The sequence below is a fragment of the Phyllobates terribilis genome, unplaced genomic scaffold (assembly GCF_046119375.1).
Source record: "Phyllobates terribilis strain yellow unplaced genomic scaffold, ASM4611937v1 Scaffold_11__3_contigs__length_659146591, whole genome shotgun sequence".
Classification (NCBI taxonomy): Eukaryota; Metazoa; Chordata; class Amphibia; order Anura; family Dendrobatidae; genus Phyllobates; species Phyllobates terribilis.
Genome location: NW_027362771.1, coordinates 586,365,704 through 586,509,882, shown reverse-complemented (window position 1 = coordinate 586,509,882; position 144,179 = coordinate 586,365,704). Strand labels below are relative to the sequence as shown.

The 144,179-nt window shown below is 46.3% G+C and overlaps 3 protein-coding genes across 6 annotated transcripts; 2 read left to right on the top strand and 1 right to left on the bottom strand.

Annotated features, from left to right (window-relative positions):
- Window positions 1-42,949: 42,949 nt before the first annotated feature.
- MISP3 (MISP family member 3) lies at window positions 42,950-100,517 on the top strand. 3 transcript variants are annotated; one of them, XM_073654341.1, is made up of 6 exons: window positions 42,950-43,102; window positions 60,295-60,335; window positions 65,860-68,132; window positions 82,922-83,512; window positions 88,715-88,782; window positions 100,170-100,517. In XM_073654341.1, exons 1-6 carry the CDS (start codon window positions 42,965-42,967, stop codon window positions 100,257-100,259), a joined length of 3,201 nt encoding a protein of 1,066 aa, XP_073510442.1. In that variant the 5' UTR covers window positions 42,950-42,964; the 3' UTR covers window positions 100,260-100,517. The 3 variants fall into 3 exon arrangements, with proteins under 3 accessions (XP_073510442.1, XP_073510444.1, XP_073510443.1); XM_073654343.1 differs by lacking the exon at window positions 42,950-43,102 and adding an exon at window positions 51,402-51,514; XM_073654342.1 differs by lacking the exon at window positions 42,950-43,102 and adding an exon at window positions 51,871-51,980.
- An 11,452-nt stretch (window positions 100,518-111,969) lies between these two features.
- CLPP (caseinolytic mitochondrial matrix peptidase proteolytic subunit) lies at window positions 111,970-125,417 on the top strand. 2 transcript variants are annotated; one of them, XM_073654337.1, is made up of 7 exons: window positions 111,970-112,134; window positions 121,937-122,038; window positions 123,568-123,639; window positions 123,720-123,816; window positions 123,906-124,093; window positions 124,301-124,406; window positions 124,986-125,417. In XM_073654337.1, the coding sequence occupies exons 1-7, from the start codon at window positions 111,970-111,972 to the stop codon at window positions 125,147-125,149; spliced, it is 894 nt and encodes a 297-aa protein (XP_073510438.1). In that variant the 3' UTR covers window positions 125,150-125,417. The 2 variants fall into 2 exon arrangements, with proteins under 2 accessions (XP_073510438.1, XP_073510439.1); XM_073654338.1 differs by lacking the exon at window positions 111,970-112,134 and adding an exon at window positions 121,466-121,636.
- A 10,297-nt stretch (window positions 125,418-135,714) lies between these two features.
- On the bottom strand, window positions 135,715-141,101 carry LOC141167381 (uncharacterized). Its single transcript, XM_073654790.1, has 9 exons — window positions 140,952-141,101; window positions 140,742-140,877; window positions 140,445-140,578; window positions 139,492-139,665; window positions 139,107-139,218; window positions 138,388-138,547; window positions 137,905-138,005; window positions 136,827-136,995; window positions 135,715-136,669 (listed from the first exon to the last, which is right to left on the bottom strand). The coding sequence occupies exons 1-9, from the start codon at window positions 141,099-141,101 to the stop codon at window positions 135,715-135,717; spliced, it is 2,091 nt and encodes a 696-aa protein (XP_073510891.1).
- Window positions 141,102-144,179: the final 3,078 nt, after the last annotated feature.

The following is a 144,179-nucleotide window of genomic DNA, read 5'->3' as shown; positions in this document are numbered from 1 at the left end:
CACAACGGCACACTGACACCGGCACACACACTGGCATCCTGACACCGGCATACACAACGGCACACTAACACCGGCATACACACTGGCACACTGACACCGGCACAATGACACCGGCATACATAACGGCACACTAACACCAGCATACACAACGGCACACTGACACTGGCACGCTGACACCGGAATACACAAGGGCACACTGACACCGGCATACCCAAGGGCACACTAACATCGGCATACACACTGGCACACTGACACTGGCACACTAACACCGACATACACACTGACACTGGCATACTGACACCGGCATACACACTGACAGACTGACATTGGCATACACACTGGCAGACTGACATTGGCATACACAATGGCACACTGACACTGGCATACACAAAGGCACACTGACACCGGCATACACACCGGCACACTGACACTGGAACACTAACACTGACACCGGCATACACACTGGCATACAGACACCGGCATACAGACACCAGCACACTGACACCGGCATAAAAATAGGTACACTGACACTGGCACACAGACACCGGCAAATACACAGGCACACTGACACTGGCATGCTGACACTGGCACACTGACACCGGCATACACAATGACACACTAACACCGGCATACACAATGGCACACTAACACCAGCATACACACTGGCACACTGACACCAGCATACACACTAGCACACTGATACCGGCATACACAATGGCACACTAACACCAGCATTCACACTGGCACACTGACACCAGCATACACAATGGCACACTAACACCAGCATACACAGTGGCACACTGACACCAGCATACACAATGGCACACTAACACCAGCATACACACTGGCACACTGACACCGGCATACACAACAGCACACTAACACCAGCATACACACTGGCACACTGACACCAGCATACACACTGGCACACTGACACCGGCATACACAACGACACACTAACACCAGCATACACACTGGCACACTGACACCGGCATACACACTGGCACACTGACACTGGCATACACAACGGCACACTGACACCGGCATACACACCTGCATACAGACTCCGGCGCACACACTGGCATACACACTGGCATCCTGACACCGGCATACACACTGGCACACTGACACCGGCATACACACTGGCACACTGACACTGGCATACACAACGGCACACTGACACCGGCATACACACCTGCATACAGACTCCGGCGCACACACTGGCATACACACCGTGGCACACTGACACCGGCATATACACTGGCACACTAACACCGGCATACACAACGGCACACTAACACCGGCATACACACTGGCACACTGACACTGGCATACACACCGGCACACTGACACCGGCATACACACTGACACTCTGACATTGGCATACCTACTGGCACCCTGACACTGGCATACACAATGACACACTAACACCGGCATACACACTGGCACACTGACACCGGCATACACAATGGCACACTAACACCAGCATACACACCGGCACACTGAAACCAGCATACACACTGGCACACTGACACCGGCATACACAATGGCACACTTACACTGGCATACACAACGGCACACTGACACCAGCATACACACCAGCATACACTCTGGCACACTGACACCAGCATACACACCGGCATACACACTGGCACACTGACACCGGCATACACAACGGCACACTAACACCAGCATACACACCGGCACACTGACATCGGCATACACACTGGCACACTGGCACACTGACACCGACATACACAATGGCACACTGACACCGGCATACACACCGGCATACAGACACCGGCACACACATTGGCATACACACTGGCATCCTGACACTGGCATACACAACGCACACTAACACCGGTATACACACTGGCACACTGACACTGGCATACACAACGGCACACTAACACCGGCATACACAACGGCACACTGACACGGCATACACAACGGTACACTAACACCGGCATACACAACGGCACACTGACACTGGCATACACACCGGCACACTGACACCGGCATACAGACACAGGCACAGACACTGGCACACACACTGGCATACACACTGGCATCCTGACACCGGCATACGCAATGGCACACTAACACCGGCATACACACTGGCACACTGACACCGGCATACACAACGGCACACTGACACTGGCACGCTGACACTGGCATACACAAGGGCACGCTGACACCAGCATACACAAGGGCACACTAACACCGGCATACACTGGCACACTGACACTGGCATACACAACGGCACACTGACACTGGCATACACACTGGCACACTGACACTGGCATACACACTGGCACACTGACACTGGCATACACAACGGCACACTGACACTGGCATACACACTGGCACACTGACACTGGCATACACAACGGCACAATGACTCCTGCATACACAGAGGCACACTGGCCCTGGCATACATACACTAGACCCCTCATGTACACACTATCACCGGCTGGCACACTGAACCGTCATGTACATACACAGCACCCCTCATATACAGCACTCACAGCGGAGTATACGATTACACTGCGGAGCTGCTCTGTGCGCGGAGGAATCTGTATAAGGGTATGTGCACACGGTCGGTATTGGCAGCACTTTGAACCATACTTTATGCTGTGTCCAAAGCGCTGCACGCGGGTGAATCCGCATGTGTCATTGAACCATTCACCGCATCCTATACATTGTAGTGATCAGATTTCTCTTGCGGAGACAAGCGACTCCATAAGAGAAATTGACATGCTGCGGTCTGGAAAGACGCCCCCGCGTCCGTGTCTGCAGGTGATCCACAGGACACGGAGACGCATAGTGGACATGGGATTTCTACAAATCCCATCCTCTATGCTGTAACATCTGGCCACTGTGGGTTTGACGCTGCATAAACCCGCGGCGGTCCTGGCCGTCTGCACATACCCTTACTTGCTGCTGCACTTTGCGCTTTTTGCTCCTCCATATTACTATTACACCTTATGTTATGAGTCGCCATAGACTGGAGCAGAGGAAGCAGCCGGGAGCGGGAGGAGCGGCGGGGCACAGGCAGCCCGGTATTGGGTTCCCCTACATTATTTATCTCTTGCTGGTATTGATCCCACCACCTCCTCCTGACTCTGCAGCCTCAGATCCCCAGGGACCAAGAGGGGAACGAGGCGAGGACTGCTGACCCCCTGCGGGCGAAACATGCTGCTCCATAAATGTCTTCCTGGCACAGGGAGGTGACTGCTGGGGCCACAAGGAGCCTCTCTGATAGTTACTGAGGCTGAGGAGGATGTGATGGCGGAGGTCGCAGGGAATCCTTACACTGGTGTCCTAATTCAGGGCCCCAGTGCTGAGTGACATCTAATGAGGGATCACAGGCAGCTGATCTCTGCACAGGATGATGGTATTATTTTATCAAAACATGAAAACACTGCAGTAATATTTGGACACTGGACTTAACATTGCCCCATACTGCATAAGTATTATTAGGACACTATATGATACTGATATTTGACAGCACTGTTTTGAGCATTGTATGGTACGGTCATAGGAGCACTGTATGGAAGTGCTACTCAGGCCTCATACGGTGCTCTCATTTAGTCACTGTATGGTGCTTTTATTTAGTCACTGTATGGTGCTTTTATTTAGTCACTGTATGGTGCTTTCATTTGGTCACTGTATGGTGCTTTCATTTGGTCACTGTATGGTGCTTTTATTTGGGAACTATATGATGCTTTCATTTGGTCACTGTGTGGTGCTTTTATTTGGGAAGTCTATGGTGCTTTCATTTGGGAACTATATTGTGCTTTTATTTGGGAACTGTATGGTGCTTTTATTTGGGAACTGTATGGTGCTTTCATTTGGAAACTATATGGTGCTTTTATTTGGGAACTGTATGGTGCTTTTATTTGGGAACTGTATGGTGCTGTTATTTGGTCACTATTGTGCTTTTATTTGGTCACTGTATGGTGCTTTTATTTGGTCATTGTATGGTGCTTTTATTTGGTCACTGTATGGTGCTTTTATTTTGTCACTGTATGGTGCTTTTATTTGGGAACTGTATTGTGCTTTTATTTGGTCACTGTATTGTGCTTTTATTTGGTCACTGTATAGTGCTTTTATTTGGTCACTGTATGGTGCTTTTATTTGGTCACTGTATTGTGCTTTTATTTAGTCACTGTATGGTGATTTTATTTGGGAACTGTATGGTGCTTTTATTTGGGAACTGTATTGTGCTTTTATTTAGTCACTGTATGGTGCTTTAATTTGGTCACTGTATAGTGCTTTTATTTAGTCACTGTATGGTGATTTTATTTGGTCACTGTATGGTGCTTTTATTTGGTCACTGTATGGTGCTTTTATTTGGTCACTGTATAGTGCTTTTATTTGGTCACTGTATGGTGATTTTATTTGGTCACTGTATGGTGCTTTAATTTGGGAACTGTATGGTGCTTTAATTTGGGAACTATATAGCACTGTTACTTGAACATGATATTATGCTGTTAGTGAAAACTCTACGGTATAGTTAAACACACTATGGAACTACTGTTACTTGGGCACTACATAGTACTGCCATCTGAACAACATATAGCAGTGTTATTTAAGCACTATGTTACACTGGGCAATATATGGTACTGTTACAAAAACACTACAAGGAACTGTTATACTGGCACAATACGGTTTTGTTGTTTGAGCACCATATTGCACTTTTATTGGGCACTATATGGTCCTTTCATTTGGATACTGTATAGCTCAGTTATTTGATCACTATAATAGCCTTAGGGTCCGTGCCCACGATGAGTTTTTCAAGCGTTTATGCTGCAGAATTTGCACAGCGTAAACGCTTGATAATCCTTCCCTCATGGTCCCCAATGAAATTCCGCAATTTCAATGCCCATGCTGTGGAATTTTCTGCAGCGTTTTTGATGTGCGTAAAATTCCGCAGCATGTCCATTATTTGTGCGTTTACGCATGCGGAATTGCCTTCTCAATGCATTAGAAAACGCAAGGCAAGTCCGCATGTGCAAAAAACGCATGTCAAATTCCCCACGCGTTTTTCCGGGAGAGTACATGCAGAAATGAAGCGGAAGCATCGTGGGCACATAGCCTTAGTGTATGTTCACACAACGACTTTTAAATTCAGGTCAGTTTTTCAAGCAGAAGACTCTTCAGGAAACTGGTGGGTGTTTTTTATGTTCGGAAGCGTCTGTTGTGTTGGTTTTTTAGTAGTTTCCTAAATTTTTCTTTGGCGTACAGCGTTTTTTTGGGAGAATTTTCCCCTGGCTTTGTGACGTATTTTTTAAGTAGTTTTCCAATCATTTTGTTTTTCATTCCTTTGTATAATGAAGACACCACTAGCATTTTTTTAAGGAAAAACAATGGAAGAAAGCTGCAGAAGACGGCCGGATGTATTTTGAGCTTTCCCACTGACTTGTAAAGTACAGAGCGTCTTCCGAGAGGAAAACGTCAGAAAAATGGACATGTCACTTCTTTCAAAAGTCTGAAGATGTGACCAGCGAGTCCTCGTTACATAGAGATGCTTATATTCCTTCACTTTTGAGTGTTTTCTGATAGGTTTTTCAGGCGGTTTCTGCAGCAGAATCTGTCTGAAAAAAACATTGGGGTCGATTCATCAAATATTTTATGGTAGAAACCTGTCGTAAAAGCTTTGAAAAGTTGCAAAATTTTTGTGCATCAAGGAGTCGTGAATTTTTTTTGCCATTTTTGGCATTTTCACACAAGTTTGACTCACCTCTGCTGAAATGGGAGGAACTGGGATGGGATGGGACGAGCCCACACCCGTCCATCAAATTCATCAAAAGTGCCCACATTTTTTACAACTCTAATGCTACTCCAGACCCTGGCTGCACAGCGCACTCCACTCATGCGCCTGCTAATTAATTTGGTGCCTTCTACTCCAGCAAGACTGGCATAGGGCAAATTGGCCCCATTGTGTGCACATACCATTATTGGGCACTATGTTATACAGTTACTTATATTGAATCTATCACCAGGATTTTGCTACTCCATCTAAGAGCAGCATGATTCAGGCACAGAGACTCTGACTCCAGCAATATACAACCCCTGGCAAAAATTCTGGAATCACCGGGCTCGGAGTATGTTCATTCAGTTGTTTAATGTTGTTGAAAAACAGCAGATCACAGACATGGCACAAAACTAAAGTTATTTCAAATGGCAGCTTTAGGGCTTTAAGAAACACTAAAAGAAATCAAGATTAAAAATGTGGTACTCAGTAAGGGTAATTTTTTTCAGACCAAGCAGAGGGAAAAAAATATGGAATCACTCAATTCTGAGGAAAAAATTATGGAATCACCCTGTAAATTTTCATTTCCAAAACTAACACCTGCATCAAATTAGATCTGCTCGTTAGTCTGCATCTAAAAAGGAGTGATCACACCTTGGAGAGCTCTTGCACTGTTAAAGGCAAACATACTGGTAGACCAAGGAAGACATCAAAGCATCAAGACCGGAAACTTAAAGCAATATGTCTCCAAAACTGGAAAAGCACAACAAAACAAATGAGGAACAAATGGGAGGAAACTGGAGTCAATGTCTGTGACCGAACTGTAAGAAACCGCCTAAAGGAAATGGGATTTACATACAGAAAAGCTAAACATAAGCCATCATCAACACCTAAACAGAAAAAAACAAGGTTACAATGGGCTAAGGAAAAGCAATCGTGGACTGTGGATGACTGGATGAAAGTCATATTCAGTGATGAATCGCGAATCTGCATTGGGCAAGGTGATGATGTTGGGACTTTTGTTTGGTGCCGTTCCAATGAGATTTATAAAGATGACTGCATGAAGAGAACATGCTAATTTCCACAGTCATTGATGATATGAGGCTGCATGTCAGGTAAAGGCACTGGGGAGACGGCTGTCATTACATCTTCAAGAAATGCTCAAGTTTACATTGATATTTTGGACAGTTTTCTTATCCCATCAAGTGAAAGGATGTTTGGGGATGATGACATCATTTTTCAAAATGATAATGCATCCTGCCATAGAGCAAAAACTGTGAAAACATTCCTTGAAAGAAGACACATAAGGTCAATGTCATGGCCTGCAAATAGTCCGGATCTCAATCCACTTGAAAATCTTTGGTGGAAGTTGAAGAAAATGGTCCATGACAAGGCTCCAACCTGCAAAGCTGATCTGGCAACAACAATCAGAGAAAGTTGGAGCCAGATTGATGAAGAGTACTGTTTGTCACTCATTAAGTCCATGCCTCAGAGACTGCAAGCTGTTATTAAAGCCAGAGGTGGTGCAACAACATACTAGTGATGTATTGGAGTGTTCTTTTGTGTGTTTGTTTTTCATGATTACATAATTTTTTCCTCAGAATTGAGTTATTCCATATTTCTTTCCCTCTGCTTGGTCTGAAAAAAATTACCCTTACTGAGTACCACATTTTTAATCTTGATTTCTTTTAGTGTTTCTTAAAGCCCTAAAGTTGCCATTTGAAATTACTTTAGTTTTGTGCCATGTCTGTGATCTGCTTTTTTTAAACAACATTAAACAACTGAATGAACATCACCCGAGCCCGGTGATTCCATAATTTTTGCCAGGGGTTGTATTGCTTCCTTTACTAAAATTACCTTTCTGAGCAGCATTTGCTTCTCCTCAGTGCTGCATACCCCTCCTTCCCTTTCCTGTGTGCCACTGTCTAGCCCAATCTCTCTAAGTTATCATCAAGCTAATCTAATTGCAGAATTCATATTATGCTCCTGTGCACTCTCTGCTCCTGTACAGTACCCTGCCCTGGCTGATTTTATCTTATACCATTGTTGCCTGTGCGATTTTACATCATTGTTAGCTGGTTTATTGCAGAGCTCAACTCTCCTGCACTCCTCCACAATGAAGTCTGTAATAACTAGGCAGTGCTGAGCGGTCTTTGTTGCCTGCTTCTGACAGATCGTTGATGTGAAAATGAAATGTCGGTTTGTTGATGTATATGGTAGAAGACTGTCTTCTGCCATATGCATCAACTGAGCTGCATTTGCAGTTTCACATTACTGATCTCTCAGATCCATTGCGCCACAGGCTAAGTGGCTACCTTGTCTTCACTAAAGCCTCTGATGGTGAGGATAGGCTTGGGCCATTTGGGTAGTCTCCAGGTATCATGTCAGGGCAGTCCCCAAACCTGTGCAGCTGACCGGCGGGTTAAAGGCACAAATACGAAACACAGAGAGTGAAAATAGAGATGTGGTCAGACAGTCCGAGGACGGGGCGGGCAGCACAGGTTGAAAATACGAAGCCGGGGTCAGGGGCGGAAAAATCAGACCAATTGAGAAAACAAGCTGGGTCATTAACAGGAGAGTCAAACAATAATGCACCTTGACAGTAAAGTAGTAACAAACTGCAGCTAGGACCTAAGCTCAGGTAAGGTATGGAGGGAGGAACTGCCTAATATATCCACTGTGGCAGGGGATAGGCCAGGGAAGGAAAACTCTTCAGGACACAATCGTTTTAAATTCATGCAGAGTCTGGCCGTGCCTCACTATAGCCAGGTGGAGACTCTCCAGCATCAAGAGGATGTAGCAGTGCTGGAAGTGTTGCACGAGGCAGCTGAGCGAGATGGTGTGACACTGGGAGGAGCAGAGCAGTGCACGCAGTGAGTAGGACGGCACTTACAAACCGTTCGAGTCACCGGCATTACCACACTGTTATTGGGCACTATATTTGGGGACTAAAACCCTCTTGTTTTAGCATGATGCAGAACTGTTGTGTGGCCAATGGGCACTTTATTACAGTGGGATTGGGCACTACACTATTTCATCCCCTATCCTATGGTAGGGCTTTCAGCACGCACTGTCAGGCATTCACCTATGCATGCCCTCTATTAGTGAGCGTGTGCCGCAGTGTATCACTCATTACAGCTTGTCACTTTACATTTCTTTATCTTGTGCTATCATTGACCTCATTTCATAGGTTAAATGATTGACGCAGATCCCTTGAAGCCATGAGACCGAGCAAAGCTGACATCCTTCATTTTCAGGTCTGGAGACAGGGACATTCTTCGATTCCTCCATGACAAGTTGTGTCTAGCACCTCAGGACACATCACGTCACATTCCTCATCCTCAGGGCACAGGTTGAGGCAGGCTCTTCCCAGCCTTAGGGGTCCTCAAAGAGGCATTTCTAACCTACACATGTTGTCAAGGTATGGTATCCGCAACTGAAGACCGTTCATCCACCTAATACCTTGGGGAATAGAAGAACATTGTGATTTCTATGCAAGCGGCAGAACGTTTACACAAGGAAGTTCAAAGTCCTCGGATTCCTCAAATTTCTGGTTGGGCTGTGTCACCACACTGGTCATCTCGTAACGAGCTATGGCCTCTGTCCTGGGGAAGATACGGCTGAGATGTAAAATATGGGGGGAAGTATTGATATTATGTCCTTTTGTATCACTTATTACATACAGGATCCTAGAAGACATCTCCAGCGTTTGATGGAGAAAACCACCGGTTGGACAATTGAAGGATGGCTTCCATTCCTTACAGACATAAATTGAATCTCCCCTGCCCTAAAGCAAAGTTTACAATAGGGCAACATCTACCATCTGCCATCTATAGTGTGTATTCAAGAACCAGAGGAACCCTTGGGCTCTCTAAGGCACCAAGACCAAACTTGCCAACTCTCCCAGAATGTCCATGATCCTCCTGGAAAATGAAGAGACCTCCTGAAATCCTGGAAGAGATGGCAAATCCCCTGGGTGCTACAAAAGCCTCCCGAAACATCCCGGAAAGCAATGCCTCCCCCAATCTTTTTTTACTGCCATGGCATTGACTGCCAGCATGAACAAGAGGCTGGAACCAGGTGTGGATGGAGCATGTTCTACTAAAAATGGGGCCTAGTTATGTAACCAACCCAATTACTGCCTCCTGGGGTACAAATTTGTGAAGTTGGCAAATATCCTGATACTGCTATGGCTGGAAAGGATGATACAGCACTATCACAGTAGCACAAGTTACATTTTGCTTTTTGGCAAATGGATTCATTCATTCATACCTTTCATAGGTGGACATCTAATGTGTATCAAGGTCTCCTGACGCTCCCCTGATGGCACGGGTCAGTGGAGAGTAGGGTTGGGCTGTTGGATTTCAGTATGCCCAATCCTTTTGTTTTCAGGGGAGATAAGCCGTTGACAGGTGGGCCTGGCAGCAGCTCATTCCCCTATCCCTATTTACAAAAGAGGAACACTCGGCCAAGCTCAGCGTACATGTGTGAGCGGGTGAGGTGGGAAGAAATGAAGTGTACCGTTCACACATGCTGTTTTAATGCAGTTTCAGGAAACCATAGTACGGAATAGATAGATGGTGATAGTAACGGCAAGTTATGTATAAGCTACAGCATGGGTCTGTGCATTGTGCTCTACATTGGATGCTAAATGTTTATCTGAAGCATTGAATATGCTCCCACAGTGTTACTTTGGCCACTAGAGGGCCATAGACTATAACATGAGCTGTAAAATAGGAAGTTAGGTCCAGGGTGTGGCTGAAGCCACATGGATTGTGTGGTGAGACTGTGTAGCCCAGATAAGGGACAGGGATCAGTCACAGTTGAGCCGTATCGCCCCGTGCAGTGGAGCAATGACTGCCATAAAAGAGTCAGACCTAGGCTTTTCTGTGGAAAATCACCGGGACAGGGTTGAGGCTTGAGCAACTGAACCGGAGAAAAAGAGATGCCCAGGTAGCCACCATGCCAGTGAGCATCACCAAACATCTGTCCCTCACAACTCACTCCATCTTACAACTGCATCCTTGAAAAGGAAATTTCACAAACTGGAAATTTTTATGGCATTTTTCCATGCAGTTTTTTTTTTGTTTGTGCCTAAAAATATTGCAGCTTAATGTTACGTGAGAGTCCATAGTGAAATATAAAACACTGATTTTGGCCAACTATCTAATGTGTATGGGGGGCCCCTGACTCTTCCCTGATGGCAGCTGTCAGGAGAGAGAAGGATTGGGCAAGTGGATTTCAACATGCCCAATCCTTTTTTTTTTTATTTTTTTATGGGAAATAAAGTGAAAAGCGAAATACAAAACATACAAAGATTTTTTTTTAATATGCTGTTTTTCTAGCCTTTGGGTGAATTTTAGATGTTTTTTATTTTCTCAATACACACCCAGGCTCTGGATATGAGGTTTTTTTTTCTGATGTTTTTCCTATTGACTTCTCTTTCGTGTTAAAAATGCAGTGGAAAACACTAGGATCTATAATGTCTTTTACCAAAAAAATGCAGAAAAGTGTGTCAATAATTAACAGGCTATTATTACATTACATGACTGCAAAGTTACAGCGTCAGTGACCTCCGGCTATGGACAGAGGTCATGGACTGTGCAGCCAGAGTATGTAATATACAACCATGGTACGCTGGACCCCACTGGCTCACACCAGACGCCATGCTCACATTACACTGCTGTGACCTTGAAAAACAGGTCCCTTTAAAAAAAATATGCAATTACCATTAGAGGGGATATTTTAAGAGTTAATATATAGGATCATATTCACTTCCACAATTCATCGAGGATAGAGGTAAATCTATATTCTGTATCCTATATAATCCCCAACTTATTCAGTGCAGGGACATAAGCTCTAAAATCTTTGGCCATGGCCATATATCTATATATATATACAGTACAGACCAAAAGTTTGGACACACCTTCTCATTTAAAGATTTTTCTGTATTTTCATGACTGAAAATTGTACATTCACACTGAAGGCATCAAAACTATGAATTAACACATGTGGAATTATATACTTAACAAAAAAGTGTGAAACAACTGAAAATATGTCTTATATTCTAGGTTCTTCAAAGTAGCCACCTTTTGCTTTGATGACTGCTTTGCACACTCTTGGCATTCTCTTGATGAGCTTCAAGAGGTAGTCACCGGAAATGGTTTTCACTTCACAGGTGTGCCCTGTCAGGTTCAATAAGTGGGATTTCTTGCCTTATAAATGGGGTTGGGACCATCAGTTGTGTTGTGCAGAAGTCTGGTGGATACACAGCTGATAGTCCTACTGAATAGACTGTTAGAATTTGTATTATGGCAAGAAAAAAGCAGCTAAGTAAAGAAAAATGAGTGGCCATCATTACTTTAAGAAATGAAGGTCAGTCAGTGCGAAAAATTGGGAAAACTTTGAAAGTGTCCCCAAGTGCAGTTGCAAAAACCATCAAGCGCTACAAAGAAACTGGCTCACATGAGGACCGCCCCAGGAAAGGAAGACCAAGAGTCACCTCTGCTTCTGAGGATAAGTTTATCCAAGTCACCAGCCTCAGAAATCGCAGGTTAACAGCAGCTCAGATTAGAGACCAGGTCAATGCCACACAGAGTTCTAGCAGCAGACACATCTCTACAACAACTGTTAAGAGGAGACTTTGTGCAGCAGGCCTTCATGGTAAAATAGCTGCTAGGAAACCACTGCTAAGGACAGGCAACAAGCAGAAGAGACTTGTTTGGGCTAAAGAACACAAGGAATGGACATTAGACCAGTGGAAATCTGTGCTTTGGTCTGATGAGTCCAAATTTGAGATCTTTGGTTCCAACCACCGTGTCTTTGTGCGACGCAGAAAAGGTGAACGGATGAACTCTACATGCCTGGTTCCCACCGTGAAGCATGGAGGAGGAGGTGTGATGGTGTGGGGGGGCTTTGATGGTGACACTGTTGGGGATTTATTCAAAATTGAAGGCATACTGAACCAGCATGGCTACCACAGCATCTTGCAGCAGCATGCTATTCCATCCAGTTTGCGTTTAGCTGGACCATCATTTATTTTTCAACAGGACAATGACCCCAAACAAACCTCCAGGCTGTGTAAGGGCTATTTGACCAAGAAGGAGAGTGATGGGGGGCTACGCCAGATGACCTGGCCTCCACAGTCACCAGACCTGAACCCAATCGAGATGGTTTGGGGTGAGCTGGACCGGAGAGTGAAGGCAAAAGGGCCAACAAGTGCTAAGCATCTCTGGGAACTCCTTCAAGATTGTTGGAAGACCATTTCCGGTGACTACCTCTTGAAGCTCATCAAGCGAATGCCAAGAGTGTGCAAAGCAGTCATCAAAGCAAAAGGTGGCTACTGTGAAGAACCTAGAATATAAGACATATTTTCAGTTGTTTCACACTTTTTTGTTAAGTATATAATTCCACATGTGTTAATTCATAGTTTTGATGCCTTCAGTGTGAATGTACAATTTTCATAGTCATGAAAATACAGAAAAATCTTTAAATGAGAAGGTGTGTCCAAACTTTTGGTCTGTACTGTATTTTATTTTTCATATGGCTATATAAAATGACAAAAATCTGCCCCCCAATCAGTAACTTGCTGCATACTTACCACTTTTTTGGTATTTTTTTTGTTCATTTAGGTATTTCAGATGTTATACTGCCCTCTACTGATCAAACTAGTAACAACCTAGCACTTGAAAATGACAATGAGTTAAAGGTCTGAAGTAAAAAAAAAATCTGATAGCTGTAGGGATGCTTTTAAAATAATAAGCTGACCTATACTCACCTGCTTTTACCCCTATGGATCCACTGCAGGCCGAACTGAGATGACATCCCGTATTTCAGTCACTTAAACTTTGAAGCCTGTGATTAGCTGCAGCGGTCTATTGACTGGAACGATCGTGTCTCTGATGATATGCCATTCCAGTCAACTGACCGCTGCAGAGAACTGCAAGCCTCAGTGGTCGAATGACTAAAAAATAAGGCTGCGCTGGATCAATGGGGAATGAGCAAGTGAGTTCAGCTATGTTTATTATTTTAAAAGTATTCCTGCATTTGGCAAGTTTTTTTCTTAATGGGTCCGACACCTCCTTATATTCATCTCATTATGTATATTTAAGAGGTCTTCCATTCTAAAAGAGAATCCATCACCAGGTAAATGTAGTCCTATCTGAGGGCAGAATAAGATAGAGACATATACTTTGATTATATTGGTGTGTATCAAGATGTCTTACCACCAGAGTAAGTGACATAAGAGGCTCAGAAGACCCCACTCTGGTCTTGTCCGAGACCCTCATGCTCAGTTGGCTGTTGCCATTCTTTGACATTGTGCCAGCAAAAGGTGAAGACCATCCGACTGTGGTACATTAAAAGGTGAAGACCATCCTGCTGTGGGCCATTAAAAGGTGAAGACCATCCTGCTGTGGGCCATTAAAAGGTGAAGACCATCCTGCTGTGGGCCATTAAAAAGTGAAGACCATCCTGCTGTGGGCCATTAAAAGGTGAAGACCATCCTGCTGTGGGCCATTAAAAGGTGAAGACCATCCTGCTGTGGGCCATTAAAAGGTGAAGACCATCCTGCTGTGGGACATTAAAAGGTGAAGACCTTCCTGCTGTGGGACATTAAAAGGTGAAGACCATCCGACTGTGGGACATTAAAAGGTGAAGACCATCCTGCTGTGGGCCATTAAAAGGTGAAGACCATCCTGCTGTGGGCCATTAAAAGGTGAAGACCCTCCGCATGGGCCATCAACAAGTCACCACCTTCCAGCATTGTGTCATGCACATATGTGAACTTCAGGCTGGTTGGTGGTCATCTACTGAATGCAAACCTGAGGTTTTCGCCATTCACAACAGATAAATAATACTCTGTTCCAGACTCTGGAGTTCTCGGCTCTGGTGTTCACGGCTCTGGTGTTCCAGGATTTGGTGTTGCAGGCTCTGGTGTTCCTGGCTCTGGTGTGCACAGCTCTGGTGTCTCGGCTTTGGTGTTCTTAGCTCTGGTGTTCACGGCTCTAGTGTTCTAGGCTATGGTGTTCTAGGTTATGGTGTCCTAGGCTCTGGTGTTCACGGCTCTGGTGTTCTCGGCACTGGTGCTCTCAGCACTGGTGTTCTCGGGTCTGGTGTCCCAAGCTCAGGTGTTCACTGCTTTGGTGTTCTAGGTTATGGTGTCCTAGGCTCTGGTGTTCTTGGCACTGGTGTTCTCGGGTCTGGTGTCCCAAGCTCTGATGTTCACGGCTCTGGTGTTCTAGGCTCTGGTGTTCTCGGGATTGGTATTCTCGGGACTGGTGTTCTTGGCACTGGTGTTCTCGGGTCTGGTGTCCCAAGCTCAGGTGTTCACGGCTCTGGTGTTCACGGCTCTGGTGTTCACGGCTCTGGTGTTCTCGCGACTGGTATTCTCAGCTTTAGTGTTCTCGGGTCTGGTGTCCCAAGCTCAGGTGTTCACGGCTCTGGTGTTCTAGGCTCTGGTGTTCTAAGCTCAGGTGTTCATGGCTCCTTTGTTCACGGCTCTGGTGTTCACAGCTTTTGTGTTCATGGCTCGTGTGTTCCAAGCGGTGGTGTTCACAGCTCTGGCGTTCTAGGCTTGGGTGTTCCAAGCTCCGGTGTTCACAGCTTGGTGTTCTCGGCTCTGGTGTTCACAGCTTGGTGTTCACAGCTCTGGTATTCACGGCTCTGGTGTTCACAGCTTGGTGTTCTCGGCTCTGGTGTTCTCGGCTCTGGTGTTCTCGGCTCTGGTGTTCACGGCTCTGGTGTTCACGGCTCTGGTGTTCACGGCTCTGGTATTCTCGGCTCTGGTGTTCACGGCTTGGTGTTCTCGGCTCTGGTGTTCACAGCTTGGTGTTCTCGGCACTGGTGTTCACGGCTCTGGTGTTCACGGCTCTGGTGTTCACGGCTCTGGTGTACACAGCTTGGTGTTCTCGGCTCTGGTGTTCACAGCTTGGTGTTCACAGCTTGGTGTTCTCGGCTCTGGTGTTCACAGCTTGGTGTTCTCGGCTCTGGTATTCCAAGCTCTAGTGTTCACGGCACTGGTGTTCACGGCTCTGGTGTTCACGGCACTGGTGTTCACGGCACTGGTGTTCACGGCTCTGGTGTTCACGGCTTGGTGTTCACGGCTTGGTGTTCACAGCTTGGTGTTCTCGGCTCTGGTGTTCACAGCTTGGTGTTCACAGCTTGGTGTTCTCGGCTCTGGTATTCCAAGCTCTGGTGTTCACAGCACTGGTGTTCACGGCTCTGGTGTTCTCGGCTCTGGTATTCCAAGCTCTGGTGTTCACGGCTCTGGTGTTCTAGGCTCAGGTGTTCCAAGCTCAGGTGTTCATGGCTCCTTTGTTCACGGCTCTGGTGTTCACAGTTTTTGTGTTCATGGCTCGTGTGTTCCAAGCTGTGGTGTTCACAGCTCTGGCGTTCTAGGCTTGGGTGTTCCAAGCTCCGGTGTTCACAGCTTGGTGTTCTCGGCTCTGGTGTTCACAGCTTGGTGTTCTCGGCTCTGGTATTCCAAGCTCTGGTGTTCACGGCTCTGGTGTTCACGGCTCTGGTGTTCACGGCTCTGGTGTTCACAGCTTGGTGTTCTCGGCTCTGGTGTTCACAGCTTGGTGTTCTCGGCTCTGGTATTCCAAGCTCTGGTGTTCACGGCACTGTTGTTCACGGCTCTGGTGTTCACAGCTTGGTGTTCACAGCTTGGTGTTCTCGGCTCTGGTGTTAACAGCTTGGTATTCACAGCTTGGTGTTCTCGGCTCTGGTATTCCAAGCTCTGGTGTTCACGGCTCTGGTGTTCACGGCTCTGGTGTTCACAGCTTGGTGTTCACAGCTTGGTGTTCTTGGCTCTGGTGTTAACAGCTTGGTGTTCACAGCTTGGTGTTCTCGGCTCTGGTATTCCAAGCTCTGGTGTTCACGGCACTGGTGTTCACGGCTCTGGTGTTCACGGCTCTGGTATTCCAAGCTCTGGTGTTCACAGCTCTGGTGTTCACGGCTCTGGTGTTCACAGCTTGGTGTTCTCGGCTCTGGTGTTCACAGCTTGGTGTTCTCGGCTCTGGTATTCCAAGTTCTGGTGTTCACGGCTCTGGTGTTCACGGCTCTGGTGTTCACAGCTTGGTGTTCTCTGCTCTGGTGTTCTAAGCTCTGGTGTTCCAAGCTCTGGTGTACTAGGCTTGGGTGTTCTGTGATTTTCTTTCATGGATTAGAAACCTCTCTTTATGTTCTTTAGAACTTCAGGCGCTTTTTCCTCTGTTGTTATTAGGTATAGCATGGACTCAGACGATATTTCTGAATGTCACTTTATTCTTGAGATTTGGTGTCTCTTTGACACCCTGAGGAGCAGGAGCCATGGATGGACCAAGATGTTTGATTTTCGGCAGGACAGGTGTTCTCTTGAACTTTTTTAGCAGAATCTCAGGGCTAGAAATTGGCTCCTTACAAGCTCCTTGATCTTTCAGAAAAGTTTTATTCTCAGGAGTGTGAGTTTGTTTGGTCATGTCCTTGGTTTCAAGTGTTGTTCTTCATCAGAATCAGAGAGTCCTTCTCCTTCCTCCCTCTCGCTCAAGACAAGCAATATTCCTAAGGCTTGTATGAGGACAGGTACGAGGACATCAGGGTGACCTAACCCATGCCGCAGATGAGCCAAACATGTAATTTAAAGGGAATCTGTCAGCAGGTATTTTGCTGTTTAATCTGTGAGCAGCATAGTGTAGGGGCAGAGAGCCTAATTCCAGGGATGTCTCACTTGCTCAGCAGCATGCTCTAATTTCAATACAATCAGTGTTTTATCAGCAGGAGATTATCACTGAATGTCCAGGAAGGATGGGAAATTTTTAAAAATGAGATTCTCAAAGCACAATCGTTAACAATCCCGAAAAGTAGGAAGAATGGGAAGCATTTAAGGAAACCAGGATGGATGAACACAGAACTTAAACACATGCTAAAAAGAAAGAAAGAAATGTTTATTAAATGGAAAGAGGGAGGCATATCTAAAGAAGATTATAATGCAGTCTGCAGATCCTGCAGGGCACGTATCAGGTTAGCTAAAGCTGACAATGAATTAAGGCTTGCAAGAGATGTCAAAAGCAATAAAAAAGGATTTTGGGGGTATGTCAAAAGTAAAAGAAAAGTCAAAGATGCTATAGGATTTTTACAGGATGAAAATGGAGAAATGGTAAGAGAGGATGTTGAGAAGGCCGAACTTTTTAATTCCTATTTTGCATCTGTTTTCTCTCAGAAAGAAAATGTAACATCAACTGATCTTCACTGTCCTTTTAAAGGAATAGAGGAATCCAAGTTATCTGTAAACAGAAAGATTGTGAGGGAATATTTAGCTAACATAAATGAGTTCAAGTCACCAGGTCCAGATGAATTACACCCCAGAGTACTGAAGGAGATCGTAGAAGAAATTTTAGAACCACTCTCCATAATCTTTGAAAATTCTTGGAGAACAGGAGAAGTCCCAGAAGACTGGAGAAGAGCAAATGTTGTTCCTATCTTCAAAAAGGGGAAGAAGGTGGACCCAGGGAACTATAGGCCGGTGAGTCTGACTTCTATACCAGGAAAGATCTTTGAACAAATTATTAAACAACATGTATGTAAGTACATGGATAAGAATGAAGTGATTAACCAGAGTCAGCATGGGTTTGTAACTAACAAGTCATGTCAGACTAACTTAATTTCCTTCTATGACAGAATCACTGACTGGGTGGATCAGGGAAATGCTGTAGATATAGTATATCTTGACTTCAGCAAAGCATTTGACAAAGTATCTCACACCATCCTTATTGAAAAAATGACCAAGTATGCAATGGACCAGGCAACTGTTAGGTGGATTCATAACTGGCTTAGTGATCGGACTCAAAGGGTGGTTGTAAATGGCTTCACATCCAGCTGGATGAATGTCTCAAGTGGGGTACCACAGGGCTCCGTCCTGGGACCTGTATTGTTCAACATCTTTATCAATGATTTAGATGAAGGAATTGAGGGTAAACTGATTAAATTTGCTGATGACACAAAGCTAGGAGGGATAGCTAATACTAGAGAAGAGAGAGAGAGGATTCAAAAAGACCTAAATAAACTGGAGCAGTGGGCAGCAACCAACAGAATGGTTTTTAACAGGGAAAAATGCAAAGTACTACATCTGGGCAATAAAAATGAAAAAAGCATATACAGAATGGGAGGAATAGAGCTAAGCAACAGTACATGTGAAAAAGACTTAGGTATACTAATAGATCATAGACTGAACATGAGTCAACAGTGTGATGCAGCAGCAAAAAAGGCAAATACAATTCTGGGATGTATTAACAGAAGCATACAGTCTAGATCACGTGAAGTCATTATCGGTCTTTACTCCTCTTTGGTCAGACCTCATCTGGAATACTGTGTACAGTTTTGGGCACCACATTTTAAAAAAGACATAGACAAACTGGAGCAAGTTCAGAGAAGAGCGACCAGAATGGTGACTGGTCTGCAAACCATGTCCTATGAGGAACGGTTGCAGGATTTGGGAATGTTTAGCTTGCAAAAAAGAAGACTGAGAGGAGACTTAATAGCTGTCTACAAATATGTCAAGGGCTGTCACATTGTAGAAGGATCATCTTTATTCTCATTTGCACAAGGAAAGACTAGAAGCAATGGGATGAAACTAAATGGGAGGAGACACAGATTAGATATTAGAAAAAACTTTTTGACAGTTAGGGTGATTAATGAGTGGAACAGGCTGCCACGAGAGGTGGTGAGTTCCCCTTCAATGGACGTCTTCAAACAGAGGCTGGACAGACATCTGTCTGAGATGATCTAGTGAATCCTGCTTTGAGCAGGGGGTTGGACCAGATGACCCAGGAGGTTCCTTCCAACTCTACCATTCTATGATTCTATGATTCTATGACTGAAGGGCTAGGTGTTGCCTGCAAGGCAGTCCAGCTAGTCTGTGTAACCCCGCCCCCTCCACTGATTGGCAGCTTGTTGACAATGTACAGTATACACGGGAAGCTGCCAATCATAGTTCTAGGCGGGGTTATACAGAGCTCAGCAGTCATGGCACTGCTACATGTACAGCAGAGAAAACAGATTTTATCAAAACTGCAGCAAGCAGCCCAGTAAGTGACACATCGCTGGAAACAGGCTCTCTCTGCGGAGACGTCATTTAGTCAGCTGATGGTCACGTGACCATCACCTCACGCTGACCATCAGCTGACTAAATGATGTCACCGCAGGTCCTGCCAGTACACCGTGGGCTGCCGAGGAGAGAGGATCGCCGCCGGGAGGAGACCGGGGGCCGCCGGAGAGGTGAGTATAAGGTTTTTATTACTTTTTAATTCTTTTTATTCACACTAGATGCACGATTTGAAGCAGAAATCTCCTCATAAGTTGGTCACACAATATAAATCCATGCCGGTTGCATGGATTTATATTGTGTGACCAACTTGTCAAGCACTTTTCCAAGTGATGCTCAAAATCGCATGTAAAAACGCTTGAAAAACGCTGAAAAAACGCATGTAAAATCCGCTTGCGTTTTTTCCGCCAGGGAGATGCAGAAATGCTCAGGAAATTTCTGCTTCAAATCTGCATCGTGGGCACATAGCCTTATGGATATATCATGTTCATATGTGGTATGTACAGAATGCTTGAAAGATATTCGGTAATATGATGGCCATATTGTTTCTCTAGGAGGTTTCTTGGGGGAAATATGTCCGACAGCATAAATATGACTTAAAACTGGATTAGATTGGAATATAATCAGCCATCCCCCACTTACCTCAGCTGAGGGAGGAGTGAGGGGTCTGGTAGACACCTTTATAACATGTCATGTACAGAACATCAGGGTCAGACCCCAGAAGAAGCAATGAGTATTTCAGATCTGACCATATTTCCTGCAGTGTTCTCCTCCGCCAGAAGCTCTCACGGATCCAATTCAGAAGATCCAATTTTATCCCTTTTATTTCATACAGTTCTTGCCTGTATGTCTGTCTTTGTATTATTCCATCTCTTGTAACCTTTTTAAGCACTGATCTCGAGGAGCGAAAATAGCTTGGTTGTGTGCAAGAGTATCTATCAGGTGCTTGGGAAAGCTGGGTTGCGTGTGTGCTGGTGGGTGACGCAGTGCAGGCTTCTCACTCGCCTAACAAAACGGCAAGTGATGGCAGTGAAAAGTGTGGTGTGGGTGTGAGAACTAGCTGTGGGGTGCGCTTCGCTCATTGTCAACCTATAGCGTTATGTGAGTGGACGAGTGAGTGGAAAGCAGAGTACCCCTTTACTGTAGCATCCGAAGCACGTGTGTCGTACATCACAGTACAACAGACAAGTTTTAAAAAAAGAACTCAATAAAGTTTACAAAAAGATAATCCAAAGTAAAAAAAATAAAAATCTTTTTTTTTTTTCTTACTGTTGAGGCCAAAAAAATGTGTTTATCATTGACTACAGTGCTCTGCATAGGCAGAAGCCAAGATAACAAAGCTCTCAGTATGATAATGTGAGCTTTGTCATCTTGACCGCCGCCTATGTAGAGTGCAGCAGCTGATGATAAACTCATCTCGACTACTGCACTCTGTATAGGCAGTAAATGAGATTCTCTCCCACAGCTCCTTGCCTCTCCTCTCACTTGTAATATTTGCAAAACAGCGACATGGGGTGGGGTGGGGGATTGTTCTAAATGTAAAAAAAAGTGCGCCCGGTCAGAAAACTTTTAAGTTGTAAGGATGGATTTAAGACTAGAGTTAAGATCAGGTCTATGACTAGGGTTAGATCTTGTGTTAGGAATGGAACTAGGGTCAGCAATAGTGCTGGGATTAGGTTTAGGGCTAAAATAGTTATATTAAAAAAGAAAATCAATCTATATGCAGTGGGGAAAATAAGTATTTGATACGCTGACGATTTTGCAAGTTTTCCCACCTACAAAGAATGGAGAGGTCTGTAATTTTTATCGTAGGTACACTTCACCTGTGAGAGACAGAATATTAAAAAAAATCCAGAAAATCACATTGTATGATTTTTACGTAATTAGTTTGCATTTTGTTGCATGAAAAAATATTTGATCACCTACCAACCAGCAAGAATTCTGGCTCTCACAGACCTGTTAGTTTTTCTTTAAGAAGCCTCCTACTCTGCACTCATTACCTGTATTAATTGCACCTGTTTGAACTCATCACTTGTATAAAAGACACCTGTCCACTCTCTCAATCAATCACACTCCAACCTCCTCAACATGGCCAAGACCAAAGAGCTGTTTAAGGACACCAGGGACAAAATTGTAGACGTGCACAAGGCTGGGATGGGCTACAGGACAATAGGCAAGCAGCTTGGTGAGAAGGCAACTACTGTTAGCACAATTATTAGAAGATGGAAGAAACACAAGATGACTGTCAATCTTCTTCGGTCTGGGGCTCCATGCAAGATCTCATCTCGTGAGGTAAAGATGATTCTGAGAAAGGTCAGGAATCCGCCCAGAACCACACGTGAGGACCTGGTCAATGACCTGAAGAGAGCTGGGACCACAGTCTCAAACATTGCCATTAGTTACACACTGCACCGTCATGGATTCAAATCCTGCAGGGCACGCAAGGTCCCCCTGCTCACGCCAGCACATGTCCAGGCCCATTTGAAATTTGCTAATGACCATCTGGATGATCCAGAGGAGACATGGGAGAAGGTCATGTAATCAGATGAGACCAAAATAGAACTTTTATACAGGAGGTTTTGACACAACGCACAGACGCCAGCTCAGCTGAGGAGACTACTCCTCCCATCATCCGACCGCCGCTCCCACTAATAACAGCGAGAACAGCGCGGCTGAGGGGAGAAGTAGTCTCCTCAGCGGAGCCGGCGTCTGTACGCTGTGTCAAAAAAAAAATCTACAGTAAAATAAAAACACCTTATTCTCACCTGTCCGGCGTCCTCTCAATGTCCCCCGGCGACCCAATCACCCGGCGGTCGGCGGTACACTCACGGGAGCGCGCTCACTCTCAGGAGTGTACATCATTGTGCTGCCGGGAGTGAGTTCACTGGAGTTCATCAGCTGGAGATCAGCTGAAGCTCTGGGACCTCACTTTACGGCATCGGTGCTGTGTGGGAATACTCCCATGGATCACTGATGCAGTAAATGAGGTCACCAGAGCTGATCTTCAGTAGATGAACTCCGGTGAACTCAGCCTGCAGCACAGCGATGTACACTGCCTGGAGTGATTACACTCCTGTCAGTGTACAGTGCTGTATTCTAAAGCAGTCACATCAGTGATTGATGTGGCTGCTGTAGAAGTGACCTGGATGGCCGTGGGACACTCGGATTATACCATGATGGTGGACAGGTGAGGGATATGGTTGTTTTTTATTTTTGTTTTTTTTTACAGGAGATGAGGGATTCGGGGATTAGGAGAATAATAAATTATTAAAACCGTGTGTAATTTTATTTCAATAAAAGACTTTATTCTGGAGGTGTCTTTATTGAAAAAGCGTGGTAAACCTTACTATGGGGTTAGTAATGGGGGCGTCTTATAGAAGACCTCCATTACTAACCTGGGCTTCATGTCAGCCTCCAATACAAGGCTGACATGAACCGCAACCCTATTACTCCACTCGCCACCACTACACGGCAGTGGGAAGAGCGAGGCTAAGCACCAGATTTGGCGGATATTATGGCTGCGCCATTTATGGGATTGCTGAAAGCTGATATTATTAGCCTCAGCGGGGGCCAGGATCCATGGCCTCTTCCCTGGCTATTATTATCAGCCCGCAACTGTCTGTTTACCCTTTTCTGGTTAGATTTTATAGAGGGACCCCACGTCAATTTTTTTCTGGGGTCCCTCTGTAATCTAGCCAGTAAAGGCTAAACAAACAGCTGTGGGCTGATATTAATAGCCAGGGAACATTTTTGGCTAATGGCCCTTTCCCCGGCTACTAATATCAGCCCCCAGCGGTCGGCTTTCCCTCTGCTGGTAATAAAAATTACGCGGAAGCCCACGACATTTTTTTTTTTATTTTAGGCCCTGTGCCTATGATCCGGATGTAGTAGAGCTTTGGATGAATATTTTTTGCTGTGTCCAAAACGTTGCATTCTATTGAATGCAGTTAAATCCACATGTGTTCACTGAACCATGCGGATTTTTTGCATTCAATACATTCTAGTGGTCAAATTCCTGTAGTGACTCTGCAAGAGAATTTGACATGCTGAGGTCCTGAAAGACATGCCGCATGTCAGTGTCCACGGGTGATCAGCAGCCTCTGATGCATGCATTGTGAACATGGGATTTCTACAAATTATTAAGAGCTCCAGCTGTGAGCTCTTAATAATGGCCAGAGACCATGGTTGTCTAATGGCACCTTCCCAGGCTAAAAATAGCAGCTCACAGCTGCCATGAAATTACATGAATGGAAATGCTAATGAGATTGGACGAATGGGATTAGCTGACACCCAGCTCTTTTGTTTGGTGATGACAAGGTGTCAATCAGACCCTTTCATCAGCAAACCTAATTAAAGTAAAGTAAAGAGTTAAATAAACACACAGACAGAGCAAACACTTTATTTGAAATACAACAGACACATTCATTAATCATTTATATTAACCAATATACTCACCCCAGTTCTGACGGTAATGCAAGGGTTTAAGCAATGTCCTACCAAATAATGTTATTTAGCTCCAAAAAGCATTCATTGATGTATAAAAACGCTTAAAAAAAACGCATCAAAAACCGCATCAAAAAAACGCGTCAAAAACACGCTTTTCCTGTCATGGAGATGTAGAAACGTTCAGGAAATTTCTGCTTCAAATCCTGACTGTGCGTATGTAGCCTGATACTGCCCCATGTACAAGAATATAACTACTATAATACTGCTCCTATGTACAATAATATAACTACTATAATACTGCCCCCTATGTACAAGAATATAGCTACTATAATACTGCCCCCTATGCACAAGAATATAACTACTATAATACTGCTCCCTATGTACAAGAATATAACTACTATAATACTGCTCCCTATGCACAGGAATAAAGCTACTATAATACTGTCCCTAAGTACAAGAATATAACTACTATAATACTGCTCCTATGTACAAGAATATAACTTCTATAATACTGCCTCCTATGTACAAGAATATAACTTCTATAATACTGCCCCTATGTACAATAATATAACTGCTATAATATTGACCCTATGTACAAAAATATAACTACTAAAATACTGCTCCTATGTACAAGAATATAACTACTATAATACTGCTCCCTATGTACAATAATATAACTGCTATAATATTGACCCTATGTACAAAAATATAACTACTAAAATACTGCTCCTATGTACAAGAATATAACTACTATAATACTGCCCCTATGTACAATAATATAACTGCTATAATATTGACCCTATGTACAAAAATATAACTACTAAAATACTGCTCCTATGTACAAGAATATAACTACTATAATACTGCCCCTATGTACAATAATATAACTGCTATAATATTGACCCTATGTACAAAAATATAACTACTATAATACTGCTCCTATGTACAAGAGTATAAATGCTATAATACTGCTCGTATGTACAAGAGTATAACTGATATAATACTGCCCCTATGTACAAGAATATAACCACTATAATACTTTTCCTATGTACAAGAATATAACTACTATAACACTGCTCCTATGTACAAGAATATAACTACTATAATACTGCTCCTATGTACAAGAATATAATTACTATAATACTGCCCCCTATGTACAAGAATATAACTACTATAATACCGCTTGTATGTACAAGAATATAACTACTAAAATACTGCTCCTATGTACAAGAATATAACTACTATAATACTGCATCTATGTACAAGAATATAACTACTATAATACTGCCCCCTATGTACAAGAATATAGCTACTATAATACTGCCCCCTATGTACAAGAATATGCTTACTATAATACTGCCCCCTATGTACAAGAATATAATTACTATAATACTGCTCCTATATACAATAATATAACTACTATAATACTCCTCCTATGTACAAGAATATAACTACTATAATACTGCCCCCTATGTACAAGAATATAACTACTATACTACTGCCCCCTATGTACAAGAATATAACTACTATACTACTGCCCCCTATGTACAAGAATATAACTACTATAATACTGTCCCTATGTACAAGAATATAACTTCTATAATACTGCTCCTATGTACAAGAATATAACTTCTATAATACTGCCTCCTATGTACAAGAATATAACTTCTATAATACTGCCCCTATGTACAAGAATATAACTACTATAATACTGCTCCTATGTACAAGAATATAATTACTATAATACTGTCCCCTATGTACAAGAATATAACTATTATAATACTGTCCCCTATGGACAAGAATATAACTACTATAATACTGCTCCTATGTACAAGAATATAACTACTATAATACTGCTCCTATGTACAAGAATATAACTTCTATAATACTGCTCCCTATGTATAAGAATATAACTACTATAATACTGCTCCTATGTACAAGAATATAACTACTATAATACTGCCCCCTATGTACAAGAATATAACTACTAAAATACTGCCCCCTATGGACAAGAATATAACTGCTATAATACTGCTCCTATGTACAAGAATATAACTACTATAATACTGCTCCCTATGTACAAGAATATAACTACTATAATACTGCTCCTATGTACAAGAATATAACTACTATAATACTGCTCCTATGTACAAGAATATAACTACTATAATACTGCCCCCTATGTACAAGAATATAACTACTATAATACTGCCTCCTATGTACAAGAATATAACTACTACAAAACTGCCCCTATGTACAAGAATATAACTACTATAATACTGCTCCTATGTACAAGAATATAACTAATATAATACTGCTCCTATGTACAAGAATATAACTACTATAATACTGCATCTATGTACAAGAATATAACTACTATAATACTGCCCCCTATGTACAAGAATATAACTACTATAATACTGCTCCTATGTACAAGAATATAACTACTATAATACTGCTCCTATGTACAAGAATATAACTACTATAATACTGCCCCTATGTACAAGAATATTACTACTATAATGCTGCTCCTATGTACAAGAATATAACTACTATAATACTGCCCCTATGTACAAGAATATAACTACTATAATACTGCCACATACGTACAAGAATATAACTACTATAATACTGCCCCCTATGTACAAGAATATAACTACTATAATACTGCTCCTATGTACAAGAATATAACTACTATAATACTGCTCATATGCACAAGAATATAACTACTATAATACTGCCCCCTATGGACAAGAATATAACTGCTATAATACTGCTCCTATGTACAAGAATATAACTACTATAATACTGCCCCCTATGGACAAGAATATAACTGCTATAATACTGCTCCTATGTACAAGAATATAACTACTATAATACTGCTCCCTATGTACAAGAATATAACTACTATAATACTGCTCCTATGTACAAGAATATAACTACTATAATACTGCCCCCTATGTACAAGAATATAACTACTATAATACTGCTCCCTATGTACAAGAATATAACTACTATAATACTGCTCCTATGTACAAGAATATAACTACTATAATACTGCCCCCTATGTACAAGAATATAACTACTATAATACTGCTCCTATGTTCAAGAATATAACTACTATAATACTGCCCCCTATGTACAAGAATATAACTACTATAATACTGCCCCCTATGTACAAGAATATAACTACTATAATACTGCCTCCTATGTACAAGAATATAACTACTATAATACTGCTCCTATGTACAAGAATATAACTACTATTATACTGCCCCCTATGTACAATAATATAACTACTATAATACTGCCCCCTATGTAGAAGAATATAACTACTATAATACTGCCCCAATGTGTAAGAATATAACTACTATAATACTGCATCTATGTACAAGAATATAACTACTATAATACTGCCCCAATGTGTAAGAATATAACTATCATGTCACCCTCATACTGAGCATTGAAGCATGGCTTAATTATGAACTGAAGGAAACAAGAGCTCGCACTTCATTCCAATCCTTATGAATATTGTTGATTTTGTGATTGGCGCAGGTCCTACAGTTATGGGAGACATATTTTCGGCGACATGATGAAGTGACGAACGTAACGCATTTATTTACATCACTGGACGGTCGATGCATCAGCTCCAAATTAATGTACTGTATGTTGAAGACTATTGAAGTATTGTATGTAAGCAATGGCGGTGAGAGTTATTTCATGTATGTCTGTGTGTAAGTAGTGGTGGAAATTACAATGATGACTGCATTCCACAACCTGCTCTTCGATTCATGGTTAAATCCTTTGGTAAGAGTCGTGAATCCACCAGATTATGGACTCTTCTGCAGATATTAGATTGCAATGTAGAAAACTTCCCATCCACAGGTCCGTCCTCTGCATGGCTGCTCCGATCAACAAGCATCAGAACAAGTCTGAGCACCAGTGCTTATTTCATGGATCTGAGCTTCACAGAGAACGTGAGGGAGGTCACGGATAAGATAAATAACCTCTATAAATCATGCATTGTTTTCTGTTTTTGGTATATTATTACTATTATTTATTATTATTATAGCGCCATTTATTCCATGGCGCTTTACATGTGAAAAAGAGGTATACACAGCGAAAACAATTACAATAATTTTGAATAAAACGTGACGGTGACTGGTACAGGAGGAGTGAGGACCCTGCCTGCGAGGGCTCACAATCTACATAATGACTGGATACAGGTTATATAGGAGCACTGTCCAAATCTACATGTACCACAACCGCTTTATTACCAATAAATTAGGTTTATTTTAAATTCCTCTTAAGTCAAACAGTCTGTGCTTCAGATCTCCTTACAAACGCCACTAGCGGGAGTTTATAGCATATGTCTTATTATTCTATTATTGTGTTCAATATGTGTGCTCAGTATGCAGTAAGCTCCCTCTAGTGGTGGCTGCAGGCACCTATAACCTTATCATTTGAAAGTGGTTTCCAAGATCAAAAAAAATATTTTGATCAGACAAAAGAAACAGTGAAAAATATCAGAAGGACCTATACCTGTTAGAGTGCTGCTCCAGTACTCCTTGTTGGTGTCGGTTTACTAGGTGGCAGCAATGTCATCCTGTCTTTTCACATGACTTCCGCAGCCAATCAAAGGCCTAAGAACTCTTGTGTAATATTCTACTGTAGCAGTGATTGGTTGCAGCGGCGCAAGACCACTCCTTCTGTAGTTTTACTATGTACCAGACCACTATCTTTCCAGTTCTCCTATGAGCCACACCATTCCTTACCCAGATGCATTATGTGCCAGTCCACCCCTTCTCCAGTTCCCCTATGTGCCAGACCACTCCTTCAACAGTTCCCCTATATGCCAGTGTAAGGAAGTGGACAAGAGAGAGGAATACAGTTGAAGTTGATGCCTAATTAAGTAATTTCAAGCGAACACCGCCATCTGCTCGTCAAAGGCGAAAGTGAAAGAAAAGAAAGAATTACAGTAGTAGGAACTTGTTAGTGGGAACCCATGTTCCCACAGGAAGAGTTTAAAGACAACACACGGTCAGGTGACACCTATTTCACAGTTACTAATTATAGAAGACCTGGCTGGGCCAAGAAGAGGGCGTTGGCGTCAGAACTTGTACTAGGACAGGTCGTGTGGCTGTTAGGTGGGCTTACAGCCACCATCGCCACAGAAGGGTCCGATCAGATGCCGGAGAAGGCCTTGGCTGTGAGGAAGATTCATGCACTGCGCGCATAGAAGTCTATGACCAGCGCAAGTAGTAGTCCGTAAGCAGCGCCAGTAGTAGTCTGTGACCAGCGCCAGTAGTAGTCCGTAAGCAGCGCCAGTAGTAGTCTGTGACCAGCGCCAGTAGTAGTCTGTGACCAGCGCCAGTAGTAGTCTGTGACCAGCGCCAGTAGTAGTCCGTAAGCAGCGCCAGTAGTGGTCTGTGACCAGCGCCAGTAGTAGTCCGTGACCAGCGCCAGTAGTAGTCTGTGACCAGCGCCAGTAGTAGTCCGTAAGCAGCGCCAGTAGTAGTCTGTGACCAGCGCCAGTAGTAGTCCGTAAGCAGCGCCAGTAGTAGTCTGTGACCAGCGCCAGCAGTAGTAGTCTGTGACCAGCGCCAGTAGTAGTCCGTAAGCAGCGCCAGTAGTAGTCTGTGACCAGCGCCAGTAGTAGTCCGTAAGCAGCGCCAGTAGTAGTCTGTGACCAGCGCCAGCAGTAGTCCGTGACCAGAGCCAGTAGTAGTCTGTGACCAGCGCCAGTAGTAGTCCGTAAGCAGCACCAGTAGTAGTCTGTGAACAGCGCCAGTAGTAGTCCGTGACCAACGCCAGTGGTAGTCCGTAAGCAGCGCCAGTAGTAGTCTGTGACCAGCACCAGTAGTAGTCCGTGACCAGCGCCAGTAGTAGTACGTGACCAGCGCCAGTAGTAGTCTGTGACCAGCGCCAGTAGTAGTCCGTAAGCACCACCAGTAGTAGTCTGTGACCAGCGCGCCAGTAGTAGTCTGTGACCAGCGCCAGTAGTAGTCCGTAAGCAGCGCCAGTAGCAGTCTGTGACAAGCGCCAGTAGTAGTCCGTAAGCAGCGCCACTAGTAGTCTGTGACCAGCGCCAGTAGTAGTCTGTGACCAGTGCCAGTAGTAGTCCATAAGCAGCACCAGTAGTAGTCTGTGACCAGCGCCAGTAGTAGTCCATAAGCAGCGCCAGTAGTAGTCTGTGACCAGCGCCAGTAGTAGTCTGTGACCAGTGCCAGTAGTAGTCCGTAAGCAGCGCCAGTAGTAGTCTGTGAACAGCGCCAGTAGTAGTCCGTAAGCAGCGCCAGTAGTAGTCTGTGACCAGCGCCAGTAGTAGTCCGTAAGCAGCGCCAGTAGTAGTCTGTGACCAGCGCCAGTAGTCCGTAAGCAGCGCCAGTAGTAGTCTGTGACCAGCGCCAGTAGTAGTCCGTAAGCAGCGCCAGTAGTAGTCTGTGACCAGCACCAGTAGTAGTCTGTGACCAGTGCCAGTAGTAGTCCGTAAGCAGCGCCAGTAGTAGTCTGTGACCAGCGCCAGTAGTAGTCTGTGACCAGTGCCAGTAGTAGTCCGTAAGCAGCGCCAGTAGTAGTCTGTGACCAGCGCCAGTAGTAGTCCGTAAGCAGCGCCAGTAGTAGTCTGTGACCAGCGCCAGTAGTAGTCTGTGACCAGTGCCAGTAGTAGTCCGTAAGCAGCGCCAGTAGTAGTCTGTGACCAGCGCCAGTAGTAGTCCGTAAGCAGCGCCAGTAGTAGTCTGTGACCAGCGCCAGTAGTAGTCCGTAAGCAGCTCCAGTAGTAGTCTGTGACCAGCGCCAGTAGTAGTCCGTAAGCAGCGCCAGTAGTAGTCTGTGACCAGCGCCATTAGTAGTCTGTGACCAGCGCCAGTAGTAGTCCGTGACCAGCGCCAGTAGTAGTCTGTGACCAGCGCCAGTAGTAGTCCGTAAGCAGCACCAGTAGTAGTCTGTGACCAGCGCCAGTAGTAGTCTGTGACCAGCGCCAGTAGTAGTCCGTAAGCAGCGCCAGTAGTAGTCTGTGACAAGCGCCAGTAGTAGCCCGTAAGCAGCGCCAGTAGTAGTCTGTGACCAGCGCCAGTAGTAGTCCGTAAGCAGCGCCAGTAGTAGTCTGTGACCAGCGCCAGTAGTAGTCCGTAAGCAGCGCCACTAGTAGTCTGTGACCAGTGCCAGTAGTAGTCTGTGACCAGTGCCAGTAGTAGTCCATAAGCAGCACCAGTAGTATTCTGTGACCATCGCCAGTAGTAGTCCATAAGCAGCGCCAGTAGTAGTCTGTGACCAGCGCCAGTAGTAGTCCATAAGCAGCGCCAGTAGTAGTCTGTGACCAGCGCCAGTAGTAGTCTGTGACCAGTGCCAGTAGTAGTCAGTAAGCAGCGCCAGTAGTAGTCTGTGACCAGCGCCAGTAGTAGTCCGTAAGCAGCGCCAGTAGTAGTCTGTGACCAGCGCCAGTAGTAGTCCGTAAGCAGCGCCAGTAGTAGTCTGTGACCAGCGCCAGTAGTAGTCCGTAAGCAGCGCCAGTAGTAGTCTGTGACCAGCGCCAGTAGTAGTCCATAAGCAGCGCCAGTAGTAGTCTGTGACCAGCGCCAGTAGTAGTCTGTGACCAGCACCAGTAGTAGTCTGTGACCAGTGCCAGTAGTAGTCCGTAAGCAGCGCCAGTAGTAGTCTGTGACCAGCGCCAGTAGTAGTCCGTAAGCAGCGCCAGTAGTAGTCTTTGACCAGCGCCAGTAGTAGTCCGTAAGCAGCGCCAGTAGTAGTCTGTGACCAGCGCCAGTAGTAGTCCGTAAGCAGCGCCAGTAGTAGTCTTTGACCAGCGCCATTAGTAGTCCGTAAGCAGCGCCAGTAGTAGTCTGTGACCAGCGCCAGTAGTAGTCTGTGACCAGCGCCAGTAGTAGTCCGTAAGCAGCGCCAGTAGTAGTCTGTGACCAGCGCCAGTAGTAGTCCGTAAGCAGCGCCAGTAGTAGTCTGTGACCAGCGCCAGTAGTAGTCTGTGACCGGTGCCAGTAGTAGTCCGTAAGCAGCGCCAGTAGTAGTCTGTGACCAGCGCCAGTAGTAGTCCGTAAGCAGCGCCAGTAGTAGTCTGTGACCAACGCCAGTAGTAGTCTGTCACCAGTGCCAGTAGTAGTCCATAAGCAGCGCCAGTAGTAGTCTGTGACCAGCGCCAGTAGTAGTCCGTAAGCAGCGCCAGTAGTAGTCTGTGACCAGCGCCAGTAGTAGTCCGTAAGCAGCGCCAGTAGTAGTCTGTGACCAGCGCCAGTAGTAGTCCGTAAGCAGCGCCAGTAGTAGTCTGTGACCAGCGCCAGTAGTAGTCTGTGACCAGTGCCAGTAGTAGTCCGTAAGCAGCGCCAGTAGTAGTCTGTGACCAGCGCCAGTAGTAGTCCGTAAGCAGCGCCAGTAGTAGTCTGTGACCAGCGCCAGTAGTAGTCCGTAAGCAGCGCCAGTAGTAGTCTGTGACCAGCGCCAGTAGTAGTCCGTAAGCAGCGCCAGTAGTAGTCCGTAAGCAGCGCCAGTAGTAGTCTGTGACCAGCGCCAGTAGTAGTCTGTGACCAGCACCAGTAGTAGTCTGTGACCAGTGCCAGTAGTAGTCCGTAAGCAGCGCCAGTAGTAGTCTGTGACCAGCGCCAGTAGTAGTCCGTAAGCAGCGCCAGTAGTAGTCTGTGACCAGCGCCAGTAGTAGTCCGTAAGCAGCGCCAGTAGTAGTCTGTGACCAGCGCCAGTAGTAGTCCATAAGCAGCGCCAGTAGTAGTCTGTGACCAGCGCCAGTAGTAGTCTGTGACCAGCACCAGTAGTAGTCTGTGACCAGTGCCAGTAGTAGTCCGTAAGCAGCGCCAGTAGTAGTCTGTGACCAGCGCTAGTAGTAGTCCGTAAGCAGCGCCAGTAGTAGTCTGTGACCAGCGCCAGTAGTAGTCCGTAAGCAGCGCCAGTAGTAGTCTGTGACCAGCGCCAGTAGTAGTCCGTAAGCAGCGCCAGTAGTAGTCTTTGACCAGCGCCATTAGTAGTCCGTAAGCAGCGCCAGTAGTAGTCTGTGACCAGCGCCAGTAGTAGTCTGTGACCAGCGCCAGTAGTAGTCCGTAAGCAGCGCCAGTAGTAGTCTGTGACCAGCGCCAGTAGTAGTCCGTAAGCAGCGCCAGTAGTAGTCTGTGACCAGCGCCAGTAGTAGTCCATAAGCAGCGCCAGTAGTAGTCTGTGACCAGCGCCAGTAGTAGTCTGTGACCAGTGCCAGTAGTAGTCCGTAAGCAGCGCCAGAAGTAGTCTGTGACCAGCGCCAGTAGTAGTCCGTAAGCAGCGCCAGTAGTAGTCTGTGACCAACGCCAGTAGTAGTCTGTGACCAGCGCCAGTAGTAGTCCGTAAGCAGCGCCAGTAGTAGTCTGTGACCAGCGCCAGTAGTAGTCCGTAAGCAGCGCCAGTAGTAGTCTGTGACCAGCGCCAGTAGTAGTCCGTAAGCAGCGCCAGTAGTAGTCTGTGACCAGCGCCAGTAGTAGTCTGTAAGCAGCGCCAGTAGTAGTCTGTGACCAGCGCCAGTAGTAGTCCGTAAGCAGCGCCAGTAGTAGTCTGTGACCAGCGCCAGTAGTAGTCTGTGACCAGTGCCAGTAGTAGTCCGTAAGCAGCGCCAGTAGTAGTCTGTGACCAGCGCCAGTAGTAGTCCGTAAGCAGCGCCAGTAGTAGTCTGTGACCAGCGCCAGTAGTAGTCCGTAAGCAGCGCCAGTAGTCTGTGACCAGCGCCAGTAGTAGTCCGTAAGCAGCGCCAGTAGTAGTCTGTGACCAGTGCCAGTAGTAGTCTGTGACCAGCACCAGTAGTAGTCTGTGACCAGTGCCAGTAGTAGTCCGTAAGCAGCGCCAGTAGTAGTCTGTGACCAGCGCCAGTAGTAGTCCGTAAGCAGCGCCAGTAGTAGTCTGTGACCAGCGCCAGTAGTAGTCCGTAAGCAGCGCCAGTAGTAGTCTGTGACCAGCGCCAGTAGTAGTCCGTAAGCAGCGCCAGTAGTAGTCTGTGACCAGCGCCAGTAGTAGTCCGTAAGCAGCGCCAGTAGTAGTCTGTGACCAGCGCCAATAGTAGTCCGTAAGCAGCGCCAGTAGTAGTCTGTGACCAGCGCCATTAGTAGTCTGTGACCAGCGCCAGTAGTAGTCCGTAAGCAGCGCCACTAGTAGTCTGTGACCAGCGCCAGTAGTAGTCTGTGACCAGTGCCAGTAGTAGTCCATAAGCAGCACCAGTAGTAGTCTGTGACCATCGCCAGTAGTAGTCCATAAGCAGCGCCAGTAGTAGTCTGTGACCAGCGCCAGTAGTAGTCCATAAGCAGCGCCAGTAGTAGTCTGTGACCAGCGCCAGTAGTAGTCTGTGACCAGTGCCAGTAGTAGTCCGTAAGCAGTGCCAGTAGTAGTCTGTGACCAGCGCCAGTAGTAGTCCGTAAGCAGCGCCAGTAGTAGTCTGTGACCAGCGCCAGTAGTAGTCCGTAAGCAGCGCCGGTAGTAGTCTGTGACCAGCGCCAGTAGTAGTCCGTAAGCAGCGCCAGTAGTAGTCTGTGACCAGCGCCAGTAGTAGTCCATAAGCAGCGCCAGTAGTAGTCTGTGACCAGCGCCAGTAGTAGTCTGTGACCAGCACCAGTAGTAGTCTGTGACCAGTGCCAGTAGTAGTCCGTAAGCAGCGCAGTAGTAGTCTGTGACCAGCGCCAGTAGTAGTCCCTAAGCAGCGCCAGTAGTAGTCTGTGACCAGCGCCAGTAGTAGTCCGTAAGCAGCGCCAGTAGTAGTCTGTGACCAGCGCCAGTAGTAGTCCGTAAGCAGCGCCAGTAGTAGTCTGTGACCAGCGCCAGTAGTAGTCCGTAAGTAGCGCCAGTAGTAGTCTGTGACCAGAGCCATTAGTAGTCCGTAAGCAGCGCCAGTAGTAGTCTGTGACCAGCGCCAGTAGTAGTCTGTGACCAGTGCCAGTAGTAGTCCGTAAGCAGCGCCAGTAGTAGTCTGTGACCAGCGCCAGTAGTAGTCCGTAAGCAGCGCCAGTAGTAGTCTGTGATCAGCGCCAGTAGTAGTCCGTAAGCAGCGCCAGTAGTAGTCTGTGACCAGCGCCAGTAGTAGTCCGTGAGCAGCGCCAGTAGTAGTCTGTGACCAGCGCCAGTAGTAGTCTGTAAGCAGCGCCAGTAGTAGTCTGTGACCAGCGCCAGTAGTAGTCCATAAGCAGCGCCAGTAGTAGTCTGTGACCAGCGCCAGTAGTAGTCTGTGACCAGCACCAGTAGTAGTCTGTGACCAGTGCCAGTAGTAGTCCGTAAGCAGCGCCAGTAGTAGTCTGTGACCAGCGCCAGTAGTAGTCCGTAAGCAGCGCCAGTAGTAGTCTGTGACCAGCGCCAGTAGTAGTCCGTAAGCAGCGCCAGTAGTAGTCTTTGACCAGCGCCAGTAGTAGTCTGTGACCAGCACCAGTAGTAGTCTGTGACCAGTGCCAGTAGTAGTCCGTAAGCAGCGCCAGTAGTAGTCTGTGACCAGCGCCAGTAGTAGTCCGTAAGCAGCGCCAGTAGTAGTCCGTAAGCAGCGCCAGTAGTAGTCTGTGACCAGCGCCAGTAGTAGTCCGTAAGCAGCGCCAGTAGTAGTCTGTGACCAGCGCCAGTAGTAGTCCGTAAGCAGCGCCAGTAGTAGTCCGTGACCAGTGCCAGTAGTAGTCTGTGACCAGCGCCAGTAGTAGTCTGTGACCAGCGCCAGTAGTAGTCCGTAAGCAGCGCCAGTAGTAGTCTGTGACCAGCGCCAGTAGTAGTCCGTAAGCAGCGCCAGTAGTAGTCTGTGACCAGCGCCAGTAGAAGACTGCAACCAGATTCGAACCAGGCACGGGAGACGATCCGGCTGTAGCAGAGGACCGTTTCTGTGGGTTACTTCCAGCGTAGATGTACCGTACAGGGTGTTGGCTGGAGCCGTGCTTCAGGGAATGGAGATGGCTCGTGCGACAACCCCGCTAGGGCCAGTGTAATGATCAGATGTGAGACTACAACGAGGATGGGCCTAGTGCTGAGAAGTTGAAGCCACAAAGGCATTAACAGTCGTTTAACTGCTAGATAGCAAGAACAGTGAATGTAATAGAACTTTGCATAGATATTGTATTTAGTCATATTGCTGTGTCAAAATATACTCTATTAACTCTGTTACTGTTACCGGCAATTTAATGCTTATTTGTGTGTGTGTATATATATATATATACAGTACAGACCAAAAGTTTGGACACACCTTCTCATTTAAAGATTTTCTGTATTTTCATGACTATGAAAATTGTACATTCACACTGAAGGCATCAAAACTATGAATTAACACATGTGGAATTATATACTTAACAAAAAAGTGTGAAACAACTGAAAATATGTCTTATATTCTAGGTTCTTCAAAGTAGCCACCTTTTGCTTTGATGACTGCTTTGCACACTCTTGGCATTCTCTTGATGAGCTTCAAGAGGTAGTCACCGGAAATGGTCTTCACTTCACAGGTGTGCCCTGTCAGGTTTAATAAGTGGTATTTCTTGCCTTATAAATGGGGTTGGGACCATCAGTTGTGTTATGCAGAAGTAATGTGGATACACAGCTGATAGTCATACTGAATAGACTGTTAGCTGCTTTTTTCTTGCCATAATACAAATTCTAAGTAAAGAAAACGAGTGGCCATCATTACTTTAAGAAATAAAGGTCAGTCAGTCCGAAAAATTGGGCAAACTTTGAAAGTGTCCCCAAGTGCAGTTGCAAAAACCATCAAGCGCTACAAAGAAACTGGCTCACACGAGGACCGCCCCAGGAAAGGAAGACCAAGAGTCACCTCTGCTTCTGAGGATAAGTTTATCCGAGTCACCAGCCTCAGAAATCGCAGGTTAACAGCAGCTCAGATTAGAGACCAGGTCAATGCCACACAGAGTTCTAGCAGCAGACACATCTCTACAGCAACTGTTAAGAGGACACTTCATGGTAAAATAGCTGCTAGGAAATCACTGCTAAGGACAGGCAACAAACAGGAGAGACTTGTTGGGCTAAAGAACACAAGGAATGGACATTAGACCAGTGGAAATCTGTGCTTTGGTCTGATGAGTCTAAATTTGAGATCTTTGGTTCCAACCACCGTGTCTTTGTGTGACGCAGAAAAGGTGAACGGATGGACTCTACATGCCTGGTTCCCACCGTGAAGCATGGAGGAGGAGGTGTGATGGTGTGGGGGTGCTTTGCTGGTGACACTGTTGGGGATTTATTCAAAATTGAAGGCATACTGAACCAGCATGGCTACCACAGCATCTTGCAGCGACATGCTATTTCATCTGGTTTGCGTTTAGTTGGGCCATCATTTATTTTTCAACAGGACAATGACCCCAAACACACCTCCAGGCTGTGTAAGGGCTATTTGACCAAGAAGGGGAGTGATGGGGTGCTACGCCAGATGACCTGGCCGCCACAGTCACCAGACCTGAACCCAATCGAGGTGGTTTGGGGAGAACTGGACCGCAGAGTGAAGGCAAAAGGGCCAACAAGTGCTAAGCATCTCTGGGAACTCCTTCAAGATTGTTGGAAGACCATTTCCGGTGACTACCTCTTGAAGCTCATCAAGAGAATGCCAAGAGTGTGCAAAGCAGTCATCAAAGCAAAAGGTGGCTACTTTGAAGAACCTAGAATATAAGACATATTTTCAGTTGTTTCACACCTTTTTGTTAAGTATATAATTCCACATGTGGTAATTCATAGTTTTGATGCCTTCAGTGTGAATGTACAATTGTCATAGTCATGAAAATACAGAAAAATCTTTAAATGAGGTGTGTCCAAACTTTTGGTCTGTACTGTATATGTGGAGGCATGGGGCATTATAAGGGGGGGGAGAGGTGGCATCCTGCATGGGACATTATATGGGAGGAGAGGTGACATCCTGTAAGGGGCATTATATGGGGGGAGAGGTGACATCCTGCATGGGGCATTATATGGGGGGAGAGGTGACATCCTGTATGGGGCATTACATGGGGGGGAGAGGTGACATCTTGCATGGGGCATTATATGGGGGGAGAGGTGACATCCTGCATGGGGCATTATATGGGGGGGAGAGGTGACATCCTGCATGGGGCATTATATGGGGGGAGAGGTGACATCCTGCACGGGGCATTATATGGGGGGAGAGGTGACATCCTGCATGAGGCATAATATGGGGGGAGAGGTGACATCCTGCATGGGGCATTATATGGGGGGGTGACATCCTGCATGAGGCATAATATGGGGGGAGAGGTGACATCCTGCATGGGGCATTATATGGGGGGGTGACATCCTGCATGGGGCATTATATGTGGGGGAAGCGACATCCTGCATGGGGAATTTTATGGGGGGGGAGTGACATCCTGCATGGGGCATTACATGGGGGGGAAGTGACATCCTGCATGGGGAATTATGTGGGGGCCCAGCCTGCATGGGGCATTATGTGGGGACCAGTATTCTGTATGGAGCGTTATATGGGGGCCAGTATTCTGCATGGAGCGTTATTTGGGGGCCAGTATCCTCTATGGAGCATTATAAGGGGTCCAGTATCCTCTATGGAGCATTATAAGGGGGTCAGTATCCTCTATGAAGAGTTATATGTGGGCCAGTATCCTGTATGGAGCATTATATGGGGACCAGTATCCTGTATGGAGCGTTATATGGGGACCAGTATTCTGCATGGAGCGTTATATGAGGGCCAGTATCCTGTATGGAGCGTTATATGGGGACCAGTATCCTGTATGGAGCGTTATATGGGGACCAGTATTCTGCATGGAGCGTTATATGGGGTCCATTATTCTGTATGGAGCAATATATGGGGCCCATAATACTGTATGGAGGATTATGTGGGGCCATTATTCTGTATGGAGGACTATGTGGGGCCATTATACTGTATGGAGGACTATACTGTCCGGTGTGCACTGCGCGCTGTGAGGATTCGCTGGTTTCTGAGCTATTGTAGAATTTACAATAGATATCGCTCATGTAATGTAAGAAGTGAAATCTTCGGCATTGTACTATATACACTACAGACCAAAAGTTTGGACACACCTTCTCATTTAAAGATTTTTCTGTATTTTCATGACTATGAAAATTGTACATTCACTCTGAAGGCATCAAAACTATGAATTAACACATGTGCGGTATCTGTGCATCATGAAGCGTGGTATGTGTTAAAGGGGCCCACTGAGACTCTTTCGCCCAGGGCCCACAGAAACCTGGAGCCGGCCCTGCTGCTACCAACAATCGTTTATACACACTGATTGGACACCCGTTACAGGTAGCGTATGGCCTCTGCGGTTTACAGAGCAAGAGGAACAAAACTATTACATTTTATATATTTAATCCAGAAAGATAGGCAGTGTTTGTAAAAAATATACAAAGATGATACAAAATGGGAACAAAACAATATGATACAGTATATACAGTTATATGAAAAAGTTTGGGCACCCCTATTAATCTTAAGCTTAATGTTTTATAAAAATTGGTGTTTTTGCAACAGCCATTTCAGTTTGATATATGTAATAACTGTTGGATACAGTAATGTTTCTGCCTTGAAATGAGGTTTATTGTACTAACAGAAAATGTGCAATCTGCATTCAAACAAAATTTGACAGGTGCATAAGTATGGGCACCTCACCAGAAAAGTGACATTAATATTTAGTAGATCCCCTTTTGCAAAAATAACAGCCTCTAGTCGCTTCCTGTAGCTTTTAATGATTTCCTGGATCCTGGATGAAGGTATTTTTGACCATTCCTCTTTACAAAACAATTCCAGTTCAGTTAAGTTTGATGGTCGCCGAGCATGGACAGCCCTCTTCAAATGATCCCACAGATGTTCAATGATATTCAGGTCTGGGGACTGGGATGGCCATTCCAGAACATTGTAATTGTTCCTCTGCATGAATGCCTGAGTAGATTTGGAGTGGTGTTTTGGATCATTGTCTTGCTGAAAGATCCATCCCCTGCGTAACTTCAACTTTGTCACTGATTCTTGAACATTATTGTCAAGAATCTGCTGATACTGAGTGGAATCCATGCGTCCCTCAACTTTAACAAGATTCCCGGTGCCGGCATTAGCCACACAGCCCCAAAGCATGATGGAACCTCCACCAAATTTTACTGTGGGTAGCAAGTGTTTTTCTTGGAATGCTGTGTTTTTTTGCTGCCATGCATAACGCCTTTTTGTATGACCAAACAACTCAATCTTGGTTTCATCAGTCCACAGGACCTTCTTCCAAAAAGAAATTGGCTTCTCTAAATGTGCTTTTACATACCTCAGCCGACTCTGTTTGTGGCGTGCTTGCAGAAACGGCTTCTTTCGCATCACTCTCCCATACAGCTTCTCCTTGTGCAAAGTGCGTTGTATAGTTGACCGATGCACAGTGACACCATCTGCAGCAAGTTGATGCTGCAGCTCTCTGGAGGTGGTCTGAGGATTGTCCTTGACTGATCTCACCATTCTTCTTCTCTGCCTTTCTGATGTTTTTCTTGGCCTGCCACTTCTGGCCTTAACAAGAACTGTCCCTGTGTTCTTCCATTTCCTTACTATGTTCCTCACAGTGGAAACTGACAGGTTAAATCTCTGAGACAGCTTTTTGTATCCTTCCCCTGAACACCTATGTTGAATAATCTTTGTTTTCAGATCATTTGGCAGTTGTTTTGAGGAGCCCATGATGCCACTCTTCAGAGAAGATTCAAATAGGAGAACAACTTGCAAGTGGCCACTTTAAGTAGCTTTTCTCATGATTGCATACACCTGGCTATGAAGTTCAAAGCTCAATGAGGTTACAAAACCAAAAAAGGGCTTTAGTAAGTCAGTAAAAAGTAGGTAAGTGTATTTAAACCAAGAAAATGATAAGGGTGCCCATACTTATGCACCTGTCAAATTTTGTTTGAATGCAGATTGCACATTTTCTGTTAGCACAATAAACCTCATTTCAAGGCAGAAACATTACTGTGTCCAACAGTTATTACATATATCAAACTGAAATAGCTGTTGCAAAAACACCAATTTTTATAAAACATTAAGCTTAAGATTAATAGGGGTGCCCAAACTTTTTCATATAACTGTATAATTACATAAAAAAAAAAAAAAAAGGAATAACGAAAGAGGATTACTAATCGTGATGTCACGGAAATGGCTCAGAACTTAGCTGAGGGAGGTACTCCATATAAAAATACGGACAGAACCACAGCAAGACGTACCTTCCAATGACTGACAAAGGACCTAAATCCAATTTCTGCATTTTAGTAAATCAAAATTATGCCCACATACCTCACCCTGGTGAGCTCATATGGAGGTTGTTTGTGGGATTTACTTGGCCCTTCAGAATTTTATGAGATCCCCACCTTACTCTATATTTTCGCCCCTGGAGGTCCCAAGTGGTAGATATCGTGATCATGTTTCCTATCGTGATTTTACCTTTCGATAGAGATGAAATAGATAGCACCATCCATCGGACCGTTATCAAGTTAGACGGGTTATAATGGCCCTACAGTGAGTTAAAGCGTTCTGTTCATCCCTTCGCTACGACGCCAAAAATCTACATCCCATAGATATCGAATCAATGCAAACTCCAATATTCATATCTGGTCATCGAAGACAAAAAGTCTAAGAAGATTCTTTGATGAGAGGAAGCACTATACCTGGGAAAGAAACTTTCCCACCTCTGAGTAAACAGATCTCTGGCTTGTTGTCTTCTTGCCAGCAAATTTTCCTGCTGTAATTATCTGATCACTGCAGGGGGTCTCTGCTTCAAAGGAGGTTGAAGCATCATCTCTCTATTTCCCCTGATTTAATTAGTTTCACTCTCCCTAGCTATTATTAGTTACACATGTTCAATGTGCAGACCTACTTCATAGGAGTTTGGAGTGTCAGTTCTGGATATGTCTTATGGATTTTTAATTTTTCTCTATGACATATTGCTTATGAGGTTAATCAGTAATGTAGTTCACGATTTTATAACATGTAAAAAAGCCATGTTGTGTATGTGGTGTTTCTCCCTTGTCGATGATACTACATAGGCAAGATGTTCCGCCCACTTTATAAGAGAATACAGGAACATGTGCGATCGATCAGAACAAGAATAGGTTGCCCAAATATTGTACAGCATTTCCAGGAGGCACATTTGAGTAATCCTAGGGTGCTGTCATTTGCAGGAATTGAACGAGTGAATGGCAATTTGGTATCTGGAGACAAACATACTTTGCTCTTACTAAAGAAGTTCATTTCATTATCCGCACGGATGTGCCCGGTCCCTTGGGGATCGATGAGTACAACGAATTAAAGTGATTTTTCTAGTGAATATGATACAATGTAATTGTGGCTATAATTGATTATGTCACAGGAGTTGTGTGTAGTCATCCAATCATACAGTATAACTAGGTGTGTTGTTGGTTGTCCCTGAAGAAGCTCAAGGCTGGAGCGAAACGGCTGTTGTCCGTATGTTTTCCTGAACTCCACATTGCGCTTTACACTGTTTTTAAATTCTATGCAATATAGGGCTTACATTTTGTTGACCGTTGAGTGCCGCCATATTTTTGCCTTTGAAGAGTATCCAGTTCTCCTATGTCCCGGTTTATTCTTCACCCAATTTTTGTTTGTGCCAAACAAACCTTTCCTTAATTCTTCTGTGGCAGACCATATTACAATGAATTAGAGAGCATGATCTTCTGAGCAGCAGCTCCCAAATCCAGCCAACCATTGCCTCCCAACCCCAGAGATGTTCTGCTTTAGTTTGGAGGCTTGTTCCCCAGATGTTAGTGTCATCATGTGCACATGGAGGTTCTGCCCTGACTGTAAAGTACCAGGATATGCTGATGTTTTTTGCAGGCAGGTGACATCCAGGTATGCAGTACAGGTAAGTGATTTGGGAAAGCTCATACCTCATGTGTGTCCTTCTGTGTCCTCGGTACCAGGCAGTCACAACCAGTCACCAAATTACACAATCAGCTCATTGTGCCACCGAATAACACAGGACACACTCAAGGTGAGAGAGGGAGAGACGGGTGCTGCAGAGAGAGCGACAGCCAGGTGAGCGCTCACAAAACATAGACGGGGTGGTTGGGTTTCTAGAGTAAACTGATGGGGTGCTAGATGGGTAAGGGGTGCAGTGATAGAGTTCTGGGTATGTGGAATGAAGTCAAAGGGTGTTGGGTGTTTGGAATGCAGTGACAAGGAGCGAGGAGTGTGGGATGTACAGACCAGGAGCTGGGGGTGTAGGGTGTACAGACCAGGAGCTGGGGGTGTGGGGTGCACGGACCAGGAGCTGGGAGTGTGGGGTGTACAGACCATGAGCTGGGAGTGTGGGGTGTACAGACCAGGAGCTGGGGGTGTGGGGTGTACAGACCAGGAGCTGGGGGTGTGGGGTGTACAGACCAGGAGCTGGGGGTGTGGGGTGTAGAGACCAGGAGCTGGGAGTGTGGGGTGTACAGACCAGGAGCTGGGAGTGTGGGGTGTACAGACCAGGAGCTGGGAGTGTGGGGTGTACAGACCAGGAGATGGGAGTGTGGGGTGTACAGACCAGGAGCTGGGTGTGTGGGGTGTATGGACCAGGAGCTGGGAGTGTGGGGTGTATGGACCAGGAGCTGAGAGCGTGGGGTGTACAGACCAGGAGCTGGGAGTGTGGGGTGTACAGACCAGGAGCTGGGAGTGTGGGGTGTACAGACCAGGAGATGGGAGTGTGGGGTGTACAGACCAGGAGCTGGGTGTGTGGGGTGTACGAACAAGGAGCTGGGAGTGTGGGGTGTATGGACCAGGAGCTGAGAGCGTGGGGTGTACAGACCAGGAGCTGGGAGTGTAGGGTGTACAGACCAGGAGCTGGGTGTGTGGGGTGTACAGACCAGGAGCTGGGAGTGTGGGGTGTACAGACCAGGACCTGGGTGTGTGGGGTGTACAGACCAGGAGCTGGGAGTGTGGGGTGTACAGACAAGTAGCTGGGAGTGTGGGGTGTAGAGACCAGGAGCTAGGAGTGTGGGGTGTATAGACCAGGAGCTGGGTGTGTGGGGTGTACAGAACAGGAGCTGAGAGTGTGGGGTGTACAGACCAGGAGCTGGGAGTGTAGGGTGTACAGACCAGGAGCTGGGTGTGTGGGGTGTACAGACCAGGAGCTGGGAGTGTGGGTGTACAGACCAGGAGCTGGGAGTGTGGGGTGTACAGATCAGGAGCTGGGTGTGTGGGGTGTACAGACCAGGAGCTGGGAGTGTGGGGTGTAGAGACCAGGAGCTAGGAGTGTGGGGTGTATAGACCAGGAGCTGGGTGTGTGGGGTGTACAGAACAGGAGCTGGGGGTGTGGGGTGTACAGACCAGGAGCTGGGAGTGTGGGGTGTAGAGACCAGGAGCTGGGAGTGTGGGGTGTAGAGACCAGGAGCTGGAGGTGTGGGGTGTACAGACCAGGAGCTGGGGGTGTGGGGTGTACAGACCAGGAGCTGGGGGTGTAGGGTGTACAGACCAGGAGCTGGGAGTGTGGGGTGTACGGACCAGGAGCTGGGAGTGTGGGGTGTACAGACCAGGAGCTGGGAGTGTGGGGTGTACAGACCAGGAGCTGGGAGTATGGGGTGTACAGACCAGGAGCTGGGAGTGTGGGGTGTACAGACCAGGAGCTGGGAGTGTGGGGTGTAGAGACCAGGAGCTGGGGGTGTAGGGTGTATGGACCAGGAGCTGGGAGTGTGGGGTGTACAGACCAGGACCTGGGAGTGTGGAGTGTACAGACCAGGAGCTGGGGGTGTGGGGTGTAGAGACCAGGAGCTGGGAGTGTGGGATGTACGGACCAGGAGCTGAGAGTGTGGGGTGTACAGACCAGGAGCTGGGTGTGTGGGGTGTACAGACCAGGAGCTTGGAGTGTGGGGTGTACAGACCAGGAGCTGGGGGTGTGGGGTGTACAGACCAGGAGCTGGGGGTGTGGGGTGTACAGACCAGGAGCTGGGGGTGTGGGGTGTACAGACCAGGAGCTGGGCGTGTGGGGTGTACAGACCAGGAGCTGGGAGTGTGGGGTGTAGAGACCAGGAGCTGGGAGTGTGGGGTGTACAGACCAGGAGCTGGGAGTGTGGGGTGTACAGACCAGGAGCTGGGAGTGTGGGGTGTACAGACCAGGAGCTGTGGGTGTGGGGTGTACGAACAAGGAGCTGGGAGTGTGGGGTGTACGGACCAGGAGCTGAGAGCGTGGGGTGTACAGACCAGGAGCTGGGAGTGTAGGGTGTACAGACCAGGAGCTGGGTGTGTGGGGTGTACAGACCAGGAGCTGGGAGTGTGGGGTGTACAGACCAGGACCTGGGTGTGTGGGGTGTACAGACCAGGAGCTGGGTGTGTGGGGTGTACAGACCAGGAGCTGGGAGTGTGGGTGTACAGACCAGGAGCTGGGAGTGTGGGGTGTACAGACGAGGAGCTGGGTGTGTGGGGTGTACAGACCAGGAGCTGGGAGTGTGGGGTGTAGAGACCAGGAGCTAGGAGTGTGGGGTGTATAGACCAGGAGCTGGGTGTGTGGGGTGTACAGAACAGGAGCTGGGGGTGTGGGGTGTACAGACCAGGAGCTGGGAGTGTGGGGTGTAGAGACCAGGAGCTGGGAGTGTGGGGTGTAGAGACCAGGAGCTGGGAGTGTGGGGTGTATGGACCAGGAGCTGGGAGTGTGGGGTGTACGGACCAGGAGCAGGGAGTGTGGGGTGTACAGACCAGGAGCTGGGAGTGTGGGGTGTACAGACCAGGAGCTGGGAGTGTGGGGTGTACAGACCAGGAGCTGGGGGTGTGGGGTGTACAGACCAGGAGCTGGGAGTGTGGGGAGTAACAGACCAGGAGCTGGGAGTGTGGGGTGTACGGACCAGGAGCTGGGGATGTGGGGTGTACGGACCAGGAGCTGGGGGTGTGGGGTGTACGGTGCACGGACCAGGAGCTGGGGGTGTGGGATGTACGGACCAGGAGCTGGGAGTGTGGGGTGTACGGACCAGGAGCTGGGAGTGTGGGGTGTACGGACCAGGAGCTGGGAGTGTGGGGTATACGGACAAGGAGCTGGGAGTGTGGGGTGTACGGACCAGGAGCTGGGAGTGTGGGGTGTACAGACCAGGAGCTGGGAGTGTGGGGTGTACAGACCAGGAGCTGGGAGTGTGGGGTGTACGGACCAGTAGCTGGGTGTGTGGGGTGTACGGACCAGTAGCTGGGTGTGTGGGGTGTACGGACCAGGAGCTGGGAGTGTGGGGTCTACAGACCAAGAGATGGATGTGTAGGGTGTATGGACCAGGAGCTGGGTGTGTGGGGTGTACGGACCAGGAGCTGGGTGTGTGGGGTGTGCAAACCAGGAGCTGGGAGTGTGGGGTGTATGGACCAGGAGCTGGGAGTGTGGGGTGTATGGACCAGGAGCTGGGAGTGTGGGGTGTATGGACCAGGAGCTGAGTGTGTGGGGTGTACGGACCAGGAGCTGGGAGTGTGGGGTGTAGAGACCAGGAGCTAGGAGTGTGGGGTGTATAGACCAGGAGCTGGGTGTGTGGGGTGTACAGAACAGGAGCTGGGGGTGTGGGGTGTACAGACCAGGAGCTGGGAGTGTGGGGTGTAGAGACCAGGAGCTGGGAGTGTGGGGTGTACGGACCAGGAGCTGGGAGTGTGGGGTGTACAGACCAGGACCAGGGAGTGTGGGGTGTACAGACCAGGAGCTAGGAGTGTGGGGTGTACAGACCAGGAGCTGGGAGTGTGGGGTGTACAGACCAGGAGCTGGGGGTGTGGGGTGTACAGACCAGGAGCTGGGAGTGTGGGGTGTAACAGACCAGGAGCTGGGAGTGTGGGGTGTACGGACCAGGAGCTGGGGATGTGGGGTGTACGGACCAGGAGCTGGGGGTGTGGGGTGTACGGTGTACGGACCAGGAGCTGGGGGTGTGGGATGTACGGACCATGAGCTTTGAGTGTGGGGTGTACGGACCAGGAGCTGGGAGTGTGGGGTGTACAGACCAGGAGCTGGGAGTGTGGGGTGTATGGACAAGGAGCTGGGAGTGTGGGGTGTACGGACCAGGAGCTGGGAGTGTGGGGTGTACAGACCAGGAGCTGGGAGTGTGGGGTGTACGGACCAGTAGCTGGGTGTGTGGGGTGTACGGACCAGTAGCTGGGTGTGTGGGGTGTACGGACCAGGAGCTGGGTGTGTGGGGTGTATGGACCAGGAGCTGGGTGTGTGGGGTGTATGGACCAGGAGCTGGGAGTGTGGGGTGTACAGACCAAGAGATGGATGTGTAGGGTGTATGGACCAGGAGCTGGGTGTGTGGGGTGTACGGACCAGGAGCTGGGTGTGTGGAGTGTGCAAACCAGGAGCTGGGAGTGTAGGGTGTACAGACCAGGAGCTGGGTGTGTGGGGTGTACAGACCAGGAGCTGGGAGTGTGGGTGTACAGACCAGGAGCTGGGAGTGTGGGGTGTACAGACCAGGAGCTGGGTGTGTGGGGTGTACAGACCAGGAGCTGGGAGTGTGGGGTGTAGAGACCAGGAGCTAGGAGTGTGGGGTGTATAGACCAGGAGCTGGGTGTATGGGGTGTACAGAACAGGAGCTGGGGGTGTGGGGTGTACAGACCAGGAGCTGGGAGTGTGGGGTGTAGAGACCAGGAGCTGGGAGTGTGGGGTGTATGGACCAGGAGCTGGGAGTGTGGGGTGTACGGACCAGGAGCAGGGAGTGTGGGGTGTACAGACCAGGAGCTGGGAGTGTGGGGTGTACAGACCAGGAGCTGGGAGTGTGGGGTGTACAGACCAGGAGCTGGGGGTGTGGGGTGTACAGACCAGGAGCTGGGAGTGTGGGGTGTACGGACCAGGAGCTGGGAGTGTGGGGTATACGGACAAGGAGCTGGGAGTGTGGGGTGTACGGACCAGGAGCTGGGAGTGTGGGGTGTACAGACCAGGAGCTGGGAGTGTGGGGTGTACGGACCAGTAGCTGGGTGTGTGGGGTGTACGGACCAGTAGCTGGGTGTGTGGGGTGTACGGTCCAGGAGCTGGGGGTGTGGGGTGTATGGACCAGGAGCTGGGTGTGTGGGGTGTATGGACCAGGAGCTGGGAGTGTGGGGTCTACAGACCAAGAGATGGATGTGTAGGGTGTATGGACCAGGAGCTGGGTGTGTGGGGTGTACGGACCAGGAGCTGGGTGTGTGGGGTGTGCAAACCAGGAGCTGGGAGTGTGGGGTGTATGGACCAGGAGCTGGGAGTGTGGGGTGTATGGACCAGGAGCTGGGAGTGTGGGGTGTATGGACCAGGAGCTGAGTGTGTGGGGTGTACGGACCAGGAGCTGGGAGTGTGGGGTGTAGAGACCAGGAGCTAGGAGTGTGGGGTGTATAGACCAGGAGCTGGGTGTGTGGGGTGTACAGAACAGGAGCTGGGCGTGTGGGGTGTACAGACCAGGAGCTGGGGGTGTGGGGTGTACAGACCAGGAGCTGGGCGTGTGGGGTGTACAGACCAGGAGCTGTGGGTGTGGGGTGTACGAACAAGGAGCTGGGAGTGTGGGGTGTACGGACCAGGAGCTGAGAGCGTGGGGTGTACAGACCAGGAGCTGGGAGTGTATGGTGTACAGACCAGGAGCTGGGTGTGTGGGGTGTACAGACCAGGAGCTGGGAGTGTGGGGTGTACAGACCAGGAGCTGGGTGTGTGGGGTGTACAGACCAGGAGCTGGGAGTGTGGGGTGTACAGACAAGTAGCTGGGAGTGTGGGGTGTAGAGACCAGGAGCTAGGAGTGTGGGGTGTATAGACCAGGAGCTGGGTGTGTGGGGTGTACAGAACAGGAGCTGAGATTGTGGGGTGTACAGACCAGGAGCTGGGAGTGTAGGGTGTACAGACCAGGAGCTGGGTGTGTGGGGTGTACAGACCAGGAGCTGGGAGTGTGGGTGTACAGACCAGGAGCTGGGAGTGTGGGGTGTACAGACCAGGAGCTGGGTGTGTGGGGTGTACAGACCAGGAGCTGGGAGTGTGGGGTGTAGAGACCAGGAGCTAGGAGTGTGGGGTGTATAGACCAGGAGCTGGGTGTATGGGGTGTACAGAACAGGAGCTGGGGGTGTGGGGTGTACAGACCAGGAGCTGGGAGTGTGGGGTGTAGAGACCAGGAGCTGGGAGTGTGGGGTGTATGGACCAGGAGTTGGGAGTGTGGGGTGTACGGACCAGGAGCAGGGAGTGTGGGGTGTACAGACCAGGAGCTGGGAGTGTGGGGTGTACAGACCAGGAGCTGGGAGTGTGGGGTGTACAGACCAGGAGCTGGGGGTGTGGGGTGTACAGACCAGGAGCTGGGAGTGTGGGGTGTACGGACCAGGAGCTGGGAGTGTGGGGTATACAGACAAGGAGCTTGGAGTGTGGGGTGTACGGACCAGGAGCTGGGAGTGTGGGGTGTACAGACCAGGAGCTGGGAGTGTGGGGTGTACGGACCAGTAGCTGGGTGTGTGGGGTGTACGGACAAGTAGCTGGGTGTGTGGGGTGTACGGACCAGGAGCTGGGGGTGTGGGGTGTATGGACCAGGAGCTGGGTGTGTGGGGTGTATGGACCAGGAGCTGGGTGTGTGGGGTGTATGGACCAGGAGCTGGGAGTGTGGGGTCTACAGACCAAGAGATGGATGTGTAGGGTGTATGGAACAGGAGCTGGGTGTGTGGGGTGTACGGACCAGGAGCTGGGTGTGTGGGGTGTGCAAACCAGGAGCTGGGAGTGTGGGGTGTATGGACCAGGAGCTGGGAGTGTGGGGTGTATGGACCAGGAGCTGGGAGTGTGGGGTGTATGGACCAGGAGCTGAGTGTGTGGGGTGTACGGACCAGGAGCTGGGAGTGTGGGGTGTAGAGACCAGGAGCTAGGAGTGTGGGGTGTATAGACCAGGAGCTGGGTGTGTGGGGTGTACAGAACAGGAGCTGGGGGTGTGGGGTGTACAGACCAGGAGCTGGGAGTGTGGGGTGTAGAGAGCAGGAGCTGGGAGTGTGGGGTGTACGGACCAGGAGTTGGGAGTGTGGGGTGTACGGACCAGGAGCAGGGAGTGTGGGGTGTACAGACCAGGAGCTAGGAGTGTGGGGTGTACAGACCAGGAGCTGGGAGTGTGGGGTGTACAGACCAGGAGCTGGGGGTGTGGGGTGTACAGACCAGGAGCTGGGAGTGTGGGGTGTAACAGACCAGGAGCTGGGAGTGTGGGGTGTACGGACCAGGAGCTGGGGATGTGGGGTGTACGGTGTACGGACCAGGAGCTGGGGGTGTGGGATGTACGGACCATGAGCTTTGAGTGTGGGGTGTAACAGACCAGGAGCTGGGAGTGTGGGGTGTACGGACCAGGAGCTGGGGGTGTGGGGTGTACGGTGTACGGACCAGGAGCTGGGGGTGTGGGATGTACGGACCATGAGCTTTGAGTGTGGGGTGTACGGACCAGGAGCTGGGAGTGTGGGGTGTACAGACCAGGAGCTGGGAGTGTGGGGTGTACGGACAAGGAGCTGGGAGTGTGGGGTGTACGGACCAGGAGCTGGGAGTGTGGGGTGTACAGACCAGGAGCTGGGAGTGTGGGGTGTACGGACCAGTAGCTGGGTGTGTGGGGTGTAAGGACCAGTAGCTGGGTGTGTGGGGTGTACGGACCAGTAGCTGGGTGTGTGGGGTGTACGGTCCAGGAGCTGGGTGTGTGGGGTGTATGGACCAGGAGCTGGGTGTGTGGGGTGTATGGACCAGGAGCTGGGAGTGTGGGGTGTACAGACCAAGAGATGGATGTGTAGGGTGTATGGACCAGGAGCTGGGTGTGTGAGGTGTACGGACCAGGAGCTGGGTGTGTGGGGTGTGCAAACCAGGAGCTGGGAGTGTGGGGTGTATGGACCAGGAGCTGGGAGTGTGGGGTGTACAGACCAGGAGCTGGGAGTGTGGGGTGTATGGACCAGGAGCTGGGTGTGTGGGGTGTATGGACCAGGAGCTGGGAGTGTGGGGTGTATGGACCAGGAGCTGAGTGTGTGGGGTGTACGGACCAGGAGCTGGGAGTGTGGGGTGTATGGACCAGGAGCTGGGAGTGTGGGGTGTATGGACCAGGAGCTGAGTGTGTGGAGTGTACAGTCAAGGAGCATGGCGGTTATAGAGCAGAGACAGGTGTCTAGATGTAAGTGGTGCAATGCCAGTGTATTGGGTACGTTGGGTGAAGAGACAGGGAGACGGCTGTAATGCCAACTACTGGGTGTGTGCGTATAAGGGGTTCTTTGTCTGTCGTGCAGTGGCTGGGTGCGTGGAGTGTAGTGACAGCACGATTAGTGCGTGAGGAACAGGAATACGCTGCTGGGTGTATGGGGCAAGGAAGACAGGATCTTTGTCTGTTGTGCAGTGACGTTGGTAAGTGGCTGAGGGGTACAGTCATACAATTCTTCATGTGTTGAAAGCAGTAACTGGATACAGAATGTGGTGACAGGGTGCTAAGATAGGACCAGTATTAAGGTGCTGAGGGTGTGCGCTGCTGTTACAAGGAGCGGGGTGTAGGATAAGGAGTTTATAAGGGCAACGACAGGTCTAGGGGTGTGACAGGCACAGGGTGTAGTGACAGACTGCTGAGTGTAATGACAGGGTGCTTACTTTGCAGGGTGCAATAACAGGGTGCCGTTAGCCGCGGGGGTTGAATTAATTGGTTAAGGTGATTAGGTGTATGGTTAAAGTGACGGTAATTGGAGTCTATAGTGCAGTATCAGACCTGGGTGTGTGCGGGGCAGTGATAAGAGTCTGGATTTGTAGAACGAGTGTTGAGAGTGTGGTGTGAGCAGAGCCTTGGAGTTCATGGACAAAGACAGGAGTCCAGATGTCTGAGGTACATTGGCGGGGTGTTAGGTGTGTGGTGTAGTGATGGTTATATAAGTTGTGTGGTGTAGAGATGGATGTTGGGTGTGTAAGGTGTGTGGTGTAGTGATAGGTATGTAAGGTGTGCGGTGTAGTGACGGCTATGTAAGGTGTGCGGTGTAGTGATAGGTATGTAAGGTGTGCTGTGTAGTGATAGGTATGTAAGGTGTGCGGTGTAGTGACGGGTAGGTAAGGTGTGCGGTGTAGTGATAGGTATGTAAGGTGTGCGGTGTAGTGATAGGTATGTAAGGTGTGTGGTATAGTGGTGGATATGTAAGGTGTGCGGTGTAGTTACGGGTATGTAAGGTGTGCGGGGTAGTGATGGGTATGTAAGGTGTGCTGTGTAGTGACGGGTATGTAAGGTGTGCGGTGTAGTGACGGGTATGTAAGGTGTGCGGTGTAGTGATAGGTATGTAAGGTGTGCGGTGTAGTGACGGGTATGTAAGGTGTGCGGTGTAGTGATAGGTATGTAAGGTGTGCGGTGTAGTGATAGGTATGTAAGGTGTGCGGTGTAGTGATAGGTATGTAAGGTGTGTGGTATAGTGGTGGATATGTAAGGTGTGCGGTGTAGTTACGGGTATGTAAGGTGTGCGGGGTAGTGATGCGTATGTAAGGTGTGCTGTGTAGTGACGGGTATGTAAGGTGTGCGGTGTAGTGACGGGTATGTAAGGTGTGCGGACTAGTGATGGGTATGTAAGGTGTGCGGTGTATTGACGGGTATGTAAGGTGTGCGGTATAATGATGGGTTTGTAAGGTGTGCGGTGTAGTGACGGCTATGTAAGGTGTGCTGTGTAGTGACGGGTATGTAAGGTGTGCGGAGTAGTGATGGGTATGTAAGGTGTGCGGTGTAGTGACGGGTATGTAAGGTGTGCGGTATAGTGATGGGTATGTAAGGTGTGCGGTGTAGTGACGGCTATGTAAGGTGTGCGGTGTAGTGATAGGTATGTAAGGTGTGCTGTGTAGTGATAGGTATGTAAGGTGTGCGGTGTAGTGACGGGTAGGTAAGGTGTGCGGTGTAGTGATAGGTATGTAAGGTGTGCGGTGTAGTGATAGGTATGTAAGGTGTGTGGTATAGTGGTGGATATGTAAGGTGTGCGGTGTAGTTACGGGTATGTAAGGTGTGCGGGGTAGTGATGGGTATGTAAGGTGTGCTGTGTAGTGACGGGTATGTAAGGTGTGCGGTGTAGTGACGGGTATGTAAGGTGTGCGGTGTAGTGATAGGTATGTAAGGTGTGCGGTGTAGTGACGGGTATGTAAGGTGTGCGGTGTAGTGATAGGTATGTAAGGTGTGCGGTGTAGTGATAGGTATGTAAGGTGTGCGGTGTAGTGATAGGTATGTAAGGTGTGTGGTATAGTGGTGGATATGTAAGGTGTGCGGTGTAGTTACGGGTATGTAAGGTGTGCGGGGTAGTGATGGGTATGTAAGGTGTGCTGTGTAGTGACGGGTATGTAAGGTGTGCGGTGTAGTGACGGGTATGTAAGGTGTGCGGACTAGTGATGGGTATGTAAGGTGTGCGGTGTATTGACGGGTATGTAAGGTGTGCGGTATAATGATGGGTTTGTAAGGTGTGCGGTGTAGTGACGGCTATGTAAGGTGTGCTGTGTAGTGACGGGTATGTAAGGTGTGCGGAGTAGTGATGGGTATGTAAGGTGTGCGGTGTAGTGACGGGTATGTAAGGTGTGCGGTATAGTGATGGGTATGTAAGGTGTGCGGTGTAGTGACGGCTATGTAAGGTGTGCGGTGTAGTGATAGGTATGTAAGGTGTGCTGTGTAGTGATAGGTATGTAAGGTGTGCGGTGTAGTGACGGGTAGGTAAGGTGTGCGGTGTAGTGATAGGTATGTAAGGTGTGCGGTGTAGTGATAGGTATGTAAGGTGTGTGGTATAGTGGTGGATATGTAAGGTGTGCGGTGTAGTTACGGGTATGTAAGGTGTGCGGGGTAGTGATGGGTATGTAAGGTGTGCTGTGTAGTGACGGGTATGTAAGGTGTGCGGTGTAGTGACGGGTATGTAAGGTGTGCGGTGTAGTGATAGGTATGTAAGGTGTGCGGTGTAGTGACGGGTATGTAAGGTGTGCGGTGTAGTGATAGGTATGTAAGGTGTGCGGTGTAGTGATAGGTATGTAAGGTGTGCGGTGTAGTGATAGGTATGTAAGGTGTGTGGTATAGTGGTGGATATGTAAGGTGTGCGGTGTAGTTACGGGTATGTAAGGTGTGCGGGGTAGTGATGGGTATGTAAGGTGTGCTGTGTAGTGACGGGTATGTAAGGTGTGCGGTGTAGTGACGGGTATGTAAGGTGTGCGGACTAGTGATGGGTATGTAAGGTGTGCGGTGTATTGACGGGTATGTAAGGTGTGCGGTATAATGATGGGTTTGTAAGGTGTGCGGTGTAGTGACGGCTATGTAAGGTGTGCTGTGTAGTGACGGGTATGTAAGGTGTGCGGAGTAGTGATGGGTATGTAAGGTGTGCGGTGTAGTGACGGGTATGTAAGGTGTGCGGTATAGTGATGGGTATGTAAGGTGTGCGGTGTAGTGACGGCTATGTAAGGTGTGCTGTGTAGTGATGGATATGTAAGGTGTGTGGTGTAGTGATGGATATGTAAGGTGTGCGGTGTAGTGACAGCTATTGGTTTATAGGGTGTGCGGTGTAGTGATGGGTGTTGGACATGCAGGGTGTATGCTGCAGTTATGAGTGTTTGATATGTAAGGTGTGACGTAGTGACACGTGTTGGGCATGTAAGGTGCAGAAAAAGGTAGTTAGTAATGTGGTGCGAAGTAACAGGGTGCTGGGTATTTGGGGTGAAGTAACAGAGTGCTAGATGTTTGGGGTGAAGTAACAGGGTGCTAGGTGTTTGGGGTGAAGTAACAGGGTGCTAGGTGTTTGGGGTGAAGTGACAGGGTGCTGGGTATTTGGAGTAAAGAAACAGAGTGCTAGGTGTTTGGGGTAAAGTGACAGGGTGCTGGGTGTTTGGGGTGAAGTAACAGGGTGCTAGGTGTTTGGGGTGAAGTAACAGAATGCTGGGTGTTTGGGGTGAAGTGACAGGGTGCTGGGTGATTGGGGTGAAGTGACAGAGTGCTGGGTGTTTGGGGTGAAGTGACAGGGTGCAGGGTGTTTGGGGTGAATTGACAGGGTGCTGGGTGTTTGGGGTGAAGTGACAGGATACTGGGTTTTTGGGGTGAAGTGACAGGGTGCTGGGTGTTTAGGGTGAAGTGGCAGGGTGCTGGGTGTTTGGGGTGAAGTAACAGGGTGCTAGGTGTTTGGGGTGAAGTAACAGAATGCTGGGTGTTTGGGATGAAGTGACAGAGTGCTGGGTGTTTGGGGTGAATTGACAGGGTGCTGTGTGTTTGGGGTGAATTGACAGGGTGCTGGGTGTTTGGGGTGAATTGACAGGGTGCTGGGTGTTTGGGGTGAAGTGACAGGATACTGGGTGTTTGGGGCGAAGTGACAGGGTGTTGGGTGCTTGGAGTGAAGTGACAGGGTGCTGGGTGCTTGGGCTGAAGTGACAAAGTGCTGGGTGATTGGGCTGAAGTGACAGAGTGCTGGGTGTTTGGGGTGAAGTGACAGAGTGCTGGGTGTTTGGGGTGAAGTGACAGGGTACTGGGTGTTTGGGGTGAAGTGACAGGGTGCTGGGTGTTTGGGGTGAAGTGACAGGGTACTGGGTGTTTGGGGTGAAGTGACAGGGTGCTGGGAGTTTGGGGTGAAGTGACAGAGTGCTGGGTGTTTGGGGTGAAGTGACAGAGTGCTGGGTGTTTGGGGTGAAGTGACAGGGTGCTGGGTGTTTGGGGCGAAGTAACAGGGTGCTAGGTGTTTGGGGTGAAGTAACAGAATGCTGGGTGTTTGGGGTGAAGTGACAGGGTGCTGGGTGATTGGGGTGAAGTGACAGAGTGCTGGGTGTTTGGGGTGAAGTGACAGGGTGCTGGGTGTTTGGGGTGAACTGACAGGGTGCTGGGTGTTTGGGGTGAAGTGACAGTATACTGGGTTTTTGGGGTGAAGTGACAGGGTGCTGGGTGTTTAGGGTGAAGTGACAGGGTGCTGGGTGTTTGGGGTGAAGTAACAGGGTGCTAGGTGTTTGGGGTGAAGTAACAGAATGCTGGGTGTTTGGGGTGAAGTGACAGGGTGCTGGGTGATTGGGGTGAAGTGACAGTGTGCTGGGTGTTTGGGGTGAAGTGACAGGGTGCTGTGTGTTTGGGGTGAAGTGACAGAGTGCTGGGTGTTTGGGGTGAAGTGACAGGGTGCTAGGTGTTTGGGGTGAAGTAACAGGGTGCTAGGTGTTTGGGTTAAAGTGACAGGGTGCTGGGTGTTTGGGGCGAAGTAACAGGGTGCTAGGTGTTTGGGGTGAAGTAACAGAATGCTGGGTGTTTAGGGTGAAGTGACAGGGTGCTGGGTGATTGGGGTGAAGTGACAGAGTGCTGGGTGTTTGGGGTGAAGTGAAAGGGTGCAGGGTGTTTGGGGTGAATTGACAGGGTGCTGGGTGTTTGGGGTGAAGTGACAGGATACTGGGTTTTTGGGGTGAAGTGACAGGGTGCTGGGTGTTTAGGGTGAAGTGGCAGGGTGCTGGGTGTTTGGGGTGAAGTAACAGGGTGCTAGGTGTTTGGGGTGAAGTAACAGAATGCTGGGTGTTTGGGGTGAAGTGACAGGGTGCTGGGTGATTGGGGTGAAGTGACAGTGTGCTGGGTGTTTGGGGTGAAGTGACAGGGTGCTGTGTGTTTGGGGTGAATTGACAGGGTGCTGGGTGTTTGGGGTGAAGTGACAGGATACTGGGTGTTTGGGGTGAAATGACAGGGTGTTGGGTGTTTGGGGTGAAGTGACAGGGTGCTGGGTGCTTGGGCTGAAGTGACAGAGTGCTGGGTGATTGGGCTGAAGTGACAGAGTGCTGGGTGTTTGGGGTGAAGTGACAGAGTGCTGGGTGTTTGGGGTGAAGTGACAGGGTACTGGGTGTTTGGGGTGAAGTGACAGGGTACTGGGTGTTTGGGGTGAAGTGACAGGGTGCTGGGTGTTTGGGCTGAAGTGACAGGGTGCTGGGTGTTTGGGGTGAAGTGACAGGGTGCTGGGAGTTTGGGGTGAAGTGACAGAGTGCTGGGTGTTTGGGGTGAAGTGACAGAGTGCTGGGTGTTTGGGGTGAAGTGACAGGGTGCTGGGTGTTTGGGCTGAAGTGACAGGGTGCTGGGTGTTTGGGGTGAAGTGACAGGGTGCTGGGAGTTTGGGGTGAAGTGACAGAGTGCTGGGTGTTTGGGGTGAAGTGACAGAGTGCTGGGTGTTTGGGGTGAAGTGACAGGGTGCTGGGTGTTTGGGGCGAAGTAACAGGGTGCTAGGTGTTTGGGGTGAAGTAACAGAATGCTGGGTGTTTGGGGTGAAGTGACAGGGTGCTGGGTGATTGGGGTGAAGTGACAGAGTGCTGGGTGTTTGGGGTGAAGTGACAGGGTGCTGGGTGTTTGGGGTGAATTGACAGGGTGCTGGGTGTTTGGGGTGAAGTGACAGGGTGCTGGGTGCTTGGGCTGAAGTGACAGAGTGCTGGGTGATTGGGCTGAAGTGACAGAGTGCTGGGTGTTTGGGGTGAAGTGACAGAGTGCTGGGTGTTTGGGGTGAAGTGACAGGGTACTGGGTGTTTGGGGTGAAGTGACAGGGTACTGGGTGTTTGGGGTGAAGTGACAGGGTGCTGGGTGTTTGGGCTGAAGTGACAGGGTGCTGGGTGTTTGGGGTGAAGTGACAGGGTGCTGGGAGTTTGGGGTGAAGTGACAGAGTGCTGGGTGTTTGGGGTGAAGTGACAGAGTGCTGGGTGTTTGGGGTGAAGTGACAGGGTGCTGGGTGTTTGGGGCGAAGTAACAGGGTGCTAGGTGTTTGGGGTGAAGTAACAGAATGCTGGGTGTTTGGGGTGAAGTGACAGGGTGCTGGGTGATTGGGGTGAAGTGACAGAGTGCTGGGTGTTTGGGGTGAAGTGACAGGGTGCTGGGTGTTTGGGGTGAATTGACAGGGTGCTGGGTGTTTGGGGTGAAGTGACAGGATCCTGGGTTTTTGGGGTGAAGTGACAGGGTGCTGGGTGTTTAGGGTGAAGTGACAGGGTGCTGGGTGTTTGGGGTGAAGTAACAGGGTGCTAGGTGTTTGGGGTGAAGTAACAGAATGCTGGGTGTTTGGGGTGAAGTGACAGGGTGCTGGGTGATTGGGGTGAAGTGACAGTGTGCTGGGTGTTTGGGGTGAAGTGACAGGGTGCTGTGTGTTTGGGGTGAATTGACAGGGTGCTGGGTGTTTGGGGTGAAGTGACAGGATACTGGGTGTTTGGGGTGAAGTGACAGGGTGCTGGGTGTTTGGGGTGAAGTGACAGGGTGCTGGGTGCTTGGGCTGAAGTGACAGAGTGCTGGGTGATTGGGCTGAAGTGACAGAGTGATGGGTGTTTGGGGTGAAGTGACAGAGTGCTGGGTGTTTGGGGTGAAGTGACAGAGTGCTGGGTGTTTGGGGTGAAGTGACAGGGTGCTGGGTGTTTGGGGCGAAGTAACAGGGTGCTGGGTGTTTGGGGTGAAGTGACAGGGTGCTGGGTGTTTGGGGTGAAGTGACAGAGTGCTGGGTGTTTGAGGTGAAGTAACAGAATGCTGGGTGTTTGGGGTGAAGTGACAGGGTGCTGGGTGATTGGGGTGAAGTGACAGAGTGCTGGGTGTTTGGGGTGAAGTGACAGGGTGCTGGGTGTTTGGGGTGAAGTGACAGGGTGCTGGGTGTTTAGGGTGAAGTGACAGAGTGCTGGGTGTTTGGGGTGAAGTGACAGGGTGCTGGGTGTTTAGGGTGAAGTGACAGGGTGCTGGGTGTTTGGGGTGAAGTGACAGGGTGCTGGGTGTTTGGGGTGAAGTGACAGAGTGCTGGGTGATTGGGGTGAAGTGACAGGGTGCTGGGTGTTTGGGGTGAAGTGACAGGGTGCTGGGTGTTTAGTGTGAAGTTACAGGGTGCTGGGTGATTGGGGTGAAGTGACAGGGTGCTGGGTGATTGGGGTGAAGTGACAGGGTGCTGGGTGTTTGGGGTGAAGTGACAGAGTGCTGGGTGATTGGGGTGAAGTGACAGGGTGCTGGGTGTTTGGGGTGAAGTGACAGGGTGCTGGGTGTTTAGTGTGAAGTTACAGGGTGCTGGGTGATTGGGGTGAAGTGACAGGGTGCTGGGTGATTGGGGTGAAGTGACAGACTGCTGGGTGTTTGGGGTGAAGTGACAGGGTGCTGGGTGTTTGGGGTGAAGTTACAGGGTGCTGGGTGTTTGGGGTGAAGTGACAGAGTGCTGGGTGATTGGGGTGAAGTGACAGACTGCTGGGTGTTTGGGGTGAAGTGACAGGGTGCTGGGTGTTTGGGGTGAAGTGACAGGGTGCTGGGTGTTTAGGGTGAAGTGACAGAGTGCTGGGTGTTTGGGGTGAAGTGACAGACTGCTGGGTGTTCGGGGTGAAGTGGATCAGATGGGAGCTGTGATTAGTGTGACTGGCTGTAGGGTGCTCTCTATTTCTATGATAATATGTATATATATATATATATATATATATATATATATATATATATATATATATTTTTAATTTTTCCCCATCTCTTGTTATACGTTTGTGGCCATGAAGCATAAACCTGGTCCCTATTACTATGAACATGCCATAAGCGGACACAGTGTGTTAGGGGAGGGGGTGCATATTATGTCATTGCCTGGTACGGGACGTTTAGATATCCAAGGTCAATCCATGTACAGTATATGGAGAAGGCCAGTGAACGATGGGGCGTTGATTAGTGTGGGGGAGGGGTGCAGCATGTTGTATATTTAGTATAAACATGTTGTGGTTCTGGCTGTGATAATTGCAGCCTGCGATAATCAGTGTTTCATGTCCCCATATAACACATTCCCCCATATCCATTATCGTCCCTAATGTTACAGAGCTTCTTATAACACTTGGTGTCTCCTCAGATGCCACCTGTAGCGCCATCCCATGGTTCTCCCATAATGCAAGTCACAGATGATCCCAAAATGCCAGCTACCGATGCCTCCATGGTGCAAGGCACATATGTGCCCCTTAATGCCAGCCACAGATGTCACCGTGTATTTAGCCCCCCAGATGTGGTGACAGTGCCGACTGGGATTTGTAGTTCTACACCCGTTGCGGTAGTGTGACCCCGATACAGGTTCACAGTCTTATATGAGTGGATGTGGTCTTCCCTGGTTAATAAGTACTCGCTCTCGCTCTCTCTCGGGCACTTGGTGACTGTCTCTTTCCAGCACTGTGTGTGTGGCTTCTACTGACGCTCACTGTCAGTAAATATCTCCTCATCTGTTTGACAGATACCAGTGAATTCCAGCAAATCCAGGATTTCTGAGAAGAGGTGAGTGTCATCGTCACCCCCGGTATCCAGAGATGGTATCACACAATCGGCTCAGATACACCCGCTCAGCAGACAGTATCACACATCGTAGCTCAGAAGATATTACACGCAATAGGCTTAGGTACACTAACTCATCAAACAGGATCACATATGATCGGTTTAGATACACCTGCTAAGCAGACAGTATCACATATGATGGGTTTAGATACACCTGCTAAGCAGACAGTATCACATATGATCGGTTTAGATACACCTGCTAAGCAGACAGTATCACATATGATCGGTTTAGATACACCTGCTAAGCAGACAGTATCACATATGATCGGTTTAGATACACCTGCTAAGCAGACAGTATCACATATGATCGGTTTAGATACACCTGCTAAGCAGACAGTATCACATATGATGGGTTTAGATACACCTGCTAAGCAGACAGTATCACATATGATGGGTTTAGATACACCTGCTAAGAAGACAGTATCACATATGATGGGTTTAGATACACCTGCTAAGCAGACAGGATCACATATGATCGGTTTAGATACACCTGCTAAGCAGACAGTATCACATATGATCGGTTTAGATACACCTGCTAAGCAGACAGTATCACATATGATCGGTTTAGATACACCTGCTAAGCAGACAGTATCACATATGATGGGTTTAGATACACCTGCTAAGCAGACAGTATCACATATGATGGGTTTAGATACACCTGCTAAGCAGACAGTATCACATATGATCGGTTTAGATACACCTGCTAAGCAGACAGTATCACATATGATGGGTTTAGATACACCTGCTAAGCAGACAGTATCACATATGATCGGTTTAGATACACCTGCTAAGCAGACAGTATCACACACAAATCTGACCAATTTCTGTCTAAGGCTGGTTGCACGCGTCCAACATTCACAGTCGGACTACAGACACATGGTGTCCGGACCGGCCGTGGGTGTGCTGACAGGCAGTGGCGTAACTAGAATCCGATGAGGCTCAGTGTGAAATTTGGACCTAGGCCCCCCCTGCATGTTTGTCAGATGTAGGGTCCTTGTAGCGTTCCAGATTATGTGAAGACATATGTGTTTGCCCTCTCATGTAACAACGTCCCTCTTCCTTTAATAATGTCCCCCATCCTGGCCCCTTTCTGTAACAATGTCCCCCATCCTGGCCCTTTTCTGTAATAATGTCCCCCATCCTGGCCCCTTTCTGTAATAATGTCCCCCATCCTGGCCCTTTTCTGTAATAATTTCCCCCATACTGGCCCCTTTATGTAATAATGTCCTCCATCAAGACGCCTTGCTGTAATAATGTCCCTGTCCCCCGTCATGGGCCCCGTCCAGGTATAATGTCCCCCATCCTTGGCCTTTTCCTGGTATAATGTTCCCTATCATGGGCCCCTTCCAGTAATAATGTTCCCCATCCAGGTATAATGTCTCCATCCTGGGCCCTTTCCTGATATAATTTCCCCCATCCTGGGCCTCTTTCAGTAATATATGTCCCCATCCTGGTATAATGTCCCCCACCCTGGTATAATGCCCCCCATCCTTGGCCCCTTCCAGTAATATATGTCCCCCATCCTGGTGTAATGTCCCCTATCCTGGGCCCCTTCCGGGTGTAACGTCCCCCATCCTTGGCATTTTCCTGGTATAATGTTCCCTATCCTGGACCCCTTCCAGTAATAATGTCCCCCATCCTGGCATAACGTCCTTTACCCCTTACTGGTATAATTTTCCCCATCCTGGGCCCCTTCCAGTAATATACAGTATGTTATCCATTCTGTTATAATGTCCTAGGCTTCTTCCAGTTATAATGTCACTGTTCTGTGGCTCTTCTCCAACAAATCTTAAAAAAAAAAAAAATATTCTACTCACTTTCCCCCACTCCCACGATGGAAATACACAGCGTTTGGGTCAGGACATCACAGGTCGGTACTCTTGTAATGGTCGTTCTCAGATCTTGGAGCTCAGATCACATTCATCTTAATAACAGCTGAGCTGTAGGACCCTATTTACACCTGTCTGTGGCGGGAGCTGAAAACAGCTGATCGGTGGGGATACCAGGTGTCGGACCCCCATCAATATCTAAGTCCAGGATAATTCCCATTAAACAAAGGCAGATCTGCCATTCAGGATTTGGGAAAAGCCAGATGACAACTCCTGTAAGAGCCGTGATGGTGGCTAGAGTGGTTGTAACCCACATTTCCTAAATACAGAAGCAAATAACCAGAGAAGGACTCAGTACAGAAAGACGGACATCAAAGGTTTACAGTGATGTCACATGGGAACAAAAAAATGTCTGGCATCCCCATTCCCACATTTACTCCTGGTGGGACATATCATTGGTGGAACCTGTGCGGCCACATTGGGGCCCAAGAGGTAAAGGGGCCACAACTACCTCCTAAGCTGCTGGGATTGTGCATTATGAGGAGCTCTTGGGCTGCAAAGGGCCCATATTCTGTTCTTGCACAGGGGCCCCTCCTGCCTGTGTCCGACAGTGGACCGAGGTCAATAGCACCCAAAACTCAACTTTTCTTTCAGAAGGGCTGACTTTTGACACCAATATTAGCAGTTCTTGTCAAAGAAGCTCTCATCGTGGCAGTCTAGACAAATAATGATTAGGAAAGGTGGAGAAATAGGAAAATGCCCTAGATGTCCCAGGGGGAGGAATAGTTAATAGGATGTCACCAGATACATGTATGTAAGGTTGCACATATTGATTGATAGGTCGATGGCCTATTTGTCACTGACATTCATAAAACTTGACAGCAGGGGGAGCCAAGGAGCAAAATGCAGAATAAGATGCAAATCAGGCCAAGAGTATATAGAAGCCTGTGCATTATATACATCGCTTTCCGGATTATTATACAAATGCTATTTTTCTCTGATTTTCCTCAATGATCGATGCAAATGAGTCAGCATAATGTTCAAATCATCAACCATTAGATGATAAATCACATTTTATTGGACAAACCTCCTAATGATAACAGGATTTTTTTTTTTCAAAACTAAAGAACCTCATAATGCCCTTTTCCAAATTATTCTGCACAACAGAGTTCACAAACATTTTATAGGTTGTAAAGAACTGAAAATGGTCATTTGTTGAATTTGCAGCAATAAGAGGTCACATTCACTGAAATCAAAAGCTTTTCCAATTAAAAACATCTTAACCATGCAAGAAGCCTTCCTCATTATGCCTTTATCTGCACAATCCCATCTGTGCTCTGTATCAGCCACAAATCTCTTCACAGTACGATGATCACATTAAGTTTTTGTGAAATATCTAATGTTTTCATACATTGTCCAAGGCATTGTACTATTTGATGCTTTTCAGCAGCAGAGAGACCCTTTTTCTTTCCCATATTGCTTGAAACCTGTGGCTGCTTAATAATGTGGAACGTCCTTCTTAAATATCTTAAGTAGTTTTCCTTGGGCTCTCCTGGCAAACTAATTACCTGTGTTTGAGATTTCAGTGATCCAAGCAGCCCTGAGACACAAACTAACCATGAGATTACTTGTAAACATAAAATTACATGTTTATGACACCTAAATCCAATTTTCATAATAATTTGGAACGTGGTGTATATATACTGTATGTGCACTGGTGGAAGATCACAATTGTGTACAACGTCATTGCATAGTGGAGCATTAGGATGTCCCTTTGTGGAACAATTAATCTTCCACCAAACTATTATGTTGTATTAGGGTAGGTAAATGACCTTGTGGCATTGTCCGAACCCAGAGCATAGTGACAGGAAGAACTGTCAGTGGAAGACTGGCAGCACATAAAAGGGCTTCCACAAAAAAAGCTTTCCGCTAGCCACTCCATCTAAAAAAAAATTCCAAGGGTACCCTGGCCTTCACTCCTTAACCCCTATGCAGGAATCCGGATTTACACAGGGGCTCCTGGGTTGAGTCCACAGAGTGGCTGCTAGCCAGTGAAGAGGGATGGCAGAGGATGGCCTGAATGCCGGGTCAGTACCAAGAGATCAGGATCATGAACAAAATCGTCAGGCAGTAGAATAGTCAAATCACGGGCTGAGGTCAGAAACAGGAATCAAATAAGCTAAGCAGCAGCAGAGAAATAGAAGTGAACCAGGTAAGTAGAACTAATAACTGGAGGCTAGGAGCTAACAGTTTATGTAGTATGAAAGCTCACAAAATGGAGTTAATGAGAAAACCATGCTCAGCCATTAACCCTCAAGCTCCTTGCAAGCACGACGCCACAAAGAGTTTTTGATATTATTAATTTTTACAGGAGTGCGGTTACACACAGGAATAGCAGAGTTGTGTAGGCAATCTGGCCCATAGACATGAACAGCTGAGTTGTATAGATAATGTAGCACCCTCTTGCTTGAGTGCAGTAAAACATAGGAATAGCAGAGTTGTGTCAGCAATCTGGCACCTTGTTGAAAGAATGCGGTAACACAGGAATAGCAAAGTTCAAGATCCCAGGTACTTTCAGCTGCATCACATCTAATGTGGTGTACTTAATTATATGTACCAAATGTCCAGCTGGGGGTCTGTATGTGGGGGAGACAGGACAAAAACTTAGAACAAGGATGAATTCTCATTGTCACACAATAAAAGAAAAAAAGAATAGATCTACCTGTAGCCAAACATTTTAATATCCCTGATCACAGCATCACGAACATGAAATTATTGGTATTAATAGGTAATTTCAAATCTCAGAGAAACAGAAAAGTCTGGGAGTACAAACTCATGACAACCTTTGACACACTCAGTGCAGGAACGAATGTGTCGCATGGATTTATGTCATTCTACATCAACTAAGGAATGTGCTCCTCAGACCTGTGGGGGCATCACAGCCCTGGACCAGACTTCAATCACAGGACAATAAAACTTTCACACTGCTTATCTATGAACTATTCCAATATTTACGGCCAAAACTCTTTCTCCCCTCTTCCTTACTCATACTTCTGCTTTACATCACTTGTCTCATCTATTGCATTATTTCTGTGTCTTGTTGTATATAAATATGCGACTCTTCCGATTTTGTGTTATTCTATGCATGATGAAGAGACCTGAGTAATCTCGAATGCTTGCAATTTGTCACCATCTTTTCGGTTAGCCATTAAAAGGTATCAACCACTGAGGACTCTCAAATCTAAATATTTTTCTATGAAGAGAGTATCATGATGACAAAGTCATCTTGACTGATGCCATGCTGCGCTCTGCATAGGCTCTGCAGTGAGTGGGTTGCCTGACTCTGCTGCTCCTGCTCGCTAGCCCCTGGACACTCACTGCTCCCATGGGCTAATAGAAGAAGCAGCACTTGCTGGACGCTCCTGCAAGATTGGGACTGGTCCTTCGATCATAATGACTTGTGGGGAGCAATTTATTTTCCACCATTATAGAATTTTGCAGCCGGGCTGCCGCCCCTATGACCCACCATGCTATGTCACTGGCAGCCAACAATGCTGAAAATACTATTACCATCGGTTGTGACCATAACCCTGACCAGAAAAGCTTACGTTTTAATGCAACTTTTTCTATTACCACAGGTATTCTGCAAAACATTCAATGGCGTCAGAGCAGAAACTATCAAGCACTGGTGATAACCTGCCAAATACCACCAGCACCGGAGAGCCCATAAACCCTACAAATGACAGTGAAAGACCCAGCTTCTGTACTTCTGATGCTGAGCACAAGGGGGAGCCAGAGTCACATCCAGTCACAGGTGTACCTGAGGACGGGAGAGGACAGGTAGAGGGGGCAAATGATGGGTGCGGGGTCAATACAGGAGAACGGGAAGGAGCTGGAACAGAGGAGAGACAAAAGGAGGGAGAGAAGAGAGCAGAAGAGAAGGTCACTAATGAAAATACATCCCACCAGGTGCCAAAGGTGGAGGTGTCTGAGAATAAGGAGGAGGTACATGTAGGACTATTAGTGTCAGTGGATGAAAGTGACCCATCAGAGGAGGAAGGAGCAGCCCAGAGGCCACAGGTCGCAGGAGTGGAGACAGAAGGGTATCAGATAAACGGACAGGTATCAGATAAGCAGACAGGTTCAGAAATCACACAGGTGACAGGTGAAGGGACATCACCACTGGTGACAGGTAAAGAGACATCACCACAGGTGACAGGTGAAGGGACAGCACCACAGGTGACAGGTGAAGGGACAGCACCACTGGCGACAGGTAAAGAGACAGTGCCAAAGGTGACAGGTAAAGAGACAGCACCACAGGTGACAGGTAAAGAGACAGTGCCAAAGGTGACAGGTAAAGAGACAGTGCCAAAGGTGACAGGTGAAGGGACAGCAGAACAGGTGACAGGTGCAGGGATAGCGTCACAGGTGACAGGTGAAGGGGCAGCACCACAGGTGACATGTGAAGAGACATCACCACTGGTGACAGGTGAAGGGACAGAACCACTGGTGACATGTGAAGAGACATCACCACAGGTGACAGTAGAAGTAACAGTGCCACAGGTGACAGCTGAAGAGACAGAGCCACATAAAGAGACAGGATTGAAAGAGACAGATGAGGAGTCAGAGGCACAAACCAAGATGGAAGAGACCTATTTTCAAAGTACAAGTGTGGACGCTAGTGAGCAGGTGGCAGGTGAGGAGAGGTTTCCCCCAAAAACTGATGCAGACCCTGCTGCAGAAGCCACAATTCCTGAGAGAGGTGAGAGTGCAGGATCAGAAGAGCAGAGAGGAGCACAGGTGACTGGCACAGGTGTGCAGGAAAGCATTGATGCACAGGTGTCAGATGCAGGCGAGAGGTGGATAGAACTGCTGGTGCACAGTATAGTGACAGAGGCGGCGGGTCAGGGGGCTCGTGCAGGTGAGCAGGACACAGGTGTCCAGGTGCCAGTATGTGCGGAGGTTGCAGATACCATAGCAGTGAGAATAGAGGAGGAAGAACATTCCACCGTGCAAGTAACAGGAACGGAGACAATGGCAGGAGAACAGGTGACAGCACAGGCAGCAGGTGCAGCCGCACAGGTGAACACTGACAGGCAGGTGTTTAATGACAGCACAGACATAGCTCTGCACGTGTCAGGAGAGGAGCCGGGGCTGCAGGTGAGGGCCAAAGAAGAGACACCTGAGCAGGTAACTGCAGAAGCCACAGGTACAGACAGGCAGGTAGATGAGGCGGCAGCATGCAGGGAAGACTCGGAAGCCGCCCAGGTGACTGTCATTGGGGAGGAAGTACAGGAGTGCAGCAGCCATGTGGAAGTAGGTGCACAGGTGACAGCCTCAGGAGAGGAAGCAGACAGGGAAGTGACACCTGATCTGGTGGCACTCGCTGGCAGGGAGGGGACATTAGACCAAGACCAGCAAGCAGCATGCCGGGAGAAGGAGTGGCCACCTCTTATTTGCACTGTCAGTGAGGTAAGAACAGTCACAGCAGCGCAGGGAGACACGCCACAAGGGTCACCTACCCAGAAAGACGCTTCCAAGACACCTGAGATGAAGGAAAGGGAAATTGAAGAAGATGGGCACAGTCCGACCCCAGAAACCCCCATAGAGCGTGAGATCCGCTTGACCATGGAACGAGAGATGACGCTACGTCAAGAGAGGGGCATCAGCTCCCCCATTGGGCAGCAGCCACAGTTGGTCGAGGTGCGAAGAAAGACAATATTGGTGGAGCCGGTGGCAGTTCCTGGCAAAGAGCGCCAACTGGCAGGGGCACAGATGCAGAGGGAGATCCAGCTGGAAACCCAAAGAGAGAAGGACTTGGTGGACCTGGGCAAAGTAATGGGCACCTACGACCGTGGACCTCAGCAGGAGCTGCAGGAGAAGAAAATGATCTTCGAGAGCATGAATACAGGTATGTGGTTCATGTTATGTGGCAGGTGCCATCTTTTACATACCTCTCACTCGGGAGGCATGTTTCTGGGCAGAGCTACTGGCATCCTTACTCAAGCTCCAGAGTGCCGCCCAGTATGACATGACCAACCGATCATCCAGCCAAGTGTGAGGAGTGATCTGCTCCACCGCTGGCTTCATCAGGGATCCCCCACAGGTCACCGTCATAGGCATGTGCCTCTCAGAAGAGGCCAAATGCCCGGCCACCCAAACTCTTCTTTATTATAAGACTGTACATCTTCTCCATCTATCTCCAATACTAATGGGACATTGTTTTTTCAGTCTAGACCAGCTCCTTTGTACCTGACCGCCTGCCCGGTACAATGACATCCTACATGGGGACTTGTCTTTCTGTCCTAACCTGTTCTTTCAGTATTTCGCTCTCTGCTCCTCCCTACGATGGAGACGTCTCTGCTATCTGACATCCACATTAAGGACAACTTGAGATATCGGTAATGCAGCCGAATTATATGGTAGAGATTATAGATGTGCCAGGATTTCTCATGGTTCTCTGAACCAAACCTATCTAGAAAGAAATGATGAGGTAAGAGGCAAGTTTGGTTCAGTGTTATGTGCACGGTAATGTGGCTGCATCATGGATATCTGTCCTGTCTGACCTAACTATCACCAGTCATGGCCACCACCCAATACATAAAGATCTCCCCATCAGATAAAGGCTGCAACACTAGTTCATTACTGTACCCTCCTACTGCATTAGAAATATCCATATATGTTTATTATGATGCAAAACCTATGAATATACTGACCCTGTACTGATCCTGAGTTTCGTCCTGTATTATACTCCAGAGCTGCACTCACTATTCTGCTGGTGCAGTCACTGTGTACATACATTACATTACTGATCCTGAGTTATATCCTGTATTATACTCCAGAGCTGCACTCACTATTCTGCTGGTGCAGTCACTGTGTACATACATTACATTACTGATCCTGAGTTACATCCTGTATTATACTCCAGAGCTGCACTCACTATTGTGCTGGTGCAGTCACTGTGTACATACATTACATTACTGATCCTGAGTTATATCCTGTATTATACTCCAGAGCTGCACTCACAGTTCTTCTGTGAAAGATGCTCTGGAGTGTAATATAGGATATAACTCAGGATCAGTAATGTAATGTATGTACACAGTGACTGCACCAGCAGCATACTGGGTGCAGCTCTGATCAGCTGCTAGTCGGTGTGCTGATTGCGGGTGTGGTGGCTGCAGATCCTGCTGTGAGCTCCTGATCTCTGAGAACCAACACCTCTCCACCTGGGGACCTGCTCTCTCTCTTTCCCGGAGGGAGAGCTGGTTTCTGGGATGAGTGAAGGAGCCAAGTCCCAGGCTTCTGCTTCCCGAACCAGGCCGGCGGGGCGCAGAAGAAACCAGCAACCGGCCTGCACATCAGAGGACTCGGGGGTGAGACGCTGCACCAGGAGTCGCAGCAATGTGGCTCCTACTCCCCCCGGGATTGTGGAGACCCCCAGAAGCCGCAAGGCTTCCAGCATGGAGGTAAAGCCTGACAGCGGCGTGCAAGATGGTGCTCCTTCCGGAGGAAAGCTGAGTGCTCACGGAGGTGAGGCCGACCTCCCTGAGGGGGAATGGGCGCTGCAGGGACCCCGGGAGTCTGTGTCCACCTATGCCTCCCGGGTCATGATCCACCTCCGTGAGTATGAAGATGCCAGTAAGCTCATCAGGAGGCTCCGGGAGGAGTTGCGCTGCACAAGCGCCAAAGCTGCAGGGGCCTCCAAACAGAGGAAGGCCAAGCTCCAAGCCGAGGTAAAAAGACTGAGCAGTGAAATTCAACGCCTGGAACTTAGGAAAGCTGACATCAGGGAGCAGAGTGGTCATTTCAAAGAAAAACTTATAAATGAAGACCGCTACAGAGAAATGGCTGATACCAGAGAGCAAAGGCAGATGGGGCTGCAGCCTGAGAGCCAGGTGGATGATGAGAGTGATGATGACCAGCAGGAAGCCCCACCTGGCAGCCTGCAAAGTCACCCGCAGGCCACGTGCAGCGAGCTCCCTGCAGGACAGGCGACAGTGACATCCGGTCGCAGTTCTGCCAGCTCTGGGGAGGACAGTGACAGCAGCGGCCAGGGAGGGGCGCTAATGGCGGAGATTAAGCTCCTGGAGTCCCCAGTGTGCCTCCAAAACTTCCATCTTGGTGACGATCTACCAGAAGAGGCACCTGGGGGCCACAAAAAGGCAAAGAAGACCAAGCCAAAGCTGCAGGAGGCGGTAAGATACGTATATGCCCCCCTCCCTGTACCCCCTGAGTCGGCGGCAGGCTCAGCTCGCTGTATAAGCCCCGTTGCCCAGCCCAGCCTGGGTTCTGCTGTGGATCCGGTGCAAAGGCGCGGGGAGATTACAGAGCGCGGTAGTGAGGCGCAGAGCTCCGTCTCTGCTTGTAGTAGCGGGGACGCAGCAGGAGGTGCATCAGCCGAGAGGCTGGACAGTGAGGGCTGCCCGGCGGCGGGCGTTCCATCAGGCCACGATGCTGTGGTGCGCTCCTCAGTGGGAGGGGGGAGCAGCCCGGTGTCGGGGGCAGCTCCAGTAGCCTCGGCGCCGCTGAATGCTGTTGCCACTGATCACTTAGTTGAGAAGCGGCGGCAGTGTGAGGGGGCAGTTGGGGCTGAGCGTTCCGGTCCTCCCACGAAAGTGCTATTTTGTGTTGGCGTCGCTGGTCCGGAAGATCCTGATGCTAAAGATCAGCGGCGCCTAACTGCAGCTAGAGATCAGCGGCACATTATACCAAATGCCAAACAGCGGAAATTACCGACCGATGATGTGGAGGGCACACATAAGACCGGGGGTGAGGTCGCCTCCAGTTCTATGGAGGTGACTGAGCCCCTTGTGCCTGATGCGGAGGTCAAAAGGTCATCCACCATTGTTACTGGTCCAGCAGTAATGAATGTGGTGGTGGAGGTGAATGAGGATAATTCATTGTCTGGTGGTGTGGTTGCTGGTTTGGTGGAGGGTGAGATGGAGGTGGGTAATGGTGATACTGTTGGGGCTGACGTGGTCACTGGTCCGGTTGCCCCCCCGGGGGTGGCAACACCTGTCCGGAGTTATGCCAGTGTCACCTCCGGGGCAAATAGGGCATCCTCCTCGTCTCCGGGCTTTGGGGACGGCATGTTGCAACGACGCCTTCTGGAGGCTCTAAAGAAGGGGGAGAGATCACTAATGGTAGAGGGTCGAGAGGTTGATCTATCCTTCTGGATAGAGAGGCATGGCCTCGGGGCCTTCCGAGAGCAAAAAGGGGGAGATACAGTGTGGTCCCTCCCAACAGCCGGGCCAGGCAGTGTGTGTAGGAATGTGGTCCGTCTTCGGTGGAGGGGCAGTGATGCATGTCCGCCAAGGTCTAAAGTTGTGGAGCTCCTGCTGAGGATGGGCTTCAAGGCGATTGACATCTACGCCTTGATACATCCCTATTCCACGCCTGAGTTTGATGTCAGCTTTGTTCGGCCGGAGGGGCTTGAGCTCTTCTGGGCGAATTATGAGTTGGCAAAAAATGAGCCCGGCTGGCGAGACTTTGCCATTCAGGCAGTGTCTCGCCAAAACCAGATCAAGAAAGTGACCGTGATGACTCGTAACGAGTCGCTTTCTTGCTATGACATCATGACGTGGCTTGGTCGGTATGGAGAAGTGGTGGAGATGCCAAAGAAAAACCGCGACGAGTTTGGTATCTGGTCAGGGGCCTGGACGTTTATGGTAAAACTTAAGCGTTCAGGTGGTACGGTTGCCCACATTCCATCGTCTGCCTTCCTGGGTAGGGATCGTATCCTGGTCTTCTACCAGGGGCAACCGAAGCTCTGTCACAGGTGCGGCGACCCCACACACTTCAGTGCAAACTGCACCGTGCAGAAATGCGCGTTGTGTGGGGGTGTCGGCCATCTTGCCGCCTCTTGTGTGGAGATTAGGTGCCACCTGTGTGGTGAGTTAGGCCACCCATTCAGCCGTTGTCCTCGCTCCTTTGCTAATGCAGTCGAGACCCCGGTGGGAGTAAGCCGTGAGGCCGATTCTGCTGGGGAGGGGACTAGCAGGGGTGGGGGAGCTGAGGGGCCAGGGAAGAAAAGCAATAAAAAGACGCCTGCCCAGCTGAGGCGTCTAGACAATCTCAGACAGGAGAGGGAGCGGGGCGAGCCCCAGACTACCGGGGCAGCCCCTGTCCTGAATGCCAGTCTTGCTGCTGAGGCCCCAAGGGATGATGAGTTGGATGAGGAGGTCAGGAGGATCCACAGGGAGGAAACTGCCTCTGCTTCAGAATCCTCCCATTATGAAAGTATGGATGAGGATAATAAGCGGTGGCTAGAGAACAAGCGTAAGCTCGGCACCAAAAAGAAGAAAAAGAAGGGAGATAAAACATCTTCTCCCGCTCTGACCAAGGTACCTAAGGAAGGTAAAACCGACTCCCCTCTAGTTGGTCTTTCTAACCGGTTCCAAGCCCTTGATAACATCTCTTCCTCTGAGGAGGAGGCTGAGGGTGAGGATCCGGCTTCGGCGGAGCTTACAGGGGGCGCCGAGTCTCCTTCTCCTGGGGATGCAAGGTCCTTGGGGGGAGGGACTGGCCCAGAGTCCGGAGACGAGGACGAAAAAAGAAGGAAAAATGTGGGAATGGACACCTCTGTGTCATTAAAGAGGGGGAAGGATTCCTCCTCTGAGGCAGAGGATAAGGGGAGTGGGAAGAAGAAAGCCATCTAACTCAATCACCAATGATGGCGGTACCCACTCCGTTGACGCTGGCGTCCATTAATGTCGCCAGCATTAAGTCAAACATGGCTAGATTTGCGGCCTTTGATTTTCTCAGCCGGGTTGAAGCTGACATTTTCATTTTGCAAGAGACCAGGCTGCCAAATATGGCAGAGGTGTTTATAGCTAAGAGGGAGTGGAGACTCGGGCCCTCCTATTGGTCTCTTGCGGCCGAGCCGTATAGCGGAGTGGCGGTCCTTTTTACCGCACCGGTAGAATGCCGACGGGTTATTGAGTTAGAAATGGGGAGGTGCCTGATATTAGATGTCCTCATGAAGGGACAAGAGCTTCGGCTGATTAACATCTATGGTCCCCAATCTAAATGGGACTGGAAGTGTCTCTTTATGAGGATCAAGCCCTACCTTTTTACGAGTCGGCAGGTCGTCTTTGGAGGGGACTTCAACACTGTCACGAGGCCCCGGGATAGAGGAGGTTCCAGAGACAAGCTGACTTATGATAGCGTCGCCCTTAATAGTATAGCTAGTGAGGCTCGCCTGGTGGATGTCCACATCCGGCACACCGCAGGCCACGAGGGGTTCACCTATCATAGAGGTAACTGTAGGTCCAGGATAGACAGGTTTTATTTAAAGGAGGAAGCCGTCTCTTCAGCAGTATCTGTTGTTGAGGTGGAGTTCTCCGATCACTGTTTGATTTTGTTTTCCCTGAATGTTACAGAGACCCCCCGGATGGGAAGAGGCTTTTGGAGGCTCAATTCGTCTCTCTTGGAAGAAGCGGAGATAAGACAGTCCTTTGAGGATTTTCTTCAGAGCCAGGTACCCTTACTGGATCTTTGTAGTAGTAAGTCAGAGTGGTGGGAGATGTTTAAGAAAAGGGTGGCGAGATTCTTCCGCCAGCTCTCGAGCCTCAGGAGCCTGGACAGGTACCGCCTGTATCAGGGCCTGAGGAGGAAACTCGAGCATCTTGTCTCAACTGGAGGTAGCCGCGAGGAGATCTCCAGAGTGAAATCTTTGCTAATGAGGTGTCAGTATGATAGACACGCATCTTTGGTTTTTGAGAGGGATTACGGGAAGTACCGCTCGCCCGACCCTTACAGAAACTGCAAGATGTCAGTGAATAGTAAAGTTGTTACGGGACTGGTTGACACTGCGGGGTCCCTGAAAAGATCCAGATCAGGGATCCTGGAGGTCGTCAGATCCTTCTACTCGCACCTCTTGGGAAAGAGGGATCTGGAAAGGGATGAGATATCGGCTTTTCTGGCTGAAGCTGTCCCCGAACCAGGGGTAGACCCCTCTCTTGGCGTTTTGACAGAGATGATCAGGGAAGAGGAAGTTAAGTTGGCGATTGAAGGGCTTGCCCTGAAGAAATCTCCCGGTCCGGATGGCTTAACATCTGAATTCTATAAGACCTTTAAGGACGCCTTGGTTCCCCTCTTGACTGAGGTATTCAATGAGTGTCTTTCCTCGGGCACTCTGCCAAAGTCAATGAGGAGGTCTGCCCTGATCATCTTGTCAAAGGGTAAGGACCCATCTTGCATTGAGAATTGGCGTCCCATAGCGCTTCTCAATGCAGACAGGAAGGTTTTGGCAAAGGTGCTGTTTAATCGGCTGGTGAAATTTGCACCCCAGCTCCTTTCGGGGGCCCAGCATTGCTCTGTTCCGGGCCGCAGTACAATTAGTGCTGTACTCTGTGTCCGAGAGGCGGTGGAGCAGGGGTGGGCTGGCCACTGGAAGGGGTACATGCTGTCATTGGACCAGGCAAAAGCGTTTGATCGGGTTAATCATGAGTACCTCTGGTCTGTCCTTCTGAGGTATGGCCTGCCGGGGGGGTTCGTTGATTGGCTTAAGACCTTGTACTCTGGGGCAGAGAGTTTCCCGCTTGTGAACGGTTGGATTGGCAGCTCTTTTGAGGTTGGGTGTGGTGTTCGCCAGGGTTGTCCCTTGAGCCCGCTACTGTACGTGTTTGCGATTGACCCACTTCTTAGGAGGGTGGAGCGTGGACCGTTGGCTGGGATCGGGATGGACCGGGCAGCACCGGAAGACACTCTGAGAGTGGTGGCGTATGCCGATGACGTCACCGTTTTTGTTTCCTCTGATGGGGAGGCAGAAAGGCTGATGTCAGAGGTAAATCGCTACTCGGAGGCATCCGGGTCTAAGATCAACCGGGATAAGTGTGAGAGTCTCTGGCTGGGAGGAGGAGATCCTGGTTTTGATCTCCCGGATACCCTTCCAGAACCCAAAGTCTCTGCAAAAGTTCTTGGCATGGAATTTGGCCAGGGGGATTACCCCAAACAAAATTGGGACAGCAGGCTAGAGATCGCCACTCAGAAGGTGAACCAATGGAAGGGTTGGTCTTTGACCCTAAGGGAAAGGGTAAACCTGATCAAAACTTACCTGCTCCCTTTGCTGATCTATCTGGGCAGTGTGTGCATCTTGCCAGAGCCTCTCTGGACTCGGGTCTACAGTTTGTTCTTTCAACTGTTATGGGGGAATAGACTGAACCTGGTCAAGAGGGAGGTTACTTACCGTACGAGGAGACTAGGAGGGTTGGGTATGGTCAACCCTGTGGTATTCCTTGTGAATACCTTCATTAAGATCAATATTGCAAACCTCTGGAAAGAGAGGGCTCCTCCGTGGGTATTCTCTTGTAAGGGATGGTTTCAGCCTTTCTTCCAGGAATGGGAGACAGGAGGGCAAGTGAAGGATCTCCGCACACCGCATGGACATCTCCCGGCTTACGCTACCGTGGTTCTGAAGGTAATTCGCCGGTGGGGTCTGGGAATGTGGGAGGTCAGGACTCTGCCAAGGAAGCTCCTTGACAAAAGGGTTCTGTTGACCCATTTTCAGAGGCCTCTGGCGCTCAGGGATTGCCCAAGTCGGGATCTTGGGGTGGGTCTGCATCTTTTGAATTCTATCAGGATCCCCTCGAAGGTTTGGGACTTGGCTTGGCGCTGCTTCCATGGGAAACTGTGTGTGAGGGACAATCTGAAGTGTAGGAGCTCTGAGGACAGGAACTGTCCTCGGGAGCATTGTGGTACCATGCTTGAAAGCATGGACCACTTCCTGCTTCGTTGTCCCTTTAACACAGAGGTGTACAACAGGGTGGGCACCTCCATTGGCTGGCCCCGGCTGGCCGGTCTCTCTTATGCGGAATGGGCCTATGGAGCATTCGGGGACCTGGGTGGTCGGGACCACTGCACCTTATTTCTAGTTAGCGCAGTGGTTAGGTATCACACGTGGAACGCACGGTGCTTAGTATCGACGCAGCGGAAAATCCTCCCAGTGGACGATGTGTTTAGGACCATACTCGGTGACCTGGTGAAGGTGCCTTCTCTGGAGTATGGGATACTGGGTACACGGAGGGCCGCTCTCCTCTGGAGGGGCTTTTCTTTTAGTGTGCCCTAGTCTGGTCATCTCCTCTCCTGGTGGTGGGCTGCTGCTGACACCATAGATTTTTGTTTTGATCAGTAGACAGTGATGTAGGGCTGCAGGCGCCGAACTTGGGCTTTGTCAGTTGTGGTTATTGTATTGTTTGTTTCTGTATATATTGTATATATGGGTTTGGGTGTAGGTGTTAGGTTGGGTGGAGGGAAAAGGGGGGAGGTGGGTTCATCTTGTGGGGCTTTGGGACACTGGTTATTTGGGTGAAAAACTGGCACTGCCTGATCTGGCCTATGGACGTTGGACATGGACTGAGGCATGAGGCGCAGGAGCAGCTCTCAGGTCAGTGCCGGGGAGGGACTGGTGGGCTTGAGTGTGGGGTGTTTTTGTTTTGTCTTGTATATATTTGTATAGTTAGAATTTATTTTATTTTATTTATTAAAAAAAGAAAAAAAAAAAAAAGAATGTATATATTAGTTTGTATATAATTTGTCGGTTATTGTTTATTATATTGTTATTATTTGTTTGGTAACCGGACCAGATGTCACAGTGTAGGTAGTTATTATTGTGTATATATGTATAATATGTGTGTGAGGAGAGAGGGAGCGGCTGGACCAGTTCATTACATTGTTTATTTTCTGGTTATTAATTTTGTTATGTTTCTGTTATTATTATTGTTATGTTTTTCATTTTTATAATAAAAGATCTACAGGATGTAACTCAGAATCAGTAATGTAATGTATGTACACAGTGTCTCCACCAGCAGAATAGTGAGTGCAGCTCTGGAGTATAATACAGGATGTAACTCAGGATCAGTAATGTAATGTATGTACACAGTGTCTCCACCAGCAGAATAGTGAGTGCAGCTCTGGAGTATAATACAGGATGTAACTCAGGATCAGTAATGTAATGTATGTACACAGTGACTGCACCAGCAGAATAGTGAGTGCAGCTCTGGAGTATAATACAGGATGTAACTCAGGATCAGTAATGCCATGTATGTACACAGTGACTGCACCAGCAGAATAGTGAGTGCAGCTCTGGAGTATAATACAGGGTATAACTCAGGATCAGTAATGTAATGTATCTACACAGTGACTGCACCAGCAGAATAGTGAGTGCAGCTCTGGAGTATAATACAGGATGTAACTCAGGATCAGTAATGTAATGTATGTACACAGTGACTGCACCAGCAGAATAGTGAGTGCAGCTCTGGAGTATAATACAGGATATAACTCAGGATCAGTAATGTAATGTATCTACACAGTGACTGCACCAGCAGAATAGTGAGTGCAGCTCTGGAGTATAATACAGGATGTAACTCAGGATCATTAATGTAATGTATCTACGCAGTGACTGCACCAGCAGAATAGTGAGCGCAGCTCTGGAGTATAATACAGGATGTAACTCAGGATTAGTACAGGATCAGTAATGTAATATATGTACACAGTGACTCCACCAGCAGAATAGTGAGTACGGCTCTGGAGTATAATACAGGATGTAACTCAGGATCAGTAATGTAATGTATGTACACAGTGACTGCACCAGCAGAATAGTGAGTGCAGCTCTGGAGTATAATACAGGATGTAACTCAGGATCAGTAATGCCATGTATGTACACAGTGACTGCACCAGCAGAATAGTGAGTGCAGCTCTGGAGTATAATACAGGGTATAACTCAGGATCAGTAATGTAATGTATCTACACAGTGACTGCACCAGCAGAATAGTGAGTGCAGCTCTGGAGTATAATACAGGATGTAACTCAGGATCAGTAATGTAATGTATGTACACAGTGACTGCACCAGCAGAATAGTGAGTGCAGCTCTGGAGTATAATACAGGATGTAACTCAGGATCAGTAATGTAATGTATCTACACAGTGACTGCACCAGCAGAATAGTGAGTGCAGCTCTGGAGTATAATACAGGATGTAACTCAGGATCATTAATGTAATGTATCTACGCAGTGACTGCACCAGCAGAATAGTGAGCGCAGCTCTGGAGTATAATACAGGATGTAACTCAGGATTAGTACAGGATCAGTAATGTAATATATGTACACAGTGACTCCACCAGCAGAATAGTGAGTACGGCTCTGGAGTATAATACAGGATGTAACTCGGGATCAGTAATGTAATGTATGTACGCAGTGACTGCTCCAGCAGAATAGTGAGTACAGCTCTGGAGTATAATACAGGATGTAACTCAGGATCAGTACAGGATCAGTAATGTAATGTATGTACACAGTGACTGCACCAGCAGAATAGTGAGTACAGCTCTGGAGTATAATACAGGATGTAACTCAGGATCAGTACAGGATCAGTAATGTAATGTATGTACACAGTGACTGCACCAGCAGAATAGTGAGTGCAGCTCTGGGGTATAATACAGGAGGTAACTCAGGATCAGTAATGTAATGTATCTACACAGTGACTGCACCAGCAGAATAGTGAGTGCAGCTCTGGAGTATAATACAGGATGTAACTCAGGATCAGTAATGTAATGTATGTACACAGTGACTGCACCAGCAGAATAGTGAGTGCAGCTCTGGAGTATAATACAGGATGTAACTCAGGATCAGTAATGTAATGTATCTACACAGTGACTGCACCAGCAGAATAGTGAGTGCAGCTCTGGAGTATAATACAGGATGTAACTCAGGATCATTAATGTAATGTATCTACGCAGTGACTGCTCCAGCAGAATAGTGAATACAGCTCTGGAGTATAATACAGGATGTAACTCAGGATCAGTACAGGATCAGTAATGTAATGTATGTACACAGTGACTGCACCAGCAGAATAGTGAGTACAGCTCTGGAGTATAATACAGGATGTAACTCAGGATCAGTACAGGATCAGTAATGTAATGTATGTACACAGTGACTCCACCAGCAGAATAGTGAGTGCAGCTCTGGAATATAATACAGGATATAACTCAGGATCAGTAATGTAATGTATGTACACAGTGACTGCACCAGCAGAATAGTGAGTGCAGCTCTGGGGTATAATACAGGAGGTAACTCAGGATCAGTATGACGCGCCCCCTGGGCTGTGTGTGGGGGAATACCCGGAGCCGGGTCTCTGTGTAATGCTGGGGGTTGTAGTCTCCGTGGCGGCGACCCGGTCCCGTGGCTCAGGGTGGTCAAACCAGTGGCGGATCTGTTTACTTGGTTTTTAATGTTTAAATGTCCGACTATGCCACCCGTGGATTGCGGTCACTGAGAACCGCCGCTGCGGGGCAGGCCGCTGAGGCTGATGTTGGGTGCGCAGCAGTGGGTAGTATAACTCCCCACGGGAGGAGTATAGCCTCAGGGCAGCGTGTGTAGATGGTGAGGGTTGTGGTGCGTGTGCGCAGCAGAAATGACTCAGAGTCCGTGCAGTGCAGTTCAGGGTCTTTACTGTTGGCAATGAAGAAAGCCCTGCCAGGAGTACTGGCTAACATTAGAGGCCTGGTCAGTCTGTGAGCGAACAAGAGTCCCCCTGGCCAGGTGGAGGAGTAGGCCTTCCCGTCTGACTGCACTCTTCCTGGCTACCCTGCTGTAGTCGTGTAGTAGCCCACGTCCCTGAGTGTACCGTGTGGTGCTCACCAGTATGGCTGGTGACTTGGGGCCTTTGGTGCCTTCCGCTCCTCAATGGCGGTGCCGGTCTCTTGCTTGTGACTGAGCCTCCGGGCTTTCTATGGCCAGAGGACCTGAAATCCCCTGCCAGGTGGTTTCTGCTGCTGGATGTGAATATCCTCACAGCCTCGGACTCCGGTGTCCGGTTCTCTGCGTCTTCTGCCAGGAAGAGCTCTCTGCTCCAGTCCCTGGCCTTCAGCTCCTGGCTCCTACAGAGCTCCTTGCGGCTGCTCTGTCCCTTCCTCTGGAACTAGACTCCCTAACCCCGCCCCAGATCCAGTTTATAAAGGGCAGGTTCCTCCGCTCCCTGGACTGGGGCAGGAGGCGTTGCATGCAAATGTGCTCCTGACCAGGAAAACCCATGCTCGCTCTCAGACATGGTATTTCTACCACTGTGGCAACCAGACCCCTGGGGTGCCACAAGTACAGGATCAGTAATTTAATGTATGTACACAGTGACTGCACCAGCAGAATAGTGAGTGCAGCTCTGGAGTATAATACAGGATGTAACTCAGGATCAGTAATGTAATGTATGTACACAGTGACTGCACCAGCAGAATAGTGAGTGCAGCTCTGGAGTATAATACAGGATGTAACTCAGGATCAGTAATGTAATGTATGTACACAGTGACTGCACCAGCAGAATAGTGAGTGCAGCTCTGGAGTATAATACAGGATATAACTCAGGATCAGTACAGAATAAGTAATGTAATGTATGTACACCTTGACTGCACCAGCAGAATAGTGAGTGCAGCTCTGGAGCATAACACAGGATGTAACTCAGGATCAGTAATGTAATGTATGTACACAGTGACTGCACCAGCAGAATAGTGAGTGCAGCTCTGGGGTATAATACAGGTGGTAACTCAGGATCAGTACAGGATCAGTAATGTAATGTATGTACACAGTGACTCCACCAGCAGAATAGTGAATGCAGCTTTGGAGCATAACACAGGATGTAACTCAGGATCAGTAATGTATGTACACAGTGACTGCACCAGCAGAATAGTGAGTGCAGCTCTGGAGTATAATACAGGATGTAACTCAGGATCAGTAATGTAATGTATGTACACAGTGACTGCACCAGCAGAATAGTGAGTGCAGCTCTGGAGTATAATACAGGATGTAACTCAGGATCAGTAATGTAATGTATGTACACAGTGACTGCACCAGCAGAATAGTGAGTGCAGCTCTGGAGTATAATACAGGATGTAACTCAGGATCAGTAATGTAATGTATGTACACAGTGACTGCACCAGCAGAATAGTGAGTGCAGCTCTGGAGTATAATACAGGATGTAACTCAGGATCAGTAATGTAATGTATGTACACAGTGACTGCACCAGCAGAATAGTGAGTGCAGCTCTGGAGTATAATACAGGATGTAACTCAGGATCAGTAATGTAATGTATGTACACAGTGACTGCACCAGCAGAATAGTGAGTGCAGCTCTGGAGTATAATACAGGATGTAACTCAGGATCAGTACAAGATCAGTAATGTAATGTATATGTGACTCAACATTTTATTTAGGTTATAGCTATAAAAAACTGCAAAATGGTGTCTGACGCGCTGTGACGAGACAGTCCGGTTTGGAGAGCGTTTGTCTATTCATCAGCTGTTTTTCGTGACAACTGAAAAGCTCATTGGTTGTTATTACCTAGTGACTGGTTTTCTTCCTAGTCAGGCATCACACAGTTCCTCTACTCCCTTATAGAGGTAGGACCTGATCAGGGATCTCTCCATTACTGTCCCAATTTGGAAAAGGCCCCTTTAATTACCGCCAGACCCATGGTCCCTATTGTGCCAATGGCCCATTATTATGTTAAGGCCGTGATGTCTTCTGGGGTGCCAGTCCGATCCTGACCGTCCTCTACCCCCTGACACTCCCCTCTCGTTCTTCTGCCAGTAAGTGAGAGCACAGATCTCTCCTCATTTTGATGACCCACAAGACGCTATTTCGATAGTAAAAATTTGATACCCAAAAGAGGCAGAAACGAGCTTAGATTTTGGAAACTGGTGGTCTATACACTAAGGTGGTCCCAGTGGTGTCACTGCTTGTTGAGATCCAGCTTGCCGGCAATGAACCCTGGGAAAAGATATGCAAATTATCTCTCCTTCAGTAGGAAGAAAAATGTCTCCCTACTGCCACCTATAGGTGAATGACTTGTAAGTCAATGTCTATTTCATAAACTTTACAAACCAGCAGACAGCAGTGTTTTGGCGTTGACTCTTCTTACCAGTACTGTCTTGTTTCGGTTGTCTTGGTGCTACCCCACATTTCCCAACATATCACTTAGCAATCGTAGTAATGAATATCCAGATTTGCTTTATTCTTAGGGTGGTAGACGTCTATGAAGTCCCTCCGCTCTTGTCAGGTATATGCTCAGGGCTCATCCAATTGGGACATCCTATTTATGGCCGAATAATGGGATACTCCCATCTCGCCAGAGGATGTGCCATAAATGTGTGACGGATGTGGGTCTGACCGATGTGACCTGCATCTATCTTGAGAGTGTGTATTAGATGTGCGAGAGATGCTATTTGGACTTGTGTCGGAGAAAAGAGGATGAGCATGAATGCGTTTTCTGGCTGGCTGCTGGCCCTCACCTCTGGCGGCAGCCTATCTTCTGCAGTAACAAAGAATAAGGCACAATGAAATCCAACATGTCAAATCCTTCTTTTCCCTGAAATCTGCCATTCAGATGAGGGGACAGGGCACCCCCAAAACACATTAAATTGTGCAAAGATGCCAAAATCAGCAAGTTTGGTCTTTAATCTAATGTGTATGGCCATCTGACCGTTTCAGGCCAAATATAAATAGCGGTATCCGGAGCTCTGTACTGGATCCGACCACTAATTTTAGGGCCCATCGCCTATTCTTTTTTATTTATCCACCTCCATCTATGCCATCATAACATCATTTTTCCTGACTTCTAAAAGCAATTGGCTGAGAAATCACTATATAGGTCAAAGCAAATCTTGGAAAAAAAACTTTGACTGATCCTTTAAGTCATATAATCTCTTGTATTTTTCACAGAGCCATCTGATGTTCCTCCCATGAAGAAGAAGCAAAGTGAGCCCCAGCAGCAACCAAAGCCCCAGGAAGCTCCACCATCAAGTATCCCTGTATCTACTAACCATGTGGTACCTGCAAAAATAACCAAGAAGGGGCCTTCATACGCTGAGGCCAATGGTAGCAATGTTATCATCATAGAGCACAGCTCCTTGCTCCGAAGGTCCGCCCCCACTGATTCACGTCGCTCCGCCCCTGCGGATTCTCATCGCTCCGACCCCAGTGATTCACGTCGCTCCGCCCCTGCAGATTCTCAACGCTCCGCCCCTGTGGATTCTCGTCGGTCAGTCTCTGCTGAGATCTCCTACACAAACTCATCAAGACCTCCTGTCATCAACTCTGCTGGCCCCCCTACTCCTTCAGGAAGCCCCTATCAGCAGCTCCAATCACTGAGTCCAAGTTCTTTGCTAGAGAGAGAAATAGAGGAGGTGAATGAAAGAGAGCGGGAACTCCGGAGGCAGAGAAGTAGCATATATGGAAGGGATGAAAGTGACGGGCAGACCAATCACAAGACACAAGAGGTCGCTTCTGACATCCAAAGTGTCTACCAACCAGGTGAGACCTTAAGCATGGAAAGTATCTAGCTTAAAGGGCTGTTTGTGTTAGAAGATTAATTTTCATGTCCCCTAATCGGGATTTCTAAGCTAATAAAGGGGAGTCTGACTTCAAGGACCCTCATGTATGAGGTAGATCTGCTACAAAGGGTCTCTCACTCTGGAGAACCCAGAACATCGATTTATTACACAGACTTCCCATTGATTTCAATTCGAGCTGTGTACTGATTAATTTTCACCAGTGGTGGCGCTGTAGTGAAATCCCACAGTTAACAGCTGATCACGTAGAGCAGCTGTCTGACATCGATTCTTTCTTTTATACACATGCACACTCAGTTTTACTAAGCATGCAGGTATTTTCCATAGGGAGAAGAGAATAAGCTGCTGGCCCACACCTCTGGGGGCAACTTAGAGAGTCGGGCATACTGAAATCTCTCAGACATCTTGTGATTAGTTTATCATTTAAAGACCCTCCTAATGAAAAGTGATTGTCCTATGCGAAGAACCCCTTTATAGTGAACGCATATTAGAAGTTTTCACTTAAAGGGTTATTCCCATCTTCAAGATCCTATCCCAATGTTTAGTAGGAGTAATAATAATAATAATATTAGCAAATACATCCAATTAGAAATGTAGTATAGTTTTTCTGTTTCCTGTGTCTCTTTCCTCATGTGCAGGCATTGCAGGACCTTAGGTATCCATGGTTACGACCACTAGCAACTAGCTAACTGTTACTATATCAGTGGTCGTAACCATGGTCGTAACTAAGGTCCTGCAATGCCTGCACATGAGGAAAGACATAGAAAATCAGAAGAACTATACTTCATTTCTGATTAGCGGTATTTGCTAATATTATTATTCTTACACCTACTACATATTGGGATCGGATCTTGGAGATGGGAGTACCCCTTTAAGCTTAAAAAAAAGTCCCTGTGTTGTGCCCTTCATTTTTGCTGTCACAGTGTGGTTTCTACATACTGGCTGCCCGTGACACATTTTAACCCTTCCCTACCATGGTGTCAGGTGGTCAGAGCCATAGCTCTGCCCGGGGAAAGATTTAAAGGTGCAAATTAACGACAGAAATTCTTTCAGGCGGGGACAGACTCTTATATTCCGAGGGTTCTCCCATAGTAAACCCTAACCTGTGCGCTCCTGCCTTTCGGAGCGTGATGTCACGCAGTGTGGGCAGACAGGCTTCTCTAAATATTAACTCAAGAGCAGTGATTGTATTCATAGAGACAATTACATACCCTATATAATGGCGGAGCGCCAGTAATGTGAGGATCATAGTGTGTACACTGCGCCCCCATATCATTCTCTTTACAGAAGGAAGGGAATGTGGCATCAGAAAATTATATATTACTTACATCAATTTTTCATTTTCAATTTTATTTTTTTTAGAATATGTGATAATCCTTTTTTTTTAAATTACGTTTATCACTGTCTATATTTAAAAAAAAAATATAAAGAAATCTTGCAATTTTCACACTGGCCACTAGTCTTAATATTAGACTCCTACATCCTGTTGGGCACATGGTCATTAGTAGCAATAGACCGACTCAGACCCTACTGAATGGTTTTGAAGTATTTAATGAGCATGTTGTCATCAGGGCAAAGGTACAGGAGGAGGAGGTGAGCTGTGACATTACCTATTGTGAATGGTGGATCCTGTGTTATCTACTGTATATAGAGGTGTTATCAGTCATTGTACAGGAGGAGGAGGTGAGCTGTGATATCACCTATTGTGAATGGTGGATCCTGTGTTATCTACTGTATATAGAGATGTTATCAGTCATTGTACAGGAGGAGGAGGTGAGCTGTGATATCACCTATTGTGAATGGTGGATCCTGTGTTATCTATTGTATATAGAGGTGTTATCAGTCATTGTATAGGAGGAGGTGAGCTGTGACATCACCCATTGTGAATGGTGAATCCTGTGTTATCTACTGTATATAGAGGTGTTATCAGTCATTGTACAGGAGGAGGAGGTGAGCTGTGACATCACCTATTGTGAATGGTGGATCCTGTGTTATCTGCTGTATATAGAGGTGTTATCAGACATTGTACAGGAAGAGGAGGTGAGCTGTGACATCACCTATTGTGAATGGTGGATCCTGTGTTATCTACTGTATATAGAGATGTTATCAGACATTGTACAGGAGGAGGAGGAGGTGAGCTGTGACATCACCTATTGTGAATGATGGATCCTGTGTTATCTGCTGTATATAGAGGTGTTATCAGACATTGTACAGGAGGAGGAGGAGGTGAGCTGTGACATCACCTATTGTGAATGATGGATCCTGTGTTATCTGCTGTATATAGAGGTGTTATCAGACATTGTACAGGAAGAGGAGGAGGTGAGCTGTGACATCACCTTTTGTGAATGGTGGATCCTGTGTTATCTACTGTATATAGAGGTGTTATCAGACATTGTACAGGAAGAGGAGGAGGTGAGCTGTGACATCACCTATTGTGAATGGTGGATCCTGTGTTATCTACTGTATATAGAGGTGTTATCAGTCATTGTACAGGAGGAGGAGGAGGTGAGCTGTGACATCACCTATTGTGAATGGTGGATCCTGTGTTATCTACTGTATATAGAGGTGTTATCAGTCATTGTACAGGAGGAGGAGGTGAGCTGAGACATCACCTATTGTGAATGGTGGATCCTGTGTTATCTACTGTATATAGAGATGTTATCAGTCATTGTACAGGAGGAGGAGGTGAGCTGTGATATCACCTATTGTGAATGGTGGATCCTGTGTTATCTACTGTATATAGAGGTGTTATCAGTCATTGTACAGGAGGAGGAGGAGGTGAGCTGAGACATCTCCTATTGTGAATGATGGATCCAGTGTTATCTACTGTATATAGAGATGTTATCAGTCATTGTACAGGAGGAGGAGGTGAGCTGTGACATCACCTATTGTGAATGGTGGATCCTGTGTTATCAGTCATTGTACAGGAGGAGGAGGAGGTGAGCTGTGATATCACTTATTGTGAATGGTGGATCCTGTGTTATCTACTGTATATAGAGATGTTATCAGTCATTGTACAGGAGGAGGAGGTGAGCTGTGATATCACCTATTGTGAATGGTGGATCCTGTGTTATCTACTGTATATAGAGGTGTTATCAGTCATTGTACAGGAGGAGGAGGTGAGCTGTGACATCACCTATTGTGAATGGTGGATCCTGTGTTATCTACTGTATATAGAGGTGTTATCAGTCATTTTACAGGAGGAGGAGGAGGTGAGCTGTGACATCACCCATTGTGAATGGTGAATCCTGTGTTATCTACTGTATATAGAGGTGTTATCAGTCATTGTACAGGAGGAGGAGGAGGTGAGCTGTGACATCACCTATTGTGAATGGTGGATCCTGTGTTATCTACTGTATATAGAGGTGTTATCAGTCATTGTACAGAAGGAGGAGGTGAGCTGTGACATCACCTATTGTGAATGGTGGATCCTGTGTTATCTACTGTATATAGAGATGTTATCAGTCATTGTACAGGAGGGGAGGAGGTGAGCTGTGACATCACCTATTCTGAATGGTGAATCCTGTGTTATTTACAGAATATAGAGGTATTATCATTGTTAAAGAGGGGGAGAAGGTGAGCTGTTACATCGCCTATTGTGAATGGTGAACCCTGTGTTATCTACTGTATATAGAGGTGTTATCAGTCATTATGCTGGAGGAGGATGTGAACTGTGACATCACCTATTGTGAATGGTGGATCCTGTGTTATCTACTGTATATAGAGGTGTTATCAGTCATTGTACAGGAGGAGGAGGTGAACTGTGACATCACATACTGTAAATGGTGGATCCTGGAGGATAAAAGATTGGTAAAAATAAATTATTAAAAAAAAACCTGGTTTGAACATTGTCATTTCCTGATCACACATTCTCTTGAAGATGACCCTCTATTTGCTACAGTTCTTGGTTTCATGGGGCCATCAGTGTGCATTGGAATCAATGTGATATAATCAGTGACCACCATAGTAAATGTCTGACTGTTACAGGAACTGTACCCTCCCTCCCTCCTAAAGACCAAACTGTATAGGAGGGAAGTCTTCAATCAGGAGATTCCCATGCCACAACCAGGAGGGAGGCGGTACATTTATGGGTCTGAAATCCATCCTGACTGATCCTTTTTCGTTTGGACTGTTGGGTAGGCACCAGTCGCATGCAATTGTCATTGGATTCCCTATAAAAAATATCTCATGTCTACAAGCAGCTTCAGCTGATCTCCAATATCTGAGATGCCTCCCTCTGTAGTCAGGGATTGGCACCCCTTGTGGTCAAGAACAGTATAGCCTCCTTGGGTTCATCTCTGACAATCACAAGGATGATCAAGATAATCAAACTGAGTCGTGATACAAGAAAAAAATTCTCAATATTATAAGTAAAATTTGATTTCTACATGGAAGGTGTACGTTAATTGCCAGCTGGTATCACAAAGATGGGCATATAAGGTTTAATATTAAAGAGGACCTTTCACCAATTTTTTATGTTGAACTGGACACACAGTGTAATAATAGCTGCATAGTGTAATAAAACTTTTTTTTTTTTAATTCCGCCTCTCCATTGCGGAGATATTAGCAGTGAAAGTATTTGGCACCTAAGGAGTTAAGTGGGTGTTATCAGACACTTTTCACTGGGGGCGTGTACTTCTTCTCCCTGTATGATGCTGACCAATCATAAGCAAGAAGCAACACTCAGAGGAAAGAAGAACACACCCCCCACAATAGCTGAGAGCAGGTTCCTCAGTGTGTGAGATGTAAGGATACAGCTCTGACCTCCTGCATGAGTCAGTGTGAGGGGAGGGGCCATGGTGGGGGCGTGTTCTTTTTTTCCTTTGAGTGTTGCTGCCTGCTTTTGATTGGTCAGCATTCTACAGGGAGAAAAAGTACACGCCCCCCCCCCAGTGAAAACTGTCTGATTACACCCACTCGGACTTAAAAAAAATAAATAAAAAAGTTAACTCATTTGGTGCCAAATACTTTGATTGCTAATATCTCCACAATGGAAAAGAGAAATAAACAAAAATATGTTTCCGCTCTACAGCCACTGTTACATCGTGTGTCCAGCTCAAGCATAAAAGATTTGGTGAAAGGCCCTCTTTAAGTGCAGTGTTTGTTGAATTTAATTGTGCAATCACCTGAAACGCGAGTGCATAACCCATGTTCTCTATTACAGAGCGTCCAAGCTGGAGGAAGTTAGAGGTTAACTGGCCACCAAACAAAGAGGCTGCAATGAATGGACAGGTAATGCAGGACAGGGGTTGTGTGAACATGTCATATGCTACAAAGACATTTTTAGGGTCCAAAAAGGCTCTAACACAAGCCCTTTACTACACCATTATTCACATCTAATGTTTTGTATGGAGACTCCATGCTCAGCCTCTATATAAAGTGCACACAATGCTAGGGATAGTCTGACTTCTGATGGCCCATTAGGGCATTAAATAGTCCCTGGTGACCCAGTATGCAATACCTACCAAAGACAGTGATTGTCCATACTAGGTTATAGAGAGGTTTTTGTTTCTACCATCATTATGCAGTAGTTTAAAATCCTCTAACATTGTATTCAACCTTTGCGATAAACAAGCAGTTCTCAAGCCAGGGATAAAATCATATCCCTGGTGGTCTGGTGGTGCAGCACATAATATATCTGGGGGTACAATGGTGTGCAGTGGAATAAAGATCTTTTTGTCTCTTCTGGATTGGTAAAAAGAGCCCTGGTGTCTAGTGACCTATTAAGCAGCACCCACGGTGTATAATTGTTGAAGAATCATATCAATGAAGTTTAGCTGATTAACGAAGATGTCTCAGCAATGATTTTTCCCCAATTATGTATGTAATGTAGTGATCGTCGTTTTTTCCGGTTTCCAGCGCCGCTCCGATTGTCTTCTAGCCCACATGACCACTCTGCAGTTTTGTCGGCTCGCACTGTGTAGGGCGGTGCGTCGTTCCCTCCGCTCTACACTTAAACCTCTATGTGAGCTGGATAGTCTGATTTTAGGTCATGTAGACCAGAAGAAGTCATGAGTGGCGCTGAAAACCAGAGAAGAAGGCAGTCAGAAAGTGTCTAGTGGTTTATTAATAAAATCCCTCTAATCCTAGTAGGTTATTATTAATAATAGCTTGGTCCCTAGTCTTCGGTGTTCAGGGCCACATATGCCAGGAGGACAGATGTAAACTCACAACCTCCAACCTGGTAAGCAGAAACTTTAGAAATGAGCCACATGCTGCACTGCTAAGTGTAGGAGAATTTATTCTGCCTAGATATCAAAATGGAATTTTTCTTCTTTACAGGCCTATTGTACTGGTACATAGAGATACATTTCTATATGTATGTATGTCTCTAGATACCCGTATTTAAGGGGTAAAATAAAAGTCAAAGTTTTTTTTTTCTTTTCACTACAAAAGTACTAAAAACTAATGAAAACATTATTAATCTCATTCTTTGTGAAGCTTTGTGAAGCTTTACAAGACTTTTCTCCAGCTATTCCTCCAATGGTTATTTTAAGTAACGACTTTTATTCAAATTCCATCAATGGAAAATGGAAAAATGGAAAATGTTTTAATGGAATTTGAATAAAAGTCGTTACTTAAAATCACCATTGGAGGAATAGCTGGAGAAAAGTCTTGTAAAGCTTCACATTAGATTGGGTTGGCTCCAACCTCTACTTCGTGCTCATTCGCTCCATGGTAAGGATTACACCCAGGAGTCCACATAAAGCGGTGAGCTGACTTGCATTTTTATGCACTTTTCCATATTTAATCTCATTCTTTATACACTTTTAAAAAAATAAAAATAACTGGTGCAAATAACATCAACATATGCAGCATCCCTGTAATCGTAACAGATTCTCTGCCTAAATATCTAAATGCAATTTTTCTTCTTTACAGGCCTATTGTACTGGTACATAGAGATACATTTCTCTATGTATGTATGTCTGTAGATACCTATATATCAGGGGTAAAATAAAAGTCAAAGTTTTTTTTTCTTTTCACTATAAAAGTACTGAAAACTAATAAAAACATTATTAATCTCATTTTTATACACTTTTAGAAAATAAAAATAAGTGGCGCAAATAACATCAATATATGTAGCATCCCTGTAATTGTAACAGATCATATAGTACAGTAAACAGATTATTTACGATGATCCATAAATGGCATAAAAAATGGCGTGATTGTTTTATTTGTTTTTTTTCTCCATGAAACCCATAAAAAAAGTTAGCACAAAAATAACATTAACATACATGTTTTGTCAAAAAAAAACAAGATCTCAAGTGAAACTTACGTAAAAGTAATAAAAAACAATCACCTGAAGAAGAGTATCACAGAGATGTCACTGTGTATATGCATGTGTGTGGATTTTATACAACATATATGCATGTGTGTGGATTTTATACAACATATATGTATGTGTGTGGATTTTATACAACATATATGCATGTGTGTGGATTTTATACAACATATATGCATGTGTGTGGATTTTATACAACATATATGTATGTGTGTGGATTTTATACAACATATATGCATGTGTGTGGATTTTATACAACATATATGCATGTGTGTGGATTTTATACAACATATATGCATGTGTGCTGATTTTATACAACATATATGCATGTGTGCTGATTTTATACAACATATATGCATGTGTGTGGATTTTATACAACATATATGCATGTGTGTGGATTTTATACAACATATATGCATGTGTGTGGATTTTATACAACATATATGCATGTGTGTGGATTTTATACAACATATATGCATGTGACGCGCCCCCTGGGCCATGTTGTGTAGCGTTGCGCACGCGGGGAATACCCGGAGCCGGATCCGATAGGGGTAGTAGTCCACGTGGCGGTGACCCGGTCCGTGCCCAGGGTGTCAAACTAAGTGGCGTTATTGGTATGATGGTATTAGTGTCCGACTACGCCACCCGTTGAATGCGGCTATGAAGCCGCCGCTGCAGGGCAGTCCGCTGAGGCCGGTGGTACGGATGTGCAGCGTGGATGGTATAACCCCCAACGGGAGGGGTATGGCCTCAGGGCAGAGGATGTGAATGATGTTGGGAGAGATGGTGTGTATGTCCCAGCACTGATGGTGCCGGTCCGACGAGGAATCACTGAGACGTGCAATTGCAGTTTTCACAGCTTTACTCACAGTTCTTTATCAGGTCCCTTGTGCACAGTTAGGACCACCCGAGCCGTGCTGCGTCCACCAGGTGCGGGACTCGGCCAACTCCCAGGCAGTTCCAGAGCGTGGTCCTGAGCTCCCCTCTCTTCCTTCCTACTGGCCGTCCCCACCAGGGACCCACCTTTGTCCAGCTCCCTCGGGCCTTCTGGTGGTGAAACCTTTCCCGGTTTCCCTGACCCTATATGGTATGCCTTCCTGGTGGATGTGGCGAGGGGTCGCGCCAAAACTTGACCACGACCTCCGGTTCCTGGCTAAGGATAATTGGCCTCCACCAGTTTGGGATCCGGCACCCTGTTCTGCCAACCCTTCACCCGTTATTCCGTGGGATCTTAGGGTTCCTTCTCTTCTTGTGTCTCTGGGCCTTTCCTGGTGTTCCTGTTACTTCTTCTTCCTTCTCTCTCTGTCTCTCTCTCTACCTTAGGTCTCCACTCCAGGCCTGGCTCTGGAGCTGGGCCCAGACTGAGCCACAGCTCCCTGTCAGCCCTCTCTGGCTGAGCTCCTCTCTGCACCGACAGACCTTGTCCTAAGATGGTGCCCATCTTATATACCTCCTTCTGACACCCGAGCCCAGGTGACCAGCAACCAATGGGCTCCTACCTATGCCCAGAGTCCCTCCCCTGTCTGCTCCTACACCACTGGGATATTCCTCCCCCCTCCCCACTCCAGCCGGGGACAGACGCTGTCGTACCTGCACATCTATCTGGTGGGAGTACCGTTGATCTGTCCCCCGGAAATGGGATGTATGTAGTGCATGCAGCTAACTGAGCTCCGTTCCACACTCCATCCTTACCCGGGAGTGGAATACCACACCTCTGGTTCGAGGTGCAATACCCCTGTAGCAACCGAGTCCTCAGGGTGCTACACATGTGTGCGGATTTTATACAACATATATGCATGTGTGTGGATTTTATACAACATATATGTATGTGTGTGGATTTTATACAACATATGTGCATGTGTGTGGATTTTATACAACATATATGCATGTGTGTGGATTTTATACAACATATATGCATGTGTGTGGATTTTATACAACATATATGTATGTGTGTGGATTTTATACAACATATGTGCATGTGTGCGGATTTTATACAACATATATGCATGTGTGTGGATTTTATACAACATATATGCATGTGTGTGGATTTTATACAACATATATGCATGTGTGTGGATTTTATACAACATATATGCATGTGTGCTGATTTTATACAACATATATGTATGTGTGTGGATTTTATACAACATATATGCATGTGTGTGGATTTTATACAACATATATGTATGTGTGCGGATTTTATACAACATATATGCATGTGTGTGGATTTTATACAACATATATGCATGTGTGCGGATTTTATACAACATATATGCATGTGTGCGGATTTTATACAACATATATGTATGTGTGTGGATTTTATACAACATATATGCATGTGTGTGGATTTTATACAACATATATGCATGTGTGTGGATTTTATACAACATATATGCATGTGTGTGGATTTTATACAACATATATGTATGTGTGTGGATTTTATACAACATATATGCATGTGTGTGGATTTTATACAACATATATGCATGTGTGCGGATTTTATACAACATATATGCATGTGTGCGGATTTTATACAACATATATGCATGTGTGTGGATTTTATACAACATATATGCATGTGTGCGGATTTTATACAACATATATGTATGTGTGTGGATTTTATACAACATATATGCATGTGTGTGGATTTTATACAACATATATGCATGTGTGCGGATTTTATACAACATATATGCATGTGTGTGGATTTTATACAACATATATGTATGTGTGTGGATTTTATACAACATATATGCATGTGTGTGGATTTTATACAACATATATGCATGTGTGTGGATTTTATACAACATATATGTATGTGTGTGGATTTTATACAACATATATGCATGTGTGCGGATTTTATACAACATATATGCATGTGTGCGGATTTTATACAACATATATGCATGTGTGCGGATTTTATACAACATATATGTATGTGTGTGGATTTTATACAACATATATGCATGTGTGTGGATTTTATACAACATATATGCATGTGTGTGGATTTTATACAACATATATGCATGTGTGTGGATTTTATACAACATATATGTATGTGTGTGGATTTTATACAACATATATGCATGTGTGTGGATTTTATACAACATATATGTATGTGTGTGGATTTTATACAACATATATGCATGTGTGTGGATTTTATACAACATATATGCATGTGTGTGGATTTTATACAACATATATGCATGTGTGCGGATTTTATACAACATATATGCATGTGTGCGGATTTTATACAACATATATGCATGTGTGTGGATTTTATACAACATATATGCATGTGTGTGGATTTTATACAACATATATGTATGTGTGTGGATTTTATACAACATATATGCATGTGTGTGCATTTTATACAACATATATGCATGTGTGCGGATTTTATACAACATATATGCATGTGTGTGGATTTTATACAACATATATGTATGTGTGTGGATTTTATACAACATATATGCATGTGTGTGGATTTTATACAACATATATGCATGTGTGTGGATTTTATACAACATATATGTATGTGTGTGGATTTTATACAACATATATGCATGTGTGCGGATTTTATACAACATATATGCATGTGTGCGGATTTTATACAACATATATGCATGTGTGCGGATTTTATACAACATACAGTACAGACCAAAAGTTTGGACACACCTTCTCATTTAAAGATTTTTCTGTATTTTCATGACTATGAAAATTGTACATTCACACTGAAGGCATCAAAACTATGAATTAACACATGTGGAATTATATACTTAACAAAAAAGTGTGAAACAACTGAAAATATGTCTTATATTGTAGGTTCTTCAAAGTAGCCACCTTTTGCTTTGATGACTGCTTTGCACACTCTTGGCATTCTCTTGATGAGCTTCAAGAGGTAGTCACCGAAAATGGTCTTCCAACAATCTTGAAGGAGTTCCCAGAGATGCTGAGCACTTGTTGGCACTTTTGCCTTCACTCTGCGGTCCAGCTCACCCCAAACCATCTCGATTGGGTTCATGTCTGGTGACTGTGGAGGCCAGGTCATCTGGCATAGCACCCCATCACTCTCCTTCTTGGTTAAATAGCCCTTACACAGCCTGGAGGTGTGTTTGGGGTCATTGTCCTGTTGAAAAATAAATGATGGTCCAACTAAACGCAAACTGGAAGGAATAGCATGCCGCTGCAAGATGCTGTGGTAGCCATGCTGGTTCAGTATGTCTTCAATTTTGAATAAATCCCCAACAGTGTCACCAGCAAAGCACCCCCACACCATCACACCTCCTCCTCCATGCTTCACGGTGGGAACCAGGCATGTAGAGTCCATCCGTTCACCTTTTCTGCGTCGCACAAAGACACGGTGGTTGGAACCAAAGATCTCAAATTTGGACTCATCAGACCAAAGCACAGATTTCCACTGGTCTAATGTCCATTCCTTGTGTTCTTTAGCCCAAACAAGTCTCTTCTACATGTTGTCTGTCCTTAGTAGGGGTTTCCTAGCAGCTATTTTACCATGAAGGCCTGCTGCACAAAGTCTCCTCTTAACAGTTGTTGTAGAGATGTGTCTGCTGCTAGAACTCTGTGTGGCATTGACCTGGTCTCTAATCTGAGCTGCTGTTAACCTGCGATTTATGAGGCTGGTGACTCGGATAAACTTATCCTCAGAAGCAGAGGTGACTCTTGGTCTTCCTTTCCTGGGGCGGTCCTCATGTGAGCCAGTTTCTTTGTAGCGCTTGATGGTTTTTGCAACTGCACTTGGGGACAGTTTCAAAGTTTGCCCAATTTTTCGCACTGACTGACCTTCATTTCTTAAAGTAATGATGGCCACTCGTTTTTCTTTACTTAGAATTTGTATTATGGCAAGAAAAAAGCAGCTAACAGTCTATTCAGTAGGACTATCAGCTGTGTATCCACCTGACTTCTGCACAACACAACTGACGGTCCCAACCCCATTTATAAGAAAGAAATCCCACTTATTAAACCTGAAAGGGCACAACTGTGAAGTGAAAACCATTTCCGGTGACTACCTCTTGAAGCTCATCAAGAGAATGCCAAGAGTGTGCAAAGCAGTCATCAAAGCAAAAGGTGGCTACTTTGAAGAACCAAGAATATAAGACCTATTTTCAGTTGTTTCACACTTTTTTGTTAAGTATATAATTCCACATGTGTTAATTCATAGTTTTGATGCTTTCAGTGTGAATGTACAATTTTCATTGTCATGAAAATACAGAAAAATCTTTAAAGGAGAAGGTGTGTCCAAACTTTTGGTCTGTACTGTATATGTATGTGTGTGGATTTTATACAACATATATGCATGTGTGTGGATTTTATACAACATATATGCATGTGTGTGGATTTTATACAACATATATGCATGTGTGTGGATTTTATACAACATATATGCATGTGTGTGGATTTTATACAACATATATGCATGTGTGTGGATTTTATACAACATATATGCATGTGTCTGGATTTTATACAACATATATGCATGTGTGCGGATTTTATACAACATATATGTATGTGTGTGGATTTTATACAACATATATGCATGTGTGTGGATTTTATACAACATATATGTATGTGTGTGGATTTTATACAACATATATGCATGTGTGTGGATTTTATACAACATATATGCATGTGTCTGGATTTTATACAACATATATGCATGTGTGCGGATTTTATACAACATATATGCATGTGTGCGGATTTTATACAACATATATGCATGTGTGTGGATTTTATACAACATATATGCATGTGTGTGGATTTTATACAACATATATGCATGTGTGTGGAGTTTATACAACATATATGCATGTGTGTGGATTTTATACAACATATATGCATGTGTGTGGATTTTATACACTGTATATATAGTATGTGTGTGTAATATGTTAGTGTGTGTAATGTGTATTTTACTTATGTGACTGTAATGCAAGGCCTGAAACTGAGACTGAACTCCAAGGGTTGATAGTACAAAGGTCTCTGCCGGTGTGCAGAGCTCTGGATCTAGTCAAGGGGGAGAGGGTGGTGATTTCCGAGGACGGGGCATATTGTACACCTATGTAACGGGGGGGGAGGGGGTGAATATTTATTTATTAAATTTCTAATTATTTTATTGATTTATTATAATAATTATCTATGACACTAACGTCAAGGTAATATGTGAGTGTAAATTGAGGGTAGTCATTGCCTAATATACAAATGTGGGGGGGAGGGTGACAGATGATTTCGGCAAGGCTTTACCTACACCAGGCCTCACTAATATGATTTTGGTAATAGGGGCTAATATGACTAGGGAAGATATGATTTCCATAGGGGCTTATTAATAGCCTCTACTAAAATAATATCATCCCTATGGGCCTAGAGAGGTCGTATACGCCCCTACAGAAGTCACCTGCGTGTATGGAAGTGATATGAGCCCCTCAAGTCAGTGCTGATATAAAGAGGCTAATTTAATGGGGGTCGTCTGGGCTAAATGTGATTTTGGATTCACCAAAAATAACAAAATCAGTAATCACTTGGATACACCCAGCACCAGAAGTAATATCAGCTATAGTACCACTGCAGCCTGTGACTGGAAGCAGCGCTCAGATGACTTGAACTGCACATCGTCCAAAAAACATCCGATGATGCGCTATTCTATTCACCAGGTAGACGCCGGCTATGTGACAGCCGCCATCTGTGTCTATCAGGACTGGCCGGAGTAGAGCTGTTGACCATTTATATGGCGCTGTCAATCAATAAGGAGCAGAATTAAGAATTACTTTCTTTTTATCGCTTAAATAGAAAGAAATCATTGCATGTTTGGCATTGCCGTAATCACACTGACAATCGTGTGTTTCCAGGCTATTATTACCGCATAATGAACGCAGTCAAAACAAAATCAACAAAACAACCGCAAATTTGCATTTTATTCACCATTTCATCCCATTTGTAATTTTTTTTCCGTTTTTCAGTACGTTATGTGGCAAAATTAATGGTGTCATTAAAAAATACAGCTCGTCCTGAAAAAAATAAGCCCTCATATGGCTATGTCGATGGAAAAACAAAAAAGTTATGGCTCTTGGAATAAGGCGAGGAAATTAATATTAGCCCTGGTGCCTAGTGTGTATTAATATTACCCTGGTGTCTAGTGTGTATTAATGTTAACCCTGGTGCCTAGTGTGTATTAATATTATCCCTGGTGTCTAGTGTGTATTAATATTAGCCCTGGTGCCTAGTGTGTATTAATATTATCCCTGGTGTCTAGTGTGTATTAATATTAGCCCCGGTGTCTAGTGTGTATTAATATTAGCCCTGGTGTCTAGTGTGTATTAATATTAGCCCTGGTGTCTAGTGTGTATTAATATTAGCCCTGGTGTCTAGTGTGTATTAATATTAGCCCCGGTGTCTAGTGTGTATTCATATTAGCCCTGGTGCCTAGTGTATATTAATATTAGCCCTGGTGTCTAGTGTGTATTAATATTAGCCCTGGTGTCTAGTGTGTATTAATATTAGCCCCAGTGTCTAGTGTGTATTAATATTAGCCCTGGTGTCTAGTGTGTATTAATATTAGCCCTGGTGTCCAGTGTGTATTAATATTACCCTGGTGTCTAGTGTGTATTAATGTTAACCCTGGTGCCTAGTGTGTATTAATATTAGCCCTGGTGTCTAGTGTGTATTAATATTAGCCCTGGTGTCTAGTGTGTATTAATATTAGCCCTGGTGTCTAGTGTGTATTAATATTAGCCCCAGTGTCTAGTGTGTATTAATATTAGCCCTGGTGTCTAGTGTGTATTAATATTAGCCCTGGTGTCCAGTGTGTATTAATATTACCCTGGTGTCTAGTGTGTATTAATGTTAACCCTGGTGCCTAGTGTGTATTAATATTAGCCCTGGTGTCTAGTGTGTATTAATATTAGCCTGGTGTCCAGTGTGTATTAATATTACCCTGGTGTCCAGTGTGTATTAATATTACCCTGGTGTCTAGTGTGTATTAATGTTAACCCTGGTGCCTATTGTGTATTAATATTAGCCCTGGTGTCTAGTGTGTATTAATATTAGCCCTGGTGTCCAGTGTGTATTAATATTACCCTGGTGTCTAGTGTGTATTAATGTTAACCCTGGTGCCTAGTGTGTATTAATATTAGCCCTGGTGTCTAGTGTGTATTAATATTAGCCCTGGTGTCTAGTGTGCATTAATATTAGCCCTGGTGTCTAGTGTGTATTAATATTAACCTGGTGTCCAGTGTGTATTAATATTACCCTGGTGTCTAGTGTGTATTAATGTTAACCCTGGTGCCTAGTGTGTATTAATATTAGCCCTGGTGTCTAGTGTGTATTAATATTAGCCCTGGTGTCTAGTGTGTATTAATATTAGCCCTGGTGTCTAGTGTGTATTAATATTAGCCCTGGTGTCTAGTGTGTATTAATATTAGCCCTGGTGTCTAGTGTGTATTAATATTACCCCTGGTGTCTAGTGTGTATTAATGTTAACCCTGGTGCCTATTGTGTATTAATATTAGCCCTGGTGTCTAGTGTGTATTAATATTAGCCCTGGTGTCCAGTGTGTATTAATATTACCCTGGTGTCTAGTGTGTATTAATGTTAACCCTGGTGCCTAGTGTGTATTAATATTAGCCCTGGTGTCTAGTGTGTATTAATATTAGCCCTGGTGTCTAGTGTGTATTAATATTAGCCCTGGTGTCTAGTGTGTATTAATATTAACCTGGTGTCCAGTGTGTATTAATATTACCCTGGTGTCCAGTGTGTATTAATATTACCCTGGTGTCTAGTGTGTATTAATGTTAACCCTGGTGCCTAGTGTGTATTAATATTAGCCCTGGTGTCTAGTGTGTATTAATATTAGCCCTGGTGTCTAGTGTGTATTAATATTAGCCCTGGTGTCTAGTGTGTATTAATATTAGCCCTCGTGTCTAGTGTGTATTAATATTAGCCTGGTGTCTAGTGTGTATTAATATTAGCCCTGGTGTCTAGTGTGTATTAATATTAGCCCTGGTGTCTAGTGTGTATTAATATTAGCCTGGTGTCTAGTGTGTATTAATATTAGCCCTGGTGTCTAGTGTGTATTAATATTAGCCTGGTGTCTAGTGTGTATTAATATTAGCCCTGGTGTCTAGTGTATATTAATATTAGCCCTGGTGTCTAGTGTGTATTAATATTAGCCTGATATGATGATAATAATAATATCTATGTTTGGGGCTTTCAGGCAGAGATCCATGGATCCAGGTCCAATGATGTCACCAGTAGTGTGTAATGGATGTACGTTGCATTATTCTTACATGAAATATTCATTATATATATGTTCTCTCCCCTCGCGCAGGTTTCGGACAGCCCACGCACCCGGCGGCAGCGTAGCGCTCTCATCCAGAGCTGGGAACGTGGGAACCCCAATCCGAAGGATGAGGAATAAGGAGAGGTTACAGAGGACTGAGCTAGAACTGGTGATGTGTGGATGAGACGTCCTCACCGCTCCTCTCTATACCTGGATTATCAGACTGCCATCCTCCTCCTCCTCATCATCCTCAGCCTCCTCACCCCCCATTTCAATGCTTCTGATGTCATCCCAACAACTGACTGTGCCTCCTGCATCACAATCAGTATCTAATCTGCCAATCAAGCTTTTGTAACCTGTAAAAATTATTTGTAATAAATTATACAAAAATTTCAATGTCTGTGGACTGTGCGAAAGTATTAGCCCCCTTCTGTATGTTTTATACTATTGGACTATATGGGCGTGCCTATCTTCTGTCTGAAAGAGCGCACCGCTCCCCATCCTGTGGCCTCCTGCGCGCCAGGGGACGGTGTATTCCTGAAGATTGACAGTTTCGAGCAGTGGCACGGTGGCCCTGCTGGTCTGTACCATGCGCTCTCCGATGTTCCCAGCACTCTATGTAGTCTCTAGAAGGTTTGCTCATTTTCTTGCTGATTAGGAGAAAATTACTAATATCCTTGTTGCCTAGAAGGTTTGTTAATAATTCTGGTGTCTAGTAGGTATTATCATTATTCCTGGTGACTAGTGGGTATTATTAGTGGGTGTCTAGTGGGGAGCATTATCATACCTCCCAACTGTACAGGATCCAGTGGGACTGTCTGTCCCAATAGCCCAGGAGGTCGGGGTATGTCTCGGCTTCAGCTGTATTTATGTCCTCATAATGGAGATACAGCTAAATATAACGGTGGTGCAGGGAGCCGACAGGTCCTTGCTCCACCGTTCAGTCTATGTGAAGACTGAAGGCCCTGCCAGGACCATTTGGACACAAGACATTAAGTCATCTGACTAGGCAGCGGAGACGAGGGGCAGGGCACAGGCAAGGCATGTGTGTGTATTGTTGTAGCATAGCTGTGCGTGTACACTGGGAAATCATACTATGTGCGTACATTATGGGGGCATCCAACTGTGTGGGGAAGACTCTGGAGGGGCGACTGTGGGATCATTATGTTGCATAGAGGGAATAAAACTGTGTGTGGGGCTGTGGGGACATCCTACTGTGTGAGGAAATGTACTTTGGTAGCAACATACCTTATAGGGGGTATTGTGCATCACCATATTGTGTGGTGGGGCTACGAGTGTAATCACACTACGTGTGGGAGGCTAAGGTGGCATCAAACTTTGGCAGAAATGTATTGTATGGGTATCGTATTGTAGGTGGGGGAGTGGTGGTGGCATCATACTGTGTGTGGGTACACTGTGGTGGCATCATTCTGTGTGTGGGAGGCTGTACTGGCATCATACTGTGTAGTGGGGAGGCTGTACTGGCATCATACTGTATAGTACGGGGCTGTACTGGCATCATGCTGTGTAGTGGGGGGGCTGTGATGACATCATACTGTATTAGGGAGGCTGTGATTACATCATACTGTGTTAGGGAGGCTGTGAGGACATCAAGTCCTCCACAGAGGGTGACTCTCTGTGTAACCAGTCTCCACTCTCACCACAGAGGACCCCCCATTACTAACCAAGAATTCATGAATTCCCAATAAATAACCAATTATAGGGTGAAGGGTGATGTACCAGATCAGTGACGGGCACAATTATAGGGTGAGGGGTGATGTACCAGATCAGTGACGAGCACAGTTATAGGATGAGGGGTGATGTACCAGATCAGTGACGAGCACAGTTATAGGATGAGGGGTGATGTACCAGATCAGTGACGAGCACAGTTATAGGATGAGGGGTGATGTACCAGATCAGTGACGAGCACAATTATAGGATGAGGGGTGATGTAACAGATCAGTGACGAGCACAATTATAGGGTGAGGGGTGATGTACCAGATCAGTGACGAGCAAAATTATAGGATGAGGGGTGATGTAACAGATCAGTGACGAGCACAGTTATAGGATGAGGGGTGATGTACCAGATCAGTGACGAGCACAGTTATAGGATGAGGGGTGATGTACCAGATCAGTGACAAGCACAATTATAGGATGAGGGGTGATGTAACAGATCAGTGATGAGCACAATTATAGGGTGAGGGGTGATGTACCAGATCAGTGACGAGCAAAATTATAGGATGAGGGGTGATGTAACAGATCAGTGACGAGCACAGTTATAGGGTGAGGGGTGATGTACCAGATCAGTGACGAGCACAATTATAGGGTGAAGGGTGATGTACCAGATCAGTGATGAGCAAAATTATGGGATGAGGGGTGATGTAACAGATCAGTGACGAGCACAGTTATAGGGTGAGGGGTGATGTAACAGATCAGTGACGAGTAGTGTTGAGCATTCCGATACTGTAATATCGGGTATCGGCCGATATTCGCGGTATCGGAATTCCGATACTTAATTCCGATACTTTTACAATATCGAATACCGGAATCGGAAGTTCCCATAATGCCTGCGCTCTGCAGTGTCTGTGAAGGATGACAAGTTGGATGGCAGCGCGATCCAGCCTGTCATCAGAATGCCATCCCAGCGGGGGAGAATTCTCCTGATTGTTTAAAAGCCGGCGGGCGGTATAAAGCCGCCGGCTTTTAAACAATCACACAGCCCCATACTGCTTCCCCGCAGCCTCCCACCCCGATCCTCCGCTCCCCTCGCCACCTCCCATCCCGATCATAAGTTAGGACCGGGCGGGGAGCGCAGCTCCAAGGAGCGGGGAGTGAAGGACCCGGGCGGGGAAGCCGGCAGTGAAAAGACTTCACCGCCGGCTTTCCCGCCGGTTATTTCAAATGAACAGCTGAGGTATCAGGTGATGCCGATCAGCTGTTCATTTGAAGTCGCCGCGTTGCCCTCAGAGGGTTCATGTGAGTTCATGCTTGACTGCATGAACTTACATGAACTTTCCCACGGCCGCACAGGTCAGCCTCACCTCCCAGACCATCAGCCCGTCATGATTAGTGTGTGTGCGGGGTGTGTGTGCGGGGTGTGTGCGCGATGTTTGTGCGGGTGTGCGCGGTGTCTGTGCGATGTGTGCGGGTGTGTGCGGTGTGTGTGCGGGTGTGTGCGTGCAGGCAGACATAGGCCGATGTGACACTACTACTCCCATCGGCCTATGTCTGTCCCCCGTCCACTCCTGCCAGCAGGATCAGCTCGATGGGAGCAGTAGTTCCCATCAGACTGATCCTGCTATTTAAATTGCCCTACTGTGTCCCCAATAAATGTTAAATACATGTCATTGGTGGCCAGTGGTTACCTAAAAGAAATTAGTTCATACATTACCTGTCCCCGCCGATCGCCACCTAAAATAAAGTAAAAAATAAAAAACTACACCTATACTCACCTAGACACCTAATTCCCCGAAGCCATCGATCTCCTGTAATAAAATATAAAATAATAAACCACAACCTTATCCTTACCCCTCCGTAGCAGTCCACGAGTGTCCCACGAAGATCTCCAGTTCAGAGCAGCCACATAGAATGTGACCGCTCTGAACCGCTGCCGCCGCTAGAATGACGGGGCCGTAAGGGTTCACCGGAGTTCAGGCAGCGCTGCTCCGGTTAGCTCCTTTACGGCCCTGCTGTATCGTGAGAAATTCCCACGGTACAGCAGTGCCGTAAAGGAGGTCTCCGGAGCTGCGCTGCCTGAATGCACTCCGGTGACCTCAGTCAGTGGCTCCCGCTGCCGGGAGCGGACGTGTTCCCGGCAGCGTGAGCTTACAGCAGCCATGCACAGCTGTCACCATCTCCAGATGTGACAGCTGTGCATGGGAGATCAGCGCAGGAACGTGGACAGGTAACTATTATTTTTAGTAAACTAAGAATTAAATAAAATTGTGTGTTTTATTTCAAATAAATTATTTTTTTCTGGGTGTAGTGTGTTTTTTCTTTTTAACACTTTGTAGGTTAGTAATGGGGGTGTCTTATAGACGCCCATCATTACTAACCTGGGCTTCATGGCAGCTGGCGCTGACATGAACCCCACCACTATTACCCCCTGCCACCGCACCAGGGCAGCGTGGAAGAGCGAGGCTAAGTGCCAGAGTGGGGCGGCTGACGACTGGTGTTTCTAGCCTGGGAGGGGGCCAATATTCATGGCACCCTTCCTGGGCTATTAATATCAGCCCCCAGCTGTCTGCCTAGCCTTTGCTAGCTATTAAAATAGGGGGGACCCCACGTCATTTTTTTGGGGGGGGGTCCCCCATTTTAATAGCTAGTAAAGGCTAGGTATTCAGCTGGGGGCTGATATTAGTAGCCTGGGAAGCTCCGTGGGTTTTACCCCCTTCCCAGGCTTCAAACATCTGCCCCAGCCGTCTGCTTAACCTCCGCTAGAGACTAAAATTATGGGGGATCCCACGGCATTTTTTTTTTAAATAAATCCATTATTTTAACACTAAATGACATTTGAGGAGTTAATAAAGATGCAGTCCCTAAATTATTATTTATTTTTTAATTAATTTTTCCCAAAACTTTTGACGTGGGCTTCGCCATATTTTTGTATGCCAGCCAGGTACAGCATCCAGCTTCTATGAACGCGCCATTTTCCGGGGCGGCTGCGGACTGCAATTTTCAGCGGGGGGCAGAAAGCTTGGGCCTCCCTGTGCTGCAGATTCCATCCCCCAGCTGCCTATTTGTACCTGGCTGGACACAAAAATAGGGAGAAGCTCCACGTTTTTTTTTTTTAATTATTTCATGAAATTCATGGAATAATTAAGAAAAAAAGGGCTTCCCTATATTGTTGTGTCCAACCAGGTACAAATAGGCAGCTGGTGGTTGGGGGCAGCCCGTTCCTGCCTGCTGTACCTGGCTGGACACAAATATAGTGCAAAGCCCCACGTCAATTTTTTTTTAATTATTTCAGGAATTTCATGAAATAATTTAAAAAAAAAATACGTGGGGCTTCGCCCTATTTTTGTGTCCAGCCAGGTACAACAAGGCAGCTGGGGGCTGGAATCTGCAGCGCAGGGAGGCCCAAGCTTTCTGGCCCCCCCCGCTGCAAATTGCAGTCCGCAGCCACCCCGGAAAATGGCGCGTTCATAGAAGCGCCATCTTCTGGCGCTGTACCCAACTCATCCAGGGCCCTGGTGCGGTGGCTCACTGGGTAATAAAGGGGTTAAGGCCAGCTTGGCATTATCAGCTGGCCCTAAGCCCGAAATTCATGGGGTCACGCCAATATTAGACATGACCACCATGAATTTCTAGTAAAGTATTTAAAAAAAACACAAACACCCAGAATAAAGTCCTTTAATTGAAATAAAGACACAATTCTTTATTGTTCTAAATTAAACCATACTTACCATCACGCCCATTCCAGCTGAAGCCAACGATCTCCTGCAATAAAAGTAAAATAATAAAGCAACCTCATCCTTACCTTTCCATGGTTCCCAGGACAGCTTCAGCTCTGCTACATCGAGATGACAGGCTGGACCGCAGCTGAACGCTGCCATCCAGCCTGTCATCCCGCAGACACTGAGAAGCGCAGGCATGCTTGCGCTCCTCAGTGTCTCGCTGTGACGGCATCCAGATGAGCCGAGTTCATGTCCAATGAACTCAGCTCACCTCATGCACGTCACTGACAGCGTGGGAAAATTCTCCTGCACTCAGCGCTTCAGCGTGAGAATTTTCCCACGCTGTCAGTGACGTGCATGAGGTGCGCCGAGTTCATTGGACATGACCTCACCTCATGCACGTCACTGACAGCGTGGGAAAATTCTCACGCTGAAGCGCTGAGTGCAGGAGAATTCTCCCACGCTGTCAGTGACGTACATGAGGTGAGCCGAGTTCATTGTCGGCTCATCTGGATGCCGTCACAGCCAGACACTGAGGAGTGGAAGTATGCCTGCGCTTCTCAGTGTCTGCGGGATGACAGGCTGGATGGCAGCGTTCTGCTGCGGTCCAGCCTGTCATCTCGATGTAGCAGAGCTGAAGCTGTCCTGGGAACCATGGAAAGGTAAGGATGAGGTTGCTTTATTATTTTTCTTTTATTGCAGGAGATCGTTGGCTTCAGCTGGAATGGGCGTGATGGTAAGTATGGTTTAATTTAGAACAATAAAGAATTGTGTGTTTATTTCAATTAAAGGACTTTTTTCTGGGTGTTTGTGTTTTTTTTAAATACTTTACTAGAAATTCATGGTGGTCATGTCTAATATTGGCGTGACCCCATGAATTTCGGGCTTAGGGCCAGCTGATAATGCCAAGCTGGCCTTAACCCCTTTATTACCCAGTGAGCCACCGCATCAGGGCCCTGGATGAGTTGGGTACAGCGCCAGAAGATGGCGCTTCTATGAACGCGCCATTTTCCGGGGCGGCTGCGGACTGCAATTTGCAGCGGGTGGGGCCCAGAAAGCTTGGGCCTCCCTGAGCTGCAGATTCCAGCCCCCAGCTGCCTAGTTGTACCTGGCTGGACACAAAAATAGGGCGAAGCTCCACGTTTTTTTTTTTTAAATTCATGAAATTCATGGAATAATTAAGAAAAAAAGGGCTTCCCTATATTGTTGTGTCCGGCTAGGTACAAATAGGCAGCTGGTGGTTGGGGGCAGCCCGTTCCTGCCTGCTGTACCTGACTGGACACAAATATAGGGCGAAGCCCCACTTCAATTTTTTTTAATTATTTCATGAATTTCCTGAAATGATTTAAAAAAAATTGACGTGGGGCTTCGCACTATATTTGTGTCCAGCCAGGTACAGCAGGCAGGAACGGGCTGCCCCCAACCACCAGCTGCCTATTTGTACCTAGCCGGACACAACAATATAGGGAAGGCCTTTTTTTCTTAATTATTTCATGAATTTCATGAAATAATTAAAAAAAAAAAAATACGTGAAGCTTCTCCCTATTTTTGTGTCCAGCCAGGTACAACTAGGCAGCTGGGGGATGGAATCTGCAGCGCAGGGAGGCCCAAGCTTTCTGGGCCACCCCCGCTGAAAATTGCAGTCCGCAGCCGCCCCGGAAAATGGCGCGTTCATAGAAGCTGGATGCTGTACCTGGCTGGCATACAAAAATATGGCGAAGCCCACGTCAAAAGTTTTGGGAAAAATTAATTAAAAAATAAATAATAATTTAGGGACTGCATCTTTATTAACTCCTCAAATGTCATTTAGTGTTAAAATAAAGGATTTATTTTAAAAAAAATTGACGTGGGGCTTCGCCCTATATTTGTGTCCAGCCAGGTACAGCAGGCAGGAACAGGCTGCCCCCAACCACCAGCTGCCTATTTGTACCTGGTTGGACACAACAATATAGGGAAGCCCTTTTTTTCTTAATTATTCCATGAATTTCATTAAATAATTTAAAAAAAAAATGCGTGGGGCTTCGCCCTATTTTTGTGCCCAGCCAGGTACAACTAGGCAGCTGGGAGCTGGAATCCGCAGCGCAGGGAGACCCAAGCTTTCTGGGCCACCCCCGCTGCAAATTGCAGTCCGCAGCCGCCCCAGAAAATGGCGCGTTCATAGAAGCGCCATCTTCTGGCGCTGTACCCAACTCATCCAGGGCCCTGGTGCGGTGGCTCACTGGGTAATAAAGGGGTTAAGGCCAGCTTGGCATTATCAGCTGGCCCTAAGCCCGAAATTCATGGGGTCACGCCAATATTAGACATGACCACCATGAATTTCTAGTAAAGTATTTAAAAAAACACAACACCCAGAAAAAAGTCCTTTAATTGAAATAAACACACAATTCTTTATTGTTCTAAATTAAACCATACTTACCATCACGCCCATTCCAGCTGAAGCCAACGATCTCCTGCAATAAAAGTAAAATAATAAAGCAACCTCATCCTTACCTTTCCATGGCTCCCACGACAGCTTCAGCTCTGCTACATCGAGATGACAGGCTGGACCGCAGCAGAACGCTGCCATCCATCCTGTCATCCCGCAGACACTGAGAAGCGCAGGCATACTTCTACTCCTCAGTGTCTGGCTGTGACGGCATCCAGATGAGCCGAGTTCATGTCCAATGAACTCAGCTCACCTCATGTACGTCACTGACAGCGTGGGAAAATTCTCCTGCACTCAGCACTTCAGCGTGAGAATTTTCCCACGCTGTCAGTGACGTGCATGAGGTGAGCTGAGTTCATTGGACATGACCTCACCTCATCTATGTCACTGACAGCGTGGGAGAATTCTCACGCTGAAGCGCTGAGTGCAGGAGAATTTTCCCACGCTGTCAGTGACATGCATGAGGTGAGCTGAGTTCATAGGACATGAACTCGGCTCATCTGGATGACGTCACAGAGAGACACTGAGGAGCGCAAGCATGCCTGCGCTTCTCAGTGTCTGCGGGATGACAGGCTGGATGGCAGCGTTCTGCTGCGGTCCAGCCTGTCATCTCGATGTAGCAGAGCTGAAGCTGTCGTGGGAACCATGGAAAGGTAAGGATGAGGTTGCTTTATTATTTTACTTTTATTGCAGGAGATCGTTGGCTTCAGCTGGAATGGGCGTGATGGTAAGTATGGTTTAATTTAGAACAATAAAGAATTGTGTCTTTATTTCAATTAAAGGACTTTATTCTGGGTGTTTGTGTTTTCTTTTAACTTTGACTATGGGGTTAGTAATGGGGGTGTCTTATAGACGCCTCTCCATTACTAACCTGGGCTTGATGTCAGCTGGCATTATAAGCTGACATCAACCCCAACCCTATTACCCCACTGCCACCGCACCAGGGCAGCGTGGAAGAGCGAGGCTAAGTGCCAGAATTGGCGCATCCTATGGATGCGCCATTTCTGGGGCGGCTGATGGCTGGTGTTTCTAGCCTGGGAGGGGGCCAATATTCATGGCACCCTTCCTGGGCTATTAATATCAGCCCCCAGCTGTCTGCCTAGCCTGTGCTAGCTATTAAATTAGGGGGGACCCCACGTTATTTTTTTTGGGGGGGTTCCCCCATTTTAATAGCTAGTAAAGGCTAGGTATTCAGCTGGGGGCTGATATTAGTAGCCTGGGAAGCTCCGTGGGTATTACCCCCTTCCCAGGCTTCAAACATTTGCCCCAGCTGTCTGCTTAACCTCCGCTAGAGCCTAAAATTAAGGGGAACCCCACGCCAATTTTTTTAATAATAAATCCTTTATTTTAACACTAGATGACAAGTACAGTAACCAACACTATCACTGTACTTCATATATATGTGACTGACATGTTTCTATCTATCTAATCTATGTATGATTCTCTATTCCTTCTATTCTAAATTGTTGGGTACAGATGCTGAATTGCCGGCCGGCTTTCTTAAAGAGACGGTGCATGAAAACACTATTATTTTGTTAAATAAATCCTTTACACTAAATGACAAGTACAGTAAGCAACACTGTCACTGTACTTCTTATATATGTGGCTGACATGTTTCTATCTATCTAATCTATGTGTGAAGCTCTATTCTGTCTGTTATAAATTGTCGGGTACCGCTGCTGAATTGCCGGCCGGCTTTTTTAAAGAGACGGTGCACGAAAACACTAATATTTTTTTTTAATAAATCCTTTACACTAAATGACAAGTACAGTAAGCAACACTGTCACTGTACTTCATATATATGTGACTGACATGTTTCTATCTATCTAATCTATGTGTGAAGCTCTATTCTTTCTGTTGTAAATTGTCGGTTACCGGTGTATGCCGCTGATGAATTGCCGGCTTTTCATGTCATTCTACATTATTCTTAGTTGTTTTACTTCATGTAGAATTAACCTACAAGGAAAGAAAGGGTTTATTTTCATTCCGATATTTGTGTCCCATTGACTTGCATTGGTTTCCGGTATCGGAATCGGCGATATCCGATACTTTTTGGGTATCGGCCCGATCCAATCCGATACGATATTTCCTGATATCGGAAGGTATCGCTCAACACTAGTGACGAGCACAATTATAGGATGAGGGGTGATGTAACAGATCAGTGACAAGCACAATTATAGGATGAGGGGTGATGTAACAGATCAGTGACGAGCACAGTTATAGGGTGAGAGGTGATGTAACAGATCAGTGACAAGCACAATTATAGGATGAGGGGTGATGTAACAGATCAGTGACAAGCACAATTATAGGATGAGGGGTGATGTACCAGATCAGTGACGAGCACAGTTATAGGGTGAGAGGTGATGTAACAGATCAGTGACAAGCACAATTATAGGATGAGGGGTGATGTAACAGATCAGTGACGAGCACAATTATAGGATGAGGGGTGATGTACCAGATCAGTGACGAGCACAGTTATAGGATGAGGGATGATGTAACAGATCAGCGACGAGCAAAATGATAGGATGAGGGGTGATGTACCAGATCAGTGACGAGCAAAATTAAAATGATGAGGGGTGATGTACTAGATCAGTGACGAGCACAATTATAGGATGAGGGGTGATGTAACAGATCAGTGACGAGCACAATTATAAGATGAGGGGTGATGTAACAGATCAGTGACAAGCACAGTTATAGGGTAAGGGGTCATGTAACAGATCAGTGACGAGCACAATTATAAGATGAGGGGTGATGTAACAGATCAGTGACAAGCACAGTTATAGGGTAAGGGGTAATGTAACAGATCAGTGACGAGCACAATTATAGGATGAGGGGTGATGTAACAGATCAGTGACGAGCACAATTATAAGATGAGGGGTGATGTACCAGATCAGTGACGAGCACAGTTATAGGATGAGGGGTGATGTACCAGATCAGTGACGAGCACAGTTATAGGGTGAGGGGTGATGTACCTGATCAGTGACGGGCACAGTTATAGGATGAGATGTGATGTAACAGATCAGTGAAGAGCACCATTATAGGGTGTGTGGTGATGTATCAGATCAGTGACAAGCACAGTGTAGGGTGAGAGGTAATGTAACAGATTAGTGAAAAGCACAGTTATAGGATGAAGGGTGATATAGCAGATCAGTGACGAGCACAGTTATAGGGTGAGAGGTAATGTAACAGATTAGTGAAAAGCACAGTTATAGGATGAGGGGTGATATAGCAGATCAGTGACGAGCACAGTTATAGGATGAGGGGTGATATAGCAGATCAGTGACAAGCACAGTTATAGGGTGAGGGGTGATGTAGCAGATCAGTGACAAGCACAGTTATAGGGTGAGGGGTGATGTAGCAGATCAGTGACGAGCACAGTTATAGGATGAGGGGTGATATAGCAGATCAGTGACGAGCACAGTTATAGGATGAGGGGTGATATAGCAGATCAGTGACAAGCACAGTTATAGGGTGAGGGGTGATGTAGCAGATCAGTGACAAGCACAGTTATAGGGTGAGGGGTGATGTAGCAGATCAGTGACGAGCATGTGATCTATTTATGTGCCTCTATGACACATCGCACGATGGGTGGAGTTCTCCTTTAAGTGCTATAATTTCTTCTATGTGCTAGTTTCTCTCTCACAGTTTCCTTTCTCTCGGCTTTTCACAAGTGTTCGGCAATCATTCCCTAATCTCATGTCAAATACACAACTCTCCACCCCGAGAGCCGGGAGCCTAAGTCATGAACAAAAGCTACTGGATCAAACACGGCGGGTTCAATGCCCAAATCCCTTTCTGGGTCCACCTAACATCTTTTTTTCACATGGAAAAAGAATGAGTGTGCTGAGAGGGCGAGGTCCCCGGGAAGGAGCGATGTGTTTGTAGAGGACATTACTGAGCGGTGCAGTATATATATAGCAGGTGGAGTGGTTTATATACCCATTACTCACAGCATGGCCGCCTCCACCCTGTCTGACAGCTGATACAGGCTGGAAAGCAAAGAGTGATTGTCCCTTTCTCCATGCCAATGCTTCTGTATGTGTTTTGTGGGATACTCCCTGTTTTTGCTTTTAGTACCTGCCTCCTCCACCTCCCCTTTCTCTTTGATCTTCTCCGAGGTGGACAGACAGGTCAGGCTGGCGTACAGCACTCAAAGAGTCTAACTGGGCATCAATGGCGCCCGCTGATAAAGGTACCCATGGCGTAGTATAAAATGTTATTAATATGTATAAACTCAGACCACAGATCAGATCCCTAAATAAACTCAAACCCCAGAGCCCTAAGTAAACTCTGACCCCAGATCAGATCCCTAAATAAACTCAAACTCCAGATCAGAGCCCTAAATAAACTCAATCCCTAGATCAGACCTCTAAATAAATTATCGCCACCCAGGTCAGACCCTTAAATAAGCTCAGACCTGAGAGTACACCTCTAAGAGATTTAGACCCCGACCAGACCTCTAACTAAACTCAGACCCCAGATCAGACCCCTAACTAAACTCAGATCCCAGACCAGACCCCTAAATAAACTCAATCCCTAGATCAGACCTCTAAATAAATTCTGATAATCCAGATCAGACCCCTAAATAAGCTCAGACCTGAGAGTACACCTCTAAGAGATTCAAACCCCAGACCAGACCCCTAAATAAACTCAGACCCCAGACTAGACCCCTAAACAAACTTAGACACCAGACCAGGCCCCTTAACATACTCCCTCCCCAGACCGGGACCATAAATAAATTCAGACCTAATACCAGACCCTAAAATAAATGTTGACCACAGACTACACCCATAACTAAGTTCAGATCCCAGAATTAATACTGAACTTTGACCAGACCTGTACATAATCCAGACCACAAAACGCCAAATAAATTCAGCTCCCAGATCTTAAAATAAATTTAGAAGCCCTGACTAGAACCTTAAATAAGTTCGGACCCCAGACCAGACCCCTAAATAAACTCAGACCCCAGACCAGACCCCTAAATAAACTCAGATCCAAGAGTAGTAGACATCTAAATAAACTTAGACCCCAGACTCTATATATACTCAGTTCCGAGAGCAGAACATAAACAAGTTCAGACCCCAAACCAGACTCCTAAATATACTAAGTCCCCATATCAGGACCCTAAATAAATTCAGACCAGATCACAAAATACATTTCACCTCCAGATTAGAACCAAAAATAAGCTCAGATCCAAAAATTATTAAACCTTGAGTAGACCTGTACAGAAATTCAGACCACAAAACCTCAAAATAAATTCAGACCACAGACTAAAACATTAAAAAAGTTCAGACCGCAGACCAGACCCCTCAATAAATTCATTCCCAATACTAGACCCTTAAAGGTGTTTAGACTCTAGACTGGACCTTCTCAATACATTATGACCCCACACCAGGCCCCTAATAAATTCTGACACCACACCAGGCCCCTAATAAATTCTGACACCACACCAGACCCCCTACATAAATTCAGACACCCAAACCCTATATTAATTCAGAGCCCAAACCAAACCCCAAAATTAAAACTCACCCTTTAACGGACCTGTAAATAAATTAAGACCCCAGATCATTAAATATGTTCAGATCCCACAGAAAACCTCAATTAAATTCATTCCGGGGACCTGAACGCTAAATAAATCCAGGCCCTGCTCCAGAACCCTTAATACCTTCAAATCCCCAGACCATACCCAAAAATTAGTACAGACCCCAGACCAGACCTCAAATTATATTCAGTCCAAGACCAGTCCCATTCATTAATTCAGACTCCAGGTCAGCCGGACCTGCATGTACCACCTCAGCTCCATCACTTACAGCATGGCAGGGTGCCGACGGGTTGCAGGGACAGGCGGGGTCGCTCCTGCTCTAGACCGCCGTGGCCGTTGATGGTATTCCTGTTAAGCCCACCCATGGGTCAGGCTTTATAGGAGACACTGATTTCCCCTAAATACAACTGTAATGCAACAGTGATAGAACAAGTGATCATATGAACGCAGGTTCAAGCCCCTGAATTAAACTAAAAAATAAAGTAAAAAAAAAATAAAAAATTTAATCACTCCTTTTCCCCCATTAAAAATAAATTCATTAAAAAAAAATTATATATATTCGGCTTTGCCACATCCATAAAAGTCCTATCCATTAAAACATAAAATTATTTAACCCATATTGTACATGCAATGAGTATGCAAGTAAAGAAAGAAAAGTCCAAAATTGCCATTTTTGGTCACTGGTTCTCCCCTCAAAATTGCAATAAAAAGCGATCAAAACATTGTGTGTACCCAAAAATGGTATCAATAAAAACATCAACTAACAACACAAAAAACAAGCCCTCACACAGCCTCATCGATAGACAAAAACAAAATCTACGGGTGTCAGAAAATGGCGACAGACACCAATTTTTTTTTTTTTACGGTAATTTTTTTTCAATTTTTACAAGTTTGGTGTCGCCGTAATCGTACTGGACAACGAATGTGCTTCTTTTTTTTTTGCCATTTCACTGCATTTGTTTTATTTTTCTAAGTTTTCGGTACATGATATGGTAAAATGAACGGTGTCGTTCAAAACTGAAAAATATAGGAAAATGGAAAAATGTAGAAAAACGTAAAAATTAAAATCTTGTGAAAGGGGGGGGGGGGGGATGAAAATTGGCTAAGAGGCCAGTGACGTCTTAGAAGGAGGACAGAGGGGAAGATGTACTTTTTTTGATAATAAGTAAGGAGTGATGAATGATTCTCGGAGACGTCAGCAGTAGATCCGGTTTGATAGCATATTTGAAATAGGTTGCCCGAGTCCAAGTCAGGGCTTTGGCTGTATGTGGGGCAGGAAAATATTAGGTTGTGCTTTAATTACTTTCATCTGTCCAGATACATACAGGTGCATCTCACTAAATTAGAATATCATCAAAAAGTTCATTTATTTCAGTTCTTCAATACAAAAAGTGAAACTCCTATATTATATAGAGTCATTACACACAGAGGGATCTATTATATAGAGTCATTACACACAGAGGGATCTATTATATAGAGTCATTACACACAGAGGGATCTATTATATAGAGTCATTACACACAGAGGGATCTATTATATAGAGTCATTACACGCAGAGGGATCTATTATATAGAGTCATTACACACAGAGGGATCTATTATATAGAGTCATTACACACAGAGTGATCTATTATATAGAGTCATTACACACAGTGATCTATTATATAGAGTCATTACACACAGAGGGATCTATTATATAGAGTAATTACACACAGAGTGATCTATTATATAGAGTCATTACACACAGAGGGATCTATTATATAGAGTCATTACACACAGAGGGATGTATTATATAGAGTCATTACACAGAGGGATCTATTATATAGAGTCATTACACACAGAGGGATCTATTATATAGAGTCATTACACACAGAGGGATCTATTATATAGAGTCATTACACACAGAGTGATCTATTATATAGAGTCATTACACACAGAGGGATCTATTATATAGAGTCATTACACACAGAGGGATCTATTATATAGAGTCATTACACACAGGGATCTATTATATAGAGTCATTACACACAGATGGATCTATTATATAGAGTCATTACACACAGAGGGATCTATTATATAGAGTCATTACACACAGAGGGATCTATTATATAGAGTCATTACACGCAGAGGGATCTATTATATAGAGTCATTACACACAGAGGGATCTATTATATAGAGTCATTACACACAGAGTGATCTATTATATAGAGTCATTACACACAGTGATCTATTATATAGAGTCATTACACACAGAGGGATCTATTATATAGAGTAATTACACACAGAGTGATCTATTATATAGAGTCATTACACACAGAGGGATCTATTATATAGAGTCATTACACACAGAGGGATGTATTATATAGAGTCATTACACAGAGGGATCTATTATATAGAGTCATTACACACAGAGGGATCTATTATATAGAGTCATTACACACAGAGGGATCTATTATATAGAGTCATTACACACAGAGTGATCTATTATATAGAGTCATTACACACAGAGGGATCTATTATATAGAGTCATTACACACAGAGGGATCTATTATATAGAGTCATTACACACAGGGATCTATTATATAGAGTCATTACACACAGATGGATCTATTATATAGAGTCATTACACACAGAGGGATCTATTATATAGAGTCATTACACGCAGAGGGATCTATTATATAGAGTCATTACACACAGAGTGATCTATTATATAGAGTCATTACACACAGAGTGATCTATTCCAAGTGTTTATTTCTGTTAATGTTGGTGATTATGGCTTACAGCCAATGAAAACACAAAAGTTAGGGGTTATCCAGCACTATTTTCTTTTTTTACTACGGGGCTAACAGGCAGGTATTTGCTACCTACCGGTCTGTTGTGCCCGGTGCCGATCTCTGCCGGCTCAGAATGGTCACAGCCCGCTCCTGCCGGTGATTCTGCAGCTCCCGCTCTGCTCTGTTGATCGGGTGTGATTGCCAATGTCATGCTGATTGAACGCCAGCTCCCCGCTGCCTAACTGCAGGGAGCTCGCTGTCAATCAGCATGATGTCGGCAGTCACACCCTGTCGACAGAGCAGCCCAGAAGAAGAAGAGCAGCTCTGCTGACATGGAGCAGCTGAGTTGCCGGCAGGAGCGGTCAGTGACCATTCTGTGCCGGATAAAACAGGCACATAGATAGCAACTACCAGCTGGTTAGTGTTTTGGCTCATATTAAAAAAATAATTTAGTCCTGGATAACCCCTTTAACTTAAGTTGGTGAGAATCAATTCGCCATAGCAGGTCCATCGGCCACAAAAGGAATCCTTGGCTGCTGGAAGGGAGCGAGAGAACCGCCTGTTACCTGACGACATCCGCGAATCTTCTTTTAATTAGCCGGCCTGGCGTGATGTCATTGTTGTGGCGTGATGTCATTGTTGTGGTGTGATGTCATTGTTGTGGGGTGATGTCATTGTTGTAGGGTGATGTCAATGTTTTGGCGTGATGTCATTGTTGTGGGGTGATGTCATTGTTGTGGCGTGACGTCATTGTTGTGGGGTGATGTCATTGTTGTAGGGTGATGTCAATGTTGTGGGGTGATGTCATTGTTGTGGCGTGACGTCATTGTTGTGGCGTGATGTCATTGTTGTGGGGTGATGTCATTGTTGTGGCGTGATGTCATTGTTGTGGGGTGATGTCATTGTTGTGGCGTGATGTCATTGTTGTGGCGTGATGTCATTGTTGTGGGGTGATGTCATTGTTGTGGGGTGATGTCATTGTTGTGACGTGATGTCATTGTTGTGGCATGATGTCATTGTTGTGGCGTGATGTCATTGTTGTGGCGTGATGTCATTGTTGTGGGGTGATGTCATTGTTGTGGCGTGATGTCATTCTTGTGGCGTGATGTCATTGTTGTGGCGTGATGTCATTGTTGTGGGGTGATGTCATTGTTGTAGGGTGATGTCAATGTTGTGGCATGATGTCATTGTTGTGGGGTGATGTCATTGTTGTGGCGTGACGTCATTGTTGTGTGGTGACCACATGTGACGTTGCACCATAAGAAGAGTCACGGGTACCGTCAGATAACAGGCGACTCTAACGGCTCCCGTACTGGGGAACAGATTACTGTCGTGGCCGATGAAATCGACTCCCACCAACTCTAGAGTTAACCTGCACGATTTGCCAGCTTTTCCGAAAAGGATCCCATGTTACCGCCAGGGTCTGTTTTTACTGATTTGACTTGGAGGGGAAGATTATTTTAGAAACTCTTCTTTTTTTGGGAACTGCCTAATTTTGGATAATGTGAATCTAGGCTAGACTCCGGTTCATCATTTGCGGGGATGAGGGGGGTTATTTTAAAGCCTTTTTTTTTTGTCTAGTCTTTCTTCTTTTTTTTGCACCGCCGGACTTGGCGCTAAATTCAGTAAAATTGTGCAGGATATTTCGCAACTGTGCAATAAACTCAAAGATGCATTTTTCCCCTCTTTTGTTTTACTTCTGTCTTTTTTGAGGAAATTGTTGCTCAATAGTTTCAATAAGCTTTAAAATGTCACAGGTTACTCCCCAACTAGAAGGTGTCTAGATCCGGGAGGCCCAAATAATGGGAAGCATCACCACGTTTGAATGCAGCCCAATAAAAATGTATGGCGCAGGAGAACGCTGCTAATCCGGCCTGAAGAAAATCTGATAATCCGCCACTTGCTCCCAGCACAGGATTGATAGCAGATGACGGGATAAGAGATTTCCAGGCTGGTGTAAATACGACCTTTGCCATCAGAAGAATTAGCTGCTGCTCGCTGCCCATTACATGTCACTGTTTACAGAGGGAGAGGCGTTGTCAGATACTGGGAATCCAAGCTGTAATGCCATACGCAGGGAAACTACAAATCCCAGCAGAGCCTGGCACAGAACTGCAGTACAGATTGACACTGACATGGGCTGGGTGATAAAAAAAAGAGATTTTATGTCTGGCAGGATCAACAATTTGTCAGGAACATCCCATTCACTCGACACCCGAGCCTCGGATGCTACTGTAAAGGGGGACCCCGCGTCCCACTCACTCGTCAACTCACCTATCATAGTAGTCTGGCAATGAGATAAGTGCACGACACAACCAGTTCTCACACCTACACCTAGTTCTGTGCGCACACTCCATGTCTGCTCTCCATCAGATAACCTGCTTGTTTTATGTGTAAACAGCGCTGGGGATGGGGGCAGTGATCCGATCCCGTACCCCCTGCCTTTGATCCGTATAACTATAATTCCCTTTATGACAATGTCATTCTAAGGCTACATGTAGGGAACCCACCATTTTGATAGGCCAGGAGATGCCTGCACTGGGTCACACACCAGCACACACGACACCCAGCTTTCCAGAGCACTTGACAGGTATTCTTCTTCTTGCACTCTGGCATACACAGGGTAACACAACCACGCTACACTTGCCCTCCTCAGGGTTTGTAGGGATGTTTGGAGCAGCAAGGAACAAAGTTATTACATTTTAGATTTAATATATAAAAAGAAGTACAGTGCTCAAAAAGGTAATAAAAGATGGAATAATAGAGGCTGGTGTCCTCATCTTGCTTGATTAGTACTTCTTTGGTAATTAGGATGTATACAGTCGCAGTTTGCCCTTCCATAACTGTCAGGTACTTGTTAATTACTCTCTGTAAACACTCCATGTCTGCTCTCCATCAGATAACCTGCTTCAATTATCTATTAACAGCATAGGGAGGGGGCGCGGGCAGTGATCCCGTGCCCCCGGCCTTTGATCTATACAACTATAAACCCCTTTATGACAATGTCAATCTAAGGCTACATGTAGGGAACCAAGAGAACGCCGAAATCAAGCATAATAAATTTCATGCTTCTATATTCATAACGAGTAGAGAAAAGTACAGAATCCTGTAAACTGAATAACAGGAGCGGAGCTCTGACTACTTTATTTGTAGTCTGTACCCATAGAAACACATTGGAGTTGCGTGTACTGAAAACAGTAATAAGAGTGTTGTTTTTTTCTTTTAGCAAAACTACTTGCAATTTTTCCTCTTTTTTTGATGTTCTAAACATTGGAGTGAAATAATCACATATGTAGACATACCCTTAAATCGTGTAACTGGGGGTAAGTTTCGAAGACGTCTTTTCTCGCAGGCTGAACCTGTGACTCTTACATCTGTAAATGCAGAGGAGAAGTTAATAGGACTTTAAATCTCCGACTATAATCATTATATAAGAAGGTTGAGAGTATTACTATAACTTTATTGGATGTAAATAACTACCGACTGTCTCCATGGTAACAGACTACAAACAAACCGTGTGTCGTCAGACCCTGCTGTCGCGCTTTACTCTGCCCTGTCGTCCTGCTAATCTACACACAGGAGGCAGATGGAAGAAGGCTGCACTCAGATCTGACTACAAACAGAGCTTGCTTACGGTCTGTAACCATGGAAACACATAGCTTGGCAGAAGCCCCCTATACACTAAACAGGATACAGCAAAATTGGTAGCAAAGTGATTACATCAGTAATGAGTGGCTTTAGGGTGCAGATAACCTGCGGTCTATGTGTAATTCTGAACGCAGCTTTGGATGCAATCAGAGAATAAGTTGTGATGGAAGTAGTTACTATAAAGAGCGACTCGGAGAATGTGAGGTGGGAGCAGAAATAATATTCTCAGGTATGTGCCGGCCCAGATGACTAATGAGCTGTTATCTCTGGGCTCCCGCCCTCCTGTGGGTATTGTCTGTGGTGTCATTCCCTTGGTGCCTGTTTTTGTTGGGGCATATTTTAGGGTTTTGTTTGCAGGCGCACCCTCCGCCCGGCTCTCTGCTCCCATTCTCCGCACTGCTGACATTCTTGTACGCAGCCGGGGATACAGGCTGCCACGTACCGAAACCGCACGTCACAGCAACAATGTGTGGGGCTGTATTAGTAATGCATGAGTGCTGTATGTGTGCTGTATTAGTAATGTATGGGTGCTGTATTAGTAATGTATGGGTGCTACATTAGTATTGTATGGGTGCTATATTAGTAATGTATGGGTGCTGTATTAGTATTGTATGGGTGCTGTATATATGCTATATTAGTAATGTATGGGTGCTGTATTAGTATTGTATGGGTGCTATATTAGTAATGTATGGATGCTGTATTGTCAGTGTCACTGTTTCCTGTATGTACGCTTTATTGCAACTTTATAGGCTATGTGCATGTATCCGTAATATATGAGTAATGGAAATGCATGGGTGATGTGCTGCAATGTATCCTGCATGGGTGATGTGCTGCAATGTATCCTGCATGGGTGATGTGCTGCAATGTATTCTGAATGGGTGATGTATGGACAACACGCATATATTGGTAATACATTGATGCAGAATGTATGTAGTATTGGTCATGTATTGACACGCTATGGATGCAGCCAGTGTTGGTGATGTGTTTGTACAGTATGTGTGATGTCCATGTAGTGGCGATGTATGGGTGCTCTATGGATGATTATTACTGAATATTAGGCTCGGGTCACATGACAGTTATTAATCATTTACAGTTTCCTAGGTTACAGACTTGCAATGTATCTGTAAGGATTAGGAGCCATACTGCGGCTTCTGATTTTTTTCTCGCACCCACATGCAAAACAGGACGTGGGTCTCCACCCCTCCATCCATCTTGCTGTTGAAGAAGTAAAACATGTCATAAGTGATATTATAGTAGTGTCTAAACCTACTTCTAGTTCACCATAACCGCGCACTAATTGTCACTTTGTCACCTACACAGCTGCAATAAAATGGCGGTAACCAAGTGCAGTGACCTCCTCTGTACCTATACAGGAGTTTAGTACACAGCACCCGTTACCATAGTAACACGCCTCTCACACCACATGACTTGCCAGCAACTGACATGGCGGCGCGCAATCAGGCTTCAAAGATTCCGTCTGACGTCACTTCCTCTTTTTTTCATGTCTTTCTTGACATTTGTGTCTCTATTGCTGGAGCCATTTTTCCGGAGCCGGAATATGTTTCTTCTAACCAGAAGGTCTTCAAAAACATGGCCGCCCAGGTGGATTCAATCCTGCACAAAGAGAGACAATTTTTTTCTTTCTTATTTGTCGGTGACATTTGGATTTTTGTAACTTTGGGAGGCAGCTGGTGACACCGGGACGGCATGGAGCTGCTTATCAGAGGGACGGTGGGTGATTGTCGCGGAGGGAGGCCTGGATGTCATCTATTAATAAGATATATATGTCTGGGCATGGTGCTGCATCGGGTATAGATAACATCCCATAATGAACAGGTGATCTCCTATATTAGAGACACCAGCAACAATGTCTACAGCAGAGGTGGCACTACAAGTCCCAGCAGCCACTGCAAGTGTTATTTGCTGGGAATTGTAGTTCCACCAGTCTCTTGCTACAGGGAGGACTATTTGCTGATATATTCTGCTGTGATGGATATTTGCTGACCCGTCTGTTATATATTTTCTTTATAGAGGCCGATACTAAAGGGGATATATGCTCTCCAGCACGTGAGAAGCCTACATCGAGCTCCGCCGAGGCTCTCACCGCTCATCCCTATAGTGGTGGAGCAAACGGTCAGTAATAAATACATGTCCTGTCTGATAGCAATACTATACTGATCCTGAGTTACATCCTGTATTATACTCCAGAGCTGCACTCAATATTCTGCTGGTGCAGTCACTGTGTACATACATTACATTACTGATCCTGAGTTACATCCTGTATTATACTCCAGAGCTGCACTCACTATTCTGCTGGTGCAGTCACTGGGTACATACATTACATTACTGATCCTGAGTTACATCCTGTATTATACTCCAGAGCTGCACTTACTATTCTGCTGGTGCAGTCACTGTGTACATACATTACATTACTGATCCGGAGTTACATCTTGTATTATACTCCAGAGCTACACTCAATATTCTGCTGGTGCAGTCGCTGTGTACATACATTACATTACTGATCCTGAGTTACATCCTGTATTATACACCAGAGCTGCACTTACTATTCTGCTGGTGAAGTCACTGTGTACATACATTACATTACTGATCCTGAGTTACATCCTGTATTATACTCCAGAGCTGCACTCACTATTCTGCTGGTGAAGTCACTGTGTACATACATTACATTACTGATCCTGTACTGATCCTGAGTTACATCCTGTATTATACTCCAGAGCTGCACTCACTATTCTGCTGGTGCAGTCACTGTGTACACACATTACATTACTGATCCTGAGTTACATCCTGTATTATACTCCAGAGCTGCGCTCATTGTTCTGCTGGTGCAGTCACTGTGTACATACATTACATTACTTATCCTGTATTATACTCCAGAGCTACACTCACTATTCTGCTGGTGCAGTCACTGTGTACATACATTACTTATTCTGTACTGATCCTGAGTTATGCCCTGTATTATACTCCAGAGCTGCACTCACTTTTCTGCTGGTGCAGTCACTCTGTACATACATTACATTACTGATCCTGAGTTATATTCTGTATTATAATCCAGAGCTGCACTCACTATTCTACTGGTGCAGTCACTGTGTACATACATTACATTACTTATCCTGTATTATACTCCAGAGCTACACTCACTATTCTGCTGGTGCAGTCACTGTGTACATACATTACTTATTCTGTACTGATCCTGAGTTATGCCCTGTATTATACTCCAGAGCTGCACTCGCTATTCTGCTGGTGCAGTCACTCTGTACATACATTACATTACTGATCCTGAGTTATATTCTGTATTATAATCCAGAGCTGCACTCACTATTCTGCTGGTGCAGTCACTGTGTACATACATTACATTACTGATCCTGAGTTACATCCTGTATTATACTCCAGCGCTGCACTCACTATTCTGCTGGTGGAGTCACTGTGTATATACATTACATTACTGATCCTGTACTGATCCTGAGTTACATCCTGTATTATACTGCAGAGCTGCACTCACTATTCTGCTGGTGCAGTCACTGTGTACATACATTACTGATCCTGAGTTACATCCTGTATTATACTCCAGAGCTGCGCTCACATGTCTCTTACAGTGGTGGCAGTGCAGAAGTTTCACTTTTTCTCCATTATTCTGATTGCAGGGCCGCGGGGAGCGAGCATATGACATTTACTCCAGGTTGCTGCGGGAGCGTATTATCTGCGTCATGGGGCCGGTGAGATTCCTAATCATTAACCCCTTCTCTTCTCCAGCGCCCCTCCCCCATCACTCGCATTTATTTCTTCATTCATTTAGATTGACGACTCTCTCTCCAGCCTGGTGATCGCTCAGCTCCTGTTCCTGCAGTCAGAGAGTAACAAGAAGCCTATTCACATGTACATCAACAGCCCAGGTAACCGGTCACCTGAGGAACCTTCCTGCTCGGGGGTCACCTCCATGTTTATGTGACGCCCGCTTCCCTTTGCTTATATCTATTTGCAGGGGGCTCGGTGACGGCCGGTCTGGCCATATATGACACCATGCAGTATATACTGAACCCCATCTGTACGTGGTGTGTGGGACAAGCAGCCAGTATGGGGTCCCTCCTCCTGGCAGCCGGATCCCATGGAATGAGACACTCTTTGCCAAACTCCCGAATTATGATCCACCAGCCCTCAGGAGGAGCCCGGGTAAGTCACGTTCACCTATATGCACAGACATGGAGGTGTTACCTATGTGGCCATCGCTTGGACATAGAGATGGAGTGCAGAGGTAACAGTTACCTCTGTAAGCTGGCAGTCCGAAAGTCTACTCTGCTATGTGAGAAGACATATGGTACTGTGACACATTTGGGGGCCACATTGGATGTCGTACTGATATCTCTATATCATCCTCAGGGTCAGGCCACAGACATCGCTATACAGGCGGAGGAAATCCTGAAGCTCAAGAAACAGATCAACGAGATTTACGCAAAGCACACGCGTCAGCCGCTGTCTCTGATCGGTGAGTGCACGCTCCACCCCACACCTCATGGTCCAGTCAGCGGTCCCGGCTGTCATGTACTGTGTCATACCCTTCATGGGCTTAGGGTGTGTTCACACTGTATCTTTTTAAGATTTCTTTTTTTCTTGCTCTTAAAACGCCCAAAAAAAAACCCAGAATGAACTTATTAATTTCTATGTAAAAAATGAATGGCAGGGTTCACATTCGCCCACATTTTTCAGCGTCTCCTCTGCAAAAATCACTTTTTTTTTCTTCATGGAGATCAAAAACTCTTGAAAAATGAAAAAAAAAAAAAGCCGAATAAATAAATAAAACTACAGAAAGCAATGTGTTTCATGCAGGAAAACTAGTCATTTTGAAACTTTGCAAAAAAGACAGTGTGAACACATCCTTAGGCCTGAGCGGTCACATTTTAAGGTTTTCCCCTGGTTGGCTATCTCTGGGTGTTTCCTTGTGACGCAGTGGCACCTCCTGCCAATACTTATTTTTTCTGTAGTTTTCATCCATTTAATTTCCCGGTAGGAGATGACGGGTCATCTCAGCTCCCACCCATATAACACCTATGTTTCCCACCCCCAGAGTCCGTCATGGAGAGAGATCGCTACATGAGTCCCACAGAAGCTCAGGAGTTTGGGATCCTGGACAAGGTGTTGGTGCACCCCCCTCAAAATGGAGAAGATGAACCAGAACTTGTCCGAAAATCAGAGGAGCAGCCGCCACTGCCGCCACCATCCGAGCCTTAGCGGAGAGGCAGGACTGTGCAGCTACAGGTCACACCACGGCCTGGCAGTGCCCTCACCCACTGGAGACCCCATCATCGGATGTGGCGAGACTGCTGGACATTAATGTATAATTCACATTATACTGCCCCCTGCTGGCACAGACAAGGCGGATTTCTCCCCACCAGTAGGAACTGTGCAGAGGGATCTCTATCACGTCTCTGACTCTCTGATCGTAGCTTCTGGCTTGTAGGGCAAAGAAAAAAAATGAAAATAAAATAATTTTCACATATCCTGATGCGGTTTTATCTTCTGGCCACTGATGCTAAACAGCAGATCGTGTGCAGCGCTTACAAGCTGTATGATATCGGGCTTGTAAGCACAATTTTAAAGCTAGACAGGATCGCTGGAGTGCGGCACTACCTCCATATCCCGACCCGCTTTATATATTTCTCATTATTGCCAAAGACGAACAACAACCATGGAAAAAAAACAGAAGGAGGTTCTAAGACTTATGAAGGTCTTAATTATTATATTGAGCCCACAAGTAGTCCCATGGGGCCCCAAATGGTATCGAATATGTCCACTCTTGCATTCCATATTGCCGTCATATATTCCATATATCGGAGATTCTGTTTAATACGTCCTGATAGGAGGGGGATTGATCTGCTCCCAGTGGAGAAATATCCAAGAGCTTCTGTCAGCATCTGGAGTAGTAAGTTAGATTAATTCTTTCCCATCCCCTTAGGGCAAACAGGTCATACTCTGGTCCATTTGCCAAATCTGGCCCGCAGGGTGGTTATATTTGGCCCTCGACACCAGAACCGCCACCCCTATGTGGGCCCATTATTCTGTATGGAGGACTATGTGGGGCCCATTATTCTGTATGGAGGACTATGTGGGGCCATTATACTGTATGGAGGACTATATGGGGCCATTATACTGTATGGAGGACTATGTGGGGCCCATTATACTGTATGGAGGACTATATGGGGCCATTATACTGTATGGAGGACTATGTGGGGCCCATTATTCTGTATGGAGCACTATATGGGGCCATTATACTGTATGGAGGACTATGTGGGGCCCATTATTCTGTATGGAGGACTATGTGGGGCCATTATACTGTATGGAGGACTATATGGGGCCATTATACTGTATGGAGGACTATGTGGGGCCCATTATTCTGTATGGAGCACTATATGGGGCCATTATACTGTATGGAGGACTATGTGGGGCCCATTATTCTGTATAGAGGACTATATGGAGCCCATTATACTGTATGGAGGACTATGTGGGGCCATTATACTGTATAGAGCACTATGTGGGGCCATTATACTGTATGGAGGACTATATGGGGCCATTATACTGTATGGAGGACTGTGGGGCCCATTATTCTGTATGGAGCACTATATGGGGCCATTATACTGTATGAAGGACTATGTGGGGCCCATTATTCTGTATAGAGGACTATGTGGAGCCCATTATACTGTATGGAGGACTATGTGGGGCCCATTATACTGTATGGAGGACTATGTGGGGCCCATTATACTGTATGGAGGACTATGTGGGGCCCATTATTCTGTATGGAGCACTATATGGGGCCCTTATACTGTATGGAGGACTATGTGGATCCATTATTCTGTATGGAGGACTATGTTGGGGCCATTATTCTGTATGGAGGACTATGGTGGGGCCATTATACTGTATGGAGGACTATGTGGGGCCATTATACTGTATGGAGGACTATGTAGGGCCATTATTCTGTATGGAGGACTATGTGGGGCCCATTATTCTGTATAGAGGACTATGTGGGGCCATTATACTGTATGGAGGACTATGTGGGCCCATTATACTGTATGGAGGACTATGTGGGGCCCATTATACTGTATGGAGGACTATGTGGGGCCCATTATTCTGTATGGAGCACTATATGGGGCCCTTATACTGTATGGAGGACTATGTGGATCCATTATTCTGTATGGAGGACTATGGTGGGGCCATTATTCTGTATGGAGGACTATGGTGGGGCCATTATACTGTATGGAGGACTATGTGGGGCCATTATACTGTATGGAGGACTATGTAGGGCCATTATTCTGTATGGAGGACTATGTGGATCCATTATTCTGTATGGAGGACTATGTGGGGCCATTATACTGTATGGAGGACTATGTGGGGCCATTATACTGTATGGAGTACTATGTGGGGCCCATTATTCTGTATGAAGGACTATGTGGGGCCATTATACTGTATGGAGGACTATGTGGGGCCCATTATTCTGTATGGAGGATTATGTGGGGCCATTATTCTGTATGGAGGACTATGTGGGGTCCATTATACTGTATGGAGGACTCTGTGGGGCCCATTATACTGTACGGAGGACTATGTGGAGCCCGTTATACTGTACGGAGGACTATGTGGAGCCCGTTATTCTGTACGGAGGACTATGTGGGGCCCGTTATTCTGTACGGAGGACTATGTGGGGCTCTTTATTCTGTACGGAGGACTATGTGGAGCCCGTTATTCTGTATGGAGGACTATGTGGGGCCCGTTATTCTGTATGGAGGACTATGTGGGGCCCGTTATTCTGTATGGAGGACTATGTGGGGCCCGTTATTCTGTATGGAGGACTATGTGGGGCCCGTTATTCTGTATGGAGGACTATGTGGGGCCCGTTATTCTGTATGCAGGACTATGTGGGGCCCGTTATTCTGTATGGAGGACTATGTGGGGCCCGTTATTCTGTATGGAGGACTATGTGGGGCCCGTTATTCTGTATGGAGGACTATGTGGGGCCCGTTATTCTGTATGGAGGACTATGTGGGGCCCGTTATTCTGTATGGAGGACTATGTGGGGCCCGTTAGTCCTCCATACAGAATAACGGCCCCACATAGTCCTCTATACAGAATAACGGGCCCCACATAGTCCTCCATACAGAATATGTGGGGCCCGTTATTCTGTATAGAGGACTATGTGGGGCCGTTATTCTGTATGGAGGACTATGTGGGGCCCGTTATTCTGTATGGAGGACTATGTGGGGCCCGTTATTCTGTATGGAGGACTATGTGGGGCCCGTTATTCTGTATGGAGGACTATGTGGGGCCCGTTATTCTGTATGGAGGACTATGTGGGGCCCGTTATTCTGTATGGAGGACTATGTGGGGCCCGTTTTTCTGTATGGAGGACTATGTGGGGCCCGTTTTTCTGTATGGAGGACTATGTGGGGCCCGTTTTTCTGTATGGAGGACTATGTGGGGCCCGTTATTCTGTATGGAGGACTATGTGGGGCCCGTTATTCTGTATGGAGTACTATGTGGGGCCCGTTATTCTGTATGGAGGACTATGTGGGGCCCGTTATTCTGTATGGAGGACTATGTGGGGCCCGTTATTCTGTATGGAGGACTATATGGGCCCATTATACTGTATGGAGCGCTATGTGGGGCCTGTTATTCTATATGGAGGACTATGTGGGGCCCATTATTCTGTATGGAGGACTATATGGGCCCATTATTCTGTATGGAGGACTATATGGGCCCATTATACTGTATGGAGGACTATGTGGGGCCATTATTCTGTATGGAGGACTATGTGGGGCCCGTTATTCTGTATGGAGGACTATGTGGGGCCCGTTATTCTGTATGGAGGACTATGTGGGGCCCGTTATTCTGTATGGAGGACTATGTGGGGCCCGTTATTCTGTATGGAGGACTATGTGGGGCCCGTTATTCTGTATGGAGGACTATGTGGGGCCCGTTTTTCTGTATGGAGGACTATGTGGGGCCCGTTTTTCTGTATGGAGGACTATGTGGGGCCCGTTTTTCTGTATGGAGGACTATGTGGGGCCCGTTATTCTGTATGGAGGACTATGTGGGGCCCGTTATTCTGTATGGAGGACTATGTGGGGCCCGTTATTCTGTATGGAGGACTATGTGGGGCCCGTTATTCTGTATGGAGGACTATATGGGCCCATTATACTGTATGGAGCGCTATGTGGGGCCTGTTATTCTATATGGAGGACTATGTGGGGCCCATTATTCTGTATGGAGGACTATATGGGCCCATTATACTGTATGGAGGACTATGTGGGGCCATTATTCTGTATGGAGGACTATGTGGGGCCCGTTATTCTGTATGGAGGACTATATGGGCCCATTATTCTGTATGGAGGACTATGTGGGGCCTGTTATTCTATATGGAGGACTATGTGGGGCCCATTATACTGTATACTGGTTGGACCGTGACTTTGTCCAAGTTTTTCATTTTGGCTCTCTGTGTGTTTGAGTTGGACATCCCTGCCTTAGGGGTTATATTGAGCAAATGGACTGTGGGGTCCAATGGTACTTCTGCAAATAGATCCCATTATAGGGGAATTTGACCGACTGCCAGTATCTTGCCAGTCTAGGACATGTCCAAAGGAAGTGAGCTTGGGACCCAACCAAAGTACCATGGTGCCGGCAGCCATCCGGGACCAGGGGGTTCAATTTATGGAGAATTTCTGGGGTACCAAAACATCAAGATCTCATATTGATTCTCTTTGTACAATGAGGTTTTAACTGCTTTATCCCAGATAGTGTACCAGCAGTGAGATGACCGCTCTCCTCCCGGACCGGGCTCCCATTTAGTCATATAGCAGTGTTTTGTCGGGGGGGATCTGCCGTAGTTGACTGGCCTTTCTTGCATAGTTTTTTAAATTCCTTTGGTTGGGATACCCTCATTGACCCAGAAAGAGATAACACTAAGTGTTTGATCTGCATATATTTGAAAAATTCATGGTTGGTTATGGGGAAGTTTAGTTTTAATAAGGTCAACCAAGTGAATTTCCAAGGAGTCCTTGTTAACCAAATCTGCATATCTAAAGACACCTGCTGAAATCCACAGGAGAACCATTGCAGGTTCCAAGCTACTTGAGATTGAAGGCTGAAAAATGAGATATTTGGTGAGTTAGGAGAATCCAACCCAAACCTTTTCATACAGGAGACAGATTTTCTTGTGGAGATGCCCCATGAGTGGAGATGTTATCATAACCAGTCTATCCGACCACAAGAGAGTTCGGGAGCACCGGAGCCATCCACAGCTTCTCTATCTTGGTCCATCAATTAAAAGCCCATAGTGATGCCCAGAAGGGAATCTTTCATAGGTGAGCAGCCTAACAGTATCTAATAATGATCAGTGCTGATGGTGCCTCCTGAAGTTTATGAGTGGTGAGGAGCAGTTTGGAGATTTTATGTCTTTTGTCCTTCCATATGAATGTCCGTATCGCAGCTTAGACTGATTTAAAGGAGATTTCCCACAAACAAAGTTCATTTTAATCAATAGATCTTGAAATAATAATTTCCACAATTAGATGTTGTGAAGACCCGGGGTGTTCCATGGGCATAATACCACTCAGACAACACAGGGTGAGGGTAAAACAGCGTGGCAATACTTTATTGAACTACAAAACTGACAAATACATAGAACAGTCCCAGCAAATACCCAAGATGGTACAACATTACACTGTCTCACCCTTCCACTCCGCCCACCTGGGATTGAACAGCTGAGACTTTGGGACTTCCAGGGCCGACTACCTCAACCAGTGGTCCCCCACTTCTGGCGAGCCCCCACAGAATGAAGGTAGCGGCAAGCTTAGGAAGCTAGCAGTCCATGGAGTTACAAGGTCAGGAGACCCGAGGGTCCCACCCTGGCCTCTGAGAGCTTCCATGGAGCCAGATGACCGGTTGGTCCCACCTGGCAACCCCAAACAACATATCCATGGGACCAGATGACTTCATTGTCCCAACTTGGTCTCCCCAAACGTTTCCATGGGTTCTCTGATGGTCAGTGGAGCAGATCCTTATCTTTCCAGTCAGGGCCTCGTACCCTTAGGCCAGAGTCATGTAGAATCCAAATCTCTCTCTCTTTGGGTAAAGCCATGCTCCCAAGCTGATGGTGTGACAGAGTCTCTGATCTTTGATTCTCCTTGTAAAGTCTCTCTGAATTTCTGTTTCAAGTCTGCCTGCTACAGAGGCACATGTCCTTAAAATAGTTACAGTTGTCTGTTCAAGTACACATTCACAGGTAAGGGGTTAGGGAGGGCATTACTCACAGGGCTCAGGTATCATTGTTTGAGCTAATCTATTTACATAGTTGGTATAGTAGGGGGCTATTGTACATAAACATCTAGCTCGCTTAGTAAAAATATGTCATTAGCATATTAACAACATCATTGTTTGCAAATAAAGAGAATTCAACATTCAGTTTTATACACATAATAGTGTGTCCTTCTTGACCAGCCACAGAAATACACATACATTTACAAGTCAACATGAACACAATATTGTATTTCTCTTGGCTTAACAAATCTAATCGTCTGGCTGATTAAGACTATAAGTTGTATTGTCACAGATGTGTTTAAAAAAATGATCCTGTGCTGAGGTAATCTTATAAATGTGCCCCTGCTATATACTGTATAATGGCCGTGTTTCACCATGCAAGAACATGGTCTGATCACACTACATTCCTGGGCAGGGGAGTAAACAAAAGAGTATACAAACATTACAGCACAGGATCACAAATACCGTATTTTTCAGACTATAAGACGCACTTTTTTTCCCCAAAATTTTGGAGGAAAGTGGGAGGGTGCGTCTTATACTCCAATTATAACATGGCTGCTGTGGGTGTCCGAATATATATGGCTATGGGTGGTGGGGATGTGGGGGGAGTGGCAGCGTGGGATCAGTGGGGCACTGGAGGCAGCAGCCGCCTGCTGCAGCCTACGCTGTGCCCTTCGCTAAAGAAAATGAATATTCACTGCTTCCCACGCCCATGGGCTGTAGTGATGGTCTTTAATAGTGGGCACACAGACTGCCGGCCGCAGCAGGAGACGCGCTGCGGGTATAATGTGCACGCTGTTAGGGTGAATGAATGGTCACTGCCCCCCACGCACACAGTTCTGGCGTGGGGAGCAGTGACTATTCCGGCACAGCATCTCACATTGTGTAAGGGCGCATGGCAGGGACGCCATGCACAGCTCACACAGTGAGTGTCGGCAGCAGAGCGGGTCGCAATGCTGGAGGAGAGAGGAGGTGAATATAATTCTTTACTTTTGTGTGTGCAGCGTGATGGGGATCAGGGGGTGCCATGCTTACCAGGATGGGGATCAGGGGGTGCCATGCATACCAGGATGGGGATCGGGGTGCCATGCATACCAGGATGGGGATCAGAGGGTGCCATGCATACCAGGATGGGGATCAGGGGGTGCCATGCATACCAGGATGGGGATCAGGGGGTGCCATGCATACCAGGATGATTAAAAATCACGGCAAAATCGCTTACATATTTTCACCACATGGTCCCATGTAAATGCAGTTTTTTTTTTTTCTTAGATACTTTACTGCAATCACAGCAATTTCTTGCCCAAGTCATGTGATGAAAACCATTTGTGTGGCCCGATGGTGCACCGAGCTGAGCAAAGTCGCTGAAACTTACAAAGAGAAATCCAGGAGGGCCATGTTTGTTCTGCTGTGTCAGTGAGGTGGTCTGTCAGCTGGGATCCCTGTGATTTCTGGCACATCCCGGCTCTGTACGTCCTGCTTGGTAGATAGATATGTAACTGCTGCAATGGTCACATATCGGTCTGCCCCATTTTTTTCCCCCCTACATATGAAGATCTAAAATGTTTCTTTAAGACATTTAAGTCATTTTATGTCACTGTCTTATCCTCGCACATCAGCAAAAATAAATAGAGTATCAGTGTGGGAAAGAAGGGTATTTTTCCCACTTTTTTTTTTTATTTGATTGTTTTATGACCAAAAGGATAATAATTTATTTATATAGCACCAACATATTCCGCTGCGCTTTACAATTCTGATAATTTACAGCCATTATTGGCACTGTCCCCATTGGTGCTCACAATCTAGATAAAAAAAATTACTAAAATACTTTTAAGAATGAGTTCCCTATTTTGTAACTACTTTCATATAGTGGATTATATTTTGTTGATACGAGGGAGGGACTAGTAACAGCAACTTTGATTGTTAATGGCATTTATTATTCATTTTATTTTACACATTGTCAGCCTCCACCCCACATCTCCAACCCCTTAAGGCCATAAAGACCTTTAGCAGGGGCATTAAAATATAAATATTTCTAATTTTGATCTTATTGCCCTTATAACTGAGGTGGGTATATTAGCCCCAGTTACAGGGGAAATACCACCTTCTGAGTGTATTGCAGAGCTGGCTAGGTCTCCGCTAAGCTCCTGCTCCCTCCTTATACATAGCAATCACATGACCGCTGTGTAAGGAAGAGGACGCAGCTTCAGCTCTCCCTATTAATTCATACACAGCACTTCTTTACAATGGAGAAGGCAGAGACGGTAATAAACAGTCTCTGCCTAATCTATGGGGATGCTGACTGATAGCCGGATCCTCTCTCCTGCAGCTACATGATGGTGTGCAGCTTTGCTACCATGCAGTGATGTTTTAGAACGTCACTGTAGAGTTCGAGTCGGGCCACCCAGACGTTTAAAACGTCTTAAGAATGGTTCAACATACTGGACAATTAAAAGAGAAAAAAAAACAACAATACCTTTAAATGAAAGGGTTGTACTAAATTTGAAAAATCTTCCAAATCAGCACCATATCTGTCCTTGGGTCACAGGTAGTGATGAGTGAGCATGCTCGTTACTCGAGATTTAAGAGCATGCTCGGGTGTTTTCCGAGTATCATCGGTGTGCTCAAATGTTATGTTTGAGTCTCTCCATGTGCATGATTTGAGACTATTTGACAGCTTTAATACATTTGAGGAATGCCTGTCAAACAGTCACAAATCATGCACACAGGAGTGATTTAAACATAATATACGAGCATGCCGCAAATACTCGTGCTCGCCAAAAGGGTTAACAGAACACGCTCATCACTAGTCACAGGTGCTATTACAGCGCCATTGAGGTGATTAAATTGCAATACAAAACACGTGCAATTTTTGGAAAAAAAGAAATCTTTATCAAATCTCAGACAAGCCTTTAAATATAGAGTGGTCTTCTGTCCAGGACCCCATTAGGAAGGAAGGCAGCAAGCCCCCCATACACATGAGCAATCATTGATGTGACAGCCATCTCCCCAATAATTATAATCTTTATTTATATAGCACCAACATATTCCGGAGCACTTTACATACATTATCATGGCTGTCCCCATTGGGGCTCACAATCCACATTCCCTAGCAGTATGTCTTTGGAGTGTGGGAGGAAACCGGAGGAAACCCACACAAACACAGGGAGAACATACAAACTCCTTGCAGATGTTGTCCTTGGTGGGATTTGAACCAAGGACCCCAGCGCTGCAAGGCTGCAGTGCTAACCACTGCGCCACCATGCCACCATACAATGGATAGCGCAGCTTGGTCAGGCGCCCGCCGCCGCGGGACTCGTAGCAGAAGCCGATCACTGCTCCAGACCAAACGACCAATAGGTGAAATTCAACAGAGCAGGTCCTCAACTGTCAGGGGGGTGCAATCAGGAGGCCCCCACATACATTATCTGATCAGAGGGTTGTGTATGGGGGGGCTTGACTCTGCATGTTTGTTGGTCTGACAGCTGCTGTGTAATTACTTGCTGTCAAATTCCCGACAAATTACAGACGATTGCTTGAAAACACCCTATAATCATTTTATTATCAGACCTTTCACATGAAATTTTTTTTCTCCAAATATATTAATATTTTTTATTATTGTGGTTGAGTCTTGACATCTGGAGACTTTATGGCATGCCTTTAAGTAAGCGATGGGTGGACACTTAAAAATTAGAGGATTTGTTCATTATGGATATAAAAGCAAAAATGTGACCCGTGCATAACTGGGATTCCTCCAGCAGCGAACGTAACTACTGAATGAGGTCCAGTAAATGAATGAACGCAGGTATGTGAGCACAGGGCCGCCAGCCCATCCGTCATCTGCCGTCTCATCACCATAGATCACTGGTATTAGACCTGGTATATGATCACGCATGTAGGGATGACCTTCATCATGTCCTCCCCGTACACACTAAAGGGGCCACATCACCAATTCCTGCTCCATAGTAGTGCCCAAAGATACAGTGATGCACACTATGGCAGCCAGTTTTAATTTATTGAAACATACATTATAAAAAAAAAACAAACATCAGTAATTTAAGTAAACGCAAACCCAATTGTGCGCCAAAGCGTGCAAAAATGGTACTCCATGCTCTACAAAAAAGTCTGACGTGCAACCCCTTAGTCCTGCCCTAAAAATTGTGGTAGGCGATCAAGAGCCAGTGGGTTTCTCCACCCAAAGATAAATAGCCATTCACAAAACTTTCAGTGGGGGTACAAGAGACCAATAAGAGCATTTTTGGGGGTAAAACGGGTGACAACTAAGATCTCACAGACGCAGGTTGGGGAACCCATTTAAGTGCTTTCAAACTAGGGAGTCTTAATCCAAAGTGATTACCCAGGAACCACCAAAAAATGGTGACAAGCCTTTATAAATAAAGGGGCTCAATAATTTAGAGGGTCTTGTCCTCTAAAAAAAAAAAAAAAAAAAAAAAGGTAATCAAGTCTCTCCCAATTACCCAAGTTCAGATTCTTTAGAAAGAGCAATCCAAAAACTGGGTGAGCAGGTCAGCATAAAGATCTGATGACACCACATATTTGGTAGTGCGCGGTGTAGCATTTCGGGCAGATGGGCACGAGTGAAGTAAATGGAGGGGTGAACGTCCCGGACCAGAGGTGTACAAGGAGTCTCTGTGGGGACGAGATGATCTTTTATGGAGAGACTGGCTCTCTTTCGACTGGGCTTTGCAGCCATGTTTGTGGTGAAGAGAGTCCAAGGATCTTCTCCTCTTGGATGTGCTGTGAGGAGGTGCCTGGTTTCTTTCCATGGTACCATCATCTTCGAAATGGAGAACTACTTTGGGCTGGTGGCAAGGGAGACTTCTACGGTGAACGTCTTCCTTGGACCTAGTTCTACATTGGTCTTTAGAGGGTGGTCTCTCTTGTGACCTGCTTCTGCAAGCATCCTGAGCATGAAGGGTCTCACGATTTCCACAGTCATCAGCCTGGAGGGTCACTTTTGGCTTTTTATTAATGGTATTCGAATACACCCTACTGGAAAACTTCTTCTCCAGCTCTTGACATGGCCACAAGCTTTGGTCTGCATCTTGGTGGCAGCAGTGGTCATCATCCCTAAGATAAGGCACGTTCTCTCCATGGTGGATATAGGTGGTGTCATGAAGAGGAGTCACTCTGTACAGAGAGTCATTGTCAAAACATTCAGAGTTCTCCTTCGTTGAGGACAGCACATCACTATTGGGAGTATCCGCTTCTCCGTGCATGTGTCTGCTATCTTCAGAAGACAGAGAATCCAACTCACAATCCGCTCTGGACAACTCATAGGGACAGTGAGGGGCTTCCTCGCTTCTCCTGACATCATCATTACAACAAGGGGACTCTGCACCCTTGGAGATGCTGGCTCTGCGATGGGAATGATTGAGGATAGATCTTCTTAATTCATCTCCACGCCCCCTCTTTGCTGAAGGTATGCTACAAGCCCAGAAGAGAGCAGTCAGTGCAAAAACTAAAAAACTAAACCTCCTTCCCAAAATAAATAGTTAACCCATTATTCTGCAATTTTACCCTGCCACCCAGAGGTGCACACAACCCCAACATTTCCTACAGTTTCTTTTTTTTTACCCCTCACCTTTCAGCCGGAGTAAGATGCAAGGCTCTAAAGAGCTCTGCAGTAGGAGGCGTGCGAGGCTCAGCGTGGCTGCGAGGCAAGCTTACTGGGGTGGGCCTGGGGCGAAGATAAGGGGTCATGCTCAGCTTAAAGGGAATCAGGTACTGAGGAAGAGGGTGTAGCTCAGGAGCTAGAAGGAGAGGACATAAAATCAAAGTAAGATTTATGAGCAAGAAAAAAAATCCAAACAAGTCTAGTGTTATAAACCGTGGTATTATAGTAGTTATATTCTTGTACATAGGGGCAGTATTATTATAGTAGATATATTCTTGTACATAGGGGCAGTATTATAGTAGTTATATTCTTGTACATAGGAGCAGTATTATAGTAGTTATATTCTTGTACATAGGAGCAGTATTCTAGTAGTTATATTCTTGCACATAGGAGCAGTATTATAGTAGTTATATTCTTGTACATAGGAGCAGTATTATAGTAGATATATTCTTGTACATAGGGAGCAGTATTATAGTAGATATATTCTTGTACATAGGAGCAGAATTATAGTAGTTATATTCTTGTACATAGGGGGCAGTATTATAGTAGTTATATTCTTGTACATTGGAGCAGTATTATAGTAGTTATATTCTTGTACATAGGGGGCAGTATTATAGTAGTTATATTCTTGTATGTTGGGGCAGTATTATAGTAGTTATATTCTTGTACATGGGAGAAATATAGTAGTTATTTTATTGTACATAGGGGACAGTATTATAGTACTTCTATTCTTGTACATAGGGGGCAGTATTATAGTAGTTATATTCTTGTACATAGGAGCAGTATTATAGTAGTTATATTCTTATACATAGGGGGCAGTATTATAGTAGTTATATTCTTGTACATAGGGAGCAGTATTATAGTAGTTATATTCTTGTACATAGGGGCAGTATTATAGTAGTTATATTCTTGTACATAGGGGCAGTATTATAGTAGTTATATTCTTGTACATAGGGGGCAGTATTATAGTAGTTATATTCTTGTACATAGGGAGCAGTATTATAGCGTATATAGTAAAAAAAAAAATAGAATTTAAGTCTCTTACACTCATTACTTGGTGACAGGCTGTCACTCCATCTCTGGGTACTCTCCTCTGACTCTGTGTCTTGGTTACTGCTGCTCTCACATCTATGAGACTTTATGGATCTGGAAAAACATTACGCAGATATATGCATGTATTAATAAAAATGACTTTGCAAAAGTTGATCCTTATGAGCTACAACAGTTGCAGAAGTGCAAATCTCCCTCTTGTCCTGAGGGGGGCGCTACAGAGCAGTCTTATATAGGATTGTGTAGACTGGAAATAATGCAGCAACTGCTCAGTGGGGAGAAGGATTAGGTGTGTATTGCTAACAGGTGAGGCAACGTGTGATTTATTTCTAATCTGTAACCTTTGATGCACACAGGTGAGCGCAGGAAATCTGTGCACAATATGGTAGAAGACCATTTTCGAGTCTGGTCTTTTCCTGTAGACGTAATATTGCAATGAGTTAATAATGCCTGTGTAAATAATGTGTGATCTCATCACCTGCTGGGAGGCTCCAGTCTCAGGACCCTGTACAGCTCCGCCGTGCTCGGAGTCGCAGGATCTGCAGAAGGGAGCAGTCTGCGAGGTTTAGTGCCGCAGGACTGGACGGCTGTGGCCTGCTGTTTGGGATTACTGGAGGGTTTTTTCGGGGTGTCCGCTGCTGTGAATAGAGAGTATACACTATTAATGCTTTAAAACCCAATTTAGGCCAGCCAACAGACCCACAACAGAGAAAAATCTGTAATACTGATCAGTAAAGGTGGTCATACCCCCCCTCATCCCACAGACATCAGCCGAATGGTCATTTAGCTGGCAGCCATTTCTCCACACTCCCTACACACTGGGCTTGTATCTAGTGAGAAGGTAAAAATCTGCTGCAAGACACTATTGGGGTCTAAAGGACAAATGATTGGGCATGTAGACATTCAATATACCCAATCCTTCTTTTAACCCATCACATGGTTGTCAGGACATCCCTATACACAATACATAGTTGACCACTTCTGCCAAAATTGGTGGGTTTGGCCAATGTTTATCTAATGTGTATGGTGAGAATAATGTTGAAAATTCCATGTTGATATTGATGGATTCTGGAATATATAGATGCGGAGGTCTCAGGCGGCACTTGGAAAACAAAGGTTACAATCCAATGTGTCAAGTACTTGATCCTAAATACCTGCCATGCTCTACACACAGCCTCAGAAACTAAGCGTACTTACTAAGTGTTGACCACGGAGGAGTCTTCTTCCACGGAGGCGTCCCCAGACCAGGAGTCATGGTCAAAAACTGCTGCTTCATGAAAAGAGCCTGATCGGCCTTAAACTGGAGACGCTGCGTAAAACATTACTCACTGGTTAACGTAAAGCCTGGCCGAGAAGTAGAAAGATCCCAAGATGGATATGTTCTGTAGTTCTCAAAAATTGAGGGATATGGCAGTGATAGGGGAAGATCTTCCTCACACTGGGTTTTATCCTAACTATGGGGCCATTGACTTCTGCTTTACCAGAAGATTAATTTAGTCTGACAACATGCATCTAACATTTGGAGCTCAAGTTCAGTCCCATTATCATAATGAGGTTACAAGAGCAATGACTCTGAGGTTACCTCTCTCCCCAGACGGATAGCCGCCTCCGTGAACTTATCCCGCTCATCCTGAAAGGCCAGCTTCTGCTCCTCAAAGGCCATACGGTCTTGTTGTAATCTCAGCTGTTCTTCTAAGAAGTACGCATCCCAGAGAGGAGATTGCTGACCCTCACCGGGCAGTGGCATCAGCTGGTCCTGGGCAAGACATTGATAAGACAACCTTCATCCAGAATTACCAAATATATTCTAACAATGGTTTCTTTACTGATTATTGCTCCCTCTTGGCTGGCACCATATGCATTTATGCCCTGGAAAAAGATTGGAACAAGTATTTTGATGTCCTACAACCTAAGCTCAGGAGGTCCAGAAGTCTGCCTATTGCCACCATTGGCTCCACTTTCAACCATTGATGAAATTGGATCCACTTTCCCACCGTCAACCATTGCCACCATTGTCTCAGCTTTCCTACTGTCAACCATTGCCATAACTGGCTCCGCTTTCCCACCTTCAACCACTGCCGCCATTGACTCTGCTTTACCACCATCAACCATTGCCACCACTTGCTCTGCTTTCTGAACGTCAACCATTACCGCTACTGGCTCAGTTTTTCCACTGTCAACCATTGCCGCCATTGGCTCCACTTACCCACCATCAACCATTGCAGCCAGTGGCTTCACTTTCCCACCATCAACAATTGCCACCATTGGCTCCGTTTTTCCACCATTATCCACTGCTGCCATTGGATCAAATTTCCCACAGTCAACCATTGCCACCATTGGCTCCTCCTTCCTACCAACCATTGCCACCATTTTCTCTGCTTTTCCACCATCAACCAAGCTTCCATACCCCTTGTTCCCATAAAAAAAAAAAGTATCCCCCCTCCATCTCAATGGCATATACACACTTCCATCTTCCCACAACCTATAGCATTTGCCAATTCGACATTAACCTACACCCTTCACATCCTGTAATACCTGTAATAGCTGCTGCTGTTGACTGATCAGCTCCCGGCTCTGTCCTAGCTCTTCTTTAAGCTCCTCTACCTCCTTCTTGAGTTGGGTCAGTTCCTTCTCATGGTCAGTCACGCTAATCACATTGGACTGCGTCGCTACAGAGAAGGTAAAAAAAAAATAAAAATAAGGTGAAGCCTCGACGAAAATATCAAACTGGTGGCTATGCCAAGCCAAGAACACATTACTACCAAGCCCCACAGTACAAGCTTGTGCCATCACTTCTACACAGAATGGGTAGAATTAGTTTATTCTCCTCACCTCGAGCTTCCAGTATCTCCACCAGTTGCTTGAGGCTGTTCCACTGTTTCTTTAGGTTTACCGTTAACCCAACTTCCCCAACACGAGTGGGCCTTGTACGTCCTCCCCCCATACGCTTGTTTACGGTTGTCGAATCCTGAAAGACAAATAGGTAAAAATAAACTTACAGGTGGACATCATGGTGGAATAAGAGGCCGTGGTGTGACGTACATCTGTGGTCACCCTGCCGAGGACGCCTTCATGTCTGCAGAGGATGGCCCGCACCTCTATCCTCATCTGCTCATGGAATTTCTTCAGCTCCGTATTCTCTGACAGAACTTCACGGACATTTTTCTCTGACATCCCTGATGAGCGATGCATGGCTCCTAATACTTGTTGTAGGGGCAAAAATTCATCACCCAGAAAGGGAACAAACAACAAATGGACATCAGGTTTATTGTTAACCTAAATACATAAAATGTCTCCTAGTATCCCAAAACCTGACAATTTCCAACATTAACCCGGCTCCTAATCCTCATTACCCTGTAACCTCTTATTACAGTAACCCGGCTCCTGATCCTCTTATTACCCTGTAACCTCTTATTACAGTAACCCGGCTCCTGATCCTCTTATTACCCCTGTAACCTCTTACTACAGTAACCCGGCTCCTGATCCTCTTATTACCCCTGTAACCTTATTACATTAACCCGGCTCCTGATCCTCATTACCCTGTAACCTCTCATTACAGTAACCCGGCTCCTGATCCTCTTATTACCCCTGTACCCTCTTATTACAGTAACCCGGCTCCTGATCCTCATTAACCTGTAACCTCTTATTACAGTAACCCGGCTCCTGATCCTCTTATTACCCCTGTAACCTCTTATTACAGTAACCCGGCTCCTGATCCTCTTATTACCCCTGTAACCTCTTATTACAGTAACCCAGCTCCTGATCCTCTTATTACCCCTGTAACCTCTTATTACAGTAACCCGGCTCCTGATCCTCTTATTACAGTAACCCAGCTCCTGATCCTCTTATTACCCCTGTAACCTCTTATTACAGTAACCCGGCTCCTGAGCCTCTTATTACCCCTGTAGCCTCATTACAGTGACCCGGCTCCTCAACCTCTTATTACCCTGTAACCATTTATTACAAGGCTTGCTGGTGTTTCCCTGGCACCTAGGCCACATACACAGGACGGTTATATTCGGCAGCCAGCACATTAGTAATTATTGTCTGCGGACTCTACACAGTAAACTTCATCCAGCTACAATATTTCCATATACAAATGCACTAAAACAAATGACAACCAAAGCCAACAGAAGTCATTTCCATAGCAGTCAATGAGGCCATCGCGTGCTCTGTAGCATCTCGGGGAGTATTCACACTTTGGGGTCATTGAGGTTTTTGCCATGTTTTGGAAAAACAAGAAGGTGGCGAAGAAAGACGGATAGGACTATAAGCTCTGAGGACCATTATTACCAGGAGAAATAAGACAAACAGAAGAATAGTATGGGGGGCAATACTGACAGATTTGACACGGACTTAGTAAAGGGTCATGGCTGGTGACCTGAACTATTAATCAAAATGGTGTAACACTGATATGTGCCCCCCCCTAGTGAGTTTGCCCATTAGATACAGCTTCCCTTACCAGTGTCTGTTGATTGTGAGCTCTTGGGACAAGGCTCAGCTACTGTGAAGGATCAGATCTGTCTACACAACACTACAGAAAAATGGCTCCAATGTCTGTGGTGATATTTAACAACTCCCTCTAATTGCCCCATGGGGATCAGCTGCCCTGCTGAGGTGAGATGTGCTGCAAGTCCTGTGTGGCTGTGCCCTGAGGCTGCGTTAGCAAGGTGCGGCCATGGTGTGGGGTAAGTTATTAGCATAATCATGGTGGAATCATGGTGGAGTCACGGCAATTTCAAAAAATATTTTTTTATTTGATCCGACAAAAAAAAGCAGCCGCAACGTGTGGACACAGTATTAAGGGACGTTCACATGACGCAATCACACTTTTTTTTTTTTTGCCTGTGGAACTCATGAACATGGTCAAGTGATGTACTCAGCTGTTATGGGGGCACTGTGGATGTCACTTTTATTATGGGGGCACTGTGGATGTCGCTGTTATTATGGGGGCACTGTGAATGTCACTGTTATTATGGGGGCACTGTGGATGTCGCTGTTATTATGGGGGCACTGTGGATGTCGCTGTTATTATGGGGGCACTGTGGATGTCGCTGTTATTATGGGGGCACTGTGGATATCATTGTTATTATGGGGGCACTGTGGATGTCGCTGTTATTATGGGGGCACTGTGGATGTCGCTGTTATTATGGGGGCACTGTGGATGTCGCTGTTATTATGGGGGCACTGTGGATGTCGCTGTTATTATGGGGGCACTGTGGATGTCACTGTTATGGGAGCACTGTGGATGTCGCTGTTATTATGGGGGCACTGTGGATGTCACTGTTATTATGGGAGCACTGTAGATGTCACTGTTATTATGGGGGCATTGTGTATATCGCTGTTATTATAGGGGCACTGTGGATATCACTGTTATTATGGGGACACTGTGGATGTCGCTGTTATTATGGGAGCACTGTGGATGTCGCTGTTATTATGGGAGCACTGTGGATATCGCTGTTATTATGGGGGCACTGTGGATGTCGCTGTTATTATGGGGGCACTGTGGATGTCGCTGTTATTATGGGAGCACTGTGGATGTCGCTGTTATTATGGGGGCATTGTGTATATCGCTGTTATTATAGGGGCACTGTGGATATCACTGTTATTATGGGAGCACTGTGGATATCACTGTTATTATGGGAGCACTGTGTATATCGCTGTTATTATAGGGGCACTGTGGATATCACTGTTATTATGGGGCACTGTGGATATCACTGTTATTATGGGGCACTGTGGATGTCACTGTTATTATGGGGCACTGTGGATGTCACTGTTATTATGGGAGCACTGTGGATGTCACTGTTATTATGGGAGCACTGTGGATATCACTGTTATTATGGGAGCACTGTGGATATCACTGTTATTATGGGGGCACTGTGGATGTCACTGTTATTATGGGAGCACTGTGGATGTCACTGTTATTATGGGAGCACTGTGGATATCACTGTTATGGGAGCACTGTGGATATCACTGTTATGGGAGCACTGTGGATATCCCTGTTATTATGGGAGCACTGTGGATATCACTGTTATTATGGGGGCACTGTGGATATCACTGTTATTATGGGAGCACTGTGGATATCACTGTTATTATGGGAGCACTGTGGATATCACTGTTATTATGGGGGCACTGTGGATGTCACTGTTATTATAGGAGCACTGTGGATATCACTGTTATTATGGGGGCACTGTGGATGTCGCTGTTATTATGGGGACTCTGTGGATGTCGCTGTTATTATGGGGGCACTGCGGATGTTATTTTTACCAG

Excerpts from the sequence above, each read along its gene's own strand:
- MISP3 (XM_073654341.1), top strand. The coding sequence starts at position 42,965 with ATGTTCTGCTTTAGTTTGGAGGCTTGTTCCCCAGATGTTAGTGTCATC. Across the intron at positions 68,133-82,921 it reads CTTCGAGAGCATGAATACAG|AGCCATCTGATGTTCCTCCC; the intron begins GTATGTGGTTCA and ends TATTTTTCACAG. Across the intron at positions 83,513-88,714 it reads CCAAAGTGTCTACCAACCAG|AGCGTCCAAGCTGGAGGAAG; the intron begins GTGAGACCTTAA and ends TCTCTATTACAG.
- CLPP (XM_073654337.1), top strand. The coding sequence starts at position 111,970 with ATGCTTCTGTATGTGTTTTGTGGGATACTCCCTGTTTTTGCTTTTAGT. Across the intron at positions 112,135-121,936 it reads AATGGCGCCCGCTGATAAAG|AGGCCGATACTAAAGGGGAT; the intron begins GTACCCATGGCG and ends TTTTCTTTATAG. Across the intron at positions 123,817-123,905 it reads CATGTACATCAACAGCCCAG|GGGGCTCGGTGACGGCCGGT; the intron begins GTAACCGGTCAC and ends ATCTATTTGCAG.
- LOC141167381 (XM_073654790.1), bottom strand. The coding sequence starts at position 141,101 with ATGCATCGCTCATCAGGGATGTCAGAGAAAAATGTCCGTGAAGTTCTG. Across the intron at positions 140,878-140,951 it reads TCGGCAGGGTGACCACAGAT|GATTCGACAACCGTAAACAA; the intron begins GTACGTCACACC and ends TTTGTCTTTCAG. Across the intron at positions 139,219-139,491 it reads CTATCCGTCTGGGGAGAGAG|CGTCTCCAGTTTAAGGCCGA; the intron begins GTAACCTCAGAG and ends TGTTTTACGCAG.